Below are 144179 nucleotides of genomic sequence, written 5' to 3' on the forward strand. Positions count from 1 at the left end.
AGGAAAATAGACTAGAAATGTTTACAAAACTTCCTCTCAATAATAGAATAAAGTCATGTTCTAAGATAGTGTTAGCCAACTGTGGGGCACCTTCCTGGAATATTGTTCAGGGTATTATTTAATGAGATAACAATTTGCCTGAACGAATTTCTTGCAGGAATTTGGCAAAATATTTTTCAAGAAATTCCGCTGTGAGAGTGTTTAAATTAATTTTTTGGAAATAGATTTAACACCATCCATAATATCTAAAACCCCAAAGTTTTTAAATTGGACAACTAATGATTTGAAAATGGGATCTTAGACTAATATTAAGGTATTACAGACTCATGTGCAAGATTTTCCTATATTACTTAGCGCAACAGATCGAAAAGATTGTGAATAATATAGACAATGAAGCAGTTAAAGATACATAATAGACACACACACATAACACAAAAAGATAATGAAGAAGTTCACCCAAAACTCCTGGGTTACATATCTTGGTCCAGCCTTCAGTGGTGACCTCTCTATTATGTCTTCAAGAGCAGAGTTTTACAAAAGTGAGCTCAATTTGAGTCTCAACATAACAGATACAAAACAACAGGAGTTTACTTGAATCCCTCAAGCCTCTTTGAGTTCACAGACTCTCCCTCTCGCTCTCTATCTTTGTTTTCTCTTTGTCTTAGCACTACTTGCCTTTGTCTCTGTCATTCAGTGGCTTTTAAGCCAATCGGTGCTTGTCTGTTCGTTTTCCCTTTCAGGATCTATGGCTTTTGGCCTCTATCTGTTCTAATCCCCTTTGAGCGTTAACCAATCATGTTATAATGTCTTAAGGTATGGTGGCCACTTGTTTTGTAACGGAAGGGACCATCGACACCTTTGAAATCCCCAAAATAGTCATTCTCTATTTACACAGAGAAATACACAAAAACACAGGAAAATCTTCCAAACTGACGTTTATCGGACCTAAAATATCATTAAATCTTCCCTATAATTCTTTCAGATCCATTTTTGGGGTGCTATCGCAAGTTTACCATTGATATATGTGATCGTTGATCCAACAGTTGCTATTGATTTCAAGTGGCTTATGCGCTCGAAGATTACCTGCCCGAAAATGTAGTTTTCTCTCTCCGGTGCCAAGCCACATGGCGGCGATTGTATGGGCTTAGGCAGAGCCCATCCAAAACTGCTTATCGCCTGAGGCCCGCCCGAAATCCCACTCGTTACCTCAAAATATATATCACTACCTGTATAAACCTCTTCAGGTCTATTTAATCGCTCCATTTCAATTTCCTTTGGTTTTCGTTTATTTCACAAAAATGTGAATTTACATAGGAAATCTCCTTTTTACAGAACTTAAAATATATTAAATTTTATCCATAACCCTGTTGGGTCCGGCTTTATCGCAAGTCGCATGTATATCAGCCCCGCTCCGATGAAATATTGCGATGTGATATATCACAATCACATATCGCAAAGTCCCCCAGCCTTTGGTAAGCGCTCCGTTGTATTTTGTCAATAAAATATTGTGAGTTAACCTAGGCCGTCGATCTGCATGCTTGATTGACAGTCCTCGTTGACTCGCGTTGATCTTTATCGCAACATTCATATGGTAGCCTCCGATAGCCTCTGCTTGCCACCTCTGATTTTGATATGCCAATCGGATCTGGACCGTTGATTGGCCAGATCCAACGGCTTCTGTGCATTGTTGTCCAAACCTCTCATAGCTCTGCTTTTCACTGTTTCTTCATGTTTTTCACTGCTGATAGTGTTTTCCACCATTTTTAAATGTTCATCCTCTATGATAGTTTTTTATTTTTGAAGACTTAGAGGGTTTTTAGGATCCATTTTGGATGATGCCTTCCCGCTGAAAAGTCTTTTGGACCACCAAAAGTTGGTTTTTAAGAATTCTTCAAGAGAGGATATAGCTTCCTCACTTGTCCAATCTCTATCCATATTGTACTGCTTGGTTTTGAACCTTTGAGTCTAATTCTCAGGTACTCAACATCCCCTCTGTGCATAGTTCTCACCTTCCTATCCAGAACTGTGTCTTCCTGCAAGTCATTAAGATATTTAGGCAACATATCATCAATAGAAGGCAACTGTCTTTTCTCTTTGGAATCTTCAATAAATGAAGGTTCAAACAGTCTCAAGTTCTCTGCATTAACGACTGAATAGATATGCATATAAGCTGGCAAATCAAGGTGAAAAGCATTCTCACCAATTTTCTCAAGTATCTTGAAAGGCCCATACCTTATTGGCTTCATCTTCTTACCTTCACCTTGCATTATGTCTTTGCTAATGTACAATGAGACTTGATCACCAACTTGGAAGCTATGCTCAACTCAATGCTTGTCATGCCTTGTCTTGTACTTGGCCTGGCTTCTTTCCAGTTGTTCCTGCATTGCCTAGTGAATTTCTTGGATCTGTTCAATGAACTTGGTTGCTTTGTCCACATCATTGTGTCCATCAACTGCTATGTCTTTACCAAAGACAAAATCCAAGGGAGACTTTGGTGTAAAACCAAAACAGGTATCAAAATGAGATCTCTTAGTAGAAGAGTGCTTGGCATGGTTGTAAGCATGTTGCACATAACACAAATTTTCATCCCAAAGCTTGGGATACATGTTGCAATAGCCCCCGAGCAACTAAATCACTATCCTGTTGACCACCTCTATTTCGTCATTTGTTTGTGGATAAAATGATGTGCTCTTCTTCAATCTGGTGTCCATCAATTCCTACAAACTTGACCAAAACTTCCCGACAAATCGGGAATCTTGATCAGATAAAATGGAAGTGGGTAACCCAAAATGAACCCATACATGCTAAAAGAACAACTTAGCTATTTGTTCAGCTGTAATCTACTTGTTACAAGGTATTATGATACACATTTTGCTGAACCTTTCCACAATAACATATAAATAATCATGACATTTCCTAGATTTTGGCAATCCCCCAACAAAGTCCATGGAAACACTTTCCCAAGGATGAGAAGGAACTGGAAGTGGAGTGTACAAGCCTAATTTTCTATTACTGGGCTTGCCTTTAGTGCACATACTACTCCCTTTAATATATCTAGAAATTGTTTCATGCATTCTTGGACAATAACAGAACCTTTGTAGCTGTGAAACTATTTTACTTACGCCAAAATGACCTGATATTAGAGAGGTATGTGCTTCTCAGATTATGTTAAATCTTTTAGTTTGAGGAGTGCGTAACTTTCCCAAATGATATAAGAGTTGGTCCTTAACATAATAATCCGATTGTTCTACTTGTTTGCCATGACTTAAAGATGCATATACATCTTTAATTTCTACATCTTGAGCATATTGTTCAATGTAGTTTCATGCATTACTGAGTTATGCTTAAGTATAGTAGATGCATTTATGATTGGTCTGGATAACGTATCTGCAACCTTATTGTCTATGCCCTTCTTATATCTGATGACAAGATGAAACTGCTGTAGAAAACCCATCCACCTATAGTGTCTTGATTGTTGCAATTTAGTTTGTGAGTGCAAATATTGAAGTGGCTGATGATTTGTATGTATTATTGTTTCTTTGCCCATTAGGTATTGTTTCCACTTTGAAACACTCTATACTAATGCATACAATTCTTTATCGTATGTGGGATAATTAACTACTGTAGAATTAAATGTCTCATAATGATAACATATGGGTTTACTGTGTTGCATCAACACTGCTCCCATGGCATAGTCACTAGCATCTATTTCAATCTCAAATGGTTGTTGAAGATCTAGCAATGCTAGTACTAGTGTTGTACTAATTTTTTCTTTTAAGGTGTCAAAGGCTTTCTGTTGTTTGCCTTCCCACTGAAACACCTTATTCAATCCTGTTAAGGCATGTAAGCGAGCTGCAATCAAGGTAAAGTTAGCCATAAAATTTCTCCAATATTGTGCTGCGCCTAGGAAACTCCTAACTTCTGTAGCAGATTTGGGTTTAAGCCAGTTCACAACGACTTCAACCTTAGAGGGAACTATCTTCAATTCACCACCCCTTGCAATATGACCCAAATAATTTAAAGATGTTTTTCCAAATTCACATTTTGATAGTTTCACATAGAGATTTTCTCTTTTCAAAACATCCAAAGTCTCCTTTACATGCCTCAAATGTTCTTCCCATGTTTTATTGAAAACAAGAATGAAATCTAAATATACAATTACAAAATCATCAATAAAAGGTTAGAGTACATCATTCATAACTCTCATGAAAGTGGCAGAAGCATTAGTTAAGCCAAAAGGCATAACCAGCCATTCATACAGCCCTTGCTTTGTTTTGAAAGTAGTCATCCATGCATCTTGTTCTGCAACTCTAACCTGATGATAGCCACTACACAAGTCTAACTTGGAAAAGTAAATTGCTTTGTTCAACTGATCTAATAGATCATTAATGCGAGGAAGAGGATAATGATTCTTAATCGTTATTTTATTCAATGCTCTATAATCAATGCACATCCTCCACGAACCATCTTTCTTTCTCATCAACACAATTGGAGATCCACATGGTGATGTGCTTGGTCTTATGAACCCTTTATCGAGTAGCTCCTGTACCTACTTCTTGATCTCTGCATTCTATAAAGTGGATAACCTGTACATTTCTTTTCATCTGCCCTGAGTTTAAGAGAGAATAGTTATTCTTGAGTTGATGAGCTCTTACAATATATTCTATTCCATCTTTAGTGACTTGATACTTATTTTCAGTTCTATAGAAAATGGCTTTTCTATCTGCAAATAAGGACTTCCTAAAATAATACCACATATATCCAAGGGAACTATATCTAACTCAACCTCATCTACAAATGCTGACCCAATAGAAAACCTAAGTTTACATTGTCTAGTCACTTGTAGCTTTGTTTTATCACATACCAAACCTAATGGATATGGCTTCTTCTGAGGTGTTGTTTGTAAGCCCAACTTATTTACAGTTGTTTCAGAAATCAAGTTTACTTGTGATCCACTATCAAATAAAGTATTAGTCTTTTGGTGCTTGGAAATAACTCAAATATGAAAAAGCTCAGGTCTTTTCCTCTCATTATCTTCATTATCAATAGATTGTGTAGAATTACTTGTAGATGCTTTAGAATTTTTACTTTTTATACCTGTGGCTATGACTATTGTTTCATCACCTGAGTCTGCCCCCGAGTCTTTCTAAATAGCAGTAGCAGTCTTCTTCTTCTTGCCACTGAACTTCTTAGGTTTCATCTCCAAGTGCAAAGACCAGCAGCGTTCATGATTGTGCCCATCCTTCTTGCAGTGACTGCATGAAGGTTTGTCTTTCTGTATAGCGTTTCCCTTCCTCTCTTTCCATTTCAGCTTCTTCTTTTCCTTGTTCTTGCTTGCAGAGGGTTTTGATGATCCCCTAATATCTGGGTTCACATTCTTGCCTCTAGCCTCTAGATGTGTGGCCTGAACTGATACATCATCTAGGCTAGTGGGGTTAAACATGAGAATTGTGCGCTTCAAATAGCTATGCAGACCACCTATATACTTCAGCAAAGTTTCAGGCGAGTCTAGCGATATGCCTAGCATTAAAGCTCTTTTCTAAATTACTGGGTGTAACTTTGTACACTTTGGCCCTTTAATTGCCGAAGATTTTTCCAACTCATCATTGCTTGCTACATATAAGCTAGAGGATAGAACTGTTTTTTAATGCCAGAAACAAATTCATTCTAGGTAGAAAGAATTTTACCATGTCTCTTCAGATCAGCTTGTGTCTTGCCTTCCCACCACACTAGTGCAGTTCCTCCAAGGTGAAGGCTAGCCAGCTGAATCTTTCTCCTTTCCAAATCAATGTTCTACACCCTGCAATATACATCAATCTGTCTAATCCAGTTATCTAGCTTTTCTACATTTAATTCTCCATCATAGATTGGCAAATAAAACTTTACATCTAATTTAATCAAAGATTTTTTATTCTTCTTCTTTTCAGGGCGAGGAGATGAGGATGATGGAGGTGATGGTGGAGGAGATGATGCAGGATGTTTTTCCCCTTTCCCTTTGCCCTCTGGATGGGCATCTAGAAAAGGTTCCTCTGCTCCTTTGTCTTGTTTGGGTGTTGAAATACTTTCACCTCGACCCTTCTTGAATTCTCGATACATCTCTTCCAACATGGCTTGCATGGCCATAAAGCTATCCATGAACTGAGCTTCTGATTCCAATGGGCCTTCTCCGGCCATTCTCCTCTAAGAGTAGACTCTTCCAATCTCTAGATAAGTCTCAACAAGTTCTCCTTCTCCTAGTTTGAGCTTTAACCTAGTTAGCATTCAAGAATCCAACACAAGCTTGTTTAACCTTAGCAAACCTAAAGCTCTGATATCACTTGATCTGAAAATGAGATCATAGACTAATATTAAGGTATTACAGACTCATGTGCAGGATTTTCCTATATTACTTAGCGCAACGGATCGAAAAGATTGCGAATAATATAGACAATGAAGCAGTTAAAGATACATAATAGACACACACACATAACACAGCAAGATAATCAAGGAGTTCACCAAAAACTCCTGGGCTACATCTCCTGGTCCAACCTTTAGTGGTGACCTCTCTATTATGTCTTCAAGAGCATAGTCTTACAAAAATGAGCTCAATTTGAGTCTAAACACAACAGATACAAAACAGTAGGAGTTTACTTGAATCCCTCAAGCCTCTCTGAGTTCACAGACTCTCCCCCTCGCTCTCTGTCTCTGTTTTCTCTATGTCTCAGCACTGCTTGCCTCTGTCTCTGTCATTCAGTGGATTTTAAGCCAATCGACGCTTGTTTGTTCATTTTCCCTTTTGGGCTCTTTGGCTTCCAGCCTCTATTCATTCAAATCCCCTCTGAGCATTAACCAATCATGGTATAATGTCTTCAGGTATGGTGGCCACCTGTTTTGTAACGGAAGGGACCATCGGCGCCTTTGAAATCCCCAAAATAGTCGTTCTCTGTTTACACAGAGAAATACACAAAAACACGGGAAAATCCGCCAAACTGTCGTTTATCGGACATGAAATATCATTAATTATGCCCTATAATTCTTTCAGATCCATCTTTGGGGTGCTATCGCAAGTTTATCGTTGATCTATGTGATCGTTGATCCAACTGTTGCTAATGATTTCATGTGGCTTATGCGCTCGGAGATTACCTGCCCAAAAAGGCAGTTTTCTCTCTCTGGCATCGAGCCATGTGGCAACCAGTATATGGGCTCGCGCAGAGCCTGTCTGATACCACTTATCGCCTAAGGCCCACCCAAAATCCCACTCATTACAGAACTCAAAATATATGTTGCTGCCTGTATAAACCCTTTCATGTCCATTTTATCGCTCCATTCACATTTCCTTTGGTTTTCGTTCATTTCACAAAAATGTGAATTTACATAGGAAAACTCCCTTTTTATGGAACTAAAAATATATTAAATTTCATCCATAATGCCGTCAGGTCTAGATTTATCGTACGTTGCATGTATATCAGCCCCACTCCTTTGTATCACTCTGATGTGATATCGCGATGCGATATATCACGATTGCATATTGCAAAGTCCCTGGGCCTTTGGTAAGCGCTCCCTTGTATTTTTCCGATGCGATATTGCAAGTTAACCTGGGCTGTCGATTTGCGCGCTTGATTGACGATCCTCATTGACTCACGCTGATCGATGTCGTAACTTTCATATGGTAGCCTCTGATAGCCTCCGCTTGCCACCACCGATTGTGATATGTCGATGGGATCTGGACCATTGATCGGCCAAATCTAACGGCTCCTGTGCATCATTGTTCAAGTATCCAATAGCTCTATTTTTCACTGTTTCTTAATGTTTTTCTCTCCCGATAGTGTTTTCCGCCATTTTTAAAGGTTCATCCTTTGTGATAGTTTTTTATTTTTGAAGACTTTGAGGGTTTTTAGGATCCATTTTGTATCAACTAACATGAAATTTTAAAAAATATCCAAAAAAGAATGCTTTTGGTTTCAGATGAAATTGTGCCTGGTTTAGACTACGCTATTCTTCCATCCTCCCTTTTCCTTAAAAGTGAAACGCTGAAAAAGCATTTAAAAGCTGCAGCTTAAAAGTCTAGACAATATTCGAGACTAATCAAATGCTAGATTTCGTAGCTGGAAGTCTTAAACACTTGAGTTTTAGCTATCCAACAATGCACTAAATGTAGCAATACTATATTCGTTGAATGGAGAATTTCTTTAGTCGATGGTATTGGTCATGGTAGCCTGTCAGGCTCTAAGGGATCATTTCACTTACATCTACATTGGAATTTGAAAACGGGACAGTTCATTAGACTGAACTGTTATGATAACTCTATTACCAATTTTAATAGTTACAAACAAAGAATAACAATATTTTGAAATTATATTTAGTAGTATTGATGGGTAAATCACCCTTTGATGAGATATTTGCTTGTCAAATTTGCTATTTCCTATTTGAAGGTATTTATAAACGGTCTTGTGTAAGAAGGCCACAATTTTGTTCTGACTCGGGCCTAAATTTGGTAAAACATTCTTTAAGAAATTTTATTGTAGGAGCATTTTCTTGTAAGAATATTTATATTCTGCCAATGGTAAAAATTGATTCAGTGTTATCAAAAACATCTCGGCCTCATGTAAGCAATATTTTCAAAACTTTTCGCCAAAATTTCTTTGTTTTCTAAGTGAAATTGTGACCAATTTAGACTACGAGTTTGTAAACTCGTTGCACACTGTTTGATCTGACAAAACAGATTCAATGCACAGTGTCCAATTTAAAAGTAATAGAGATCCAATGTTGTGCAACCTATTATTACAAGGCATTAAAATGCTGTGCACCAGGGTATAGCTCGTTGCAATCGTAGAAAAAGGCTACTGGTAAAGTAGCAACCTACCTCTATCACTAGGAGTAAGGCTTCTACTTTTCTTCATAAATGGAAGGTAATTATACAATTTAGGGATAGAATCAAAGGCCTAGACTTAGGTAGGGCACATGGTTTAATCAAAGAACGTAGACACAACACTATAACTGAACACAAACATTTAGAAACTTTCTCATTCCATTGTTAAAGAAGGTTTTTACACATAGTGGAGAAGCTTTTGGAGTCGGTGACGGTGGCTTCTTCAGGAAGCAATTTGACTCTCGAAACTTCATCCTGAATTCTCTAGAAGGAACTAGACTGTGCATTTAATGCAGGTGGTTGGAATTAATGGTTTCTAACACTCCCCCTTAATTCCAACCATATGACAAATATACTATAACATAGTACATAAGACATTGTAAACATACTCTTAATTGCCATGCCTACTTGTCTAAGTCTCAGCTAGGCTTACAACATAATCTGGATTTTCTACAACACATAACTTACTTCTACAAAACTCAAATTTTACCTTCCCAGGAGTCTTAGTGAATATGTCAGCTACATTCTCATTTGTATTATAGTATATTAGGGCAATTTCTTGTGATTGGACATTTTCTCTTACAAAATGATATTGTGTGTCTATATGCTTTGACCTCGCATGACATACAGGATTGTTCCCCAGTTTGATGGTGCTTTGATTATCACATTTGTTCACTATACGTTCTTGTCTACCTTCACCAACTGCTTTAAGTATTCTTCTGAGCCATATAGCTTCACAGGTGGCACTAAATAATGCTTTATACTCTGCCTCAGTTGATGACAACGAAATTGTTGCATGTTTCGTACTATTCCATGATATATCTCCCGATCCTATTTTGAAGACGTATCTAGTGGTGGATTTCATGTCATCTGGATTTCCAGCCCAGTCATAATCGGAATGACCTGTCACTTCTACATTACAAGCATTAGTATATTCAATACCAAAATTGATAGTTCCCTTTAAATATTGAAGGACCCTTTTTGCATCTACCTAATGGCTTTCATGAGGCTTACCCATGAATTGTCTATGTATGCTTACTGCATAAGCAATGTTTGGTCTAGTGGTAGTGAGATAATATGGACATCCCACTAATTGTCGATACAATGTTCCATTCACTTCTTTTGTTTCATTTTCACTACTCAATTTGATATTTTGTTCTGATGCAGTACTTACTGTTTTACATCTATTCATATGAAATCTCTTTGGTACTTCATTTGTATATTTTCTTTGTGTGATTAAAGTCCCTCCAACATCTCTCCATACTTCAAGACCTAGACAATAGTGCATCTGACCAAGATCCTTAATCTCAAATTCCTATGGTAACTTCATTTTATATCTTTATTCAATTTATGAGCACTCCCTATTATTATTAGATCATCAACATATATAGAGAGTAATACCACATCCCCATTTATATCTATATTGACATATAAATTAGGATCATTTTTTCTTTTGTTAAATCCTTGCTGAAAGAAGAATTTGTTGATTTTCTCATACCAAGATCTTGGTGCCTATTTTAGTCCATATAAGGTCGTTTTTAACTTGCATACAAGATGTTCTTGTCCCTTCTTTACAAATCATTCTGGTTGAACAAGATAAATCTCTTATTTTAAGTCACCATTTAGAAAAATTGACTTCACATCTAATTGATGTAGCTTCCAATCATATCTAGTTGCTAATGCTATCATTATTATGATTATATTCATTTTTGCAACTGGAGCAAAGGCATATTCATAATCTATACGTTCTTTTTGTGAATAACCTTTTGCAAACAATCTTGCCCTATGCTTGTCTATGCTACCATCTGCATTAAATTTTGTCTTCTACAACCATTTTGATCTTATAGGAACTTTATTTTTAGGTAATTCTGTTAATTCCCAACTTTCATTTTTCATTATAGATTCATATTCTTCTTTCATAGCTTCCATCCATTCTTTATGATTTTTAGCTTGTTCATAATTTAAGGGCTCAAAAATAGTCATTATTTGTGACATTAAGGCACAATCTTTATACTTGATAGGGGTTTAAATATGTCGTGTTCACTTTCTGAGATGTTCATTACAATGTGGAGTACCCTCTCTTCTTCTTCTTTGTGGAGTGCCTTCATCACTTCTTTGTGGGCTTTGACTTTTTGGTGTGTCTTCTAGAATGTCCATGTGTTCTTGAACATGAGTTGATTCCACAACTTCTTCTTCTTCCTTAAAGCTTTCATAAGGAGGCTACCATACATTATGTTCATATTGTTTTATTTGTTTATCTACATGGTCATGAAATATAACATCTATACTTGCAAAGAACCTGTGAGTACTTGGATCATACATTTTATATGCCTTTTGATCAGTACAATATCCATTAAAAATACATCTGATGGCTTTGGCATCTAACTTTCTCCCATCATCTTTAGGAATATGAGCAAATGCCTTGCATCCAACTATCCTTAAATGACTAACTTTAGGTTTAAACCCATAAAATGCTTCAAATGGTGTTTTGTGCTCAAGATACTTAGTAGGGATTCTATTTTTAAGATATACAGTTGTATTAATGGCTTTAGCCCAAAAACTATTAGAAAGTCCTTTACTTTTTAACATACTACAAGCACATTCAACTAATGTTCTATTCTTTCTCTCAACTACTCCATTTCGATGAGGTGTATGTGGCACTGTAAATTCTTGCATAATTACATTTTGTTTGCAATATTTGATAAAAGCTCCTGAAATGTACTCACCACCTTTATCTGATCGAAGAATTTTAATGCTCTTTCCTATTTTCTTTTCAACCATACTCTTGAATTCTTTAAAACACACCACTTTCGTTTCTTATAAAGTACACCCAGGTGTAGCTAGTGCTATCATCAATAAATATAAGAAAGTTATATGCTCCACCAAGTGACTTAGTGTGCATTGGACCACATACATTAGTATGCACTAGTTCAAGTATTTCATGTTTTCTTCTATTTCCATGCACAAGAAATTCTTCGCTATCTTGTTTTCCTAGTGCACAACCTTCACATTCAAAGTGTTCACCCTTAATATTCGGAAGACCTTCTACCATCAATTTATTTTGTAGTAATATTAGGTCATTATGATTTAAGTGTCCATATCTTTGATGCCAAATCTCTATATTTGACATGCTTGTTGATGCCAAAGCTTCATGCCCATTCTTCATAACATCCAACTTGTGTAATTCACCAACTGTCATTCCTTTTGCAACAAACTTGTAGTTTTCCTGCACATCCTTTACCAAACAATGTGATTTCACAAATTCAACTTTTAAATGTTGATCTGCAACAATAGAGATTGAAATTAAGTTCTTCTTTAATCCTGGAACATACACCACATTTTGATGTAACAATAGAGATTGAAATTAAGTTCTTCTTTAATCCTGGAACATACACCACATTTTGAATTTGTTTTTCTTGTCCATTAGGCATCATAACACTTACATCACCACATCCTTTAACTTCATGTGATCTATCATCTTCTAAATAGATGTGTCCACCATTCTTAATCTCCATTATTAATCTCATCGTAAGTATCAAACCAATGTCTTTTTGCATGACATGTGTATTGATGCAGCAAAATCTATAAACCAAGCGTTATCATCATCAGTTTCTGTTGATAAAGATTGGACACAAACAATTTAAGATTGCTAAAGTCATGACTAATTGCTTCATCTCTATCAACATAATTTCCTTAATGCCTTCTTTGCTTAAATCGACCAGAACTTCTTTCCATGCAATTCTTAGCAAAATAACCAGATTTTCCACAGTAATAACATACACTATCTCTATTAGATTTGGCATTTTTCCTTGGTAAAAGTGTTACGTGAAATGATTTTACTTGTGACTTTATGCCTTTATTTTTCTCCCGTTGTTTGCCTTGGAAGGACTTCCCTTTAGCTATCAATGCTAAATCTAAACTGAGAGATTCGCTCTTCTTCCTGCATAGTATCTCTGCCAACTCATCAAATGTAGGAGCCTTCTCTCTAGCTGAAAGACGAGTGATAAACATTTGATATTCATCAAGCATTCCATTTAATGTCACAGTAACCAAGTCTGTACTAGATATTGTTTCACCAATGTCACCTAATTTATACTTTAGATCCTTAATTTTAGAAATAAAACTACTGACACTTTCATTTTCTTCCATCTTAATTGAAAGAAACTTACTCTTTAAATACAATATTCTAGTTGTACTCTTCATCTCATACAAATTTTTGACTGTCCCATGTCTCCTTGGATGTTTGGCACTCTCTAATATGCGAAATAATGTTGTCGCTTTATTTTCTTGTTACTCCCAATCTTGAATTGCAGCATCTGTGGCTTGAGGGACACTAGCTTGACTTCAGCTCCAGACACGATTGTCCATGTGTTGTTGCCCTCCATCAAAGTCTGCATCTTAAACTTCCAATTTGCATAGTTTTCATGTTCTAGTTTATTAAAATCTTCAAAAAAAAACCGTAAAAGACTTAGTTAACAATTTCCAAATCACTTTAATTCAGGAAAAGTAAATATTTTGTTCACCACTCAGAAGATAAACAAAGATATCTTCTACAGAACGCTCACCCAGTATCTACGGCAACTCCTTAGAAATCTTCCACTCAATTTCTCTCACAGCAGACAACTCCCTCCAACGGGCCTCACAACCACAATCTTACGCATACGCAGAGGGACTGCAGCAACAAAAACTTACCCACAGACGCACAGGGACGCAGCCACCTCAGTCCTGCACCTGCTGCAAACAATTTTTTTTTCCTGCAACACAGGAACATAAAAAAATATGCAACGAATTTTTCATGTTTTCACTCTGGCTACAAACAGTAAATAACCCAGACGCTTACATTGAACTTCTGGCCAATACGGGCTCCACTAGTGTTTAATGTGCTGCACACTTATTCTCTCCAACACTTCTCAGCAGTCTCACAACTCACCCACAGGGACTCCTCAGCAGTCTCAAACTCACCCACAGGGACTTCTCTGCAACACTTCATGCAACACAGCGACCTTGCAGCACTCACCTTGCTCTGGTACCAAATCAGAGAACGAAGACACAAAACCAGAATTGAACACAAACACTCAGAAACTTGCTGATTTGATTGCCAAAAAGGGTTTTTATACACCGTGGAGAAGTATCTGGAGTGAGTGAGGGTGACTTCTTAAGGAAGCAATCTAACTCTCTAACCTTCCTCCTGAATTTTCCGGAAAAAACTAGACTGTGCATTTAATGCAGGTGGTTCACATGGTTGGAATTAGTGGTTTCTAACAGGTTTATGATTCATAATTTAGACCCTGACAAAAGGTGATCCTTCCATCTCCGACACCACACCTTTTGTAACGTCTATAGTCCGCCCAATATCAAATGCCATTATAAATTCTTTAAAACACGATTAATAAATAATGTTAATTTATTTTTGATGATCGCTTAAGTTAGATATCGTGATTTATTTATTTATTTATTTTCGAAACAAAAAACGTTTGACTCCAAGATATTAATGGCCATAGAAGTGTATATAGTTTATATTTAAAAACGTGAAATGTATAATGTAGCGAAATTTGAAACTGTAACTTCTAATAGAAAAACACATGGCATGATATTTGAATGAATGGAAAATACACATGGCATGAGCTTTGAATGAATGAAACATACCGCATGAACGAGCTATCACATAGTGATAGCCTGCACCTAGGCCCAAACCCTAGGCCGACATATAAAACGTTAAATTGTTTAACAATCAGTTAAAATTTTGTCCAAAGTGGCAAGGAAGGCCAGGCAATGGTGATCGAGCGTTTTCTTGCACGAAATCATACACCATGATCGGCGTTCATGTCCTCGAGTAATCATTCTCGCTGTATGTTCCATTCCTCCCTACGTACCAAAAATTGCTATGGTTCTCAAATAAATTATGGGCGTTGTCTGCCACAATTTCTGACTGCAATTGCCTGAATGAATTTAGTGAGAAATCTTTGTTGGAATTTGAATAGCTTTTAGGAAAATGGATTTAGCATTATTAAATATTTTGGAAAATTTTTTTGAAATTTATTGTGATAATTCAGATTTTCCCAAATTTTATTAAAATCTTATCAAAATTTTCATTATTTTCCAAACAAAATTATACATTATTTTCCAAACAAAATTATAGACACCGTTTAACTACTCTATAATCATTTCAAAATTGTTTGCCCAGGGGAACGGTATTTATGGCCAAGTTGTTTGCCTATGGGAGCGGTATTTGTGCGAAAGTTGTAACTCTACAAACCATGGTCTTCTAAAGTCCTCGTCTTATACCGCTTCGGAAAGCCGTCCCACCATCTGTTCAGCTCCACGCGTCATTGACTTTGAAATTGTTATCGTTATCGCTGGTTCACTGGGTGGACGTAGGTCTGTTGGCAGGGTCAGCGCATCTCTGCGGCGGGATTGTGGGTTAGAAGTAGACCATGTACAGAGGTCATTGTTTGAAGCGGCCTTCAACTTCTTTGTTACCTCTCGACTTACATCGTCCCTCCATCTGTTTACGACGGCATGATCGGCATCTGTTATCACTCGACCGCAGCACCATGAGAGTTTAAATTCGTTTAGTTTTTATTTTTATTTTTTTAATGGTAATAATTTTAATTAAAAATAAATATTTTATAATTAATTAAGAAAAGTTTTTAGTAAAAATTACATAAGAAAAATTTTAAAAATATTTTATAATTTAACATATATTTTTAAATATATAAACGAATTTAAAATCAGATAATTTAATTAAAAATAAAATAAAATATAAAATATAAAAAAATTAAACTACAACATAAAATAAAATTATTTGATAGGTTTTTCCACCTTTTGAAAAAAAATAAAATAAAATAAAATAAAATTATATCAAAATTTACAAAATCCAAGTTTGAACCCTCTTATAAGGTGGATATAGGTATGATGGAAAATGATTAATTAAATTTAATAAAAGTTTATTTTTAAATATATGTAAAATTAAGAGAACTTATGAGTTTTTGTATATTAATTTACTAGCACAACCACATTAATAAATGTGATTGATATAGAAAGATAAACTATATTAATGACATGCGCAACCATATTAGCAAATATGGTTTATATACTTAAATTTGTATAAAAAAGAATAGTATTAATATTAGTCGTTGGTCAAGTTAGCCGTTGGAGGCTCTGCACAGACTATTTAACATGCAAAGCTAGATCTGTTTTCTTCAACTCGTCCTGACGATGAACCACACTAGTTGGTTCGAAATGCATCGGCAATGATTTTCTATTTACCCCGAAATTTCTTCTGATAATTGTTATGGATCACAGAAGCCTCAATTCAAGTATTAATATTAATATGATATCAATTAATATGATTATAATAATATATAATATTATAGAACCTCAAATTATAAACATTAATATGTGATTTATAAATCTTTAGTAATTAATATTATTATATTTTAATTATAATAATGATTATAATAAATAGCATTAATTATTAATTATCATGATTAATATTATAAATTTTATGATTATAAACCCTAGAATTAATATTATAATCATTAAAATTAAATTATAAACCTTATCATTAATATTATAAATCTTATCATTAATATTATAAATCTTAGTATTAGTATTAAATCTAAAGATTGATATTATAAACCCTAGGATTAGTATTAAAAACTATTATATTAGTATTAAAAACTATAGGATTCATATTAAACCCTATGATTAATATTATAAACCGTATGATTCTAAACCCTATTATTATAAACCCTTGCATTAATATTTCAAACCCTTAGGATTATAAACCTTCAGATTAATCTTATAAATCCTAATATTAATATATCAATCTCTATGTTTAATATATTAAACGCTAGGATTATATACCCTAAAATTAATATTATAAACGCTAAGATTGATATTAAATCTTAAGACTGATATTATAAACCCTAATAGTAATATTACATACTCTTGGATTAATATTATAAACCCCACAATTGAAAACCCTAGAATTAATAATATAATTGTACGATTATAATCCTTAGAGTTAATATTATAAATCCTAAAATTAATATAACAAACCCTAAATTTAATATATTAAATCATTCAATTATAAACCTTAAGATTAATATTTTAAACCAAAAGGTCAGCGCAAAATTAATATTATAAACCCAATGATTAATATTATAAATCCTAATATTTTGACTTAATATTATGAACCCTAAAATTCATACTATAAACCCTAGGATTAATATTAAACCATAATAATAAATCCAATATTATAAACCAAAATATTTAACCCTAATTTATTCAATGTTGCAATTGGACATTAAATAATTACAATGTAATGCATCATTGTGACAACGATTGTTACATTTATTGTCGCATTATGACAATGTTTATCACACTGCGATGTTTGATAGATTTTTGTAGCATCCCAACATCACAATATTAAACCCTAATATTAACCCAAATATTATAAATCATAACATTATAAAACCCAATATTATAAACCCTAAGATTAATATTATAAACCCTATGATTAATATTATGAAACCTATAATTATAAAACCCAATATTATAAACCCCAATATTATAAACCAAATATTAAACAAAACATTATAAATCCTAAGATTAAAGATTAATATTAAATGTGGAGATTGATATTATAAACCGTAGGATTATAAACCATAAAATTAATACTATAAACACTAAGATTAATGTTAAACTTGAATATTACTATTATAAACCTCAAGATAAATATCACAAACCCCTAGATTAATATTATAAACCCTAAGATTGTAAACACTATAATTAATATTATAAATTGTATAATTATAAACCATGGGATTAGTATTACAAATCATAAGATTAATATTATAAACCTAATGATAAATATTATAAACTTTAGAATTATAAAACCTAGGATTAATATTATAAACCCTAAGATTAATACGTCAAACCCTAAGTTTAATATATTAAATCCTTGGATTATAAACTCTATGTCACATCTCCTTGATACTACATTTTTTTTGTTTTTTACTATCCACTATTCTAATTCATCAAGTCTCATCTAATTTATTCAATTAAACAAATTTTCTTGTTTGAATTGCTTAACAATCTCGCATACCGTAACTTAAACATTGGATACAATTAATGAGGTTTGTATCAGGCCTCTAAATACCATGTTACTCGTTTTTCTAAATATATGCATACATGGACTCTTACCTCATAAAATAGTTTTCCATATTGGAAAAATGATGGCTCACCTTATTGCATATTTTATTGACAGTATAGTAATTGCTACTAAAACATTTCCAATGTATATCTCATTTAACCTTTCATTTTGTATCAAACATATTGTAAAATAATTCCATTATTTGCAGTGCACACATGTCATGATGTTTTTAGTTCTACCCAATAGCCTACTTTTATGAGGATTTTGAAATGAAATACATCAATATTATGTTATGTTGAACTCTAATTAACTTTACATTGGGTTGGAATTTATCGTGTCCTAGCACACTTATTGCATAGATAGTACTAAATGTATGTTTGGTCTTTTCAAGGACCATATGTATTACAATACCTCTCTTTAAAAAAGGGTAAGTCATGGTGATCTCCAATAGGCCATTTTACTAACCTTCACTTGCCCATCATGTACCTTGTCACACTTGCCTTCATATAACAGTGGGAGAAAGAAATTATCGATCCAACAGCTGTAGTCATTCAAGGGTTTTCAACTAACCCTAACTCTTGTTCCTCAACACATTCTAATTTTCTCGACCCTTATCATTCTGCACAGTGTCGTTGCTATGAGTGAGGGTTTCTTACATTTGTAGGGTTTGTCTAATGACACCCACCTCCTTTCACCTGGAGAAAATTTGGCTAAAACGCCTATACTCATAGGTTACTCTTTGCCTCACACTCAAGTATGTTTGGTCCTTAGGTAAGTTGCTTTTTTTCTTACTATCAGTTTAATTGTGGTAGGCTTTATGTCCTAATGCACTCTATACAACATTATATGCTTAGAGTCGAGACACGTAAGCATCCCTCGTCATGCTACTGTGTTTGATACCACCCCCATTTTGTTGTCATTTTTGTAGGGTTTAGCTTCACCCCTATACTCATTTCTGGTTTTGATGGAGGGATATTCTTATTTTCTTTCTTGTACACAAGAGGTACCCCATGAAGGTTGTAATATTCACCCTATGTTTTCTAGGTATACACTTTATAACAATTTAATTAATTGGTTCTTTGAATTTTGGAAAACTCAACTCATACAATACTCATTATTGGTTTCTCCCTTCTTCTTTTTTTCCTTCACCCTTTCTTCAGGTTGGACGTGGTGGTTTGGGTTCTCCATGGGACTTTGCCAAAGACTATGCATCTTCAACAATTCCCATGAGGTAAACTGCTTCTCTCCAATTACACACCTCTTGGGTTCTGGTTTGGTTTATTTATGTTATTGTTTCCTATAACAAGAAATCCCAATATGATATTTATGAAGCTACACAACTTGTCCTAGTTAGATTGAATTTGAGTGATGTTTTACTCAAATATGTACCCTATTTGAATGATTCAGGGTTACAGTTAGGGTTTGAGCAATCAAGTCTTATAGTAAAATTTTCACGTTCCATCATATATAGTTCTATGAATTTTTGGAATGGGGAATTATGTGCTCACTCTTGTTGGTTTTGTTTCACAAACCTTGTGGAGCAATCATGTCGACGACCTTTCTAGTATTGAAACTTCATGTTAATTGCTATAATCTCACCCATTCCTCTTAAATGAATTTACCTATGGTGGTTCTTCTAACCTTTATTTATCTTTCCTCTCATTCTATATACACGTAGGGTCAAGCTTGCAACGTTTCATGGTTACACGGACTACGTGGTTGTCCTTACTATTCCTATTGGTGTAATTTGCTTGGTTATGTATCCATTTTCCAGGTTGGTAGGTCATACTATGGAATTTCTTCCCCTTTAATGGTGTCTGCAAAAATACTTCAACTCTACTTTTCTAGTAGTCGTGAGAACTCTTGTTAAGAGAATTGCTTGCGACTTAAGTTACATTTATCTATGATATTTGACTTGGATACACTGAATCCAACTAGAATACTTTGGTGTATTTTTTTCGTGTATAAATGGAGTGTTGGAAACTAGGACAATACTAAGAGGGGGGCTGAATCAGTAGTGTAGCAGTTTTACTAATTCAAAACTTATTTTTACTTTGTGTGAGAACAATAAGATATTAAAGAGCACTTTCAACAATAAGAAAAAATTTCAGTAATCAATGGAATCATGCAGAAAATAGAGAAATTCATAACTGATTCTCCATTTTATGAATAAGGCAAGCTACAACTTGCATTTACAAAGTTCTAGCTACAACCAGGAGGAACCTCCAACTTCCTAATTTATCAGTAACAACTGAATGGAGATAAAACCATAACTATTCTCCAACACCCACTAGAAGGATCACAATCTCTTGATCAACAAGCTACAACTTGATAGACACTCATTGTTTCAAACTTTCACCCATTTTCACACTCAAAATCATGAATTCCTTCTCTATTTTTTAAAAACAATTAAATATCTGTCACCACCAACACATTCAGCAATCCATGATCACTAAAAATACCATCCCAACACCTCATTGCAACAAAAGTTCTATCTAAAAGACAATTGGTTTCATTTTGCTTGCTTAGGCCTTCTTCTATAGTTTCTTTGATTTCTTGCATGCTTCTTTATTTTTACCTTGTCTTATTCATCTCAATCTTTCTGGACTATGTTTTCTGATTTGGGCTTCATATCCAAGTTAAACTAAGCTTATTTTCCTTTTATTCCACTTAAACTAATTTTTTATACTATTTTTATACATTCTGACTCTTTTCAAAATTTAGGAATATGCCTTTTATTTTTATCTACAGTTAAGTTGCCTTAATTGCCAATTCTATTGTCAAAACTACCAGTTCCACTTTTTTTTCTTTTAAGCCCCTTTTCTTTCATCCCTTTACCTTCTTTTCACCATACGATCTGTCTCCATAACCACAACCTATGTTTTTGGACACTAAGCCTTTTAAAAAAAATTTGGGAGTATATTTCCCTATGTTAACGACACGACATCATTTGTAAGACGACTATTGGAGGTGACAAATATACTTGTACAAAGGCTGGAGCTCCTTTTTTCCCCAACTCCTTTTGTTTCTCTGCAAAACAATCCATAGGGCTAGCGATTAGCTTCTCCTGAAGCCTCCGTAGCTCTTTTCAAGTGTCATGCCCATGGTCTTCCAGGAGTTACATGGGACCCTATGCTGACACATAGCCCGTAGCTCCCTTCCTCCTGACACTTTCACTAATGTGCACCTCAATAACTCGCCGGGGTCTTTTCATCAAGTTCAAGTGTTTGTGGGGATCGCTTGACCCTCTCTTCATTCACTATCACTCTATCTCCATGACCACTGCAAAATTCACACCAAGAAGTGTCCCAAGCTCTAAATTGTGAGATTAGCTATCAATGGGGTCTGCTCGACACCCTTTTCATTGGTTGATGCTCTATCAACTACGACTATGTCTTGGCAGCTTGTAACCTGATGCTTTTTCTTTTCTCCTTGTTTAAACCATTGAGGCCATACCTCTGGGATGACATCACCATGGCAACATCCCTGGCACCTGTCAACCTATGAGTGATAACATTTGTTGTAGGAATTTACAGGGTAAGTTCCTCAGACAGAACACCAAAGGACACCGCTCACGAACAGATCGCAGATCAATACACCAGTAATTTTGACGTGGTTAAAACCCTCAAAGAGGGAAACAATCCACGTCAAAAGTACTGGTGTATTGATCTGTGATCTGAGGAACTTACCCTATAAATACCTACACTTGTCACCCAAAAAGGGCCACATGGGTGCCTAAAATTTCCATATCTGCAAGCTACATGTTCGCCTCCTATTGGTTGATGCTGATGTCATCCTCATTTGTGTGCTAAGCCATTCTCGTGCTGCCACCAATCTTCTAGAGGTGAGAGAAAAACATCATATGAGGGCTTGTGTTTTTTATGCAACCAGCTCACAGAATAGAAGAAGAAATAGATCAATGACTTCAAAATTAGCCTCTCTAAGGGGGCAACCTCCTTGACATTACACAAATGAAAAATTCTTCGCTAATACAAATGAAAATACCTCCTTTATATATATAGGAGTCTAAGGGGTCACAATATAATCAGAGCCTATATAACAATGATATTGTAAGGGCATAACAATAACCATAGTGGCTTCTATGGGGCACAATAATAAAAATATGGGGACTACATGGGCACAACAATACAATAAGGGGGTTAATCTAATAAGAATAAGGGGCTACACTAGTAGTATAGGGACCTAACATGCCCATCTCCTCCAAAAAAGTGTTTTCCTCAATGCTTGAGTAGTTCTGGATGCTGCTCTATAAAATTCTCATCCTCCCATACAAAATCCTTAGCAGTTAAGTTATTCCACTTGATGAGATACTCTGAAAATGATCGCTTTTGTAGCTCTCATGTTCTTATTTTCGTGACTTCTTCAAGTTCCAATATGATGTTTCCTTCCTCATCAAGTTCTGACAATATTGTTTGAAATGTGAGCTTGTTACCTATAACCTTATTTAAGCCTGAAACATGGAAAACTGGGTGCACTTGGTACGATGCAAGAAGCTCCAATTTTTATGAAATAGTACCAATATTTTGCTACACCTTGTAAGGAGCATAGTACTTTGGTGATAATTTATTATCCTTATTAGCTTGCTTGAGAGACATTTGTTTGTATGGTTGTAGCCATAAAAATACCCAGTCGCCTACATCAAAAAATTATTTCACTGCGATGTTGATCCACATGTTCTTTGATTTGATTCTACACCAAAGTGAGGTTATCCTTTAAGAGTTGGAGAACTTGGTTTTGATGCCTCATGTGATCTTCCAGTGCTTGAACCTTGGAATATTCTCTTAAATATCATGTGATGGATTTCTTATGATATCCATAATGTGCCAATGCATTAGAAGATAGGGTCGGATCCATTTCTTATTTCTCTAGGGTTGGTTCCTAGTTTATATCCTCTTCTTTTGGCGTTTCTTGATCTTTTTCTTCCTCATCTTCACAATCTATGTAAAATAATTTCTTCTCAACACACTTATGATCTTTAGTGTATTTTCTATCACAACTGTAACAAAGGCTTTTTTCTCTTTTTCCCTCCAATTGTTGTGTTGTCAACCTTGTAGATTGTGGAAAGCTAGGAGAATCAATACTTCTACCTTTATACTTGTGAGTGGTAGACTTCCTTCTTGCCATGATTTTGATTTCCACTTTACTGGACACCTTGAATGCCATCTTCGATGAATCAGGTTCCCAAAGGTGAACCTCATGCAGGATGTTATTCTTTAAATTCCCTATGAAGACATCAATCCTATGCTTCTCTGGAATATCATTTACCCTTATATTCATTTTCTTGAATTCCTCAGTGTTCTCTGTAATTGAACCATTACATTTGAGATTTATCAAATGGCTAAAGAAGGTGTTTCTCTTTGTATCTTCATAATGTGTTATCATTTCCTCCGTAAAAACTGACCAGGTGACAAGTGGTTTACGATAACAGAGCCATCTATACCATACAAACTGATTGAGTTCTAAATATAAATGTGCAATATGTACCTTTCATGAAGTTTTCACATCACGTAGATTAAAATATTGCTCCATCTATTGCATCCAAGTTACGAAATCCTTGCCGTCAAAATTTCTCATATCTATCTTTGGAATATGGTGGGTCTTCAATCGAATGTTAGATTCTATGAAATCATGATTAACATTTTTTTTTTCTCATCATGAGTTTCCTCTACTACATTTTCGTCATTATAAAGCCTTTCTTGTAGCAACTTTGTCTAACCTTCCTTTAGAACTTCATGTCTTTGTTCAAATATTCCATGTTTCCTTTTAATTCTACTTCTATACCATCAATATTAGCTTCCATGGCATAGATAAAACTATTTACCTTATCTTGGATCACATTCTTCAAATCATCCATCCAATTTTGTTTACTAGGTGTTTCTATTTTCTTGATTCGTGTCATTATTTTTCTTACTTTTAGGGGCTTGATATTTAAATGACTGTAACTTTGTAATTTTGGATCTCTAAGTTCTATAATTTTGTTCCTCGGAGTCCTCTTTCCAACCCCACAAGTCTGATCGAGATTTGATTCCCCAAGAAAGAGTTATTCAGAATCACCCACAATGACCTGATTATAGATTAGTTCAGTAGAGTGAACTTGTATGACATGCCACGTGTCATTGTTTCCACCTTGGGCCCTAAAAACGATACCCAACAAGCTATAGTTCATCCTCTTTTTATTGCTTTTAAAAAAATTTGAATCCAATTCTTAGAGAGAACGTTATGATGATTTTTTCTAGGTCATTTGTTTGGGATGGAATTGTGGAGCCTACAAAAACTGTAACTTCCTTAGCTAATATATCCAAAAATATAGTGAGAAAATATCTGAAATTCAGACATGAAGTTTGTCACGATTTTCGCTCAAATTGGTTTTAATTTCAACTTCTTAATCTTAATAGAAAAATCTTTATAGCACAAATTCAACGATGACTTGGTTGAAGCAACAAAACCCTAGAATCAAAAGCTCTGATACCAAATGTTATGCAACCAACTCACATAATAGAAGAAGAAATAAATAAATGACTTCAAAATTAGCATCTTTGAGGATGAAACCTCCTTTAAATTACACAAATGAACAATTATTGGCTTATACAAATGACAAGAGCTCCTTCCTGTATATAGGATTCTAAGGGGTCACAATATAATCAGAGCCTTCATAACAATAATATTTTAAGGGCATAACAATAATAGTAGTGGGCTTCTATGGGGCACAATAATAACTATATGGGGACTACATGGGCAGAACAATACAATAAGAGGGTTCACTAATAACAATAAGGGTCTACACTAGTATTATAGGGACCTAACAATTTCGCAAGAAATTTCTTCGTTATTTTTCTTTCGGTCTTACCGATATTTTCTTTTCTTTTTATTCATAAAACCTATGAGTTAAAAAACCACCCTTGACCCCACTTTTATGCGAATTTTGGTTTCTGGTTACCTAAGGGTGGGTTTCCACCGTTGATCTACACAAACAATCAGTTATGTGGGAAACCATTCCTCAAGACCACCAACCCATCTAACAGGTTGTCTCAGGTGTTGTCAAAATACTGCCGCATGGCCCGACATTCACTGCCCATTTCAACCCCTTTGTGCGCCAACAAATAACGTCGGGGTGAACCCACTGGCTAAAATTGTAGGGTGGGCTCCACCCACTCAATTCTTACCAGCGTTATAACTTTGCATCACAATTGAAACCTCTGGGGTGCATCCTCTAGGGTATTATTTTCGAGTGGGATTCACCCGCTCTATCCCTATTAGGGAATGCGTAGTTTTTGTATCCCAGATCTTTCCTCCCTTTCGCTTAGAATTGGGAACTAAAAAATTCTGTCAGGGTGTAGCCTTTGAGGTAAAGCCTCCGGGTTAGTGTGTCAGGTAGGCTCCACCTCTAGCCAATGAAAAATTCTTTGCTACATAATGTGTCCACCACATCTACTTGGAGCTCTCGCTTAGAGGCTTTTCCTATGTTGGAACTCGTGCCAACTTTGGTTGTGTGCCAAACATCCTCCAAAACCTCAATAACTTTGTCATGGAAGCCTTACGGTCAACAAACTTTGAATATTTATATCTTCTGATCCAAGAGGCATTTTCAAGACTTCTATATATCATTGGAAATCTCTTTTAGAGCGTTATCCATCTAGGTGGTTTGCATTGCCTCCTGAGATGATATTCTACCTCGGAGTTGGCTCCAAATCCTATGCACCTCTTTGATGTTATGTTGCTCCATCAGTCTACTCCTTTAGACCTTCTTTGATGCTCGTGCCTCCTACTGCCACTTTTTGACATCAATGGCAACCTATTTCCAACACATATAACATTTGGTGTCTTGTTGATCAATTTACAAGCTACAATATTTATTAGAGTTTTCTTGTTGTTATAATTCTACATTACAAAATTATTAAAACATATCTAATTTTATATGTGAACTCCTATGTTATGTCAAGAGCACCCTGAACTGTAATGGATTCACCCCAGTAACCTATTTGGTATACTTTATTTTGTTTTTCAAGGAATAAATAATAATTATATGTTTTCATGTAAAAGTGTGTGTTTATTTTTAAATTATCCTTATATAGACTACCCTTTACTATATTCTGGCTTTTATTTGTTAATATAGACCAGGCTTTCTTAATTTTAACATCTGAGGATACTTTGTCGCTATAATATTTTTTTTAACAACAATTCACTATAATGAAACCCATCTTACTCTAAATGTGTATGTGTTTTCTTTATCCATCTCATGGTTTATAAACAGTCCAAGAACTTTGGGTACTTCACAATTTACTAGATAAAGATGGTCATGTGACTGTGTTCACATTGTATTTAATTTGGTATCTCTAAAATTAAAATATAACTAATTATTCATAGCTATATATTTTCCTGTATTATGCTTTTTTTTTGTTTCTTGGATATACCATTTAAATAGTTTCACTACTCATTTGATGGGATGTTTTTATAATATAAGCTTGATTGACTTATTTGAATGTTTACCACAACTAGAACTTTTGTTTCCAAAAGTTATTTTAAGACACTTGTCCTTTACACCATGCTTAGATAAGTTTGTCTAGATCATATCCACTTAAACCCTTTATACAGACCTAATGGTTCTCAACTCAATCTTTTCTCTACGATTAATGTCATTAAATTTGTGCAATAACTTCTAAGATAGTCTATATAATCATAAAATTTGTGTGGTAACTTCCAAGGTAGACTATGTAATAATAAAATAGTGGATTGGAGTTAAGCTCTTCTACACTATCATCCACTATGTGTTCTCAATCTTCTAACTTCTTAGAAAGAATGATATATTATTTTTCATGGAAACAAACACATCCTCTGAGTATTTTTCCTTCTAGACAAAGATAGTTCATAAATACCATAGTATATGAATAAAACCTTAATCAGATAAATAACTGAGGTATACAATGGCCATGTAAATACAAGTTCAATAAGATAAATAACCGAGTTGTACAATGGCCATGTAAATAAAAGTTCAACTAGATAAATAACTAGAGTGTGCTCATGTGCTGACTGCATGTATTTCTTCTGATATCTTTTATACACAAACAATCGGATAGTAATCCATAAATTAAATGTATACAAATTTTCTAACTATATTTTTTGCTGGAAATACACTCGGGAAAACACATTTTCCTCCCGACCTCAAATTGAATCCACTAGTTCCCAGTAAGCTAAGATATGCTTGCAAATGGAAAAAATAACCTCATTGATTCCTAAATAATGTATTTTATATGTTTCCTTCCATATCAAATTTTAGTATTGTCTCGCTTTTTGGGTCTACCAACCCACTTTCCTAGGTTTGGTTTTTTCCTTTGAAAAAGGTTCTTTTCCTTTTTCCTTAAAGTCCTCCCTTCTCTACAGCAATGTTTTATTGCACCAATACTTAGTGTCTTTCTCCAACTAAGATATTTAATATATATTTTTCTCCCATCATATTAAATCCTATTTATTTCCTCCTAGGGATTTTAAGGACATATTTAAGGGAATATTTATCTTGAATTCCCCCACCAATAATGGTTTCCAATATTGGCAAGAATCTTCTAACTCTAGTGCTTATTTCCCAAGTAATTTCCTACATTTTATTTATTACTGAAAATCTATTAAGTACATCACAACAATTTCATTGTTCACATCAATTCCAAATCTAACATGGTTTCCTAGCCATTAAATAGAAAAATAGTCCATGTCTTAAAAGTAATAACTCATAACAAATGGGTATTACATCATTCCCCCTTTTTATTCAACATCATCCCCCATGTTTAATGTCCAATTTCATTCCTTTTGGAATAGTGGTGGTTCAAAGGCCTCTCATATTTTTTTATCCATCTCCCAGGTGGCATCCTCAGGTGTAAAGTGATTCCATTGCACTTTAACCTAAGTGATGGCTCTATTCCGGAGTAAGATCTCTCTCTAATCTAGTATGTGAAGTGGTTCTGCTAGGAAATATCCTTCCGGTTCCACCTTTATCAACTTCCAATCAATTATGTGAGAATTGTCATGGACATATTTTTTAACAAAGATACATGAAAAACATTGTGTACTTTTATATCACTACAAGAAAAAAGGACATTGGTTAGGGTCAAAAAATGTCACCACAAGCTCATTGGTGATAGCCAAAAGAGCCTTCATCACCAAAAATTGAATGTCAAAAAAGGTGGCGTAGCCAAATGTATAGATGTTGTGGTGACTTTCAAGGTTGGTCACCAATAATGATTTATAATGACAGATAGTGACTGTCACCATTTTATATGAGCAATGGTGATGAACCTTAGCCTCTGTCACAAAAAAAATTGAATGTCACCAAAGGTGGCGTCACCAAAAGTATAGGTGTTGTGGTGACATTCAAGGTCCATCGCGAATAATGATTATAATGACGGATAGTTACCGTCACCATTTCATACAAACACCAATGATTTATTTTTATGGACCTTTCATGGTCGTCACTATTTATGCATATATATGGTGAAATTCGTTGACCATCACCAATTCATGTGAACAACAGTTATTTTTGGTGATGGACCTCTTATGGCAGTGACTATTGATGCATATGTATGGTGGCGTTTGTTGACTGTCACCATTTCATATTTTGGTGAGGGCTGAAAAATGTCACCATAATCTCATTGGTGATGGCCAAAAGAGCCTATGTCACCAAAAACTAGTCTTCATTCCATATGAATATCAGGGCACGATGGAATCGAACCACCAAGCTCTTGCTTGTAATGCAGGTGCTCTTACATTGAGCTAGCACCCTTTAAGGAATTAGACTTTAAAAACTTAGACCTTGAATATCCACAGATGAAATTACATTGATACAATGAAAGCACTCTCTACCTATCATTGATAACTATGTCATCGCATGTAACACACTCACTTACTTAACTAGTAGTGGTTTCTAAACTAACCCAACACTCAAGCTGCAATTTTAAGAGTGGGGTTTAGAAGATATTTTTTGTTGGATGTAATTTAAATTCTCATTGACCTAACTTGTTCATTGGTGGACATTAATATATTCTTTATTTCTTTCTACTTTTAATGAAATTACTATACTGAAAACTATTGATGCCATGAAGTAAAATACCATTGATGAACTTCAAGAGCAACTTGTTGAGAAGGACAAGTTTATCATAAATCTATATGTCCTCAATAGAAATAATGTTCAAAAAGTAAGAAATTTAATAAGTGTTAACAATGAGTTTGGGAATGACCTTAAAAAATTACAAAACCATGCCTCTTTCTGCTATGAAAAATACAATAATGTTTGTTGAGATGACAACCAAAAGGGGGAAAAAACTACTAATGAGAAATAAAGTAGCTTGAAAGTAATATTGATTTACAAAGATCAAGCATTTTTGGCCTCTATACATTCAACATAATTCAGAAACTAGCAATTTGTGACTTGGTCTATGTCATGTGGCGATAGATACAGAATTAGAGATCCCCAGCATAACAGAGAGAAGAATGAAATTATTTAAAAGAGGGAAGCGAGAATCAAACATAACAGGGAGGAGCCACTTATCCCAAGTTCCAATTGCGAGGAGAAAGAGATTCCAACACACTGTAAGGAGGAATGATGTTGCCACTGCTCCATGCTAAACAAGAAATGGTTTGACAAGTCAAAGGTATAATGGCAGGAATTAGAAAAAAAATTGATGCAACCTACCCAAGCACAAATGAATCCTGAAGTGCCAACTCACCTGTTGTAGTTCCGTAATCTAAAAAGAACTCAAAATAAGTGATGCAGTGAAATTGACAGCCCCTAGATAAGGAATACTAGATGTACCTTAATTAAAAGAAAATAAATATAGTGGAGTTACTAGTAAGATAAAACACCATTGAATCACTAGTACTAAACTTACCTGACTTCGGCGACCCGACTCTGTTTGCTCATTTGGTTTTAGGCTCTTGCATGCTGGGAAACCAAAAAAAGAAACTTTCAACTTTTGTTTAGATGCAAATATTGCGATTCTTAGTGATAACAATAGAAGCTTTTACACTTCAAAGGCAGCTTGAAAGGTGGACACACTGTTAGAAATCAGTTTAGCTATTTGATATCCCATATTTTGTAGTAAACATAGCTATCCAAAGGCTTTAATGGGAAAAAGAAACATGAATTAGTTTTTGTGAAGCATGGCTTTGTCTAAGTTTAGCCTTGAGCTCAAACATAAAAGTTTATGGTCATTTTGTCAAAAATATTTAAAGGGGAGAAATTGTTTCTCCCCTCAGTTTGCACCATGTTTTTCAGATTCGTGTTGCAATTTTGAAAATGCAAAAATATATCTACAATTTAGCCTCAGCATGAAATTGGTTGAAACCTTAATTTGTAAGTATCATGTGACTAGTTGACCCTAATGCTAAAGATTATTCTTCGATTGCGATTTGGTACAACTATATCTCATAACAATTGCTTAAAGAATCATTCCTACTTGCATACAGAGAGATAAATTGGTATTGTCATCAACCCTCAAATCATTGTAGATGGGTCGTGTCAAATAAATCAAATAAGAATGTAGAGAAAGGTACAAGTAGATGAATGGCCATAGAAGCAGAGAAATCGACAAACTAAGAACTTCGATAAGCCGCAAATTGGCACACAACTACAATGGGAGGAGAATATGGTACTCTAAAGGAACATCATGGGGTAGGGAAAGAATATGATGGCTTTTCCCTCAAAATAGACAAGCACAATCATGGTAAATTTTAGGGGTGAATTTTAGCCCAAGTGCAAAATTTAAGGGGTTTTTCATTTTAGAGGGGCGAAATTTTTATTAACACCCATTTCATATATGTAGCCCAACTTTTGTTTAAAAAATAATTATCTTTTCATTTTATCCCAAAAAAAGGGTGGATAAACTATGAAAATACTCATTTGATGCTATTCGTCTGGTTTGGGAGGTTATATTCCATTACAGCCGCCCATTTTCTAGTTTGGGAGGTGGTTTGGGAGATTGTATTTGGTCCCATTAAATAAAACTATAAATAAAGTGGAGGTATGTTAAATAAATAAAACCTCTTTTTATACTTATTCCAAAGGTATGGTAAATAAATATAAATACGAATAAACTAGAGGTATGGTAAATAAATAAAACCTCTTTTTATATTTAGTCCATAACCCTCTTTCTATTTAATAAGGCTAAAAAAAGAGATTTTATTTAATTGAATCCTATGGGCCAAATACCATATTTATAAAAGAGGTATGGTAAATTAATAAAAGGATAAATAAATGAGAGGTATGGTAAATAAATAAAACATTTTTTTTTACTTACTTCGTAAGTCCCCTTATATTTACGAACACTCAAAAAATGTGTTGTATTTAGCCGAAGCCTATGAGCCAAATACCATGGGCCAAATTATTATTAATACCATGTAAAAAGCCATTATTTACCCTAATATTATTATTAATAAAAATAAATATGGCACATGGTATTGACCCATGCTATTCACGTGGAATTTAGCCTATTTAAAAGGGGAGTTAAACCAACATAGATCCATATTTACTCTGGATCTACTAAGTGCCAAGATGGATCAAATATCGTGATATGCAAACTAGCATAGAGTGAAAAAATATTTGATCCCTCTCGGGGCTTGGTATATCGAGAGTAAAAATGGATATTGTAATTTAATGTCACTTAAACATTAATTGGTTAAAAAAAAACAATTATTAATTTTATTAATTTTTATAAATTACTAATTGTAGATGTTAAGCTCCATGTTTATGATAACCCATGGTATTGACCCATGGTATACATGTGAGAATAGACTATTTAAAGGGGAAATTCTATCAGCTTAGATCCATCTTAATTCCAGGTCATGCTGAGAGGGATAAATAGATTTCATCCCTCTAAGAGTGGTAGATGTGGAGTTAAGATGGATATAGGTTGGTTTTTATGATAAAGAAGATATTAAATAGACTTAGGAAATTATATTGTAAAAAAACGTATTAAGGTGAATGGTTAAAGCTACATTTAGTCACTTCTCAAAATTTAGTAAAAAATACCAATACCTCCATTAATATTGGTTTTCCTGATTTAAAAAAAATAAAATTAAAAGAGTGAAATATTATCACTCTTTCCACATCACCCTCATAGAAGAGAGATAGTCGATGCCCAGATTTCCCATGATTTTTCAAACGCTCAATATGATATCTTCATGAAAAGGTTAAGGTACTGATGTTGGATTACTTGTTTGAAAAAAATGTTGGTTTGTACAACCTTTCATCTTCTCTGTTATTCTTAGTTTTTCATAATGATCTATAAGGGTTGGGTCACTGCACCATATTGTCCTAAAAGGCGGAGATTGTGCACCAAAAAGGAAATTAGTTCACAGGTTACAACGTTGTTAAAAAATACAAGACGTATGAAGGTAGTGAATTATGCTAATAATAAATTTAGATTGGGAGAGACGTAATTAAATTTTATTATTAAATTGAATATTTCCAATTAAAATAATAATAAATCTACATTTATATATTTATATATTGATTGGAAGGCTTCTGAAAATGGTCACTTCTTTACATTAGATCCCCTTTAGGCCTTTTGGATACCTACTACCTTCTTATATTATATAGTTGGGGCTCGCTACTTGTTGGCATGGTGGGGTAAACAAACTTGATGTGTTTTTTTTTATCTCACAGTTGGAGTCTATGGAATAAGAAAGAAATTTGATAGCTTGACAAAAGTGGTAGAGAAAAGATTAATCTCTCCTACCTTGACAGAACTGGTGGTCAAGATCAACACCTAGAAGAACTTTGTTGTGGAATATTATCAAAACTAATAGAAGGATATGAAAGAGTGTACAGTAAGAACCTTGACAAACATGGCCACTAAAACTTGCAACATTGTTTGTAGGAAGAGAAAATTATGTTTTTTTTTTTCCAAACATGTATTTTAATATATTATAGTATAATGAATATGTTTTCTTATTAGCATATATCGTTTCATACTTTAACAAAACATTCGCCAAGACTTCACAATGTTTTATTATTCAATGAAATATTTTCCAAGATCTTACAAGATTTTATAATTCAGTGAAATATTCACCATGACTTTACAAGATAATAATATCTGGTGAGAGATTCACCAAAAAAATTATATATACATATTATATTTTCTGATAAAATTGCCTCTCATTTTTCCTATGTATCATGGGGATTCGCCCATTTATTTTACATATAAATTTAGGGTGGTTATTAAAATTTTCCCTGAGCATAGTCACTACAAGGACTTTAATGAAATAATTCCTCACAAAGAAAAATAGAGAGAATTTAGTGTCAGGTGTAAGCTAAAATTTCAATGATGGCCAATGCTCCAACTATTCATTTTAAGTGGATTATAGGTAGTACCCAGTGTAACCCATATGACATGACAAGGAGAACTCATATAGAATCAATGTACCATGGATAAACTTGGTAATTGTCTCTTCTGGAATCCCAAAACCCAGAAAAATCCATTGTAAGTTCAAAGCTTAGATTTTGATGGATTTCTCCATTGCATCTCGCATCAAATACCATTTCAACATATTGTCACTCTATCTTCCCCTTTACAGCCCACATCTAGCAGCTTTATTCCCACATTTATTTCTCAATGTGTTCTCATTTTTCTACTATTTCTTAAAAAAATCTTCACTTAGAAGAATTTCAAACCACTTGCCACAAACAGCTTGAGCGATGGCCTTCATACTATAAAAATCAATGGAAGAAAAACTCAAAGAACGGGTAATAAAAGCTACTCCTATGAGAGCCACCAATGAAACAAGAACTTGTGAAACCGCCAAAAGCAACACAAAATGGTATGACATGAAAAGAACTCCTATAGAATCAATGTACCATGGATAAACTTGGTAGTTGTCTCTTCTAGAATCCCAAAACCAAGAAAGGCCATTGTAAGTTAAAAGCTTAGATTTTGATGGATTTCCCCATTTCATGTAGCATCAAATACCATTTCAACAGATGAAGAATGCAACAAGGAATGGCATGAAGAATGATGCATCATATTGAGTGTCTTTCAGGAATTTCTTTCATCTGACATAACATATGAATAAGGATTTTTTTGTTGACTAAATCAGGAATCAAAAGAAATGGCCCATGGATATACATTTTTATTTTTGATAGGAACCAATCAAACAACTAAGACCCCTTTGAAACTATGACCACAATTTAGAACTAATATAAGTTTCTTTCATGCTAAGGGTAACATGAATTCATCTACAGGTCAAGGGGATCTAGCAAACAAACACATAAGAATATACACTTATACATGACATAAGTTTCATTTAGATTAAGGTGCATGAAACATTTCCAAGCTAAAAAAATTCAGTAGGCAATCTCAGGTGACATACTACAATTTTACAATTAGCAGCTGACATTGTTTCCTCAAGTCCATAACTGAATGAGTAATCATTCGAAAATGGTTAAGGTGTAAAACTTACAAATTCACTTTAGGGACACTTGTTCCATTTGAAGAGTCATAAATGTTGAATTTAAATTTAAGATGTCACTAGCTAGATTTATTCTTACAGTGGTCAATGGCTGGGAGATAAAACCATTGGATAACAAAAATCAATGTTCAATAAAGAGATTAAAAAGACCAACTACAGAATAGAAGATGATCATCCCCAAAAATTTTCTACCAAATCTGCATTTTCTGGCAGAACTCGGGATATACAGTAGCTACAACTATTGTATGTCACAGTTAGGATAGAAATAAACAAGGATACATTACAAATTGCCATTACTTATTGCAGCAGAGTGTTGATATAATTATCAATGCATAGTGATAATGGTTGTAGGGTGACAACAAACAGTGTATATCTAAATGACAAACTGTACCTACATATCCTTCAGGACTTAACTCATAGGCCTGTAAGTGAATTCTTATAACCATGAAATTAATTCATGCACTATCAAGCAATATCATCAGTGATATATATTGCCTTATAAAATATTATGCCTCATACCTTGAATCTGACCTGGAGTTTAATGCACATTTCAATCATAAGTGCTTACCTCAAATAAAATTGGCAGCTGAGTTTGGGACTAGGCTTACCCACCAACCATAGATTGGGTGGCAATATGATATTTCTTGCTTCCCAATCACCCCAATCCAGATTCCAAGGCATAAGGAGGTTACTCAAGAATGAAAACAATGAGGAATCCAAGGAAAGATCTCCACTTCGGGCCGCCGAAGGGAAATGTTGAAGATGCAATTGAACTCATTGACAAAATGCTTGAATGGGATTCTGTGTCTTGGAAAACAAACATTTTAGCTTGTACCTATAAAGGACAAAATAAGGAAGATCTGAAGTTTTATTTTGAGATGAAGCATGCAGATTTCAAGCCAATCATTTTAGCTTTTTCCCAGCAAGGCCACAACAAGGAGGCTCTAAAATCCTACTTTCAGATGAAGCTTGTAGAGTTAAGGCCAGACCAATTTACATTGGAATGGGGTCTAAATATGTGTGCCAAATTATTGTCTCTGTAGTATGGAGTGCAAGTTCATGATGAGGTAATCAAAGTAGGACTTGAATCAAATGCTTTTCCAGAGCTTTCTCTTATTGAAATTTTTGTGATAAAATGGACGATGCAATCCAAGTGTTTGATTACATCTACGTGCCTAATGTTTAACATGGAATTCTTTAGTTGTCAGATATGCCCAATGTGGTAGGTTAGAGCATGCAAGGTGATCGTTTGATATGATTCCTGAGAGGGATGTGGTCTCTTGGATTGCATTGATTAGGATCTACACCCAACACGGGTATAGTGAGGAATCCCTCCAATAGTTCTGTGAAATGCATAGGTCTCGCATGAGGCAGAATTATATTACCTTCACTAGTGCCCTCAATTCTTGTTACCTTACATGCCATTGAGCAAGGAAGACATCTACATGGCCTCATAATCATAAGTGAACTTGAATTGGATGTCTTTTTCGAGAGTTCCTTTGTGTACATGTATACTAAATGTGTTGGAGTATAGATGATGCACACCTTCTGTTTGATAAAATGGTTACGCGAGATGACATTTCATGGACATCAATCATTACGAGCTTGGAACCTTAGATAGTGCACACAAATTATTTGATACAATGCCTACAAGGAATGTAGTTTCTTGGAATGCAATGATGGCAACAAATGCCCAAGTTGGGTATGGTGAGAAAGCCCTACATATTTTTAGAGAAATGTTGTTGGACGGAATGAAGACAGGTTGGGTCACCTTCGTTAGTGTTTTAAGTTCATGTGTTTGTTTAGAAACTTTTAAGTAGGGCAGGCAAGTCCATGTACACACTATCAAAAATGAAATCAAGTCAAAATGGGAAGCCACTTGACTTGAAGACTACCATGCACATCAAATTGGTGGACAATGCAATCTGGCGAAAGCTAGTGGGTGTGGGTTTTGAAGTTTGAGCCTGCAACCTGTCAACAACAATGCACATATATGAGTTTACAAGGGAAGTGCTATTCCTAGTGAGGTATTAGAGTTTGCAAGGGAAGTGTTTGTTAAAATTTCACTAAGAATATGCGTTGAGGTAGTACAAATGGTCTCCCTCTAAAGTTTGCTCCCCAAGTTTAACAAAGGGTGGAATAACTGCACCAGTAGCACCAAATGCCTCTACATTTGGACATTCAATTATATTTCAAACTACTTAAAGATCAAGTGTAGCTCTGTTCTTATTAAATATCCACGTAAGAGGTCATAAGATTGTCACGACTTATAAAGTTATAATTTGGCACAAAACAGTCGCCACGAATGTTTACGAAGATCCAAAATCATTGTAGTCTCTTTGAACTTTTTCAAAGAAAACTTTCACCAAGTTGGTAATATTTCTATTTCGACAAAAAATGAAGACCCCCTCGGGTCTATATTGTAATTTTTTATTCGAATGGTTCATGGCTATTGTTAAAGCATTGCAAGATTTTGTAGATTGGTAAAAATCTATGCAAAATAAATGTTTTAATGCACTAATTGTAGAGATATGGACTTGAAATTAATTGGCCTTAGTGCAACTACTTCTTGGTTCTGGTGTAAACAAACATATTATTAGAGTGGCACTTATATCAAAGTGGTGGTTTCCTCGTATTTTATATTGTGAATGGGTGATGGAAAAGTAGGACACATGACTCACATGCAAAAATATTTCCTTTCAAGGATTTGGTGATATACCTAATGTGTATATTGTAGACTAAAATGTATACACAGTAGTTGTCGGGATTTGACAACAAAGCACTAGTCATGTCTTCGTGATGCAAACCCAATAGGTTTGAACCCACATGTCCAAAATATCATTTTTGGTATTTGGATAGATATGTATATGTAATATTAGTAAATATACATGACATATACTCAGTGTTTGTGGACATACAATGAAGCACTAATCAAGCACACAATGAAATATAGGCTACTACAGTGTCTAAGCAATTATTCAACCTCTTGTCTTGTATAGAACCAACAAAGAAATATATATATATATATATATATATATATTTTGAATGCATATATATTTTGAGCCATGATTGTCCTACTTTTGGGTTGATTTGATAGGGACCATTGTAGAATTTGCGATCGATTGAAGTACTGAACTTGAAAGGAGATGTTTAGAGTAGGTAATGAGCATAAGATGAACACTACCATCATATCCGGTGCAAAATCTTGCCATCGAAGACCTCAAAACTAGGTGGATACAAAAAATATACATGGCTATTTGTTTTTTTATTTTGGGAAGTATATATTGTCTTAGCATGCCTTAAAATGATGTGGTAACTTTCAATACAAATGAGTATTAGCCTTTCCTATCTTGTTACTCTACCCTTTTTGGGTTCACGGATGCCTTAGGTCTTCTCTATTAGAGTGTTTTCTAACATAGCCTAGGGCACAAGAAAAAGTAGTGAAAGTTGTGGGAATGCCTCAATTCCATATCCTTTCTATATCAATTCAAGGCATTGTGAGTTGGATGGACTCAAATTGCAATGCTATAACAATACTATAAGGATTTAAGTGAACAAGCTTTACTATAATATCGCCAGTTTCTCATCAGATGGGATTATCATCGATCCTCTCTAATCTTCTCATCCTAAAAACCTCAAGGGCTTTAATGTCAAAGGCATGAAGAATTATGCAAATTTTGTCTGCAACTTTCTCTAGTTGTTTGACTGTAAGAATACAATAGGTTGTCTACTGAAGTGCAATATTCCTTCCATGTAGGAATACAATGAGCAGTGCATGTTTGATAGGACATTTTGTTATCCCCTTCTGAATGTGACAATATGGCACCATGGAGATGATGACTTTTCTCACTTCTTCTAGTTGCAGTGCTAGAGTTTCATTAGTTGGATACTCACTCCCACATTGACCCATTTGGATGCAAAGTGTCGACTAAAGTGGAAGTTGGGTGTTATGGGAACTTTTTGATGATGTTCACTATGACCCCAATGTGGTCTATCAACATGCGGTAGATGTAACTAACAATGTGAGGTGTGCTTCTAAAGATGGCTATCAAGGATATGGGTTTGGTTAAGGCACTGGTTACATAAGAGTATCAAAAGGGCATGGTGAGAAGGCATATGATAAGGACCGTAAAAGAGATCACAATGCATAACTGTGAATCAATGTTAAAGTATCATCTTATCATCAGTAATCTTTTCCATCTCTTGGTGCAAACCTACAAAGGATATTTATTCATAAAAATATTTGTACTTAAGGATCTATACAACACACTTTATTTTTCTAGTTTGTTTTCAATAAAAGGATTAGTCCTGTCTTCTTGGGAATGCATCCTTTTTTCTCTATCTACAACATACCCAAAATGAAATTCAATACACTTTCCCAAATGAAACAAAGTCAGCCACAAAATCCTTAAAGAAGGAAGACAAAGAAAGATGTTGCAAGGTTTATGGCATACAACAACACTTTCAGAATGGTAGATAGCTACGCTAAATTTTCAAGAGTAAAGGCTTCAGCACAATTGGGTAACTTGTAGGTAAGAGTACAAAATAATGCATCCGTTGGAAGAAAGGACACATGGATTTTATAGAAGATGATGCCTGAAAAAAGAAACCATCCCTAGAATCTAGATCCATATGTACAAATTATTCTATCGCTTAATCTCCTGATGTGGGTTTTCACCAAGGGATGGAAAATGTTGCCAACAATAGGAAAGGTGGTTGACAATAAAAGTTAATGCAAGTTGGATTTTTAGGGATGCATAGGGATCACAAAGCCACAAGGTATGTTCCTCTCATCTATTGGTTAGAGTAGTTGCACATCAAGACAAACCACAAATTGAAGAAGCAAAGTAGTGGTGACTAAGGCAAATTCAAATTTGCCTCTTACTGTAGATATGAGCTCATTTTCATTCTACAGTGTTATAGGTCAACAATGCTCTCCACTAGGTTCCAAAGGTCCCAAGCTATGTCTCACTAACCATGGTGCATCAAATTCTAGTAAGTATGAAGTTACATTGAAAGGCATTAATGCGTTTCTCTTGATAAGGGTAGAAAGTAGTATTTGAGGTTGATAATGGAAGATTTCTGGTTTTATAATTTTATAATACAATACAATACAATACAAAGAATACAAAATATAGAATACAAAAACAGAGATATAATGGAATATTTCCCTCCCAATAAATTTCTATTTTGATTTGAGATTAAACCTGAAATCGAAGGTGGTCTGTTATGTCAGCCAAAAGTTCTATCTTTTCACCATGGTAAAAGGACCTGTAAAACCAAGAACAATTGTTACCTACAAGGCTATACAAAAGTAGGAAAACTAGAAATTAAGATTATAAGAAACAATACATAAAATGGAACCACATTCTGCACCCTGCAATGGACACAAATTCAACAGCAAGAAGTCTATCCCCAAAGGATCCAAATAAAATACAAGTTGAGTAATTTCCTTCCATAAAATGAAAAAGAAAAAATTATATGTAGATGATGGCAAAAACATATAAATGCTTGACATTAGTCTGATACCAATCTTTTATGTTCTCAAATAGATTCTAGATAAATTACTAGAATAGTAGGAAAATAATTAACTACTTTATACTAAGAGGTGATATATTGGTTCTTGGGTACAATGCCATTTTTTGCAAATCATAGGAACAAAAGAGTTCTCTGCAATTCCCAAATTATTGGTTGCATGTGAATATTTGGTTAGATGTTAAAAGCATATTTTCTCAAGGAAAAGTGAAGTGCTTGGAGCATCTTTCTCTATTTTTCCTTTTGAGGGAATATTGTGGTTGGATTTGTTACAAATTTTGGGAATAAGTTGAACTTTTAAGTGTGTTTGGGTATTTGTGAGGTAGAATACAACAACATGTTCCTTTGAAGAAGGGACCATTGTGCCTTGTGCATAAGGCACACTTTGAATTTTGAAAAGATAGGTTATGCTGCATAGGCATTTTCGTGAGCTTTTAACAATGGATGGAAAAAGGGATGCTAAAAATAAAAATGATAATAGAAGAGGTGGTTGAAAATAAAATAATAATGTAACTTATATTTTTTGGGAGAATTGTTGTGTCGGGATCACGAAACCACAAGATATGTGCTTGTCCTTTGTTGGTCAGATTAATGACACATTGAGTTGAGCACTAGGTAGCAGGGGTGGTTGAGGTTGATTCAATGGTGTACAAGGTTGATCCCACACTAGTGTACAACTCTGTCAACTGTCACCACTGCTTGTGCTAAGAACTGGGCAGTATGCCAATGCTATAGATATATGATCCCAATATCTACCTGTGTATCTAAGTTACTGTATCATCTTATTTTTAGTAATATTTTCCATCCCTTGGTGCATACCCACAAAGGAGATTTATTCATAAAAATATTTCTACTTAAGCATGTATACAACACAGTCTATTTTTAGAGTGTGTTTCAAATAAAAGGATTGGTATTGTCTTCTAAGGGATACATCCTTTGCACTCTATATACAACATACCCATAATGCAATTGAGTCCACTTTCCCAATATGAAACAAAGTCAACCACAAAATCCCCTCAAAAGGAAGACATATAAAGATGTTGCAAGGTTTATGGCATACAACAACACTTTCAGAATGATAGATAGCTACATTAAATTTTTAAGAGTGCAGGCTTCAACACAATTGGGTAAGTTGTAGGTAAGAGTACAAAATAATGCATCCCTTGGAAGAAAGGACTGATGGATTGTATAGAAGATGATCCCTGAAAAAATAAACTATCCCTAGATCCATAAGTACAAATGCTTTTATCAATAATCTCCTGATGTGGGTTTTCACCGAGGGATGGAAAATGTTGCTAACAATAGGAAAGGTGGTTGACAATAAAAGGTAATGCAAGTTGGATTTGCAGGGAGGCATAGGGATCATAAAACCACAAGGTATGTGCCTACCATCTATTGGTCAAAGTAGCTGCACATCAAGACAAGCCACAGATTCAAGAAGGCAAGTAGTGGTGACTGAGGCCAATTCAATTTTATTTCCTACTGCAGATATGAGCCCATTTTCATTCTGCAATGGTATAGGTCAACAATGCTCTCCAACAGGTTCCAAATGTCTCAAGCTCTGAGTCACTAACCATGGTGCATCAAATTCTAGTAAATAAGAAGCTACATTGAAAGGAATTAACCTCTCTTTCTTGATAAGGGAAGAAAGCAATAGTTGAGGTTGATAATGAAAGCTTTATGGTTTTACAATTTTATAGTACAATACAAAATACACACACGCAGATATAATACATAATATAGAGTACAAAATACACTCACAGATATATATATATATATAAATTATGATACATGCACACCAAGGCTGTGGCATCAGGGGCCAAAGAATAAATAAGGTTGGGGGATAATGTCTCAAAATGAATACCAAGGGATTCTATAGCAGTAATGGTGGTCACACAAATATCTTACAAGCATAAATTAACCCATATAAAATGCTCTTAAAGAGGACCACCATTGTTTTAGGGCATACATTTTAGGAAGGGGCATAAGGCGAGCCCAATGAATTCCTCCAAGAGCTCCATCTCACATGCCACAACCTTCTCCACAAATGTCTTTCAGACGTACAAGTTTGATGCAATGTTAAATTTTCAGTTTCACAGCATGGTGGGCAGATCTACTCATAAAACCCTAAAGAAAGTAAAATGAAACTGGTTAGAATACTGTCTAAATAGGGGATTCTAACAACCATTTCTACTAACACATAACTCTAAAAATCAGAACATTAGGTTACAGAGATTAGAAGCAATAGATGTAAATTCTTATTCTGTGTAAAACATAGTTCTGGAAACTAGGACACTGAGAGGAATTTGCAGTACACAATCACATATATTTTAACTAGAAAAGACTTCCAAAACAAACTTTTTCACTTCTAAAACATGTCTGTAATGAAGCATCATATCTCCCTTTATAGAACTAGAGAGCAAGGGTTACAATGAATGTAGAAAAAACCAACCAACCACCTATCTTAAGGAAAGTTTGGTGACCCTACTATGCTTAGGAGAGAGTACCCTCATGCATGGAATAATAGAATACACACTAAAGAAAACAAAGTGTAAATATGCATGCACCTTTCGACCTTGGAAATGATGGAAAGTATAAATTTGGAAGCTCACTTAAATCATGCACTCTGTCTAAGACTAAACATACAACAACACCCTACTCATTTAAAGATAGCACATGCATGTGCCTCACACATTGGTTTACTACTTAATTGTTGTGGGTTCCTAGTGGATTCTCTAGTGCACCACTAAGAAGAATGGTTGAGCAACATGTACAATCTCACAAAACACTCAATAATGGCACATGTAAAATCTAATCTTTTTCATGTATAATTCCAAAGCATTATTTATATTAAAAGAAGATGCAGGGACAATGTCTTATGTAGAGAATTGGAGATGGTGAAATGGGAGCCTATTTATATCTATGAGATGAAGGGCATTTATGAGTTGGTGCATCTCTATAGTGAAGAATATAGAATAGTAAATCACAACAACTAAAACAATGCCAGGTTGGTCTTATTTAGTAGGACCACAAAAAATTAAGATCTACCAACATATGCTACCTTCACTCGATGGATAAACTGCTCCAGTATTAAGTTAAATTGGTTTTATTTTCATATTATTGTGGTATTGTTGAGACTCCGATATGCACATCTATCTTGTTTATCGTTGTTGTCAATAGTGGCCATGTTTACAAGACAGAATTTGACTTTCTGAATTCCATGATTACAGTATTTGAAACATTTGTACAACTGGAGATCAATTTAATAGTTTGTTGGGAGCCTTGTTTATTAGCCATATATGCCTTTAATTTTTTGTTTAAGTTGAAATACATTTACAGCGAAAATGGGATGAAGATAGTTTACTTATCTCCAAATAGGTAGTTTACCCCTCTTCATTTTTGGGTATGATGCTTGTTTATTTACTTGAGTCATTTCACTTCTTTGAATTTCATATTTTACTTACTTCCAGATAAGTAGTTTACCCCTCTTCATGTTTGGGTATGATGCTTGTTTATTTACCTGAGTCATTTCACTTCTTTGAATTTCAAAAGGACCGCAATCGTATTTGCAATGCTGACCTGTTCAAGAAATGATTTATCTTTGAATAGCTCCGTCTTTTCCAATGTCTGTATGGCATCCTTTTTGGGTAGAAGTGGAGACTGGACTACTGGAGCATTTTATCCATGGAGTAAAGGTAGTACTGGTTGGTAGATCTTAATTTTTTGTGGTCTTATCAGATAAGACCAACCTTCCGTTGTTTTATTTGTTGTGATTTACTATGCTATACTGTTCATTGTGGAGCTTTCAATTCCTTTTCGCAACTTATATGTGTTTTCTCCTCTAGTCAAGTGAAGCCAGACATCGGACATATGATTAAAGGGTTTGGATGCATGGGACTGGCCTATAGGAACTTGCTAGGTATTTTATTATTCTATTAATTACTCTGCACATATTTGTCTGTAAAAAGTTACTGGATAAAAGTTATATACTATGTATGCGACAAACAAAACGATCCGGTTTTAAACTGTTAATCAAGCATGATTGGTGTGAGAGAATGGAACGTGAGATTTGGCGGTTCATAATTTGAACACGTCGTCTCTTCTCAGCGTTTTCAGTGAGTAATAAATATGATATGATGTGAAATTGATTTGATGAAAAAGATTCGGTGGGATTTTTTTAGTCAATAAAAAGAGCCGAATAGAGCTTCAATATATATTTTAGCAACCACAGAGGCCCGAGGAAAATAATTCCAAACTAACAATGTTACGTACCTAATGCCTAGAACCGTATGGTGTTATGTACTAATTCAAGTTTCAAATTATAGTTCTTAGAGTAAGCGGAAGCTAGCTGTTACTTGCAAGGAGAGCTGAAACGAAGCACAATTCTAGAAACGACCATGTGCATGCTCCTTCCAATTACTGTCTTCACAAAACAGGTGAATTTTTTAAGACAGTCTCCGATGTGCAGTTTAACAATTTGGCCGTGTTTAAAGATATATGTACAAAAATTGATGTAGCGAAAGCCTATACAGTGAGGCAGAAAGTGCATTGTGAATTTTTAGGGATCCAAATTATTTTTTTCGAGAACTGTAGGGTATGATCTCAATTCAATATAAAATCTTTAAAAGAGTAATAAAATAAAAACCCTGAAGGAAAAACGACAACAACTTGATAAACTATTATTTTCATTCCCCTAATTACACGAGCTACCAAACCCTAATCCAACAAAAAGATCCAACACCAATATAGCGAACAGAATTAAAAATTTAAGCTGCAAAATATAGATTTGATGAAAATATTTTATTTTTTTCTGTTTGAAACAAAATTAAATTACCTTTCGACATGAATTCAACCACGGAGGGCAGGGGTCTAAAATTCTCATCATCCCCTTCATTTGCAGGACAAAGTTTTAAGTTCTGAGGAATGTCCATTTTTCGAGATCATCTTCAAAAGGGACCACACGCCACATTGGCACCTACTTCCTCGCTCCCATCCCATTCATTCGTTGTGCAATCAGACCGTGCGACTGACATCCGAGATTAATCTCATGACTCGGAATCCTCAAAATTTGGTTGTATTTGCAAATAATATTTGTAAACCATGTTTCGGAAGAAAAGGTCTCACCAAAAAGCTTATGGCGGGATATTTTGAACATGAAAATTTCATTTAATAACAGTTGCTTATGGTAGCAGCGTGGTAGGTGGATGGCATATTTAACCATCCCCAAGTAATATTACTATATTAAATTTGTTCAAAGTATTATCCATGCATCGGAAGAGTCTTTCAAAGTAATACAATATGCGTATTATATTGATATTAATATTATATTAGGTTGTTTTTTAGTAATTCAATACAAAAGTATTTTTATTAATATACATTAATAGTATATGATAGAACCGGTTTAAATATGCCAATATGCAAAGCAGGTCTATGGATGGCCATGAAACAAGGTCCATAACACATATAGGAAATGAAAAATAGAGACATTGGAATCCCACACATTGGGATTGATCACCAGTATGTCTTTTCTTTCCTTTCTTCTTTGTTACTTTGACCTAACCTTCTAGAGCTCTTGCTACCAAAGCCACCTTAAGATTGTTTTGAAAATCCAAGCAGGCATATTTGTGAGAGTCTAAAGAGGTTGATTTATGGGCGCGCTTCATGGCACCTATCGGAATATTGTTACTAAGTTCTTCTCTTTTGGCTAACAAAACTTGGATCTCCTCATATCCTTCACGAGGCTTTTGGAGATCTGAATCTTAGGCCTCGTCCGATGTCAGCATGTCATCATCAGAGTCATCATCTTCCTCATCCAAAGAAGAGGAATCCTTCTCTTCTCAAGGAGGTGGGCTACATGGCTTTTATACTTTACATATGGGCTTCTGTTCGACTGGTTTTTGAGAACAAGAGTTCTGAAGATGATGTGTTTTATGGCAAAGTCCACACAAAAAAGCAGTGTTCTCATAGTCTAGTTGTAGGGTGCAGTGAAAATCACTTATTTTTAAATTAATTTTTCCATGAAATCCATTTTTGATGTTGAGTTCTATGCGAATTCCTTCATAGGTGAAGACTCCACACAAGCCTTGTGAGGGATCTGCAACCATAAAACAACCCAAGGTGTTTCCAATACCCATAAACACTAAAGAATGTCATAGATGGGACAAAACATTTAGGATCCTAACCCAAATGGGTAGCTTTGTGATCATATTTGTGGAGGGGTCAAAATATGGGAACCAAGGGGCCACGAAGAGCCCAACTTTTCCCCAAAACCAAGGCCCCTTAGAAAGAGCATTTTGATAATTTGCATCATTGTCAAAAATGATGATGAATAAGCCCTTGGAACATAAGAGGACCTAGCATGACTTGGTCCAAGTTGAATGGATCCATTGGTAAAGGTTTGTTGTACATGCCCATAGCCCATTCAAACAACAAATGAGGCCGTTACGTATGAACAACTCATAGATTCTATCCAGATATGGATGAGTGATTTCCATGGAAGGAACATCCTCAGCTTTGTCTATTATAAAAGGACTCGGAGAAACATGGGTCTGAGCCGGCTTTCCCAAGGGCATGTGATGTTTCTAATGTGGCTCTGCACTTTGGGGATCCTAGTTTCGGACTTCATCTTTGTAAGAGGAGGCTTGGGAAGAGGAAGTCTTTCCCAAAGCTCCCCCAACCAGTTGAAGAGCCAAGAAAATTGTGACATCCCTGCGTATATTATAAACAGAGAGAAGAAATAGATCTTCCATTTGTTTAACTTCAAAAAGAAGGCATTGCAATCCAGAGGGTAGCCCTGTTTTGAATTCCACCAATAGCTTGAGGTCTTTTACCATATCTGTAGCTCTAACCATTATTATAGTATGGATTTGGGCCAATTACAGTATGTGGTAATATTGAATAAGAAGACCTTTTTATTTTTGGAGTGCGTTGTCAAATTGAATAAGGCATTGTCTAATTATTATATATATTTTAAGTGTTTTGCTAGAATTTGTGGAAATATTTTTTTTATCAAATTGTGATTTTTTTGTCGTTTAAAATGTATTTTTGACTATATATGGATTCTACCCTGTGAAACTCCTAGGATGTTGAGAATGTGGAGAGTTCACAATTCAAACTTGTGATTCCAATAAATCTTTAGTGGATATGCCCAAAAACACTCCAAACAGATACACTAGACAACTCGAAAACAATATTTTTTTAATGGTAGGACAATGAAGTCTTTATTTGTAGAAATAAATATTTTTCTAAATTGTTAAAGTGTCATTACATAAATTGGATTATATATGTAAGTATTATCTATAGTTTTAAAGGCATGTTTAAGTGTTTATGAGTTAAATAGGTTTTATGGTCTATATTTTTAAAGATTAAATTCATAATCATAGTTGATGTTTTATTTTAATGATTTTTATTTATTTTTAAATTTACTTATAAAGGTTTTTATTTTATTCTCAATTCTCTAATATAACATTTTTTATTTTGACTAGTATATGCAAGTTTTATGAAATTTCCATATTCATGGTTGTAATAAGTTTTTGAATGTGATTGCATGGTGTGTTGTTCTAAGATAAATTGATTCGTATTTATGTCCTCAAAGCATGTGAGTCCCATTTGGTTAGTGCTTGATGTAATTAATCTTTCTCTTGGATAGAGTTATTGCAATTGAATGTATGTGAATGCACTCACTCAATATGTATATAAGTATCTCCTTGTTTGATTAGAATGTAGGACAAGTGTAAGATACCGTCCCTAAAGTATCTTAAATTTTCCATTAAATTTTACGAGTCTAGCCTCATTGTTCAGTGTGGCATTTTCTAAAACAGTTTATATGTGCTTGGCTATATAGATGCACTATCTTGGTTTTAATTTCAAATATATATACACATTGGCTAACACGCCAAACAAATGCTTCAAGACAAAATTATTTTCTTTGGACTAAACCCATAAATTCATATATTTCCCATACAAGTTTGTATAACCATAACTTGAACATAATACATCATTTCATTAATATGGCACAAAAATACATAGGGAGAAAAAGGAGTAGAGAAACCTGGTAGTAACTCAACAATGTGAACTTCAATATATTAAGTGCTTTCTAACTTGGTTCCAACAATACAACACTAAGAGAAATAGGCTTCGAGATGGCTTAGCTCATTCCCCTTTCACCTAGAAATACTAGTCCATGAAAAGATTGTCTACACTAGTCTTTAAACTAGAAGCAAGTTGACCTCATATTTCATGTTTAGCTTCTAGATTGACTATAAATGCACTTTGGTTCACAGAACCAACAAGTTAGGTAATTTTTGGCCACTACAACACTAGTAATCTCTACATCTTCAATTGGAAAACTCACTCACAGTCTCATGGTCTCTTGCCAACACTCTTCTAGCATGAAAGAATGGACTCGACCCTTTGAAGTTACAATACATGACCCTCCTTGTTATTATCATCTCTCTGCCAACAAGGAAATATGTACTTGTCCGGCAAGATAACTCACATTTGGCTCTTGAAATGACACTCCCAGCTGAGAAATAAAGAGAAACTCAGCCTTTCCAAAAATAACAACTTAGTCCCTTTAGTAGTGGGAGGTTCGGCACAAATACCAAGCAACGCGACTAGAAAAACTCAAGATAACTCAGCCTCTTTAGATGGAACTCAACCCCTAGATTATAGATCTTAGTAAACCATGCTTTTACCTTCAACTTCTGCCATCCATGCTACCCTTATGTCCCCTTGCTCTGTTCAATACACCATAACATACCGCCCCACAACCTTTTTGGTCATGCCTTTCCACTTTTCCTAATGTTATGAAGCCCCAAATTTGGTCCCAATGTCCCTACAACTACAACCTTTGCCCCCCTTGGCTAAGGGATTAAGCAAATTAGGGGTTATGGGATGTGATAAGGGAACCCCTAATCCCCTTATCACAACTAGAAATGGGCTCATGAACAACATCAATATCTACTGGAGGTGTTTTGATGAAAGCAATAATGAATACAAAAGTTGTGGTCAATAGGAGAGGGATCATCAAGATGTTAAACCATCCACTGTAAAGATGGTTTTCAATGCTAGTGATCTAGTCACATAAAATACCCGATAAGGTACATTTATGTATTTTAAGGTGTGCTTTATTGTTGAGTTCACATATTTGGAAGTACAATTGCACAAGTGGAAACATCCCACATTTGGACTTTGGTTTCACCTCATTAGCTAGACTGTGTGTGAGGATAGGAACACTGTGCATTGGTTGGCATTCCACCTATACCTATAGGTCTTAGTATATGCTCATTGTCATCTATTACAACAACCACATTGGAAAATTTAGATATGCATCTACATAGGTAAATAAGTAGATTCATAAATGGTTGCAACACTAGGCTTGAATCCTTAACAAATTGCTTGGGATATATCTGCATCTATTTTAATTGTTGGTTTTGTGATTGGGCATAGTTATAGTTATTTGTGTGCAGAAAATATAGTTTGGTGTGGTTGGGATTATTAGGGTGTTGTGCAGTAAGCACAGTGTTGTTTGGTTGGTAGTAATAGAGTGTTGGGATTAAACTTTACCATAAACATAGTTTGGGAATTTAGTTGGCAATGTTTTGGCCACCACATGCAAAGTAAACCAAACACAGTTTGGGAATTTTGTTGGTAGTGGTCTGGTGACCACATGGAAAGTAAACCAAGCAGTGAGCAAGTTTGAAGACAAATAATATTACATTGTTTATTTCCATAGAGGATTTGTGTTGGTAAAATAAGTGGTGGCTAGATTGCAATGTTTATTTCCAATGAGGATTATATGGTATAATTCCCTCATTTACAGATTAGTGTTTGTATATCTTACCAATTGATTCGAATTTTTGTTGAACACTTAATGGGAACTTGATATGTAGCTTTGATATATTGATACTTCCTCTTTGCAATCTTCATATGGCTTTCCATCAAATCGCCTTGAACCTAGAGACTTGACTAATGGTGAAGGCAATATAAAGTTAACTATGATTCAAATAAATGAGACTACCAACAAATTGACTTTCAAAGAATCAAAATCCTTAGTTGTCATATCTTATGATTGAAATGGAGTAGAATGAGGCTTACAGGTAATCCACTTTAAATTTGTTCAGGATATCAAAATCATACTTTGGCTAAGAAATGAAGATACTATCACCCAATTGCATAAATTTGATGCCAAGAAATAAATGCTACAAATATAAGTTAGTCATTTCAAATATATCTTTCAATTGTGACTTTAGACATAAATTGAATCACCATTATTTATAGTGATAATAAAATCATCCACATGCTTTTGATTGAAATGGAGTAGAATGAGGCTTACAGATAATCCATTCTCAATATCTTCAGGATATTTAAAGCATACTTTGGCTGAGAAATAAATATATTATCACCCAATTGCATAACTTTGATGCCAAGAAATAAATGCTACATATCTAAGTTAGTCATTTCAAATGTATCTTTCAATTGTGTTTAGACTTAAATTGAATCACCATTATTTGTAGTGATAATCGAATCATTCACATGAATCACAATTAAGAGAACTACATCATTCACATGTAACCATAAATACTGTGATCTATGTTAGGATGCCTCAAACCAAGTGTGGAGCGATAAAAAGGTGTCTTTTTAACTCCTAATTACCTTCACATTAATTATCAACCCAGGGACGACTTTCTATTTCAAGAGTGTACTCAGTCTGAGGCGGCTATTTACTCAAGAGTAATGTTTTGCAGTATAGTGCTTAAAATCCAAAATTCAATGAATGCTTGAAAAAGAAATCTAACAATGACATAAACTCAAATGCTATGAAATCCAACTATTCACTTAGCAAACATCAATTGAGGATACAGTAGCAATAACTCATTCCTCTAGAGATTGATGCAATTGAAAAGGCACTCAAAAGAAAGATCATCAAACTGGGAACTAGACAGCATATGTCAATGTTCACTACAGTCTCAGACCTTCCACACACCAAAGCAAAGATAATGCGAATAACAAGCAATGGAACAGCAAATATAAAATGGAACAACAACTAAGAAATTATAACAGCAGCTGAATTTAATAAGCAACAACACCTTAGTCTACAAAATCAAATGCAGTCAATCATATCCTACGGAAATCAAATGTCAATCCCTTGTCTCTAAGAATGAATCAAACAACACGCAGAAATAGAACACCATTAACTAATAATGAATATGAAACAACGATGGAAAGTCAAATACAAATGCATAATAACTTAACACACAACACACCTCAATAGCAATCTGATCTTGGTAATCCACTTGTCAATCTTAGTTATAAATAATACGATTTCCTTTTAGAATGGAGCAGCAACGTTCATAGATTCAACAATTGCAAGGAAATATAATTTCTAAGATGAATTCAATAATACCAATGGTCAAATGTTACAACACAAGCATTCCATAATTGAATAGCAACGGTATCCTGTAAAAACCATTTATATCAGCACTTAAAGAAACAGCAATGCGTTGCAAAATCGATATGATATTTCTATCTCAGAAAATGAGATTACGTGACAGAGCTGTGATGTAAAATAATATAACATACCAGATTACCAAATAAAATTGATAAGCAAACCACGCATAAAACAAAAGAATATAATATACAATAGCAGCAGCAGCGTACTCCACCAGAGGCTGGGCCCTTAGCCGCCAGCGGATGCTGCTGGGTTACTTTAGATGAACAGAATGAACAACAACTCCCAAATCATGTATTAATCATCAAATTGTGAAATCATTACAATAGAAAAAGCTTGAGGATTACCACATGCAACAATCCCTTCTTCTTCCTATCCTATCATGGATCCTTGCTTCTGAATCTCTAATTCAAATCATCAATTCTCCCTCATTCGAATCCATCATTTTTCCATCCCCCCAATCTCATCTCTGTTTTCATTTTAAATAGAGAGATCATAGAGAAGTTACAAACATAGATAAGTACAACATGATTTACATTACAAAATTGGATTGTTTCCAACCAATTGGTAAACAAGAAGATATATTTCCATCCAGTTTTCAACAAGAACAAGACGAATTTGGCTTTGCAGCTAAGATTTGGAGGACGGCTGCAACAACAAGTCTGAGAAAAGCGTGCTCAAAGAACCCTGCGTTTCTCTCAGTACAAGCCGAGTTTGGGCAAACCGTTCTTCAACAAAGTTAATTGGGTCTGTTCTGGACAAAACCCATGTTTCGGATTTTCCAGATTCTGCCTCATTTGCTCATAATCTCAACCACAAAACCGTCACTTCTTATTCCAGCGAATTTCTGAGTTGGCATTTTTAATGATCAAATCTTCAATCTGAAAATTATCTTGGAGGCGAAAAATGGTGAATAATGTTACAACTGATTTATTAAAACTATCATTGATAAAATCATGCATAATCATCAATTTATTAGAAATAAAGTAGAATAAATAATATTCATTCATAGAAGCATAAATCATCATAAAATGGAATTATATGATAAATTGTGATTAATAAAGAAAAGTGAAAATGGATGAAATAAGTGTTAAAAGGTGGTCGTATTCATGGCCCAACATACCCCCACACTCAATATGTTGCATGTCCTCATGCAACGAAAACTAAATATATTGCATGTCCTCATGCAACCCAAAGACAAAAACCCATGTGTTAACCAAGCAATAAAAAATTTGTTCATCCCAGCTCATGAAATGAATAGAACAAAAGAATTCTTCCTTAATTCAATTTTAGCAATCTTGATGAAGGCATAACAATCTTTACATTGACATTCAACTATATGTATGAAGTTGCAACAAAATATGATATAGATAACAACAAACTTCATTAACCATTTTCTCAAAAACTACAAACCAGATTTTGTTGAAATGTTGCAAGTAAATTTACAATATATGAATGCCTCTATGATCCAAAAATCAGATCATTTTGATGCACGGATCACGAGATATAAACAAAATGGTTGTAGGTGAGAGTGCATGATTTCCGAAATTTTATGAACTAATTTATCTTGAAATTGTCTGGATTTGTATTAATGATACGTCTGTGTTTTCCAAAAATCACAAGAATTGAGTTCATAGCTTTAAAAATATTATGGAAATCAATTTCTACACTGAAATTGTATGCCTTAAATGAGAAAGAAAATAGAAAACATCCATCATGCGTAGCAATTCCTCCCCCTTTTTGAAAAATTAGCATGCCCTCATGCGATGCTAGAAAACAAATAGAGGTGGTTGCTACTATCTATTGAAGTCTATGCTTGGTGTAAAACAACATGGAATAAGGGAGGTGTTGAGAATGAATAAGAATAACAATGGATGATAAAGAATATGAATGACATGGTCATAAGAAAGAAATGAATGAAAGAAACACTCCCCCAAACTGAAAGATGATATTCCACTGAAAAAGGAGAAGTGGTGAAGATGTGGAATGAAGGATGATAAATAATGCGCAAAATGGATTTCAGTAAATTCTCCTAAATTCGTAATAAATCAGAAAATTATGCTATTTTACCTCAAGTTTTACCTCCAAAAAGAAAAATGTGGAATGACATATATGTACTGGCATTTGTTGAAACTGATGTAGGAAGAGTTGGTGTTGAAAGTGGTACAAAAGGTGGAATCCAGGTAAGCACATCATGTCTGAAGAATTGTTCACGTTCACGAGTTGCTCGAGCCTCTTCTGTTAGTTGCAATAGTGTGGTCATGCTACGAATAGAGTTTCCCCCCATACTTGTTGTTTTCCTGTAAACAAATCACTATTTTGCATACAATGTTCTTGAATCCATAGTGTTAGCTTTGAAGAGAAGTAGATAAGATGCATGCAAAACTTTCAGTCAGAAAAACTTTTATATACATGCAATATTAATATTTTGTCAAATCAACAAGTTATGGCAGAGTGCAGTAATCATATCGCATGCAATCTCATAATGCATACATTCCCCCCCCTCCAATTGGAAAATGAATTCCATGACCATAAAATGTATGAGAGGGGTTATGTTGACGGCAAGGCATAGGAATGAACAATATATCAGTAAATGAAGCAGAGTACACTTATCAATGATAGGACAGCGAGAGTTATGGTTATAATGAGAGCAGAGTGTGTAAAGATAGTTATGAATAAGAGATAGGACACTTTGAATTGATGATAAGTGGTGAAAAAGAGAAAAAGAACAACAATATGCCAAAAAGATGCTTTATTGATAGTATGCTAGCTGAAAATGATAAGATTGATCATAAAACAATTTCTTATGCATAAAGGTTCAAAATAGGGAAAAAACAATTAAGGAAATAACTTCTCTGATAAAAAGAAAAAATAAGAAAAGAGTATTATAGTAATAATTGACGATAAGATATAACTTCAGTACCATAAGCAGAGCCTCTGCTGCTAGCAGGCGTCCATAGCCTCGGTAGGGTTACTTTTTAACCCATATGAGCCAGAATCTTCAATTTATAAGTAGAGAGTTTCAGTGTTGTTCTACAGAAGAGATCAATGTGCTAGCGTGGTAACTAGATAACCACACTTCCATTCACTGGGATGTAGCAAAAGTGATCAGGCCGGCTCGTGATGAAACCTCTTGTTCCAAGGATATTTGGATATCCAATGGATCATAACCCTGGTGTGGTGGCCATAATGGGAATGTCACTTTGTTACAACCTTATGAACATGGTAGGCTAGCTCGTAATGAGACCCCCTATCCTCCATCTGCGAACAAAATTTTGTTATTACTACACATTTTTATGATAAAAAGAGGGAGGCTCAGTACTCCTTAAGAGCAGGGATGGTGGAAGAAGTTGAACATGTCAATAGAAAATATATATATATATATATATATATATATATATATATATATATATACCCATAATCTCATTTATTATAGACAGAGAAGATTATAACCAGGGAGGATGGAACCAACATGGTATTAAGATGATCAATCAGTATCATGTACAGCAGAAAACAATGTAGTAAAGTAATATATAAATAATTGTGTCCCTTTTGAAAAAAATCTATCATCAAGGAGCTGTCCTGTTAAAGATCATAATGTGAATGATATTAACTCGCTTCAAAAGAATCCATAATTCTTGTCCTCATAAAAGTAGTGTACTAAATTCCATGAAGGAGAATCAGTAAAATGTGGTTGAGATGAACTAAGAACAATTCCACAAGAGGAAGAAAATGTTGCTCTCAAAAATACTCCCAAAGGGTTGCTCTTTTGAAGGAACAGCAAAAACACTCAAAAAGTGGTGTTCCATGTAGGGAACAACAAAGGAAATGCACACCAAAAAGCAAAAATACACATAAAAAAGTGTGAAAATGCAAATGTTGTTCCTTTGGAAAAAGGAACAACAAAAACTAAAAGTGTCGTTCCTTTAGAAAAGGAACAACAAAAACGCAAGTACTGTTCCTTTAGAAAAGGAACAACAAAAATGAAAAGTGTCGTTCCTTTGGAAAAGGAACAACAAAAAACGCAAGTGCCATTCCTTTGGAAAAGGAACAACAAAAACGAAAAGTGTCGTTCCTTTGGAAAAGAAACAGCAAAAATGTAAGTGTCGTTCCTTTGGAAAAGGAACAACAAAAATGAAAAGTGTCATTCCTTTGGAAAAGGAACAGCAAAAATGCAAGTGTCGTTCCTTTGGAAAAGGAACAGCAAAAATGAAAAGTGTTGTTCCTTTGGAAAAGGAACAGCAAAAATGCAAGTGTCGTTCCTTTGGAAAAGGAACAGCAAAAATGAAAAGTGTCGTTCCTTTGGAAAAGGAACAGCAAAAACGCAAGTGCCGTTCCTTAGGAACAGCAAAAACGCAAGTGCCGTTCCTTTGGAAAAGGAACAGCAAAAACGCAAGTGCCGTTCCTTTGGAAAAGGAACAACAAAAATGAAAAGTGTCGTTCCTTTGGAAAAGGAACAACAAAAACGCAAGTGCCGTTCCTTTGGAAAAGGAACAACAAAAATGAAAAGTGTCGTTCCTTTGGAAAAGGAACATAAAAAACGCAAGTGTCGTTCCTTTGGAAAAGGAACAACAAAAATGAAAAGTGTCGTTCCTTTGGAAAAGGAACAGCAAAAACGCAAGTGCCGTTCCTTTAGAAAAGGAACAGCAAAAATGAAAAGTGCAGAAGTGCTGTTCCATTCGAAAAGGAACAGCAAAACGTGAAAGTGCAGAAGTGCTATTCCATTCAGAAAGGAACAACAAAACGTGAAAGTGCAGAAGTGTTGTTCCATTCAGAAAGGAACAGCAAAATATGAAAGTGCAGAAGTGTTGTTCCATTCAGAAAGGAACAGCAAAATGGACAATCATAAAATGCAAACATGCAAAAAAACAAATTAGCTGTTCACGGCATTGATGCTGAGGATGAGTTACACTTTGAATGAAGCAATACCTGAAACACAAAATATAAGAGAAATTAGAAAAGAAACAACATTTTATTTAAAAACAATATGTAAATTAAGTTACAACAGCTGTGATATTATGTAAAAAAAATGATCTTTTTGAAAAATGTTTTGGCAGCAGTGACAAGACATGAATCTTCAAATTGAAATCAATCTTTCATTTCTTCTATTATGAATCCGTTGGGTAATGACTTGGATGAAATTCCTTTGTTTCATTAAAATTTCTTTAAAAAATCACTCGTCCATAAATTGACCTTCTTTATTTTCCCAAGACCTGCAAAAAACGAGTGTTTACCTGCAATAAAACATCAAATCATGGAGAAAGAGAGATGATCGGGCTCCCCTAATCCAATAATTATGCAAAAAACTAATAGGTAGTTACTCTATATAACAAATCCACAGAGAAAATAACAAAGTAAAATTTATTTGTCACCTGCGGGAGAGCAGTGGTCGACCATACTAACCAGCGGTGTTTTAATCACAACTTCTTTGTTTTTCGTCCAAATTGAGTGATTCCAAAGAGAAATGAGAGCTCATTCAAAGGCATATCTCCAATAGAAACAGATTTTAAAAATTAAATGATATGATATGTCAATTTTAGTTAGAACAACCTGCATAACAGAGTCATTTTCGATTACCCAGCTCAGACCAACAGTTAATGTTTTAAGCATAGGTTTTTCGTTTGATGTCGGATTCGAATGATTTAAATTGGAAATGAAAGTATATTAATTTATTTATATCCAATAGAAGCAGGTTTTGAAGAAAAGAAGAATTGATAGGTCTAATACTGTAAGGAACAGCCAGAAAGACATAGTTTTAAGAGTGCTGATCTACGATAGACAGTCAGTATTTTGATCATAACTTCCCCATACGATATCAAAAATGAGTGATTCCAATTGCATTGTAAACTAGATTCATAGGGGAATCTACCATAGTAACAATTTTTAAGAATTAAAACATTTATGCCTCCAAAAACTGACTATCCCAACTCTGTTCCTGAGCTGCCCACTAGACACCCTGTCAATGTTTTGTTTCTAACTTTTTCATTTCAAATCCAAATTGAGTGGTTCAAATTGGGTAAAAAAGTAGATATCAAGGGCTACCTAGGGTAGAAACAGGTTTTAAAAATATTCACTTTTGGTCCCTCAAAACATGACTGTCTCAACTGTTTTTCCAGAAATCTCATCAAGCCCGCAAGCCAAAAAAATGATATTCAACCATTTTTTGATATTGATGATAAAGATGAATATAAGTGTTTGTAGAATTGTTATTTCTATTATAAATCATCTACATACACAAATGAATTGAAACATTTATCATCGATGTTGATTTCAATAGCGTGTTGCAACAAAAGAAACAACTAGTTTTACAAAAAAAAAACAAAATGCATTTATTTATTCCCTTATTTATTTTATTTTCTACACTAACCTATTTTGATTTGAAAAATGAATATGACTACGTATAGGAGTACTTCCAATGGAACCATTTTCGAAATAGGGCTTCATGTATGCACATACCCAAATTTGAAAAATGCATGTTAATGGATATTAGGGTATGAGAAGCCAACTTCCCTTCAAAAAATTGTATCAAAAATTGTTGAAGCATAGAGTGATGTTGCAAACAAATGATGGAGTGAAACCAATCTTCAATGTATCTGTTACTTTCTTGATTTCTCATATCCATCAGATCATGAAGTTCTTGAGCTTTTAAAATAGCTTGTTGATACATACTATAAGAAACCTCATTTTCTTCCATAGCTTCTACAATTTTTGAATTTGAAACATTCTGAATCTCATTATAAGTTTTCTCTAATGGCACGTGTGAGATAGAATGGGTGGGAAGGGTGGATAAATTTGGTAGTTCAACATTGTAAGCATGTTGTACTGGTTTATTGTGGTGAGGGTGTGGAATTAGTTGAGCAGGAAAATGTGTAAGGACTGGAGCATTGTGATGATGTGGTTGATTGGGTTGGGTGGATGAATTTGGTATGCAAGCAAGATGTTGTGGAAGAGCTGGTGGAGAATATGGAGAATGTGCCTGTGCTACAAGATGAGGGAGAGTAGTCATGCCATCATAAGATGAACCATGCCCAACTTGTAAACAAGATTGGTGGTTATATTGAAATTGACATGGCTGCCCTAACACATTAGTATTCCATAATGGATTATGCAAGTAAGAGAATGAAGATGAAGTGTTTTGAATCATACCTGTAGGCCATGATTTCCATGGTTTTGACTTTGTTGCATCTTCTTCATCTCTTTGATATGCTACTTCCATCCTAGATAAGGAAGAACAACTATCTATGGACTGCTCCTTTCGGTCATGAGTCGAAAACACTTCATCAAATTCTTGATTTTTCCGAACCTGCAAAGCATCCAATTTTAAAATTAGAGAGCTAATAAAATCAACTTTAAAATTTTCAAATAAAGTATTGATTTCAGCTCTTATGACTCTTATTCTTGTAGCAGATTTGGAAAAGAAAGAACAAACATCTCTAGAATTCTTACTAGCCTTGGAGATTCCTCTTGAATACCTTATGCACAATTCACAAACATCATCATATGATAACTGAAAAACATCACCTTTTCCTATCAGATTTAAGAGTTCTAAAAATTCATCTTTGATTCCTTTAAGAAGGAGTGTTTCTAAGATCTCTTTTTCCAAATGCTTATGCTTTGATTTTTGAAGGTTATAATGAAATCGATCTACATAATCCTCCAAACTTTCATCTTCCCCTTGTATCATACCGAAAATATCTTCATTGGATTTGCAATAGTCTTGGTACTTCTTCAAGAATATGTTCTTCATGTCCTCCCATGTTTGGATGCAATTCCCACCTAGGCTCATGAACCATCGGAGAGCTACTCCTTTTAGAGTAAGAGGAAACACTTTCAATCTTTGATCATTAGTACAATAATCATATCCTCTACAAAGTATTTCAAACTCAAATAAGAATGTATCTGGATCTTCATTTGTTAAGCCATGAAAATTTGGTAGAGACAATGGGGGAATTATGTGCATTTGTGTCACTCCTCCTAGATCTTTGATAGGAAATTCAAAAGTAAAAATGTGATCGATTTCTTACCAAAATAGAAGATGTTCTTCATGTGTTTCTTCGAGGCCCCTTCTTCAAATGTTCATGTCAATCAGTTAGTGAAATGGGTGGTGCTTACATCACCACTTGAGAGAAATCATGGGATTTGTTTTTCAAAATTTCTATTTTTTTCTTTTAATTCATTCACACAAAAATTCAAACATCTATTTCTACCCAACAAAGCAACAGCAAATCTGTTAGGAAAGCGGACAGTGGAGCAGGGTTTTTACATGCTCCACACGCAGGTTCTTACCTTCCATTTTTAAGATCCAACTCTTCCCTAGCAGGCACTCATCAGATTCACACTACTCTTTAGAAATGGCTACACTCTCCCTAGCAACGGCGCCAAAATGTGGAGCGATAAAAAGGTGTCTTTTAAAATCCTAATTACCTTCACATTAATTATCAACCCAGGGACGACTTTCTATTTCAAGAGTGTACTCAGTCTGAGGCGGCTATTTACTCAAGAGTAATGTTTTGCAGTATAGTGCTTAAAATCCAAAAGTCAATGAAAGCTTGAAAAAGAAATCTAACAATGACATAAACTCAAATGCTCTGTAATCCAACTATTCACTTAGCAAACATCAATTGAGGATACAGTAGCAATAACTCATTCCTCTAGAGATTGATGCAATTGAAAAGGCACTCAAAAGAAAGATCATCAAACTGGGAACTAGACAGCATATGTCAATGTTCACTACAGTCTCAGACCTTCCGCACACCAAAGCAAAGATAATGCGAATAACAAGCAATGGAACAACAAATATAAAATGGAACAACAACTAAGAAATTATAACAGCAGCTGAATTTAATAAGCAACAACACCTTAGTCTACAAAATCAAATGCAGTCAATCATATCCTACGGAAATCAAATGTCAATCCCTTGTCTCTAAGAATGAATCAAACAACACACAGAAATAGAACACCATTAACTAATAATGAATATGAAAAAACGATGGAAAGTCGAATACAAATGCATAATAACTTAACACATGACACACCTCAATAGAAATATGATCTTGGTAATCCACTTGTTAGTCTTAGTTATAAATAATACGATTTCCTTTTAGAATGGAGCAGCAACGTTCATAGATTCAATAATCGCAAGGAAATATAATTTCTAAGATGAATTCAATAATACCAATGGTCAAATGTTACAACACAGACATTCCATAATTGAATAGCAACGGTATCCTGTAAAAACCATTTATATCAGCACTTAAAGAAACAGCAATGCGTTGCAAAATCGATATGATATTTCTGTCTCAGAAAATGAGATTATGTGACAGAGCTGTGATGTGAAATAATATAACATACCAGATTACCAAATAAAATTGATAAGCAAACCATGCATAAAACAAAAGAATATAATATACAATAGCAGCAGCAGCGTACTCCACCAGAGGCTTGGCTCTTAGCCGCCAACGGATGCTGCTGGGTTACTTCAGATGAACAGAATGAACAACAACTCCCAAATCATGTATTAATCATCAAATTGTGAAATCATTACAATAGAAAAAGCTTGAGGATTACCACATGAAACAATCCCTTCTTCTTCCTATCCTATCATGGATCCTTGCTTCTGAATCTCTAATTCAAATCATCAATTCTCCCTCATTCGAATCCATCATTTTTCCATCCCCCCAATCTCATCTCTGTTTTCATTTTAAATAGAGAGATCATAGAGAAGTTACAAATAGAGATAAGTACAACACGATTTACATTACAAAATTGGATTGTTTCCAACCAATTGATAAACAAGAAGATATATTTCCATCCATCTTTCAACAAGAACAAGACGAATTTGGCTTTGCAGCTGAGATTTGGAGGACGGCCGCAACAACAAGTCTGAGAAAATCGTGCTCAAAGAACCCTGCGTCTCTCTCAGTGCAAGCCGAATTTGGGCAAACCGTTCTTCATTAAAGTTAATTGGGTCCGTTCTGGACAAAACCCATGTTTCGGATTTTCTAGATTATGCGTCATTTGCTCATAATCTCAACTGCAAAACCATCACTTCTTATTCCAGCGAATTTCTGAGTTGGCATTTTTAATGATCAAATCTTCAATCTGGAAATTATCTTGGAGGCTAAAAATGGTGAATAATGTTACAACTGATTTATTAAAACTATCATTGATAAAATCATGCATAATCATCAATTTATTAGAAATAAAGGAGAATAAATAATATTCATTCATAGAAGCATAAATCATCATAAAATGGAATTATATGATAAACTGTGATTAATAAAGAAAAGTGAAAATGGATGAAATAAGTGTTAAAAGGTGGTCGTATTCATGGCCCAACACCAAGATGTATAAAAACATTAATCTTCTAATTTCGTATCCTAGGTGCTTGTAATCATTGAGAGGATGCATGTCATGGGGAAACTATGCAATATAATTCTTGAGATAGTTCACCATTTGCTTGAAATATTATAGGTCAAGATTAATCTTTGGTGGTGGCAAAATAACAATGGTTGAAAACTTCATTGGATGAATGCTTAGTGAATCATGGTTCACACAAAAATCCAAGATAATCAAGTTTCTTCTACCCAAATGCACACTTCTTCATGTTCACACATAACTTGTCACGTGTTGCAAACATGGTTTATTCATCCTAGGTCTGGTTGAAAGGTAATATGTCTAAGTACACAATTAGAGTTGAGTAAAGATGTGGTTGTATAATTGGTTCATCATCTCATGAATGTTGCAAGGCCATAATTGGTAACACTTAATGACATCAGTGTCCATGCAAGCAGTCCTTGTCACATCTTGAAGGATGTCTTCCACATATCCTTAGGTGAAATTACTAATCAATTACAGATCTCAAGCTGCATTTCAAACTTAAATAATCAGTTGTCTCTATTAATGAAATGATGTTTTTCTTTATTTACAAGTGAAATACTAACACATGCTAGACAGTTCTAAGGTATAATAGGCATGCCAAGATGTATTGTCACTGCCAAGGTGTGGCGTGAATGCATGCTAGGGAGTGTGAGGGCCAAGTTCTAGGGAAACACAAGGGAGAACTCATTTCAAATGCATGGAAATGAATTTTCAGTGAGTTCTAGGTGTGGTAAGGAGGGAGTGAAAAGGTATACTAACTAACGTCAAGGCATCACATGGGAGAACAAGGTCAAAGTGCTTGGAAATGAACAAATAAGAGTGTCGTGTGCCAAGGAGTGTTAGCGAATTCTGGGTGTCCCAAGGACGAGGTGTGTTAGAATAAGTTTAGGATAGGACTTGCAGGAGGCAAGCCTATGGTTGTGATAAGGTGTGTACGAAGTATTTTTAGACAAAGGGAGAATTTGGGTTGGGCACAACATTGTTTTGTCAATGATTTGGTTGGGTTCCCAAGTCACAAAAAAAGTAAGGCTATATATGAGCGAATGATAGTTAGGGAGTGCCAAGGTGTTCCAAGGAATCCCAGGAAGTACTAACACATGCTAGATAGTTCCATGGAATTTTAGGCATGCCGAGACATTCCAAGTGCTAAGACATTCCAAGAAGTTCTAGGGGCCAAGGTGTGGCGCCAAAACATGCTAGGGAGTGTTAGGCCCAAGTTCCAGGGAAACACAAGGGAGCAATAGTTTCAAATGCATGGAAATGAATGAATACAAGTGTGATAGAGAGTGTTAGCTAGTGAGTATGAGGTGTGCTAATTGTCAAGGAGTGATAGGATGTGCTAGGGAGTGCCAAAGCATGCTAAGAAATGTAGGGGATGCTAACATGTGCTACATAGTGCCAAGGGATTATTAGGCATGCCAAGTGTTATGGCATGTCAAGATTTAAACTTTGTTGCTTAGTTGTTTAATTTTATGATTTGGATGTGAGCCTTCTCTTTGTAACTTGTTAAGTTGGATAAGTTTAAACTATACATGACTAGACTAAGATGAATTATAGGAAGTTCTTAGGTGAACAAGGCATAGTCTAGTTGTAGTAATTGTAACTTGGTCAAACTGTTGTTATAGTCAAGTTGTTGTTATAGTTCAGGCAGGATTCTGTTGGGTTCCCATGTTGCAAAAAAATGTAAGGGTAGTTGTGAGGGGATCATAGCTAAGGAGTGTTAGGGCGTGCTAAGGAATGAAAAGGCGTACTAACACATGTTGGACAATGTGAATGCATGCCAAGGAGTGTTGGGGAGTGTCAGGGCTAGGCACAACATTATTTTTTCAATGACTTGGTTGGTTTCCCAAGTCACAAAAAAGATAATGCTATCTATAAGGGTAGGACAACTAGGGAATTCCAACATGTTCTAGCAAATGCTAGGAAGTGCTAACACATGCTATACAGTTCCAAGGCATGTTAGGCATGTTTTTGGGGCCTTTGTTTTGAGTTTTTACAAGGAGACAAGACAGGAATAGGTGGCGGTGACAACCGGTTGAGTTGCGGAGCTGATAATCGAGGGGTGGAATAGGAACCAGGAGTGGTCTAGCAGTTGTGGAAAGGTGGCGGGGAGAGCAAGAGTAGCCGTGAAAGTAGAGATCAAAGGTAACCAAAGGTAGAGTTAGATGAGAAGGCAATAAGTAGAACTGGAAGCCAAGGTGCGGAGCAGAGGATAAAAGGCAAAAGAAAGGATGGGAAAGGGTTTGTGATTACTAGTTGTTGATGAACTGAGTGAGCTAGAAATCAATGCAACCTTCCTAAGTTGTAGAAGTCAGGCACACCCTTGCTCTGTTGGTCTCTGATATATGGGTTCGGTCATTCTTGTTGTTGATGATTAGGGTTCGAGCCTTCGGTACTTTTCTATGTATTTTATTCTATGAAGTGTAATGAAAGAGAAATATTTCACCTATGATGTATCTTGAGTTCTATACAGGTTCTTTAAAATTTTTAAATATTTTTCTATATGTCGTATGATTTCCTAAGGTAATGTGAGTAGAATAGTATGGTTGGATTAGAGTAGGTGCTTGATTTTTATGAGTTAAGATTAGTTGCGAGTTGCAGTTCCCATGGTGCCTCATTCTACCCCCTCATACTTCAGTCACGGCATGCCCCGGGTGAGACTCCATGTCCTCACTGGGTAAGGTGAAAATGTTGACATTATCCTAGTCTATAGTGGAGCCTTGTTTGCCCCTTGTGTCCGAACCTAGTGTCTCTTTCGTGTTCCCATTTTTGTGCCAACACATGCCAAGTCTTGCCAAGTGCTAAGGCATGCAAAGATGTGCCATGTGTTAGGGTGTGGCACCAACACATGCAAGTGAGTGTTAGGGAGTGTTAGGAAACACAAGGGAGCACTAGTTTCAATTACATGGAAATTAATGAATAAGAGTGTGTGATAGGGAGTGTTAGCGAGTTCCAAGTGTGCTAAGGAGGGAGTGACAAGGTATGCTAGGCAGTGCCAAGGCATGCTACAGTGCTAGGGAAGCATGCTAAGATGTACCAAGTTCCAAGGTGTGCCAATGCGTGCTAAGGAGTGTTAGTGACTGCTAGGGAACATAAGTTATCACTAGGTCAAAATGCATGGAAATGAATGATTAAGAGTGTTTGATAGGGAGTGCAGTGAGTTCCAGTTGTGAAAAGGATGGAGTGGCATGGTATGCTAGCTAGTGCTAAGGCATGCTAGAGTGTGAGGGTAGCATTCGACCAAGATGTCACAGGTTCCAGGGTGTGCCAATGTGGGTTAGGAAGTGTTATAGAGTGCTATGGAAACACAAGGGACCACTATGTCAAAATAATGCATGGAAATGAATGAATAAGATTTTATGACAGAAAGTGTCAGTGAGTTCCAGGTGTGCTGAGGGAGTGATAAGATATTATTTGCAGTGCTAAGGTACGCTAGAGGCCAGGGAAACAATATGCCAAGTGCCAGGGTGTGCCAATGCATGCTAGGGAGTGTTAGGGAGTTCGATGGCAACACAAAGTAGTGCTAGTTTCAAATTCATGGAAATGAATTAATAAGAATATGTGATAGGGAGTGTCAGTGAGTTCTAGGTGTGTTAAGGAGTGAGTGACAAGGTATGCTAGGTAGCGCCAATGTATGTTAGGTAGTGCAAAGGAATGCTATAGTGCCAGGGCAAGGTGCCAAGATGTGCTAGGTGTTAGGGAGTTCCATGGAAAAGCAAGGGAGAACTAGCACAAAATGCATGCAAATTAATGAATAAGAGTGTGTGATAGGGAGTGCTAGTGAGTTTCAGGTGTGTTAAGGAGGGATGACAAGGTTATATGCTAGGCAGTTCCAAGGCATGCTAGATTCCTAGGGCATATCATGGAGTGCTATGGAGTGCTAGGGAGTGCCAAAGCATGCCAATGAATGTAGGGGTTCTAACATGTGTCACATGGTGCCAAGGGATTGTTGGATGTGGCAGGTGCTATGGCATGTCAAGATGTAAACTATTTGCTCAGTTGTGAGCCTTGACATGGTAACTTGTAAATTGTTAAGTTGGATAATTTGAAAGTATACATGAGTAGCCTAAGATGAGTTATAGTCAGTTCTTAGGTGAGCAAGGCATAGTCTAGTTGAAGTAACTGTAACTTGGTCATGTTGTTGTAGTTGAGACAAGACTTGTTTGGGTTCCCAAGTCCCAAAAAAGTAAGGGTAGTTGTGAGGGAATTATAGCTAAGGAGTGTTAGGGCATGCCAAGGAATAAAAAGGCATGCTAAAACATGTGGAACATTGCCAAGGCATGTTGAGGAATGTTAGAAAGTGTTAGGGCATCATAAGGGAGAACTAGGTTAAAATGCATGGAAATGAACAAATAAGTGTGTATACAAAGGAGTGTCAATGAATTCCCGGTGTCTCAAGGACAAAGTGTGTTAGGAAAAGGTTAGAATAGGAATTTTAGGAGGCAAGCCTATGGTTACAATTATAAGGGGTTGGCTAAAGTAGTTTCAGACAAAGGGAAACTTTCGGTTGTGCACAACATTGTTTTGCCAATGACTTGGTTGGATTCCCAAGTCGCAAATAAAGTAAAGCTATCTATGAGGCCATGAAAATTAGGTAGTGCCAAGGTGTGCTAGGGAATGCCAGGAAGTACTAACACATGCTAGACAATTCCAAGGCATGTTAGGCATGCTAAGACAAGCCAACTGCTAAGGCATGCCAAGATGTGCCAGGTGCCACGGTGTGGCATTAATACATGCTAGGGAGTGTTAATGCCAAGTGCCAAGGAAACACAAGGGAATACTAGTTTCAAATGCATGGAAATTAAGTGTCAGTGTAATGTCCCTTCCGAAGTTAAATTGTTACAGATTTATTTATTCTACATTTTTGATAATTTTGGAGCCATTGGACACATGCGATTCTTGGAAGAGACTTAGGAAGGAAAAAGGGGCCAAAATGTTTTGTTGGCATAGCGTGGGGGCCACCCACATTAGGAAATATGCACCACCTTAGAGGGAAGTTCAAATGACTAAGGAGGCAAAGTCGAATTTCTAGTTGGAGGGGGGCCACATGGGAAAAGAGGCCCACAAATTATAAATAGAGGGGGCTCAGCCTCGTTTGGTATCTTTTTGACATACTGAACTCAACCTTAGTTGCTTGAGCTATTTGGCCAGGTTACTGTTTTGTTTAGCACATGATTTTTTCCGAGCGGAGATCTCAACCCTTGCCTCGGTGGAATTCAAGTGCCACCCTAGGAAAGAAATTTATACTACCTTGGAGGAGAATCAGTGGAATTGCACAGTCACATCATTCAACATTTGTCTCAGTGAGTACGTGTTTCTAGAAGATGTAGAAGGGGAACATGCAGGTGTTCCTTGTGGGTTCTTTTCAACAGAAATTGCTAGGGGAGTTTGGGCATTGGAGCTAGAGTGGAGGATCAACCTTTCGGGAGAGATTTGGATCAGGAGGTTGCGGCATTGGAACAGTTCGATCTACAATCCCTTGGGCATGCACAAAGAGCCATCACTAGCGTCAAGTGGGTGTTGGAGGAAGGAATTGTAGAGTTAGAACTGGTTGGGAGAAGTAGGAGATCATTTGGAGGGCCATTTGAGGAGGATTGTTGGAGTTGGGAGAGCAGAGATTGACAGGATTAGTCACAACAACATAATTCAAAATTGGAGGAGGGCCAAGTTGTGAAGGGTCAATTTTTGAAGGTTGGAACCAAGGGAAACCCTTTCTCGGTTTTTCTAGGTTTAGGGCAAGGATCACTCTCCTAATTTTATAGAATTTTCTTGGCAAATCTAAGGGGTTAAGCAGGGGTCCCAACTCAGTAAGCAGCTAGAGCAGCTGATGGGAATTTGAGCCAAAATTTTGAGGTCAACATTTTCCCAATTACTTTGTGGGTTATTATGGGTTTCGTGCATAGAGGTTGGGATTAATTTCCCAGAATTTTCTGAGTAATAGGAAAGGCTCTAATGACAGATCATTTTAGACAACAACACCTTTTTAGGCAGTAACAATGCAGGTCTTGGCTCCAATTACCAACAAATTTGAGGAGGGTGTTCCATTGTTCATTTTGGGATTTTGGTAGCTTGCTTAGAACAAACCCAGGTGCACAAATTCCAGCACCTTGTTGTACACTTCTTCCTATTTAATAAAATGAGTAGATAACGCAATTTGGTTGCCAATTTTGTGGTATGATGGTTTGATTTAATTTTATGGCATTATTTTAATTTTCCACTTTGCATAGCACTATTTTTCCTAGTTTGTAACATTACAGTCAGTGAGTTCCAAGTGTTGTAAGGAGGGGGTGACAAGCTATGCTATGTAGTACTACCAATGCATGTTAGAATGATAGGGAAGCATACCAAGATGTTCCAAGTGCAAAGGTGTGTCAATGCATGCTAAGGAGTGTTAGGGAGTGCCAGAGAAACATAAGGGAGCACTAGGTCAAAAAGCGTGGAAATGAATGAATAAGTGTGTGTGATAGGGAGTGCCAGCGAGTTCCAAGTGTGTTAAAGAGAGAGTGACATGGTATGCTAGGTTGCGCTAAGTCATGCTAGATATCTAGGCCGACATGAAACCAAGATGTCCCTGGTGCCAGGGTGTGTCAACATGTGCTCGGAAGTGTTAGGGAGTGCCAAGGAAACACAATGGAGCACTAGGTAAAATTAATGCATGCAAATGAACAAATAAGAGTATGTGACAGGAAGTGTCAGTGAGATAATGGTGTGTTGAGGGAGTAACAATGTAAGGTAGGTAGTACTAAGGAATGCTAGAGGCCAGGGAAACATGCAAAGATGTGCTAGGTGCTAGGGTGTGCTAGTGCATGCCAGGGAGTGTTATGGAGTGCCAAGGAAACAAAAGGGATCACTAGTTTCAAATACATGGAAATGAATGAATAAGAGTGTGTGATAGGGAGTGTTAGTGAGTTCTTAGTGTGGTAAGGTGGTAGTGACAAGATATGTTAGGTAGTGCCAAGGAATGCTGGAGTGCTAGGGAAACATACCAAGATGTGCCATGTGCAAGGGTGTGTCAATGCATGTCAGCGAATGTTAGGGAGTGCCACAGAAACACAAGGGAAAAATAGTTCAAAATGCATGGAAATGAAGAGATAAGAGTGTGTGATAGGGAGTGTCAATGAGTTCCAAGTGTTCTAAGGAGGGAGTGACAAGGTTATATGCTAGGCAATGCCAACGCATGCTAGAGTGCTAGGACATGTCAGGGAGTTCTAGGGTGTGCTAGTGAGTGCAACAATGTCTGCAAGAAATGTAGGGGTTGCTAACACATGCCACATATGGCTAAGGGATTGTTAGACGTGCTAAGTGGTATGGCATGTCAAGATGTAAATTGTGTTTCTTAGTTGTTTTATGGCCATGGTTGGATGTGAGCCTTGACTTGGTAACTTTTTAATTGGGATGAGTTGAGATTGGACATGAGTAGCCTAACATGTGTTATAGGCAGTTCATAGGTGAAGAATGCATATTCTAGTTGTAAGAACTATGACTTGGTTAACTTATTATAGTCAGGGCAGGACTTGGTTGGGTTCTGGCGAAGTCTAAAAAAAGGTAAGGGTAGTTGTGAGGGCGTGATAGCTAAGGATTGCCAAGGCATTCCAAGGAATGAAAAGTTGTGCTGAAAAATAGCAGACATTGTCAATGGATGTTGAGGAGTGTTAGGGAGTGTTAGGGGAACACAAGGGAGAACTACGTCAAAATTCTTGAAAATGAACAAATAAGAGTGTGTGCCAAGGAGTGTCAGTGAATTCCAGGTGTCCCAAGGATGAAGTGCTTTAGGAGAGTTTCAAAATAGGACTTGCAGGATTCAAGCCTATAGTTGTGATAAGGCATGCAAAAAGCAGTTTTAGAGAAAGGGAGACTTTGGCTTGGGAACAATATTGTTTTGCTAATGAATTGGTTGGGTTCTGGCCAAGTCATAGAAAATGTAAGATTATCTATGAGGGCATGACAGCTAGGGAGTGCCAAGGTGTTCTAGTGAATGTAAGGTTACCAAGTCATGGAAAAATGTAATGCTAGCTGTGAGGTGATGACTGCTAAGGTGTGTTAGGGAATGCTAGGGCATGCTAACATTGCGGCAAATAATATGAAGACATGTCAACAAGCTAATATGTGCCAAGTGATAAGGCATGCCAAGATGTGCAAGGGTGTGCCAATGCATGCCAAGGACTATTAAGGCAACAAAAGGGAGGAGCAAGTTAAACTACAAGGAAATGAACACATAATAGGGTTAATAAGTCATCAATTTACCTTTTCCATTAGGGCCATGCTAGGAACACCAACACTAGGTACAAAAATGTGCCAAGTGCCAAGTGTCAATGCATTCTAAGTGCCAAATCTTCCTCTGTTTCTTTTCATCTACTTTCCAATAATTGATCTCAAATAAATTTAATATTAAACCATGCCAAAGCATACCAAGTGATCTCAACGCATGCCAAACATGCTAAGACTTGCCAAGTGCCAATGTGTGTTAGGGATTGTGATGCATGCTATGAAGTGGCAAAGCATGTCAAAAAGTGCTAAGGTGTGCTAGAGAGTGCCAATGCATGTTGAGGAGTGTTAGGAAGTACTAGGACAAAACAAGGGAGCACTAGGTCAAAATGCATGGAAGTGAATGAATATGAAGGTGTGTCAAGGAGTGTCAATGAGTGCTAGCTATCATGCCGAGGAGGGAGTGACAAGGTATGCTAAGCACGGGTAAGGCATGCCAGGGAACATGAGGGCATGTCAAGAAGTGCTAGAGTGTGCTAGGTAGTTCCGGGGTGAGCTAACATGTGCCAAATAGTGCCAAGGCATGTCAGGTGCTAAGACATGCTAAGATGTGCAGGGTGCCAATGTATATTTCCAATATGCGTTAAGGATTTTGAAGGAAACAAAAGGAATAAGCAAGCTAAAATGCAAGAAATGAACACATAAGAGAGTTAATAAGTCGGGACTTTATCTTTTGGAAAAGGGGCATGATAGGCACATTAATTATATGTTCCAATACATGCCAAGTGCTAATGTGTGCCAAGTGCTAATCTTTGACAATGTAATATTATGACAAGGTGTTCCAGGGCATGCTAGGGACTACAGGGCATTCCAACACATACTAGGGGAGTGTTATGCTATGCTAGCGAATTCCAACATGTGCTTGGGCATCGTACTCATGGAAAGAGTGTCATGAGCGTTAAGGAGTTCTAGGTATTAAATAGAATTGATAGAGATTGATTATGTATTAAATAATATAGTTCTGTTGTGGCCAGCAACAACCCCCCTTCTTATTTAGTGTTATTCCTAATACTAAATAAATGGGGACCCTTAGTTAAAAATAATCTAGGAAATCAAAGTAGTGGTTAAATTTCCTTTTCAAATAAAATTACCATCATAAGCTTAGGAAACCCTCTTGAAAAATCCAAAAAAGCTAAGTTTTATGATAAGGTAAAATAAAATCTTTCCTTAGGAAGTATCGCATCGCATAAGATAGCGGGATGCCACCTTACAAGCACAATTCCAACATTTGTGAGATCGCGATATGCGTTAATAAACAAATATCGCGTCACATTCAGCATAACTTACATGAAACACTTTAAAATTTGCCAATATGTGATAATGTCGATCACAAGATCGCATCTCGCAGGAAACTAGTTAACGAAGTCTGTCATACATAACATTTTTGCGATCTGCGATATTGCGATATGGCGATATTGCGATGTTGCGATGTAGCGATAACAAGATAATGTGATGTCATGAGTTGCTAACTTTGTGATTTTGCGATGTTGTGAAGCAAATCGTAAAATCGCTCCATGGCAAATCTTTCGGGCATGCTATTCAAGAAAAGAATTTTCCATAAGCTAACACCTGGTTATGCGCTTTAATGCTAATAAATGAGTTAGTTTTCAGTTATTAATGGAATATGGGTGCGTGCTTTTCAAAGAATCATTTCACGTAAGGTGGTATACTTGGTATGTCTGTGGCATTTAAAACTTTCCCATCACCCTTCCTTGTCATTCATGTTCACTTCATTTGTGAATTGCAGTAACAGAGAACAGAGACTAATACAAAGCAATACATCGGATAAAATGGGAAAGAAAAGCAAAGCCTCGAGCTCAGAAGAAAAGGAAATGGCGCCCCTATATACAGACATGGCCTGTAACAGGGACGCGGGAATAGCTACGTGGGAAGGCATGTATAATCTGCTCGAAGAGGAGAATCCTAGGGTAATGGAAGTTACTACTACTGCGGGCTCAAATGGTTCTTCAGAAGCATCCCTTTCAGAGCTAGCCTGCTCATTCTTACACCGTATAGCAGCAAGGCCAAAAATCCTCCCATACACGGACATGGTCAAGTGGATACTGGACAGCGCAGAAATTAGAAATAGACAGTTCAAAATTCAGGGTCAAGAGCTTACGGAACTGTTATGTTTACAAATATTGAACTTTATATCTGCTGGAAGGAAAAAGCGCAAAAGGCGAAAAACGCATCAAGGAAACCCGGATCAAGGAACGAAGGCAGTTTCTGATGCGCGAGGCTAAGAAAAATTTCTAGAAAAGGAAAGCTGCTAGTTGCCTAGTCACCTGCAAGTCCCGAAAATCGCAAGAAAGTAACACTACAGGCAGATTGGAAGCAGAAAGCTCAAGAAAAGGCAAAAGCAATCCAAGGGTTAACCAAGTTGAACTGGGATTGTTACTGGGCATACTTGGTAAAGCCACATAGCCAGTGGATGACTATGAAGTGTATCATTAATTCGGCCGAAAAAATGGTGCCAGCTCTTGTCGATTCTATTTTCTCAGCTCAGCTAAGAGCAGAAGTCAGCCATCTGACTCTTCTCAAACAAATGCTGCATGCGTGCGATTTCAAGGACCAAATACAAAAGTAGTTTAATGTTAGATTTAATTTTAGCTTTAATTTTGTTTTATTTTCCTGAAAAGAGGATGGTCATTTAAACCGCATCCTACATTTTTGTAATAATTTATTTTTAGAAATTAGTTTAGTAGTATTTAAACCCTTCTCATGCATTTAGAGAAGGGTCCTGAAATTTATCAAAAACTTATCCCCAGAACATGCACTTTTGTACCCTCTGAGGAGGTTTTGATGAATGAATGGAACAAGATTTATTGATGTTTGCATTTGATATCTGCTACTAATGTTGCACTTTTGTACTCTTAGTGGATATTTGATCAAGGAGAGATAAATCATTATCGCTTGAAGCTCATGAGTAGGACTAGTTATAAATGGTATTTCTATCTCTTAACTATTTCTGCCTTGTGTTAGAGTGATTTCCAGTTCAGTTGTTTATATATTAATTTATGAATGCCTGAGTTATCATTTGGCACTTTTGTACGGTGATAGCTATTTATTTATGCTTAGTGTATGAATATCTCATTATGCGATATGTTTTTCACAACTGTTTCGTCTAAATTTTTATACGAAGTGGTTCATCTTTATTGAATTATTTTCTCATAATAGCTGAATGATATTTATTACCATTTGTTGTTTGAAATCATTTTAGATCGCATAGGAAAAAAATTACAACTCGGGTTAGCATAGATTTACATATTTCTGTTTATTAAAATATATTTTCCCTATTATTAGATTAGAATTAGAGTAGAAGTATTCGATTTAGAAACTGTTAGAAAAAGAAATATTCATCTTTCTCACACACACACGGAAATTGGGAAACTGGTCACATATCCCCAGTTGGACCCGCTATACCAAACAGAAAAGGAGCTGCCAACCAAGGTCTGGACCGGGTGGGTATCCCCCTTGTTGTAGACCCGATTTTCGGGGCTTCAACAAGTTCCTACAAACACTCATGGAACTTTATTTAAAGGAAATTTTTTAGATAATAATCCTAATAGAGATGAATCATTTGTTGACTCATAGGAAAACTGTATTCTTATGACTTGAGGGAAATGATACACATTGATTACTTCTCAACAAATTGACTGACTATAACCACTATGACCTTGGATATATAATGAAAAAGACTCCACAGCAATGGTCTTAAATTGATATCTTTTGACAAAAAATATAGTAGCAGGTACATAACGTCATCAAAAACTCATTGGAATGATCAATGATGACGAACATGTTTTGACTGTCACCAAAAGTAACCAAAAAGAGTATTGTTGAGGGTCAATAAAAGATCGTCACTAGAAGAGTCACCAAAGATAGAATTAGTGATGATCCTTTAATGACCCTCACCAAAAGTGTCACCAAAGAGAGACTTAGTGAGGGTCTTTAATGACCCTCACCAAAAGTGTCACCAAAGAGAGAATTAGTGAGGGTCTTTAATGACCCTTACCAAAATGTCATTGAAAATGGCTTTGGTGACAAATATTAAAGGACCATCACTGTATACACCTATAACAACATTTTTTTAAAGACCATCATCATATGTGACATTGGTGACAGACCTTAAAGGTATATGACAAGAATGACCCTCACCAATCACCTTTTCTCTTTTAGTGTATGGCTAATAAATGCCAGCTAATATTCTACTAGTCCTACCCTGTCTAGAATCTCAAAAGGCCCACAAAACGATGGTGCCTATTTGACACAGGTTCCTGTCCTTAAATTACTTCTTCTCGGTTTAAATATTATGCATACATGATATACAACCTTAAATTACTTATGAGTTCCCTTTTTATCAACATAACGTTTTTGTCTATCATGTGCAGTTTTTATGTTCTGTCTAATTTTCTACACCACTTGTTCCATTTCTTGTTATGCATCTAGTCCAAAAATTATCATGTCTTCCATTTGACTCCACCTTAGAGGAGTGTGTTATTTTCTTCCATATAAGGATTCAAAGGGACTCATTTTTATTGAGGCTTGATAACTGTAGTTGTAGGAAAATTCTGCCAAATGTAGGAAATCTTCCCATTTTCCAAGTCTATCCATGACATGCATTCTTAATATCTTCTCCACAATCTAATTTGTCCTCTATGTTTGTCCATCAATTTGGGGGTGATAAGCAGTACTAAAATTTATATGGGTCCTTGTCCCTCCAAACAAGGCCTTCCAAAATTTGGAGGTGAACTTAACATCCCTGTCAGATACTACTATTTTTGGTGTTCCATGCAATCGAAAAATATCCTTGATAGAAAAGTTTACAATCTGAGTTGTTCCATGAGTAGATTGTATAGGTATAAAACGTGTTGCCTTAATTAAGATGTCTATGACGATCATAATGGAATCATGGCATCTCCTTGTTTTTGGAAATCCTAATGTAAAGTCTAATGAAATCACTTCCAATTTCCATTCAGGAATTGGTAGTGGGTTTAACAATCTAGGAGGGTGTTGGTGTTCCACCTTTACGTGTTGATATTCAGAACATTTGCATAAATATTATTCTACTTCCCTTTTCATGCCAAACTAGTAAAACTCCTTCCTTCGTTTTTGTTATCATATTTTGATATATGGGGTGTCCAACATATGGTTTTTTATGATGCTCATCTAATATCATATTTTTTAAAACATTTGCATTTGAAATGTATAGTTTTTTTATGTATGTTAAAAATTTTTCTAAACTTTCAGTATAACCTAGAATTTCTACCTGTTTCATTTTTTGTTGAATTTGGTGATAAATTGGATCTTCCTGTATTGAATTTCTGATCTGCTATGTGAAATATCTAGTGGAAACGCTAATAGAAATTTTCATAATAGCATTTGCATGTATACATAAGGCATATTCTAGTTTATTCTCTTTACCCTTAATGTGTTTTATATCAAATTCAAAATCACTAAAAAATCCATCCACCTAGCTTGTGTACAATTAAGATCTGGTTGGATGAAAAATATTTTAAACTAATGTGATATGTTATCAAAGTGAATTTTTTTCCCAATAGGTACTGTCTCCACATATTGAGAGTGTGGATCAGTATAGCCAACTATAAATTATACATTTCATTATTCTTTTAATGTGGTTTTAATTTCCTAGATTCATAAGCCACTACATAACTTTCTTGGATCATAACTCCTCCTAAACCCTCCAAGTAAGCATATATACATACAAAAAATTCCTTTTCCAGATCAATTGTTATGAATAATATATAGGAAATAATGTAAAATAATGTAAATGATAATAATCATAAATAATGATTAGTTAAACTAGTATTAGGTAGAAGAGGCATGTCTAGATGAGACATGACTCTCCATGAAGAGACACTTACTTGGTATATAAGAAAACCTCTCATTCTCATTGCGTAAATAATTCTTATTCACATATTCAATATATACAATTTGTATCCTCATGGATATCCTTATATTCCAAGTCTTCTGGAGTAATTAATCTATAGAAGGAACTTTGTTCACTTCATTTGGTATCAGAGCCACATTCGTTGATCACCGGGCCTTTGGCCATCAACCTCCTGATAGCTTTGTTGTCATAAATCAAGCATTCGATACAAAGAAGTAACTTCTCCATTTTGGAGTTGCTACTAGGCCTTTGGCCATATTATTTAACATATATATATATATCTATATATAGATATATATATATATATATATATATATATATATATATATATATATATAGATATATATGTGTGTGTGTGTGTGTGTGTGTGTATGTGTATGTGTATGTATGCATGTATGTATGTATAGATATTATAAAAAATGGTAAAAGAAAAGAGAAGAGAAAAAAAGGTTATAAATAAAATTATTTAAAAAAAATTATTATAAAATAAAAGGAAAAAAGAGAGAAAGAAAGACAGAAGAAACAAAAAAAAAAGAAAAAAGAAAAAATAAGAATAAGAAGCAGAAGAACCTTGTTGATTCAGACCACTTCAGCCATGGAAAACAATCCTAAGCAGTAGCTTCTTGACCACACCGGAGTTGCTGACCATCTAGACGGCCCGCCACGACAACAGCAAGCATACTGTGGACCTATTGAAGACCACCGCGGACCTGTTGAATGCCTCTAGATCATGCCCTGCAACCTTTTCAACCTTTTTCATAACACACCATTCTACTGGATCCATGCCAACTGACCTCATTCCTCAACCAAACGATGTTGCTAAGCCGACCACATCCTCCTAGCACTGTCCAGCCAGGAACCTAACAAGTTTAGACAACAACTTCGTTCGACGTTGATCATTGTGACCTACGCCTAAGACTTTAACACTGTCCATTACACACACTGTTACATAGCTGCACAACTCTCTATTACCGTCATTGTTCGAAGTCACCATCGTTGTATCAGCTAGCAGTGACTGACCTTTCCCTGCCATCGAGCTTTCCATTTCCTTGTCATTTTTTCTCACTCCCTATTTCGAGAGTCTGTCACTAACCACCTGTTCCTCCAAACCTCTGCACTCCTATCGTGCTTACACGTTGCATTCCTCCTATATCCCCACTGTGTCCACACCACACCACATGTGACGTCTGTCAATTTTTTACATCATATGCCATCTGGTATTTGCTATCGTGCGGGAGTTAAGTGCCATCAAACAAGTCAACCATTCGTCATAACGTTTAATAGATCATACATTGGTGGATTTAGCTAATGTATATATTCCTGTAAAATTTATAAATTCTATAATATATATAAATTATAATTATATAATAAAAAAAAGTAGCAATATCTATATATATATATATATATATATATATATATATATATATATTGAAGTTATATTTTATAAAGTAAAGTAGGAAAATACTTACATATTGGAGAAGTGAGCCTCTCATACAAATAATATATAAGCTTTTTCGTTAAGAAACATTTAGGAAATTATTAACTAATACAGATATATTCTATCTTAAAAAAAAAAAAAATCCATACAAAGTTAAAAGAAGAGAAGAAAAAGAAAAAATTATGGAATCTCTAAGTAATGAACAAAAACAATTGTTTTCAAGAGATATAGAACAATTAATGACAATACTTGAGTGAAAAAATGCTTATTTTAATGAGGAGAGAGAAAATGGAATCCATATTCCAAGTTGAATGTCCATCATCACTCCCACAAACTGATGTAATCTGGTGTACCGAGAAAATGTAACTAAAAGATCAAGAGAATGGGAAAATAGTCAAACGTCAAGAAAACAAAAAAGCATTAGAACATAAACATAAAAATCTCATGGATATGCATTACAAATAAATAATGGAAAGAGACAAAGAAATTTCTCATCTCAACGACCACATTGAAAAATTACTAGCACAAGTGAAGAATACTAAGGTCACAAAGAGGGAACTCAAGAAGAACTTATCATAACAAGTAGAGGAAACCTTGCGTTTAAAGAACCTTAATAAAAATTTATTAGAACAAATCAGAGATCTAAAAGATGAAAAGTTTAAAATTCAAAACACTAAAAATAAGGTTGATAAATAAGAAATTAAAGAACTTTTATGTTTGAGAAACCATAATCAAAGTCTACTCACTCAAATTAAGAAACTTAAGGATGATAAGGAAGCATTAAAATACAAGTTGGAACAATTCACTCAAGAAGAAGTATCAAAATCTACAGTCATAACAGTCCAAGTTGAAAATAAGGGAATGAATACTGATCCAATGAATACGACAACTCAAGAAGACAAGTTAGTTGAAGAAACGACACACTTAGATGTTGCAGTTCAGACAATGAACATCCCAAGTGAATGTTCCATAACCAACTCAACAACATCTTCACCAGAAGAAAATCTAAAAATTGCCACATGCCCAATAAGGGAAAGTCAAACCAAAAAAGTTCCATATCAGCATCTAAATCATGAGAGTTGACAACTCAATCAAGCTATGGATATGTACCTTTCATAACCGAAACAACAAACTGTTGTTTCAGAGAATAGTGATGTAACCTCAGTCGAGTCCTATGATGACAAGTCATTACAAAATTCCACAGATTAGGATATTACACAAAAGATTAATCTGGGATGGTCTGATCCCTTCTCAGTGTGACAGTTTTGTTGGTCACTTAGAAGATCATATCATCTTGCCTCAATAAAGATGACAATTCTGAGAAAAGAAGACATCCAAGAAAAAAAGGAGATCAAGCCTTTCGTTAGTAAGCTTTGAGGACAAATATTTTTTGAGGAGGAAGGCAATGCTATGAATAAATATATAGGAAATAATGTAAATGATAATAATCATAAATAATTATTAGTTAAACTAGTAATTAGGTTGAAGAGTCATGTCTAAATGAGGCATGACTCTCCATGAAGAGACACCTTCTTGATATATAAGCGAGCCTCTCATTTTCCTTGTATAAATCATTCTTATTCACATATTTAATATATACTATTTGTATCCTCATGGATATCTTTACATTCCAAGTCTTCTGGAGTAATTAATCTGTAGAAGGAACATTGTTCGCTTCATCAACATTTTTCAATATAGAGGCCACTATTAGTAAATGTTTTAGTTTGTCAAAACTTTACTAGAACTTGGTTGTCCACTCAAACTTTGTTCCTTTATTTTATAAGGAAGTGATTTGATATGCCAGTTTAGAGAAACCCTCAATAAATCTTCTGCAATATCCTATAATTCCCATGAATGATTAGACATTTGACACATCCTTAGGTATGGGCTAGTTTAAAATGGACTTGAACTTTTTAGGATCAACAGATAGTCCCTCCTTTGAGATGACATGGCCCAAATATTTTATTTTGTCCTTTCAAAACTCACATTTCCAAAACTTAGCATATAGTTGATGTTCTATTAAAGTTTTTAGCATTGGTTTTATATTTTTTTTACGCTCCTCCTCACCCTTAGAATACACCAAAATGTCCTCTATCAATACCAACACAAATTTGTCAAGAAATTTACTAAGCATGCTATTCATTAAGCACATAAAGGTTGTTTCATTGTTGTTGGTGTATTAATAAGAACAAATGGTAACACTCTGAATTCATAGAGGCCATATCTAGATCAAAAGTTATTTTATGGATGTATTTATCCTTGATTCTTAACTGATGATACCCAGTTCTCAGATCAATTTTCGAGAATATGGTTGCCCTCTTACCTAGTCAAACAAATCATCAATATAGGGCAGTGGATATTTATTTTTAATGATCAGTTTATTCAATTGTGGATAGTTTATGCACATTATGAATGTGCTATCCTTCTTCTTCATCAATAACATAGGATCCCGCTATGGTGAGACGTTGGGTCTAATATAGCATTTATTGAGTAGTTCTTGCAACTGCATCTTCAATTCTAGTAATTTAGGAACACTCATTTTATAAAGAGCTATAGAAACTTGGGTTGCTCCTAGTATTAGATAAATGGAGAAATATATGTCTCTATGAGGAGGTAACCTCAAAATCTCTTATGGAAGAACGTCCTGAAATTCCCTAATAATTAGCAGATCATCTAACTTTTGTATTTATGGTTGTTTCTCATTTGTTTCAGAATGCAACACAAATAACTGACACCCTTTCCTGGCACTATTTTTTAGTTGTAAAGCTGAGATATTTCTAACTAATACCAGTTTCGATAAACCTTTTATTAAATGGGTTTGTCCCTCCTGACATACACAAATCACTATTTCCTCTAAACATTTTATGACAACTCTATTTTTTTCCAATCAGTCCATGCCTATTAACACATCATAGGACCCTAAAGGGAGTATATTTAAGTTTACCTTCATGGAAAAACCATTTTAGTCTATGGGACATTATTTCACTTGGCTAGTTACCTTCCTCTTTGTGTTAGCTACCAGATGTACCAACCATACAATCTTAAATTTTCTAATTTTTAATTTACATTTTTCCACAATATAAGGACTAATATAACTTACATTGGCCCTTGCATCAATTAATACAGAAATAGAATGGTTTAAAATGGTACCTTCATTCTCAATCATAGTGGATTGATGCTTCTCTTTCCTATCCTCCAGCATTGCACTTGTCCTAGGAATGTTTCTCGAAATATCATTGGCGGTTGTTGCCTCATGGATGACCTGGATGTTTTGAATAAACCTGGGGTTATGTGAGAAATCCCTCAACAAATGAGGTCACACCCCCAGCACTACAGTGGTTCTCTCTCTTTGACCCGACCTATCTTTTTATTGTTCAAAACCATGGTCTTGGACTGAGTTTGAGATTGTGTTGGCTGGGTTGAATTCCCTTTGTTGAATTTCTTCTACTAATGATCCTTTCCAAAATTCTTAAGGTATGCAGGTTTTTGTCTTTTGGTCCCCATTATAGATTTGTTTATGTCCTTACTTTGCCAAGTTTTTGAGCCTTCTCCTCTATTTTTAAACTATTGATAGCACAATTTTATGTTTCTTACTACTTCATCCATTATTTTAGGATTATCAAACTCAATCCTTTCTTTATAAGGGACAAGTAGGAAATTTAAAAACTCTTTGCACCTTGGATTTTTCTTTCGTAATGTAAGGGAAATACTCTATAAAAGGCCTTATGGATAAGGATTTATATTCAATTGAAGTTGGCAGATAGAAAATCTCATTCATTCAGGACTTAGTCATATTTTGAACTAAGGTTGGGACTTAGGTGAGTCGTTCCTAGTTGGAGGTCAGGTCGCATAGCTGAGTCATTAGGAGAATAAAGCCTCGACCTCCCAACCAACACGGTGTGATTAGGAATTATTTTGCATGAACTTCCTGTGTTATTAATGACCTCATTAACTATGGTAGAGGATTAGATTTGGTGCTAATATTAATGGTGACTGCAGAAAAAATAGACAAGGTGATGAGGACCTTGGCTTGTAAGGAAAATTTAATGGGCCTAGCTCAAAAGAAAACTAGCCTTCCCCAATATTTTCTTCCATGCCATGAAGAAGTAACTAAAAAAAAATACTTGGCTGTAGAAGAGCTTGACATGAAACAAAAAATCAATGCTAGAGGTATAGGTTATTCACTGGGATCAGTTTATAAGCATGGAACACCTCTCTGGAATGCATGATTTTACTAAGAATTAATTCTCACCATAGGGAATCACTCATAAGTTCATCCTCTGCATTAAATTAGTTGTTGTGACTAAGAACACAAGTTACAATAGAATAGGGAGCCTTGCTAAATTGTTCAAGAAACTTGATTGAGTAACAATAGATCATATGATGTTGTACCACATTATCGAGTATAGAGACCACAAAGAGAACATCGGTCACAATGCAACAGAGGAACAAAACAATTAGGAGAAGTTATGGAATTGTGGGGGAATGCAGAATTTTTGAAGAGCTACAACATGTAGTGTTGTGAGTGTGTGACTGAGCTAAGAGTCATTGAGAGACAGTGTATTACAGGGCTAAGACATAGTCTAGTTGAGCAACAAAGAGAATAGTTCGAAGGAGAATAGGGGAGCTTAAAGAAAGGAACTTCTACTGGAGAATGCCATATTTTTATTTCTATGTATATACATTTGCTTCCATTTTCAATTTGAAAATTGTATGAAAATTAGAACAGTGGCAAGAGGAGATAGTTGCCTACATTCATAAGAGGTTGGTGCCTCTTAGCAAGTAGTGGCTTGCTATCTTAAGGGGGTTGGTGCCTTCGGTGAGTGGGTGTTCATAAAAAAATTGATGTAATAAAGTACGTTCTTAATTTACATCATAATAACAAATAGATTGGTGATTTTCTCCCTATGGGTTTCCACGTAAGAATATCTATGTCAACATATGTATGTTTCTCATGTGATGGATTGTATGTATATGTGAATGCCTTATCTTGTTTTTCATTTGTACTGTGTATTAATGCTCTCATGAGTAATTGATAGTAGTGAAAAGAATTAAAAGACTTATACTTGAAGTTTTAAGAACCTCATTATTACTGATTCAAACCCCCTCCCCCTGTTAGTAATTCCTTGTTCCAACAATTTCTTTATCCAAGTGATAAGTAGAAAAAGGATTTTTTTTTTTCATTTAAATAATTCTTGTCTATGTCTTCTATAGCTTATAGTATTAAGTTAATAGTAAGCATCTTAAAGAGATATCTTATTGGAGAAGTACAAAAGAACCCCAAGACGTTTTGGTCCCAATCCATGGATATTAAAAGAAAGGGAAATAAGTTCATTAAGGGTATACTATAATAAAGACTAAAGATCCTAAATAACACATTGATAACTAGAAAAAATGAAAAAGAAATTAGAAACCTTTTTAGTTCTAGGCCCATGAATGTTTGTACCTGGTTTTCTATGTTAGGAATTAATCTTTTCCCCTTAGATTTGCATTGGACCATTATACTTATCACCTCAATTTTTATGATAGCAAGACACTTCTCCCACTGCAAATATACGTTGGGTACTATATACTTTTGTAGATATCAGAACCCTATCTTTCTATCTTGGCTACGGATATTTTTGGAACTTGTAGCCTATAGATAGTACAGAAATGGTCAAGAAGAAGTTAAAACTTAAAATCATTTGAAAAGGGAATAATAGATGAGAGTGGAAATTATTTTACCCACAAACACGTAACTAAGGATATTAATATTGGATCGAATGTCTAGTGGAATCACCATTCTTTTGATGGTTTCATGCAATAATGGTTAGCGGAAAAACACTACATTAGTGATTGCAACTAGAGTATAGAAAAATAATTAAGGATTATGTTAAGGCCTAGACATAGATCTATTAATTAATTGACCAATGTCCTTGACCTAAATGAAATTGTTGCATAACAATATAAAAGGGACAACAAATAACAATATAAATAAACTCCAAATGCTCAAGAATAGGATTTTATTAAAATATTCCCTAAGAGTTTGTTGGAGATGAATATTTTCCCATTGCCTCCTCTATGGGGGGGTTATTTGTAATCATGGATTAGTGGTAACCTATCCCCTTTGTGATAGCTAAAAAACAATGGGTTGTGATGGCTAAATCACAAGGTTGTTTACAACAAGAAATCATGAAAAATGAGTGTAAATGGTTGTTAATGGAGTGAAGAATAAGAGAGATCAAATGTTTTGTCATGAAAAATAGCAATAAAGAGTGAGGAAAGAAATCTAATATTTGTAGAAAAATAATGGATATATTTTATTTGGTCCAGATGAGAAAATATGGTTATTTCACAAGTCAAGATTTATCTTACTTTAATTTTTTAGTATTATTTATCATTTTTGGTTAAATTTGAGAGGAAAATGTCATAAAATGGGTTTATGACTTTAATTATGGTTAAATAATTTAAGAAAAATGTTTTCTTAAGTCAATTTAATGAAAATGACTCATTATTAATGGGTTTTGGGTTATTTTCTCATAAAATGAGTAAAATTAATGCAAATAATAACATTGGGACATTAGCCCCCCTGAGGGAAGATTAATTGGAAATTGTCATGTTATTAAGTTTTATGTAAAATGTATGTCCAAGGTTAAAATCCCCCTAATTAGCTCGTTAGTCATGTGTGGGGAACCTATGGTTCACCTAGGGGTTAGAGTGGTTTTAGTCAATATCAACCCCATTTCACGTGAGTATGATCTTGCCACAGTGACTGATTCGTCTAGTACTTATAAAAAAGAAAAGAAGAAAACAAAAAAGAACAATGCTACCATAATTTTTTGGGTTGATACCTCCACCTATATCTTCTTAGGTAGCTAAAAGGCCTCCAACCAAATATTTGGGTGATACATCTCAAATAGTGCTTTGATCTCATCCTTGATACCACTAATAAGACAATCCTTGACAAATGCAATGGCATACCTTTTATTGTAATTTCCAATCTCTCAAAGGACGAGTAAAGTCTTCCACTGTGTTGGTAAGTTAGTCAAAATCCCTAAATACATAGTATTAGTTTCAAATCAAGCATATATGGCATCCACGAATTGGTTCCTATAAATTTCCCCTTCATATGCCTTCTTATGAAACTCTCAGCATTATCAATACTCCCTATCCAAATATAATGCACACACCTAGAATTTGGATTGTTCATCATTAGCACCCTAGAAGGAAAATTATCATTTCATCTAACCCACACATCATGTTGGATTAAATCCAGCGAACTTATTCCAAATGATCTACCATAGTTAAGTTGTACATCATATGTGACTGAGTGTTACAAAAGGGTGGCATATTACAATGACCATTGCCCATTAAATATTACACATTATCTCTTGGTCATCATGTTGGATTAAATACATCAAACTTATTCTTAAAAATATACCATAGTTAAGTTGTACATCATATGTGGTTGATTGTTATAAAAGGGTGGTATAGTACGATGGCCACTGCTCATCGAATATCCCCCCCAATCCATTAGCTACAACATATTATGTCATACTTTCAATTAATAGTTGATGTTATATTTGAAGGTGGATGTGTCATTTTTGATGTAGGTTTGGAAGTTGGACATATTCATGTTGAGGTTGATTTGGATGGTAGGCGTGTTTTCCTAATGTTCCTTCTGTCTTCTAGTGGAAGCCATTAGACCATGTGAGTGGACTAGAAATATTACCAACGAGCTATTCAATTTGATCAATGAAGTGTGGGGATTATTTTGAGGTAGGTCACCCACAATGTTTGGGATCACTTCTAAAAAAAAAAAATTACTCCCCAAAGATTATCAAACTAATGAAATTTTCAAATACTAAGTATTCCAAGTTCATAGAAATTTAGAGGGATGCTAGGAATTATAGTTCTCTAATTAATATATTGTGGAGTTTCCAACAATGGTACTCATTAAGTATTTCATGATGCTAAATTGCTAATTAAGTAGAATCAATCATACCTTTAGTTGCACTATATGATTCCTAGATACATAAAATAGTCATTGATTCATTGTTGTGTTCAATGTACTTAATGATGACTTATGAAATCATTCTTATAGGATGGTATAAGGTATATACAAGGGGGATTTTGATATAAGAGGTACATCAAAGGATCAAATCCATGAAAGGATTTTTTTTAATGTGGTACTACTTGCTAGGTATCAAGGGTGTTGTTGTAGAGGCAGCAACACCCTCCAAAATTTTGGCCCGCATCCAATTTCGGAGCCTCCTTCGAGAATCTTACTTGATGTTTGCATGCACTCAGGTTCACCCTGTGATTTTGTACAAGTCTGCACACCTACCTTCCTTGACCATTCAATAGACCAATGTTACGTATTGATAACAATGTCTCGCTTGCCACCATGTTCTAGTCATGCACAAGGTCTTTGCTCCGTGTGTATGTCTCGTATTCACTATGTAAACACCTGTCATGTTCACACACAGAGTCGTATGCACTGTTGTAGAAGCATTGTCACGGTCGTCCAACGATCGACCATACACATCATGTTGGTCGCTCGCACTATCGATCAGTCATGTTGAGCATGTTTGTCTTGATGTTTTGGAAAATCCTATCATTAATTCATGAGAGTGTTTGTTTGCAAGATCACGTATGCACCATTTCACTCAGTCACACACTTAGTCATTTTGCTGATGTTCTGATGACCAGACCACCCTCTCTAGTTAGACCTTCATCCATCATTAACTTGACCAGCTCCCACAAAACATTGTGCATACGCTCTTGACCATGCCCACTCTGATCACTGAGGAAATTTCGTAGACAACCATATAGACTCCAAGTGTCTGTCCCTATCTCCCCCTCAAAAACTACCCAATTTTCCCGGTTAGTCACCTCCCGGCCGGCCAGTTGTTCCCTCAGAAAACTTTGAAATTTTCCCGAGCAATCCCTCTACTGCCTAGCAGTTCGCTAAGCTCATAAACTGTGTAGAGGTGGTTAGAAAACTATCCTCCCAGCATTTGTGTAGTTTTTCCTACTAGTGCCCCGCTGCCCATTGTCGGTCCCTTCCAAGAATTGCATTGTTTATCCAACCAGTGTCCTTTTATCTGCTCCCATCAAAAACTATGCAGAGCCTACCTGTCGGTTACCTTGCAGCCTAACACTTGTCCTCTAAAAAACTGTGCAGTCCCTGTTTGCCTTGCCTCTTAACAGACTGGATTTCTCCTCCAAAAATTTGCACAAATTTGTCCACCAGCGGAGCCACACCCCACAGACAGTCACTACCAGATCATCATGCCTGACTCCATTTCCCGGTGACTCCTGTGGAGTTTTCACCAGCAATGCACAAAACCCACATCCCAACTAACCTTTTCCGCTCTCCCATTCGCCTGCATCCGAGTCGACCACTCATCGTGGTAGACTAGGATATTTATGAATTTAATGTCATCTCGTCATGAGTGACTACAGATACAGATACATGCACAAACGTGATGATGTGACAAATGGGATGAAAAAGGAGGGAACATGCAAGATCACTTGGTCTCGAACAAACAAACAAATGACCCATGAAATATGTGTTTGTGGATGGACGACCATGCAAGGATGTATTCACGGACGGACAAATGGCAAGACGATCATGGAAAAATGTGTTTGTGGATGGACAACCATCAATTCGTGAACGAACGAATGGACGGATGCACATTTTTGTGAACGAGCAAACATTTCTGGCATGACCATGTACAAGCAAGGAAACAACATGCCAATGTGGCATCAAGCAAATAAATGACCATCAAAGACTCCAAGCACCATGCCATGCCGAGGTGAAACTATGATGCATCATGAGGACATCCATCACTTAGCGGCACTGCAACTCGACATGAACCAGGAGCAACACGAGTGTCCCATCATAGTCATGCTGAGTCTTGTCAAGAGTCATGTCATCCACATCTCTATTGTGGGCCATACTGTCAATCAATGTAATGTAACGTGGAATTCCAAGAGACCCACTTGTCATATCAAGAGTCATGTAAAGTTGAAAGGTCATAGAAGTCAAACAATCATGAGGGAAGTTGAATAGCCACAAGGGTCAGCTTCACCCTTGGCTATAAATACCCCCTCATTTGTACATGTAAAGGACTTTTTTCACCTCGGCTCCTCTCACATGCCCTTGAGAGTCTGTAATATTTTTTTTGAAGAATAAGTAGTGGCTCGAATGCCCCGAACACATGGTTAGTGATATATGGTGTAACGATGTGTCTTGGAAATTTCACTTAATGCAAAAGCCTGCTAACAGGCTAGTGCATTTTCACATGTGTTGTAATTTTTGTAAGACTAATCTTGAACACTTGTAATACATGTTTATTTTACCTATTTTTAACATAACACTTGAACTCATTCAATTGTTGTAATACATATATATTAATGAAAATGTGTTGTATGAGTTGTTAACGATGTCCTACCCATGTTGGTTACCTCCCTGGACATCAGACAAACCTTTCATGTAAACTTGTTATAACGATTGTTGCACTCATGCAAACTCCTCTGTTGTGTGTTGTACGTGTTATCCTTCCTTGTGTGTTGTGACTTCCGCATCCATGTGGATTTCTCCTCTAGAAGTTTTGCACAACCTATGGTTTTGTGTCTTCCTAACAGAGTTGAGACATCCTCCCATCTGACTTGGGACTCACTCCCACCTTCTCCCTCTGCGGTGAAAGAACCTTTGACACAAGTAAAACTAGAAATCACCAGGCACGCTAACCACATTAACAAAAGGTTAGACTGTTGATGAGGAAGGTTGACCCACCAACCTTCCCAAAGTAGAAAACTCAAAGCAAGCCTTGCAAGGTAGTGACAGACATGAGTACGTCCATGAGCCGCAAACTACTAAATACTCCATCAAACAAAACGAACATCAATTGTACCCTAGACACCCCGATGAGTCTAACCCCTTTTGACTAAAACATTGTGGATGACATGAAGAAAACTCGCATGAACATCAATTTTTTTGAGCTATCTAAGATCCAGAGTTAGCAAGACATCCTTTTGTGTGCACTGGGATAGACAGCAATGGACAGTGCAACCTCTACTGGCAAGGGAGCAAGCACACCTCCTAGATCACTTTCAACTGTGCTAAACACACTCCAAATGGAAGAAGCAAACTCAAGTTGCCCTCCATTCCTACTCTCATTTGAAAGTTTGAATTGTAATGTTCATAGCTGCTTGGTTTATTGTGGAGCAGTAGCCAACATCATGCCACTCTCCACTGCTAGAAAGACCAATGCACAATGGAGCAAGACATCCACTCAAATCATCCAACTTAATCGTACACCTATACCAGCCATTGGTGAGCTCCGAGATGTGATCATTGAACTATCTCACAACGGTTAAGTCCAAGAATGCATCAACATTATTGTTGTGGACATACTAGAAGCATATAGTTTACTACTCAACAGAGACTGGTCTAGAAACCTAAAGGGATATTTTGCTACAGACTGGTCACACATTTCGTTTTCGTACAAAGAAAAAACAATCAAATATGGGTGATATCTAAGAGGTATATGAAACATAATGTCACTCCCATCAATGACGAGAATGAGTTGTCGGCCTTCACAGAACTCATGTTTGGCAACTAGCTCCTGGAAACAACATTTGGGTGTTATCCTGCACGACCACCTCCAACCCCACCAGACACATAGTTGGGTATCCTTCCATGCCCAATTGATGGAAATGAAATATGTATAATACATTGTAACATTATTAGTAGTAGCAGTAGCAGTAGTGCATGTGCGTCAAACGGTCCATCTAGAGATGAGTTGTGGACCATGTACTTTGACGGATCAAAGACACGTCACGACTCAGGGGCCGGGTGTATATTGGTTGACCCAAACAACATAAAACACATGATTTCAAGCCGCTTGGAGTTCGAGTGCACAAACAATGTTTCTGAGTATGAAGCACTCATGTTGGGCCTGCAAAACACCATTAGCCTCAATGTGGTTACACTCAAAGCGGTAAGTGATTTGGAAACAGTGGTAGGACAAGTACGTAACACCATTCAATGTTTGTCACCTCATCTCAAAAGTTACCAGCTAGAGGTATGGCGACTGATCTCTAACTTCCAAGCATATAATATCATTGTTGTGCTAAGAACGTGTATTTCAGCTTCCAATGCCTTGGCAAACGCAGGTACTAGCATGTCACTACTTAGGGACAAATGTACTATTGAAATTTTGTATAAGCCTTCTATCTCTGATAACATAACTGTGCTACATGTTTCTGGTGATGGTCAACATATACTGCACTCCATGAATAGCGTTGATTCTTTGAAGGAAATGACAACTTATGAAAATGAGCATCAGTAGCCCCTGCAAATAGCAGTTGATAGCAAGAAAGGAAACCCCATCCCCAAGGGTACAGTTTCTCTCAACAATCTCTACGACTTTAGAACCAGTCTCAAGAGCCAAAAAATAGCAGTACCCATAGGTCCACTACTACGAATGAATAGAGAAACCTAGAAACCAATCACAATATGAAGATAGTCAATATCGGTGCGTAGCGCACACCGCAGCAGTGACAAGCCTTTGTCTTCTTGATCAAATGGTATTGGGATGTGTCCATGTGGATATATGATGACCTGAGTACATATGACACACGAATAATATAACACGGGATTCCAAGAAAAGGAGGAGCCAAGCCATTGTGGAAAAAACTGGGTAAAACACATATGTCGTTTGAACCCCTTATACAAAAAGAGTTAACACATATGTCGTTTGAACCCTTTATACAGAAAGAGTTAACACATATGTCGTTTGAACCCCTTATACAGAAAGAGTTAACTAAGTTGTTGGATGTTCGGATTACTTACAAAGTTCATCACCATACATGGGTTTCTAATTTAGGTTTTGTACATAAGAAATATGGGGAAATCTGCTTATGCATTGATTTCAGAAACTTGAACTGTTCCTAAAATAAAAAATAACTACCCCGTGCCATCATCAAAGCCTATGTTGCACGCATTATCTAAAGTAGTAGTGTCATCTTCACCTAAAGATCTTTCAGGATACCACCTAGTTCCGGTAGCAGAACGTGATAGTCTTATACTGGTCCACGAGAAGCTTGGACCAAACACGTACCATCTTCAATCACTTGACGGGAGGATCGAAAATCTTCCTGTTAATGGCCAAGATCTCTAGCATTACTTTTAGTAGGTCAGGCCACACCCCACACCATGTACATAGTATGTTCTCTGCTTGTTGTTTTTATATTGTTTGCTTTAATTACTATTTCTATTTTGTTTGTCCGTTATGCTTACTATTTTTTTTTACATTTTGTTTTGGTTTCTTGATACCTTATTATTTTTGTTTCTGGAAATAAGTGTTGCCAACTACTAAGTTCTGCCTTTTGAATGAGTATGTGGCTAAGCAGTGAGAGACTTGTGAGACTGCAGCACTTGGCCAATATTGCCTCCATCTTCTCTATGCTTGGTTGCAACCATCGTTTGATGAATTCTTCATGGAAAATACGATCCATCTAAAAATGGAATTGTGGTCCAACCATGAACCTGTGTCCACACCAAGAAGCCCCATCCCTATACTCAATCTTCTGCTTTGTGTTTTCATGCTCATCCAACTAGTAGAAACGGAGAAGGGGAAATATCTAAATGAGAAAACCTATGTCAGAGGTCTTACATGCTTCTCTGAAGGAACAACCTCTTCTGCTCTCAATAAGTCAAGATCCCTCTTCAGCCCAAAAAAAAATAAGTGCCTATGCACAATGCACTTAAAAAATACAAAGGTGAAAGAAGATAAAGGTTTCCTGCGTAGAGAGGTGAAGCATGCAACTCCACCGGTGTACTGACCAGGCTCACTGGAAATGGAGAAATGCATGTGTTCTTGCATCACTCTGCCAGGGTACTGTCCAGGCCTGCTAGCAGTGGAGGAACACTAGAGATGAAAAATTTATACTCTAAAAAATCTTCAACTCGCAAGCCAAACTACGCTTCCAGATTTTGAAACATTGTGATGAAGCTGAAATTTGTGTTGTGTTTGACTGAGTTGGCAAATGGTGAACTCTGCCTGTGCATGGGGTAAGTGGGGAAATCAAAGCAACCTGCACAATGATTCAATACTCCTAGAAAGACCAAGGCCCTGTGCTGTTAATGAACCAAAATAGAAAATCTGGAGTTCTACCCGTGTGTCGCCAAGTGTTGTAGCAGTTGCAACACCCTCCAAAATTTTGGCCCGCATCCAATTTCAGAGCCTCCTTCGAGAATCTTACTTTATGTTTGCACACACTCAGGTTCACCCTGTGAGCTCGTATGAGTCTGCACACCTACCTTGCTTAAATGTTCAACATACTAAATTACGTGTTGATAACGATGTCTCACTCGCGACCTTTTTCTGGCCATGCACAAGGTCTTCGCTCCATTTGTATGTCTTGCATTCACTATGTAAACACCTTTCACATTCACACACAGAGTCCTATGCACTATTGCACAAGCATCGTCATAGTCGTCCAACGATTGATCACACATGTCACGCTTGTCGCTCACACTATCGGTCAATCATGTTGAGCATGTGTGTCTTGATGTTTTGGGACATCCTGTTGTCAATTTATGCGAGTGTGTGTTTGCAAGATCATGTATGCACCATTTCACTCACTCACACACTTAGTCATTTTGCTAAAGTTTTGATGACCAGACCACCCTCTAGCAGCCAGACCTTCACCTATCATCAACTCGACTATCTCTCATCAAAAATGGCGAAGAGGTTGCTAACCATGCCCGCTCCACTAACTAAGGAAATTATGCAAATAGGTAGGATAGACACCAAGTGTCCGACCCTGTCTCCCCCCTAAAATTGTGTAGTTTTCCTAGTCAATCACCTTCTAGCTGTCCGATCTTTCCCTTAGAAAATTGTGTAGTTTTCCTGAGCAGGACCTCTGCTTCCCACCAGTGCACTTAGCTCAAAAACTCTGTAGAGGTAGTCAACATGCTAGCCTCCTAGCATTTAAGCAGATTTTCCCACTAGTGCCCCGTTGCCCGTTGTCAATCCCTTCTAAGAATTGGGCAATTTGTCTAAGGAGTGTCTCGCCGCCGCTCTCATCAAAAACTATGTAGAGCCTGCCTATCAGTTACCTTACAGCCTGACACTACTCCTCTAAAAAACTACGCAGTCCTTGTCTTCCCAACCTCCCAGCAGCCCACACTGCTCCTCGCAAAATTTGCATAGATTTGTCTGCTAGCGAGGCTAGACCCCGTGGATAGTCACTGCTAGACTAGCATGCCTGACTCCATCTCCTTGTGAATCCTGTGCAGTTTTCACTAGCAGTGCATGGAGCCCGCATTCCACCTAACCTTATCTGCTCTCCCAGTCATCTACATCTGAAGCAACCATCCATCATGATAGACTAGGAGATTTATGAATTTGATGTTGTCTTGTCATGAGTGACAATAGATATAGATAGATGCACAAACATGACACAACGACATATGGGATGACAAAGGAGAGAACATGCAAGAGCACTTGGCCTTGAACTAACAAACAAATGACATACGCAAGATGTGTTCATAGACGGATGACCGTGCAAGGATGTTTTCATGGACAGAGGGATGGTCAGACGAACATGAGAAGATTTGTCCATAGACAGATGACTGTGTGTTCAGGAACAGATGAACGAAAAGACATGCATTTTCACGAATGAACGAACATGTCTGCAATGACCAAGTACGAGCAAGGAAACAACGTGCCAATGCAACATCAAGCGAACCAACAATGATCAATGACTCCATGCACCATGCCATGAGGAGGCAAAACTGTGACATCCCATGAGGACACGCATCCCTTAGTAGCACTACAACTTGACATGCACCAGCGGCAGCACGAATGTCCTAACACTATCATGCTGAGTCTTGTCATGAGTCATGTACATCCCTACTGTGGGCCATACTATCAATCAATGTAATGTAACGTGGAAGTCCAAGAGACCCATTTATCATATCAAGGGTCATGTAAAGTTGAAAGGTCATAGAAGTCAAACATTCATGAGGGAAGCTGAATAGCCACAAGGATCAATTTCACCCTTGGCTATAAATAACCCCTCATTTGTACATGCAAAGGAATTTTTTCACCTCGGCTCCTCCCACATAGCCTTGAGAGTCTATAATCTTTTCTTTGAGGAGTAAGTAGTGGCTCCAATGCCCCACACATGAGGTTAGTGATGTATGGTGTAATGATGTGTCTTGGAAATTTCGCTTAATTCAGAAGGTTGCTAATAGGTTAGCGCATTTTCACATGTGTTGTAATTTTTGTACGAGTAATCTTGAACAATTGTAATACATGTTGCTTTAACCAATGTTTAACACTTGAACTCATTCAACTGTTGTAATACATAACTATTAATGAAAATGTGTTGTATGAGTTCTTAACATTGCCCTGCCTATGTTAGTTACCTCCCTGGACATCAGATGGACCTTTCACGTAAACTTGCTATAATGACTGTCGCACTCGCACGAAATCCTACGTTGTTTGCTATACGTGTTATAATTCCTTTTGTGTTGTGACTGATGCATCTGTGTGGATTGCTCCTCCGAAATTTGTCCTAATAGAGTTTGGACTTCCTCCCATCTGACTTGGAACTCACTCCCACCTTCTCCCTCTGCGGTGAAAGAACCTTTGACACAAGTGATGGGCATCTAAATTAGACATAAATTAAGGCCCATGCCTCTAAATTAAAACATAAATTAAGGCCTATGACCATCCTTCAGCACATTAGACCTTTATTTCTACATTAGATAATTTATTTTTAACTTTAATATATTCATTAGGAAGGTTTATGAATAATTGGATATTTGTGCCTAATATTATTTATTTTTATGGAATATTATGATAATATTGGGCATATTATGAATATTTGGAGGAGGAGATAATTTACGGACTTTTTCCCTACTATAGGAGGATCAACAATAAATAATAAATCAACAATGTATTATGGAGTTATGGCACAGATCGTGGAACTCCAATGATTGAAAAAATCTAGGAATGTGTTCACTAATCAGGGGACCAGATCCACTAATCAAGGGATTTTGGTGGGAAAAGCTTCCTCCATTCATGGGGAATGATTTCTAATAATTTTTTATAAGTACCAAGTCGAATTTGCCTTTAGAGGGAGATTTTCATTAGTGTTCTTGTGGAGAAAACTCGTATTTTTGTAGCTACATTGTATTTTCTTGTAGCGATGTAGTTCTACTGATGAAAATAATGAATATTGGTGTCATGTTCAGCTTTTAAATCTTGTTCTCCTCCATAGGTCTTTGAGTTTCCTTAGGCCTGGCCATCACAAGAACCTCAGAGCCCTTTTATATCATTCTCTTTCCCTCTTTTCACTACTTATTTAATGCATCTGTTGTTTTTATTTCTATCTATTTATGCGTTTAGTATTAATGATTTCCTGTTGTAGGATTGAGTTAAATAGTTGATGCAAGTTATTTTTTAGGATCAAAATCATTATTTCATCATTGGAAAATCTTTGGAAGCTCATAGTAATCATTGAGATGCTTGGATTAGTATTCTTATTCCCAAATCTAGATTGTGTGACCTCGTTTTTAGCAAAGAACAATATTTTTATGCTATTTTTTAAAGCATGCTAACGAGATTCAATCAAGTTGATTCCACTTTCATTAGATCGCAAACACATTCTAGTTCATAACATAAATTACCCCACTACATTTTCACTTGATTAGGTGAGGAATTTGTTAGATTTACTAGCTCACTAGTTCTGAAATTTCTAGATTTTCAACTCGTAATGTTTTTGTATTTTTTAGAATGGGTTAATAGAGGTATTCTTGAGTGATTCCACTTGGAATGGGGACCTAATACGTCCTAGTTAATAACAAATTTTTTCCCATCTAATTTGGATTTGAATTTCTTGGTCATTTGATGAATTATAGGAAATCTGTACATCCTGTAGTAAATCACTGTATCATACTATAGGAAAGCCTATTTTGACGCCAAATTGAGTAAAAAGCCTCTAGGAAGCTAGAAAAGTGTCCCTACTTGTCTCCCAAGCCTTCTAACCATTCACCATTATCTCCAAGTGATCCAGGTGGATATTGGTGGCCACTCGCTAATTCCACTTAGATCCCCTCTAGTGCTTCTTACAGTTTTTTTCAGTTTCCTTAATTATAGCACAGTTTACTATTTTTAGCAGTTTTTCGGGTCCTAAACTTCCGGAGCCGTTTTGAGGCCCTAAACGACGTTTTTTGGGAAATCTACCGCCAGTGATTTTTCTGATAAAAATTGTCTTTTCCGTCGTATTCCTCGGAGAGATCTTTCTAATGGGCTATCATGCATGTCAAACGGAGATAGTACGACCAATTCGCGACCCCGGGAAGTTGATGTACCAACTTACCCAAAATGGGGCCCACAATTTGGTGTTTCATCTTCTAGGGTTAGGTTTTGGAATGTGAAGGGTTTTCCATTGTTTCTCAACAATAAATAGGCCTTCGAGCCTCATTGTAAGACAGTTCAGAGGCATGTAGCCACCACATCTCTTCTCAGAGATAAGCTACCATCGCCCTAGCTAGTTTATTTCCATTTATGTTTGTAAGCATATTTCAGTATTTTACAGTAATGAAATGAGGTATTATTTCCGCTGCATATCTGTCTTTATGGTTATCTCTATATTTTATTGCATTCCTGTTTAAATCCGGATCAGTGGTATCAGAGCGGTCTGCTTTTCTTCTCTGTTTTTCTTTGCATGTCCCCAACGAGGTCGGGATATAAGGAGTTAGGGCTTGAACTGGTCGAACCTTTGCAAGACCAGCCTCGCAAATCCCAACGGCCTCCCATGGTGGATGAAAAGAAAGACGAGGGGGTAGGAGATCCTATCAAAATCTTGCTCGAAGAAGCCCTCGAGCGACAAAGGAACGCGATGATGGACAACTTTGCCCAAATCCTTCAGCGGCTACCCATGGGCAACGCATCGGCTTCCAACAGCAACTCTGGAAACGCCACACCATTTAAGGTACAAGTTAATTTTGAAATCCCCATATTCGAGGGTTAGATAGACGCAGATGCCATCGATAAATGGTTAAATGTGCTAGAGGGTTATTTTTCTGTTCATGATATTTCCAGTTGGGAAAAGATTATTTTCGCTCTTCTCAAAGCAGCCCCCCATGTCAAGGATTGGTGGGAAACCTACTGTGAGCAGAAGGATGAAAGTACAGGCTCACTATTTTCAGTCACACCGACTTGGGATTCATTCCGAGATGTCATCAAGGAGCAGTACTACCCTGTCGGAAGCTATGAGGATCAATACATAAAGTGGACCACACTACGGCAGGGAAGGGACCAAGACGTACCAGAGTTTACCAATATTTTCCATACCCTTCACACAAAGTTGGGTATCAAGGATACAGAGCAGCATTTGGTACTCAAATACCGTGGCTGCCTACACAAGTACATCCAAGAAGAAATAGAATTCCTGAACATCTCCTCGCCTGGCACGGAATACCGATATGTCGTCAAGGTCGAGCAAAAGTTTAAACAGAAGAAGCGAGACTTTGGGTCTGCGAATCCAAAACAAGGGAAAGGTGCCCCCAAACCGTAGAACAAAGGACAAAGCCGAGGCGGGGCGGCCCAAGATAACCCGCCAAAGTTGCAAGCAAAGAATAGCGCTGCGAAGCCGAAAAAGGAAACTGGAAAGTGGTGTGAGTTCCATAACAGCTCCACTCACAACACAAGTGAGTGTCGTGCCAAGCAGTCACTGGTGGCCGAGCTAAAGGTTTCAGAATCAGATGCATGTTCTGACTCTGAGTCAGAACCCGATAAGGGGAATGACAACGGGAAGTAGATTATCGATGCGGAGCCCAACACCACCATTGCCACCATGAAGATCCAGAAGGAGGAACCTGAAGATCCAGAGGAGGAGGAGCGTCTCTTCCACTCCCAGATGTGGGTAAAGGGCTCCCCGCTACAGTTCATTGTTGACAGCGGGAGCCAAAAGAACCTCATTTCGATAGAGGTCGTGAAACGGTTGGGCTTACCGAACACAGCACATCCACAACCATACACCATTGGGTGGCTGCACCAAGGACGGGATCTTCGCGTGAGCCAACAGTATCGCCTTCCATACAACATCAAGCCCTTCACGGATGAGGTATTGTGTGACATTGCTCCCCTCGAAGTTTGTGATGTGTTATTAGGACAACCATACTTGTGGAAGCGACATGCTGTGTATGAGTCAAGGCCCCGTGCTGTTATTGTTACTTTGGGAAATAAGTTGTACAGGATACCAGAGGTAGCACCGCCTACCGCCATCTCTTTGGTTACTGCAAAGCAATGCAGTAAGCTTATTTTCAAAACTGGTAAGTTTGTTTTCCTGATGATACGCCCTCAAGAAAAGAAGAAGACGGTGGCCACGACCTTCAGACAGGGCCCCTCCGCAGGATAACTACAAATGGACAAGGTAGTGGAGGAGTATGAGGACATCTTCACCTCCCTCGCAGAGGTTCCTGTGCACTATCAGGTCAAGCACTCCATTGATCTGACCCCAGGTTCGCCACTGCCCAATGGACCAATCTATCGGCGCTTTGTTCTGGAGAACGATGAAATCAAGAGGCAGATTCAGGAGCTGCTGCAAAAAGGTCACATCCGTCCGAGTTCATCGCCCTGTGGAAGCCCGATCATGTTGGTACAAAAGAAGGATGGGACTTGGAGACTCTGTATTGACTATTGGGCGCTGAACAAGATCATTGTCCGTAATAGGTACCCAATCCCATGGATTGATGACCTCCTAGACCAACTAAAGGGGGCAAAATATTTCAGCAAGATCGATTCGAAGTCAGGATATCACCAGGTACCAATCAAACCCTCTAATGTGTAGAAGATTGCCTTCAAAGCCAAGGAGGGCCTTTTCGAATGGTTGGTTATGCCTTTCGGATTGATGAATGCTCCTGCAACTTCATGAGGCTAATGGACGACATCTTGCAGCCATTCACCAACTCATTTGTAGTGGTATACTTGGATGACATCTTGATCTTTAGCAAGACTTGGGAAGAGCACCTCCACCACATCCGACAGGTTCTCCAAACACTGCGATAACACAAGTTATGTGCCAATTGGAGAAATGCACTTTTGGCATGACCCAGGTTCAGTATCTGGGATACATTATTGATGAATGGGGGGTGCATGTGGATCCAGCCAAGATCCAAGTCATTCGAGATTGGCCATCTCCAACCACTCTGATAGAGCTTCGTAGCTTTCTAGGCCTTGCCAACTTCTACCGCAGGTTCGTGTTGGGATTTTCTCATATCAATTGGCCCTTGAGTCAGGTCACCAAGGGAGGAGCGAAAGCAAAATTTTTTTGGTCTGAATCTCAACAGAAGGCATTCACAGAATTGAAAGATCGACTCTGCACAACACCAGTTCTTACATTACCAGACTTGCAACAACCATTTGAGGTCGAGACAGATGCCTCTGACTATGCTATTGGGGCAGTCCTTAGTCAACACGGGCATCCAGTGGCATATCACAGTGAGACACTTTCAAACACAATCCGGAAGTATCCCACTTATGACAAAGAGATGTATTCCATTATGCAGGCCTGCCGACAATGGAAGCATTAGATTTTGGGGAAGGAAACGGTCATTCACACAGACCACCGACCACTGCAGTTCATACAGACCCAAGGGAAATTGCAGAATGATCGCCATCAGAAGTGGTCCACATACCTGCAACAGTTCCATTTGAATATCAAGTATATGAAGGGAAGCACCAATAATGTTGCAGATTTCCTCAGTCGACCACCGATCATGGCGTTAACCACCGTGCTCAATTCTTGTGGGCACGAGACTTCTGATTGGCCACTTCTCTACAAAAGTGACCCGGAATTCGGCCACACATACCAGACACTCTTGGAGGGTCAACATGTTCCAGATTTTCACCTCCAGGATGACCTGTTATGCCACCTGGGCCTCCTTTGTGTTCCTTCAAGCAAGCGTACCAAGATGATCTGGGAAGCACACTACAGTCGGGCCGTTGGGCATTTTGGGGTCGAAAAAATGGTGGCAGTACTGCAGAAATATTTCTATTGGCCGAATCATTGAAAGGATGTCGGGAAGTACATCAAATCATGCACTGCTTGCACCATTGCCAAACCGACCATCAAGAAGCAAGGCCTCTATACCCCACTGCCTACCCCTAGTCGACCTTGGGAATCCATCTCCATGGATTACATGTCAGGCCTCCCTTCCACTAGGCATGGAAATGACTGTGTTTTTGTGGTCCTCGACAGGTTCTCGAAGATGGCCATTATGGCAGCCTACAAGAAGAATATCACAGCAGAAGCCACTACTAAACTCTTCTTTAAACGAGTATGGGTACACTTTTGGGATCCCACAGTCTATCATTTCAGATCGGGACAGCAGGTTCCTCAGTACATTTTGGTCTAGCCTCTGGTCGATGTTGGACACAAAACTCACTAAGTCCACAGCCTTCCATCCTCAAACTGATGGCCAGACTGAGGTCGTCAACAAGATGATCGTACACATTCTGCGCATGTACAACTCAAAGCATCCACGCACATGGGACGAGAGCCTCCCCTATGTTCAGCACAGCTACAACCGGGCTCTCCACAGCTCGACTGGCCATAGCCCTTTTCAGGTGGGATTGGGATTCCAGCCACTATGTCCCATCGATGTGGCCATGCTGTTTGCAGCTACTCACGCAGATTCTGCTCATGTCCAGTCTGAAACAGATAAGGCAAACAACTTCATTGAGCACATCCAACATATTCGCCAGCAGGTCCATGACATTTTGGAGAAATCAAATGCCAAGTACAAGCAGCGACATGATCAACATTGGGTGCCACACAAGTTTCAAGTGGGAGACAAAGTCTGGTTGCATTTGCAAAAGGAACGCCTTACCGGAGCCTATCAGAAACTCAGACCACTCCGATATGGCCCTTACACCATTACCAAGGCTGTGGGAGACAATGCATTTGAGCTCAGCATTCCCCCATTCCTTGGCCTGCACCCGGTGTTCAATGTCGACCACCTTCGGCCATACTTTCCACCATTACTAGACACGTCCGACATTGCAGAACAACTCACACCCATAGAGTTAAATCCAGCTTGCATGGAATAAGTTGCAACTGATCGGATCATGGACACACAGATCAAGCACACTCGCCAGCAGAATATCCAACTGTATCGAGTTGTCAAAGCAGGACAACTCCTTCACCAGGGCAAGTGGCTCACCAGGGACCAAGTGCAGCAGAAGTTCCCTCATCTCATGGAGGAACTCAACGCAATGGGGACCATTGCTTCCTAAGGGGGGAGGAATGATCTAGGTGGATATTGGTGGCCACCCGCGAATTCCACTTAGATCCCCTCTAGTGCTTCTTACAGTTTTTTTCAGTTTCCTTAATTATAGCACAATTTACTATTTTGAGCAGTTTTTTGGGTCCTAAACTTCCAGAGCCGTTTTGAGGCCCTAAACGACGTTTTTTGGGAAATCTACCACAGCAATTTTTCTAATAAAAATCGTCTTTTTTGTCGTAGTCCTCGGAGAGATCTTTCCAATGGGCTATCATGCACGTCAAACGGAGATAGTACAACCAATTCGCGACCCCGGGAAGTTGATGTACCAACTTACCCAAAACGGGGCCCACAATTTGGCGTTTCATCTTCTAGGGCTAGGTTTTGGAATGTGAAGGGTTTTCCATTGTTTCTCAACAATAAATAGGCCTTTGAGCCTCGTTGTAAGACAGTTCAGAGGCATGTAGCCACCACATCTCTTCTCAGAGATAAGCTACCATCACCCTAGCTGGTTTATTTCCATTTCTGTTTGTAAGCATATTTCAGTATTTTACAGTAATGAAATGAGGTATTATTTCTGCTACATATCTGTCTTTATGGTTATCTCTATATTTTATTGCGTTCCTGTTTAAATCCGGATCACCAAGACACCTACCACATCACCAAAAGAGATTATCTTTCACACTCTCACATGAAAAAAGGCAAAAAGAAAAACAGATTTATTTTCATCATTTACATGCACAACAGTATAAGGTTTGATGGTTTGAATCTGCATGTTTAGGATAGTAGGATTGCATACATGTTAACTTAGCATACTTTTGGAGCAAAGCCTCTTAACAATTAGTTAGAAAATGGTGTGCTTTAGTATTTGATTTCAGTCTCTTTCCTTGTACTTTCTTTCTTGCAATAGGTTAAGGTTCCAATTTGAATATTTCATTTTTATATAATTAGTTTAGGGTTTGACTTCAGTACATGCACTCCATTACATCATGACATGAAAGGAAGGACACATTATATGCTACACATATAGTGCTGATACCTCTTAAGTTTGTACGAACCTCGGGTTGATAATTATTGTCGGTAGCCTTGGGAGTTGCAGCATTCTTGTTACACTACTGAGGCTCATCACTTTTTCATACCATTGTCGGGGACGTGTCAAAGTATGCATTGTTTTGTTTCCTAGTTGATTCATTTCTTTTTACTTTTTTTAAAAACAAAAAAAAAAATGCATTAGGCGTATTTAATTTCAAAAGTAGAAAACTGCATTGCATTATGGTATTCATTCAATCATAAAAACAAAAAAATCTACAACACCAACCCACCCCCCCCCCCCCCTTTTGATCACATGATGTAGTAACAACCACATGACCATTCTCTTTTGCAGGTAGAAGAAAAAGATGACAAGGAATGTGGAAAAAGTGGATGGAGATGATGATAATGAGGATGATCCTCTCGAACTTCCCATTCAAGATATTAATGGAAGTGTGCACATGAAGAACATCCCTCCATATTTTCTTCCAAAATTTCATGGTCTAAGGTCAGAGGATCCAGAAACCTTTCTCTTTGAATTTGAAATTGTTTGTAGATCTTATGGTTACTTATTAAAAACTCAAAAACTGAGATTTGTTTTTGGTAACATTGAAGGATAGATCTCTTAAATGGTTCATGAGTTTAGGGACTAATTCAATAAGATCATGGAATGATATGCAAAAGATATTTATAGAAAATTATAAAGGTCATGATCTTAAAGAAGAAATATTTAGAATGAATCAAAGAGAAAATGAGAGTCTAGAGGATCTAATAGATAGGTTCATGTATAATGTTAAGAGGGGAAAACTACATCATTTAGGATTTGACACACTAAAAACCCTCTTACTTAGAACAATTAGGAATGAGTGGATTGATATTCTTGATCTCATGAGTAGAGGTGATGTATATCAATTATCATTTGGAGAAATTTGTGAAACATGCAAACACATATCAAGAGGAAAGGAAAAAGTAAGTAAATCGGCATCAAGATCAGTAAGTCAAGCTAAACTTCAAAATTTGTTTGATGATTTTAAAATAGAAATTCTTAGCAATATAACAAAACAAGTAGAAATGTTAAGAATGCAAAATGAAGGAAAAGAAAATGTTGATATTTGTGTTGCAGAATCACATGATGTTAAGCATTGTCCATCATTACCATGGTTGAAGGAAGTTTACCAGGAGGACAATGGATAAAGTCAATCACCAATGCAACAATGTTATGTAGCTCAAAGAGGACCATGGCAGCCTATTTAGCCTGATATGATGCAAGAGCCTAATTCAAAATTTCAAGCTTATGCACATCCACCTTAAAGTAATTGGAACACACCCTTTCCTTGGCACCATTGGCCATCTCAACCCCAAAACCAATCTTGGCAACAAGGTTGGCAAGGAGCTTATGGGAACCATCCATAATATCCTCAGTATTTTCCTCAATATCCTCCATACCAAACTCCATGTTATCCTTACCATTCACCTCCACCACAACCAAAACCCCAACCACATACATCTCAAATATCCACTCCCATTGAGCTACCTGTACCACCATTTCCAAACCCATAGATTGAAGTAGCTCATCTTATAATGTTGAGGTACAAAACTTCCAAACATCTCCTCTTGAGATCAATGGTATTCACCATAGCTCAGGAAGAGTATTACAAAAAAGTGATTCTCTTATTGCCATTAAGGGACAACATCCAGAAGAAGAAGATTCAAATGAGAAGACCAAAGAATCATGTGTTGCACTTTATGAAGAGCAGACATCAAAATCAGAGATTGAGAAATATCTCTCATGGTTATCATCAAATCCTCCATGTATTCAAGAGAACAATCAACAAAAAAAGGAACATTCGAAGGTCATGGAAGAAGAAGACATCCAAGATGATCCAAATTAGCAAGTCGACTAGGGGCATCACAATTATATTGAAATTTGGTTCTAGACAGTCACTAAGTTGCAGGAATAGTCTCTTCTTCAATCGTGCTTGATATCATCAAAGTCAAATAATTTGATCACTCAAATTTAGGTACATTTCAAAGCATCCATTTCAAGCCTACACATAATTTGTTCTATCATCTTGATCAGCACATGGCTCCATTGGAAGTATTCGTATACTTGAAAGTGTTTTCGTTTTTCAAGTAGGGTAGGGTAAAAAAAAAAGGAAAAATAAGAGAAAATGAAAAAAGAAATCTTAGGTGAAAACCTCCTTGGAGGCGCCTCAGATTGGCTCATTGATTGGAAACCTCCATGAGGTAGTCAATGGGTTGGAAAAAGGAAAAAAAAGAGGAAAACAGAAAAGATCCTAGGTGAAAACCTCCTTTGAGGCACCTAGGCAGACCTACTAGTTGAAAACCTCATTGAGGCGGCTAGTATGCCTAGAAGAAAAAAAAAAAGAGAAAAAATAAAAAATAAAATAAATCCTTGCTCCATGTATCTCTTTGAAGAATGCATGTACTCTCTAATGTCTGATAGAAACAAGAACAAGTTCGTACCGAAAGGAAAACTAGTCAAGCCTAGTTAAAAGAAGTCAAAGTTTGACTTTCTCCTCCTTTGCTCAAATGATCCAACAATGCCAATGCCATGCCAATCCATCACCCTCATCTATTTTAACCATCCAGCCATTACTATCAAGCTTCTACCATTCAATTTTATTATTGTCCTAAAAAAACTACAGGATGCTCTATTTTACTACAGGATACAAAAATACATAGAGCAGAAATTTGTTTTTCCCATAACTTGAAAACCATGCATCCATTTGCCAATATGTTTCAGGGGGAGATGCATATGGATGAAGGTAACATTCTCAAGCAATTATAGCAAATTCCAGTGCATGGTTTTCGAGAAATCATCCTCCATCACCTACAACCATTTATGCATTTTTCTCAATATCCGTGCATCCATTTAAAAATATATTTCATGGGGAGATGCATATGGATGATGGTAACATGATTAAGCAATTTTAGAAAATTTCAGTGCATGTTTTCTAATAAATTAGCCTACATCACCTTCAACCATTTTTACTTTTTCTCGAGATCCATGCATCCATTGACCAAAATTGTTTTATGGGGAGGTGCATAATGATGATGATAACATGATCAGAAAGCTTGAGGTCAATCCATTCTACTGTTTGGGAGATACGGACAAAACAAGTCAATGTCCTGAAAACCTACAAGATTCCTAGAGATCCTATAGGATACAGAACAACACCTACAAGATTGGAAGTGAGCAGTTTTAAAAGGGAAAAATAGAGGTTGGCTTCATCAAGCAGTGTTAAGGAGGTAGGCTCTACATTTCCCCAATTTTTTCCAAGTGAAAGGAACATAAAAAAACCCTTCTAGTTTGTTTAAAGTGATTGCAACATAAGGGAATTGTATACACAGAATTTTTAAATTTGGTATCATACATATACAAACCCCCATCCATTAGAGAAAAATGATAGGGGGGACCCATCAACACAGTGAGGATTCATAAGCACCCTCCTGTACTAGAGATATTCACAAGGCGCAATTGGATGGTTTTCTTTTAAAAATTGAGGGGATATGATGATGAAGTAGCCAGAGATTTGCAGTCAACTTTAGCATGGAGATCTAGAGGTCGAAGAAGCTCCTCGAGAGATTAGAAACAACATTACGATCATTGGCATCAACATCCAACACCTTCACATCAACATCAACTCGGGAGAAACATGCATGTCTCTCTAATAACCATCAGGTAGGTACAGGTATGCAATATTCTTGACCTCTTCTCTTAAGTATATTATAGTTACAAACTTGTTTTCAATGCATGAGATATGAGGTTTTATAAGCTAAGGATGGGTCAACAGTCTCAGCCGTCTTCAACTAGTTAACTGCAACTCACTCCTTCACTCACGCAATGTTGAAAAGTCAAATTATGAAGGGTAATGATTTCAAGGAATGAGGACAACAGTTGAAAGAAGAAATCTTTACAAAGGCCAAGTCACCATAGCGCTCAAAGCCCTACATCCACTTCATATTCACTATCTATTCATCATTCATCCATCCCATTTCCTTCTTGAAAAAAAAACAAACATAGCATCCTCTCCATTTTCACAAACCTAGACTACTCACTTTGAGCCCTAGCATCATCATCCAATCCCTCTTCATCATTTCTCCTCACTCCCATATAGTTACAAGACCCTAAAAGAGGAGGAATGACTACTACAAGAAGGTAGAATGTTGCTACAAGAAGGAAGAAATGAACAAATTATGCTAAACCCTAAGATGGCAGAGCTTAAGAGAGAAGAAGAAGGAAACAAAAGGAAATGAGGCATCCACCATCAAAACAGAACTCAAACTGCATTGATGAAAAGAGACTTTCCAAGAGGTCTCTAATCTCTTTCTATCTTTTGTCCAAAGAGTAAAATATGTTATAGAAATGGGAAAAATGCATGGGAGTCAAGTTGAGGGCCCGTCCTAGGCTCAGAATATCATTTATGCTCAAAAAGGGTTTCCTGTAGTTTTAGCAGGGTTTCCTGTAAGTTTCTTGTAGTTTTGATAGGAATTACTAGAGGATGTCCTAGTTCTCACCTAAAGGTAGTTTGAAGGTTTTAGAGGTGTCCAAATGGTTCAACAAGGTAGTAGATGGTTGATAAGAATATGGAAGACCTTGCTACACTGAAAAATATTCAAGAACACATCTTGAATAAGGGCAAGAAAGCAAGTTAATGGTATCAAGAAACAATGATTTTTCTTTGCACAAATATGTTTTTGGGCTTGTCCTTACAGAATTTACAGCCAAGATTCTTAATACATAAGAGAGAGGCCACCAGGGCCATGGATGAGGCACAATGAGGTCACTAAGTTGATTAGAGGGAACACTTTCAGCAGGGGGTTATGATGTGCCTATAAATTAGACATAAATTAAGGTCCATGCCTCTAAATTGAAACATAAATTAAGGCCTATGACCATCCTTCATCACATTAAACCTCTCTTTCTACATTATATAATGTATTTTTAACTTTAATATATTCATTAGGAAGGTTTATGAATAACTGGATATTTGTGCCTAGTATTATTTATTTTTGTGGAGTATTATGAGAATATTGCGGAGATTATGAAGATTTGGAGGAGGAGATAATTTAGGGACTTGTTCCCTACTACAGGAGGATCAATAATTAATAATAAATCAACAATATATTATGGAATTATGGCACAGATTGTGGAACTCCAATGATTGAGAAAATCTAGGAATGTGTTCCACTAATCAAGGGACCAGATCAACTAATCAAGGGAATTTAGTGGGGAAAGCTTCCTCCATTCATGGGGAATGATTCCTAATCATTTTTTATAAGTACGAAGTTGAAGTTTTCTCTAGAGGGAGATTTTCATTAATGTTCTTGTGGAAAGAACTCGTATTTTTGCAGCTCCATTCTATTTTCTTGCAGGGATGTAAATCTATTGATGAAAATAATGAATATTAGTTTCATGTTCAGATTCTAAATATATGTCTCCTCCATAGCTCTCTTATTTTCCTTGGACTTGGCCATCCCAGGAACCTCAGAGCCCTTTTGTATCATTTTCTTTCCTTCTTTTCACTGCTTATTCACATGCATCTCTTATTTTTATTTCTTTCTATTTTTGCATTTAGTATTAAAGATTTCTTGTTGTACGATTGAGTTAAATGGTTGATGTAAGTTATTTTGCCAGATAACAAGATTTATTTCATCCTTGGAAAAGCTTTGGAAGTTCATAGTAATCATTGAGCTGCTTGGATTAGTCTTGTTATTCCCAAATCTAGATTGTTGGACCTCCTTTTTAGCAAAGAACAATAAATTTCTATTGTTTTTTAGAGCACTCTAACGAACTTCAATAGAGTTGATTCCACTTGCTTTAGATCGAAAAAACATTCTAGTTCATAAAAAATGTTAAAGTTACCCCACTGCATTTTTACTTTATTAGGTTAGGCATTTTTTAGATTTACTAGCTCACTAGTTCTAGAATTTCTAGATTTTCGACTAGTAATGTTTTTCTATTTTTTAGCATGGGTTAACAGAGGTATTTTTGAGTTATTCCACTTCAAATGGGGACCTAAGACATGCTAGTTAATAAAAAAAAAAAAAATCCCATCCAATTTGGATTTGATTTGCTTGGTCATTCGATGAATTATAGTAAATTTGTACATCCTGTAGTAAATCACTGTAGCATCCTGTAGGAAAGCCTGTTTTGAGGCTAAATTGAGGAAAAAACCTCTAGGAAGCTAGAAAAGGGTCCCTACTTGTATCCAAAGCCTTATGACCATTCACCATCATCTCCAAGCCACTGCCACGTGACCAAAAGAGATTAGCTTTCACACTCTCACATGAAAAAAGACACAAATAAAAACATATTTATTTTCTTCATTTACATGCACAACAGTAGAAGGTTTGATGGTTTGAATATTCATTCTTAGGGTAGTATGATTGCATACATGTTAACTTAGCATTATTTTTAAGAAAAGCCTCTTAGCTGTTAGTTAGAAAAATTGTGTGTTTTAGCAGTTGATTTCAGTCTCTTTCCTTGTACTTTCTTTGTTGCAATAGGTTAAGGTTCCATTTCAAACATTTCATTTTCTGCAATTAGTTTAGGATTTGACTTGAGTACATGCACTCCATTACATCATGAGAGCAAAGGAAGGACACATTGTATGCTACACATATAGTGTCGATACCTCTTAAGTTTGTACAAACCCCGGGTTGATAATTAAAGTCGACAGCCTTGGGAGTTGCAGCATTCTTATTGCAATACCGAGGCTCATCAACAAGTAACACTAGTAATCATTGGACATGCTAACCTCACTACTCTAAGGCAAAGCATACCACTCTTCAGTGCTAACAAGCAACAACTGAGGCAAATATTTAAGATAATGGCAATCAAGCCATCATACCAGAAGGAATCCCACACCGAACATTCTGAGGTCTAGTTGGGACTTCATACCGAGGTGATCCCATGAATGTTGATAGGTCCATCACTGTCAACATTTTTGGCACTAGAAGGAGGGCCACCAATTGTTTATGGCTGAATGTCCTCTCACACTCACTCATCAACCACCTATTCAAGGTAGTAACTTGCACTCCATCTCACCTATGCATGACTCTACAGTTGGTTACTTCTCATCTCTTAGGACTGAACAAAAAATTCCATATCATCACCTTCGCTCCATCCATACCATCACCCACCAGTTTTCGAAAGCATTCCAACTGATACGAGATATACATCATCTTCCATACACATCAAGGATGCCAAAGACCACTCCCACAGGATGTATCATTAGTGGACGAAACAGTTGTTGCCACACTTGAAGCTCTGGAAAAAGTTGTTGAGGACGGAGAGGAGCCTTCGATCTTCTGACAGGGAAGACAGCAGAGGATGTGGAGGTAGAGAAAAACCAACAGACATAGAGATAGAACCGTCAGATTGAGAAGAAGAGGAGGAGGATGAAGAAGAAGAAGACATGGCTAACTAGAATCTAGAATGGATGACACAGGGACCATTGACTCTCCTGGCTTCTTTGCACAAGATACCAAGGGGAGCAGAGATAATGAACATCAAGTTTGACCTTGATAGTACAGTGAAGGAACAAGACCATCTAGACAACTTCTACTTACAGCTGTAAACACTTGAGGTATGACAGGATGATGTAGCATGTAGATTGTTCCCATGTACCTTAGATTGTCACGTTGCAGCATTGTATCACAACTTTCTAGTCAACTCCATATAGAACTAGGTTATGTTCAAACATATGTTTCTTGAGAAATTCGTTGATGACAAGACCCCAACCATGCTGCTTAAAGAGTTAGGAAGCTTAAAGATGGAGGGGAAAGAAAAGGTCAAAGACTTCAATCAGAGGTTTCTACGCATCTTGAACAAGTTTGCAGTGGACATGAAACCTCATGACTCCATCATTATTGACTACTACACATCCACATTTTTGACCAGCATTGCGTAGTTCATCAAGTGAGCTATGAAGACAACACTATTAGAAAACTGCGAAGAGGCAATCATTGTTGAAAAAGACCTGCACACAATTGGAGTCATCCAAGATGATGAACCAGCAAAAGACTCCAAAGACATGAGCAGGAAGTCCCAAGCAATAGTGAGCAAGGGTAGAGACAAAGAGATAAGTGATATCGAAACCCTCACTCGCCTCATGAAGAACTTGACAATGGAAGACAGACACTTATGCGAATAGCCATCCACCCATACGTTGACATGGAAGCATGTCATCAGACAACAACTGTCTCTCGACCAAAACCTCGTAAAGTTGTGTGTTCCAAATCAATTGATGCACAAATCCTAAATTCTAATCGTTGCATGAAGTTAGTCACCTAGAGAATTCTTGTTCGGACTCGAAGCGAGTCGCAAACTTGGTATGCAGTCACATACTCGAACTGGACAACAGTATGCAGGAACAAACGGGAGATGCGGATAATGATGAAGATGTTCTAGCTGGTGAGCCATCAAGTTCTAGGCATGTGGTTAACATGTATCAATGTTTGCAGGCATGGCTGAAGAAAAACACTGAGAAGCAGCCCCAAAAGCAGGATGGCCGTTACAATTTCAGAAGTAAAGGGGCTCCCCCCATAGTTGGGGAAATGAAAGAAAATGTTAGATTGCTGATGTGGAAGGTTCACCCATCAGTCGTCCCAAAGTAGAAAACATAAAGCAAGCCTGGGAAGGTAACGACGGACATGAGTATGTCCATGAGTCGAAAACTGCAGAATACTCCATCGGAAAACGCGAACATCAATTGTAACGTGGACACTTGAGTGAGTCTACCACCTCTATACTACAACATTATGGATGACATGAAGAAAACTCGTGTGAACATTAGTTTTTTTGAGCTAGTTAAGATCTAGAGTCAGTGAGACATCATGTTGTGTGCATTGGGACAGACTGTAATGGATAGTGCAGCCTCTACCAGCAAGGGAGAAAGCACACCTCCCAGATCACTTTCGACTGTGATAAACACACTCCAGATGGAAGAAGAAAACTCAGGTTTCCCTCCATTAGGCTCTCATTTGAAATTTTCAGTTGTAATGTTCACAACTACTTGGTTGATTCTGCCACAATAGCCAACATCGTGCCGCTCTCCATTGCTAAAAAGATCAATGCATAATGGAGCAAGATATCCGTGCAAATAATCCAACTTGATCATACACCTATACCAACCATAGGTGAGCTGCAGGATGTGATCGTCCGACTATCTCACTACGGTTGAGTCCACCAATGCATCAACATTTTTGTTGTGGAAAAATCGAAAGCATACGGTTTACTACTCAACAGAGACTCATCCAGCAAGCTGAACGGATATTTTTCTATGAATTGGTCACACTTGTGGCTTCTGTACAAGGGCAAAAAAAAGAAAATCTGGGTGATATCTAAGAGGTATATGAAGCATAAAGTCACTCCCGTCAATTGTGAGAATGATCCATTGGCCTTTGCAGAACTCATGTTTGCAACTGCTTCCTCGAAACAACGTTAGGTGTTATCCTTCATGGCCAGCTCCGACCCCACCAGACACACAGTTGGATCTCCTTCCATGCCCAACTGACGAAAATGAAAAATGTATAGTACATTGTAACATTATTAGTAGTAGCAGCAGTGAAAGTGTGCCAAACGCTCTATCTACAGACGAGTCGTGGACCATGTATTTTGATGGATCAAAGACACATGACGGCTCAAGGGCTAGGTGTATCTTGGTCGACCCAAACAACAAAAAACACATGATTTCAAGCCTCTTGGAGTTCGAGTTCACAAAAAATGTTGTTGAGTTTGAAGCACTTGTGTTGGACTTGCAAAAATCCATTAGCCTCAATGTGGTTGCACTCAAACTAGTAGGTGATTTAGAAATAGTGGTACGAGAGGTACGTAACTCCATCTAGAGTTATGGCGACTAATCTTTAACTTCCAAGAATTTAATATCATTGTTGTGCCAAGAATGCATATTTCAGCTTCCAATGCCTTGGTAAATGCGTCTTCTAGCATGTCACTACATAGGGACAGATGTACTATTAAAATTTTGTATAATCCTTCTATCTCTGATAACATAACAGAGCTATGCATTCCTAGTGATGGTAAATAGATAATTCACTTCATGAATAATGTTTATGCTTTCAAGGACACAACAACTTATGAAAATGAGCACGAGAAGCCCCTGCAAACTACAACTGATATCAAGAAAGAAAACCCCATCCCCAAGTGTGTTGTTTCTCTCAACAAGCTCTATGACTTCAGAACTATTGTCAAGGGCCAAAAAACCATAGTACCCATAGGTCCACCACTACGAAAGAATAGAGAAACATGGAAACCAATCACAATACAAAGATAGTCAATATCGGTTCATACTGCACAGCATAGTAGTGGCAAACCTTTGTCTACTTGATGAAATGGTACTGGGATGTGTCTGCGTGGGCATATGATGACTTGAGTACATATGACGTATGAATAATCTAACACAAGATTCCAAGCAAATGTGGAGCCAAGCCATTGCAGCAAAAACTAGGTAAATCACCTATGTCATTTGAACCCCTTATACAGAAAGAGTTAACTAAGTTGTTGGATGTTCAGATTACTTACAAAGTTCGTCACCATACATGGGTTTCTAATTTAAGTTTTGTACGTAAGAAATACAGGGAAATCTGCTTATGCACTGATTTCAAAAACTTGAGCCATTCCCGGAATAAAAGAAACTACGCTGTGCCATCATCAGATCCTATTTTGCATGTAATATCTGAAGTAGTAATGTCGTCTTCACCTAAAGATCTTTCGGGATACCACCAGGTTTCGATAGCGGAACTTGATAGTCTTATACTGGTCCACGAGAAGCTTGGCCCACACATGTACCATCTACAATCACTTGACAGGAGGATTAACAATCTTCCTGTCAACGACCAAGATCTCTAGCATTACTTTCAGTAGGCCGGACCGAACCCCGTGCCATGTACAGTCTATTTTTTGCTTGTTGTTTTTATTTTGTTTGCATTAATTACTATTTTTGTTTTTTTGTTCGTTATGATTACTATTTTTTTTTACTTGTTGTTTTGGTTTCTTGAAACCTTACTATTTTTTTTTCTAGAAATATGTGTTGCCAACTACTAAGTTCTAGCTTATGAATGAGTATGTGTTTGAACTCTAAGAGATTTCCGACACACAACACTTGATTAACATTGCGTCTGTCTTCCCTGTCCTTGTTTGTAACCATCGTCTGATGAATTATTCATGGAAAATATGAGCGGTCTGCAAGGGAAACTGTGCTCCAACCATGAACCTATGTCCACACCGGGAAGCCCCATTCCTGTTCTGAGTCTTCTGTTTTTTGTTTCCATGCTTATCCAACTAGTAGAAACGGAGAAGGGGAAATATCTAAATGAGCAAAACTATGTCAGTGGTCTTACATGATTCTTTGAAGGAACAACCTCTTTTGCTCTCAATAAGTCAGGATCCCTCTTCCGCCCAAAAACAAATAAGTGCCTATGCACAGTCATCTTAAAAAATATGGAGGTGAAAGAAGAGAAAGGCTTCCTCTGTAGAGAGGTGAAGCATGCAACTCCACCGGGGTATTAACCAGGGTTGCTGGAAGTGGAGCAATGCATGTGTTCTTGCGTGACTCTGTGAGGGTATTGTCCAAGCCTGCTAGCAACACAGCAACACTAGAGATGAGAAACTTATACTCTGAAAAATCTTTAGCTCGCGAGCCAAGCTACCCTTCCTGATTTTGAAACATTGTGATCAAGCTGAAATTTGTGTTGTGTTTTACTGAGTTGGCAAATGGTGAATTGTGCCTATCCATGGGGTAAGTGGGGAAGCCAAAGCAACCCGCACAATGATTCAATACTCCTAGAAAGACCAAAGCCCTCTGCTGTCAATGAACCAAAATAGAAACTCTGGAGTTCTACCAGTGTGTCGCCAAGTGTTATAGCAGCTACAACACACTCCAAAATTTTGACCTGCATCCAATTTTAGTGCCTCCTTCAAGAATCTTACTTTATGTTTGCACACGCTCAGGTTCACCCCATGAGCTCTTATGAGTTTGCACACCTACCTTGCTTAACCGTTCAACATACTAATGTTACATGTTGATAATGATGTCTCTCTTGCAACCATGTTCTAGCCATACAGAAGGTCTTCACTTCATTTGTATGTCTTGCATTCACTATGTAAACAATCGTCATGTTCACACACAGATTCATATGCACTATCACACAAGCATCGTCATAGTCATCCAACAATCGATCACACACGTCGTGCTTGTTCCTCGCACTATCAGTTAGTCATGTTAAGAATGCGTGTCTTGATGTTTTGGTATGTCCTGTCATCAATTCATGAGAGTGTGTGCTTGCAACATCATGTATGCACCATTTCATTCACTCACGCACTTAGTCATTTTGCTGAAGTTTTGACAACCGGACCACCCTCTCATAGCTATAACTTCATCCGTCATTGACTCGAATGGCTCCCACCAAAAATTGCGCAAAGGTTAATGACCATGCCCACTCCACTCGCTGAGGAAATTAAGCAAACAGGCCAGATAGACACAAAGTGTCCATCCCTGTCTCCCATTTAAAATTGTGCAGTTTTTCTAGTTAGTCACCTTCTACCAGGCCAGTTCTTCCCTTAGAAAACTGCGCAGTTTTACCCAGCAAGCCCTCTATTATGCAGTAGTTCACTCAGCTCAAAAGCTACATAGAGGTGGTCAACAGGCTATCCTCCTAGCTTTTGAGCACCTTTTCCCACTAGTGCCCTGCTGCCCACTGTCGGTCCCTTCCAAGAATTGTGTAGATTGTCCAACGAGTGTCCCACTACCTGCTCCTATCAAAAATCATGCAGAGCCTGCTTATCAGTTACCTTGCAGCCTGACACTTCTCCTCTCAAAAACTGCGTAGTCCTTGTCTGCCCAGTCTCCTAGCAACGCACACTGCTCCTCCTGAAATTTGTCGAGATTTTTCTTCCAACCGAGCTAGACCTCACAGACAGTCACTGTCAGACCAGCATGCCCGACTCCATCTCTTATTGACTCCTACATAGTTTTCACCAGCAATGCCTGGAGCCCGCATCCCACCTAACGTTGTCTGCTCTCCCAATCGCCTGCATTCGAAGTGACCATCCATCATTGTAGACTAGGAGATTTATGAATTGGATGTCGTCTCATAATAAGCAACTGTAGATATATATACATGCACAAACGTGACACAGCGACAGATGGAATGACAAAGGAGAGAACATGCAAGAGTACTTGGTCTCAAATGAAAAAGAAATGACCCATTCAAGATGTTTTTGCGGATGGATGACCATGCAAGGATGTGTTAATGGACATAGGGATATTTAGATGAACATGCAAAGATGTGTTCACGGATGGATGACCGTGAGTTCGTGAACAGACGAAAGGACGGACGTGCATTTTCACGAATGAACCGACATGTCTAGAATGACAAAGTACGAGCAAGGAAGCAACGTGCCAACGCAACATCAAGAGAACCAACAACGATCGAAGAATCCATGCACCATGCCATGTAGAAGAAAAACTGTGACATGCCATGGGGACAATTATCACTCAGCAACATTGCAACTCGACATGCACCAGTGGTAGTACAAACGTCCTAACATTGTCATGTCAAGTCTTGTCATGAGTCATGTCGTCCACACCTCTATTATGGGCCATACTATCATTCAATGTAATGTACCGTGGAAGTCCAAGAGACCCACTTGTCATATAAAGATTCATGTAAAGTTGAAAGGTCATAGAAGTCAAACAATCATGAGGGAAATTGAATAGCCACAAGGGTTAGTTTCACCCTTGGTTATAAATACCCCCTCATTTTTACATTGAAAGGAATCTTTTAACCTCAGCTCCTCCAACATAGCCTTTAGAGTCTATAATCTTTTCTTTGAGGAGTAAGTAGTGGCTCAAATGCCCTGCACATGGGGTTAGTGATGTATGGTGTAATGATGTGTCTTGGAATTTTCACTTAATTCGGAATCTTGCTAACAGGCTAGTGCGTTTTCACACGTGTTGTAAATTTTCTAAGACTAAACTTGAACATTTGTAATACATGTTGCTTTAACCTCTGTTTAACACTTGAACTCATTCAATTGTTGTAATACATATAAATTAATGAAAATGTGTAGTATGATTTGTTAATGATGACCTTCCCATGTTGGTTACCTCCCCGGACATCCGACAAACCTTTCACGTAAACTTTCTATAACAACCATCGAAATCATGCAGACTATTATGTTGTTTGTTGTACGTGTTATCTTTCCTTGTGTGTTGTTACTACAGCATCCGTGTGGACTACTCTATTGGAATTTGTGCACGTCCTATTGTGTTGTGTGTTCCTAATAGAGTTGGGACTTCCTCCCATTCGACTTGGGACTTACTCTTGTGGTGAAATAAAATTTGACACAAGTAACACTAGAAATCACCAGGCACTCTAACATTAGTACTTGAAGACAAAGCCTACCACACTCCTATGCTGACAAGCAAGAGCTAAGGAAAATCTTTAAGATAATGGCAACTAGTCCATCATACCGGATGGGATTCCCACACCAAACATGTGAGGTCTAGTTGCGAATTCATACTGGGGTGATCCCATGAATGTTGGTGGGTCCATCACCATCAACATTTCCGGCGCTAGAAGGAGGTTCGTTAGTTGTTTATGCCTGAACATCCTCTCACACTCAGTCATCAACCATATAGTCAAGCCAGTAACTCGCACTCCCTCTCACCTATGTGCGACTCTGTAGTTGGTTAATTCTCACTTCCCTAGACTGAACATGAAATTCCATATGATCACCTTCAATCCATCCATCCCATCACCCGCTAGTTTCCGAATGTAGTCGGACTGATCCCAAGAATACATCATCTTCCATATGCATCAAGGAAGCCAAAAACCACTCCCCTAGGAGTTGTTGTATCATCAGTGGAAGAAGCAGTTCTTGCCACACTTGAAGGTCTGGTAGAAGTTGTTGAATATAGAGCAGAGCCTTCGATCTTCTGATAGGGGAAGAGACACCCTCGTAATATTGGGCTTAAACTTCGATACAGGAGGTGGAGGGGAAGGCAGCGAAGGAGGTAGAGGCGGAGACGAAACAACAGACTGAGAGCTGGAACCTTCAGATTCGGAATAAGAGGAGGAGGACAAAGAAGACGAAGACATGGATGACCAGAATCTCAAATGGATGACATTGGGATCATTATCTCTCCTAGGTGCTTTGCACAAGATGCCAAGGTGAGCAGAGAGAATGAACATCAATTTCAACCTTGATAGTACAGTCAAGGCAGAAGACCATCTAGACAACTTCTACTTACAACTATAGATCCTTGACGTATGACACGATGATGTAGCATATAGACTGTTCCTATGTACCTTAGACAGTAACGTTGCAACATGGTATCATATCCTTCTAGTCAAATCCATGCAGAACTGGGTTAGATTCAAACATATGTTTCATGAGAAATTCTCTAATGACAAGACCCCAACCATGTTGCTTAAATAGTTAGAAATCTTAAAGATGGAGGGGAAAGAAAAGGTCAAAGAATTCAATCAAAGGTTTTTATGCATCTTGAAGAATTTTGCAGCAGAGATGAAACCTCATGAATCCATCACTGTTGACTACTACACATCCACATTATCCACCAGCGTTATGCAGTTCATCAAATGAGTTGCGAAGCCAACACTACTAGAAAACTGCGAAGAGGTAATCGTTGTTTAAAAAGACCTACATGCGACTGAATTCATCCAAGATGATGAGCCAGCAAAATACTCCGAAGACATGAGCAGGAAGTCCCAAGTGATGGTGAGCAAGGGTAGAGACAAAGAGACATTTGATATCATAACCCTCACACCCGTCATGAATAAATTGACAATAGAAGTTTCCATGCTTAAACAAAGGAAGACAAACACTTCTCAGAATAGCCATCCACCCAGGAAAAGACAGGGAAGCATGTCATCAGGTAGCAACCCTCTCTCGACCCAAACTGCACAAAGCTTTGTGTTCCAACACGATCAATGCGTAAATCCTAAATTTTGTTCAATCCACGAAGTTTGTCATCGAGGCAATTCATGTTCTGACTGGAAGCAAGTCGCAAAATTGGTACACAATCACATACTGAAACTCAACAAAAATATGTAGGAACATCTGGGATATGCAGATAATGATGGAGGCTACACCTGGTGAGCGATCAAATTTTGGGAATGCGGTTAACATGTATCAGTACTCATAGGCAGGGTTGAAGACAAACACTGAGAAGCAGCCCCAAAATTAGGATGCCTGTTACAATCTCAGAAGTAAAGGGGCCTGCCACAGTTGGGGAAATGCATGAAAAGGCTAGACTACTGATGAGGAAGGTTGACCCACCACCCGTAGAAAAGACAAAAACACAAAGCATTCCCTGGAAGACTGCAGTGGACATCAGTACATCCATGATCCACAACTGCAGAATACTCCAATGAACAACACGAACATTAGTCGTACCCAAGACACCACGATGAGTCTACCCATCTGGACTACAACATTATGGATGACATGAAGAAAAATCACATGAACATCAATTTGTTTGAGCTAGTTAAGATCGAGTGTCAGTAAGACATCCTATTGCACGCACTGGGATAGATAGCAACTGACAGTGCAACCTCTACCAACAAGGGAGCAAGCACACCTCTCGGGTCACTTTCGACTCTGTTAAACATACTTCGTATCGAAGAAGAAAACTTAGGTTGCCCTCCATTCCTTCTCTCATTTGAAATTTTCAACTGTAATGTTCAGAACTACTTGGCTGATTCTGGCATGGCAGACAACGTCATGCCGCTCTCAATTGCTAAAAAGATCAATGCACAATGGAGCAAGACATCCGCACAAATCATCCAACTTGATCATACACATGTACCAACCATTGGTAAGCTCCGAGATGTGATCATCTAACTATCTCATGATGATCGAGTCCACCAATACATCAACATTTTTATTGTCGACATATCAGAAGCATACGGTTTACTACTCAGCAGAGACTGGTCCAGCAAGCTAAGCGGATATTTTGCTACAGACTATCACACATGTGGTTGTACAAGGGAAAAAACAATCAAATCCAGGTGATATCTGAGAGGCATATGATGCATAATGTCACTCCCATCAATGGCAAGAATGAGTTGTTGGCCTTTGCAGAGCTCATGTTTGGCAATAGCCTCTTCGAAACAATGTTGGGGTGTTATCCTGCATGGCTAGCGCCAACCCCACAAGACACACAGTTGGGTCTCCTTCTTTTCCTATCTGACAAAAATGAAACATGTATAGTACATTGTAACATTATTAGTAGTGACAGTAGCAATAGCAGTAGCATTAGTGCAAGTGCGTCAAACGGTTCATGTACAAACAAGTTGTGGACCATGTATTTTGACGGATCAAGGGCAAGTGATGGATTAGCAGCTGGGTGTATCCTGGTCGACCATAGCAATTAAAAATTCATGATTTCAAGCCCCTTGGAGTTTGAGTGCACAAAAAATGTTATTGAGTATGAAGCACTCATGGTGGGCTTGCAAAGAGCCATTAGCGTCAACGTGGTCGCACTCAAAGTGGTAGGTGATTCGGAAACAGTGGTTTCACAGGTACGTAATGTCATTCAATGTTTGTCACCTCATCTCACATCTTACCAGCTAGAGGTATGGTGACTAATCTCTAAGTTCCAAGCATTTAATATTATTGTTGTGCCAATAACACATATTGCATCTGCCAATGCCTTGGCAAACACAACTGCTAGCATGTCACTACTTAGCGATAGATGTATTGTTGAAATTTTGTATAAGCATTTTGTCTCTAATAACGTACCTGAGCTACGCGTTTCTGGTGGTGGTCAACAAATAATACATTCCATGAACAACGTTGATGCTTTCAAGGACATAATAACTTATGAAGATGAGCATGAGTAGCCCCTGCAAACTGCAGCTGATGGCAAGAAAGGCAACCCCTCCCCAAGGGTACAGTTTCTCTCAACAATCTCTATGACTTGCAGAACTACTGTCAAGGGCCAAAAAATGGTAGAACCCATAGGTCCACCTCTACGAATGAATAGAGAAAACTAGGAACCAATCACGATCCGAAGATAGTCAGTCTCTGTGAGTATTGCACACCGCAATAGCGACAAGCCTTGGTCAACTTGATCAAAGACTATCGGGATGTGTCCGCATGGGCATATGATGACCTGAGTACATATGACACATGAATAATCCAACATGGGATTCCAAGCAAAGGAGGAGCCAAGCCATCGCGGAAAAAACTTGGTAAAACACATATATCGTTTGAATCCCTTATACAAAAAGAATTGACTAAGTTGTTGGATGTTAGGATAACTTACAAAGTTCATCACCATACATAGGTTTCCAATTTAAGTTCACTATGTAAGAAATCTTGGGAAATCCTCTTATGAATTGATTTCAAATACTTGAACCTTTCCCGAAATAAAAACAACTACCGTATGCCATCATCAATGCCTATGTTGCATGCAATATTTGAAGCGATAGTGTTGTCTTCACCTAAAGGTATTTCAAGATACCACCAGGTTCGGGTGGCAAAACCTGATAGTCTTATATTGGTCCACGAGAAGCTTGGCCCACACATGTACCATCTACAATCACTGGATGGGAGGATTGACAAATTTCCATGTCAATGACCAAGATCTCAAGCATTACTTTCAGTAGGCTGGGTTGCACCCTACACCATGTACATAGTCTATTTTATGCTTGTTCTTTTTATTTTGTTTCCTTTACTTACTATTTCTATTTTGTTTGTTCATTATGCTTACTATTTTCATTTACGTTTTGTTTTGGTTGCTTGATACCTAACTAGTTTTGTTTCCGGAAAGAAGTGTTGCCAACTACTAAGTTCTAGCTTTTGAATGAGTATGTGGCTGAACTCTAAGAGACTTGTGACACTGCAACACTTGACCAATATTGCATTCGTCTTCTGTGTGCTTGGTTGTAACCTTCGGTTGATGAAGTCTTGATGGAAAATATGAGCCTTCTACAAGGGGAATTGTGCTCCAGCCATGAACCTATGTCCACACCGGGCAACCCAATAAGTCGAGATCCCTCTTCCTCCCAAAAACCAATAAGTCCCTATGCACAATCCTCTTAGAAAATACAAAGGCAAAAGAAGAGAAAGGCTTCCTGTGTAGAGAGGTGAAGCATGCAACTCCACCGAGGTACTAACCAGGCTCGCTAGCAGTGGAGCAATGTGTGTGTTCCTATATGACTATGCTAGGGTACTGTCCAGGCCCGCTGGTAGTGTAGTAACACCAGAGATAAAAAACTTATACTCTAAAAAATCTTCAACTCGTGAGCCAAATGACGCTTCCCAATTTTGAAACACTGTGATCAAGCTGAAATTTGCATTATGTTCGACTAAGTTGGAAAACGGTTAACCACACCTGTCATTGGGGTCGGTAGGGAAGCCAAAGCAACCCACACAACAATTTGATACTCCTAGAAGGGCCAAGGCCATGTGCTATCAATGAACCAAAATAGAGAAGCTGGAGTTCTACTAATGTGTTGCCAAGTGTTGTAGCAGATTCAAAGCCCTCCAAAACTTTGGCCCGCATCCAATTTCAAAGTCTGGTTCGAGAATCTTACTTGATGTTTGCACGCACTCTGGTTCACCCCATGAGGTTGTATGAGTCTCACACCTACCTTGCTTGACCGTTCAATAAACTAATGTTACGTGTTGATAACGATTTCTCTCTTACAACCATGCTTTGGTCGTACACAAGGTCTTCGCTCTGTGTGTACAACTTGTATTCACTATGTAAACACCTATCATGTTCAAACACGGAGCCGTATACACTATCACACAAGAATTGTGACGGTCGTCAAACGATTAATCACACACATCGTGCTTGTCGCTCGCACTGTTAGTAAATCATGTTGAGCATGTGTGTCTTGATGTCTTGGGATGTCCTATCATCAAGTCATGAGAGTGTATGTTTGCAATATCATGTATGCACCATTTCCATCACTCACACACATAATAATTTTACTAAGGTTCTGACGACCCGACCACCCTCTCACAGTGATACCTTCATAGATCCCACCAAAAATTGCGTAGAGGCTATTGACCGTGCCCGCTCCACTAATTAAGGAAATTGTGCACACAGGCTGGACAGACACCAAGTGTCCATCCCTGTCTCCCACAGAAAGCTGCGCATATTTACCAGTTAGTCATTTTCTAGCCGACTAGTTGTTCCCTCAGAAAATTGCACAGTTTTCCCAAGCAAGCCTTCTGCTGCCCAGTAGTCCACTCAAGTCAGAAACTACACAGAGTTGGTCAACAGGCGAGGCTTCCAGCATTTACGTAGTTTTTCCCCCAAGCGCCTCACTGCTCACTGTCAGTCCCTTCCAAGAATTATACAATTTCTTCGACCAGTGTCTCGATACACGCTTCCACCAAAAACTATGCAGAGCGTGTCTGTCAGTTACCTTGTAGCCTGACACTATTCATCTCAAAAATTGCACAGTCCTTTCTCGCCCAGCCTCCTAGCAGCCCGAACTACTCCTCCAGAAATTTGCATAGATTTGTCCGCTACCTGAGCCAGACCCTGTGGACAGTCAGTATCGAACCAACATGCCTGAATCAATATCCTAGTGACTCCTGCGTAGTTTTCACCAGCAGTGCCCGGATCCTGCATCCCCGCTATCCTTGTATGCTATCCTAGTTGCCTACATCTGAAGCAACCATGCATCATGGTAGACTAGGAGATTTATGAATTTCATGTCTTCTCATCATCAGTGACTTCAGATTCACATACATGCACAAACATGATGTCGCGACATACGAGATGACAAAGGAGAGAACATGCAAGAGCACTTGGTCTCGAACGAACAAACAAATAGCCCATTCAAGATGTGTTCGTGGACGGACGACCATGCAAGGATGTGTTCATGGATGGAAAAATGGTCATATGAACATGCGAAGATGTGTTCGTGGACAGAAGACCGTGAGTTTGTGAACGGAAGAACGGATGGATGCACATTTTCAAGAACAAATGAACATTTCTAGCATGACAATGTACGAGCAAGGAAGCAATGTGCTAATGTGACATCAAGCAAACCAACAACCATCGGAGACTCCACACACCATGCCATGTGGAGGTGAAAGTGTGACACACCATGAGGACATCCATCACTCAACAGCATTGCAACTCGACATGCGCCAGCAACAGCATGAACGTCCCATCATTGTCATGTTGAGTCTTTTCATGAGTCATGTTGTCCACATCTCTATTGTGGGCCATACTGCCAATCAATGTAATGTAATATGGAATTCCAAGAGACTGACTTGTTATATCAAGATTCATGTAAATTTGAAAGGTCATAGAAGTCCAAAACTCATGAGGGAAGTTGAAAAAACACAAGGGTCACTTTAACCCTTGGCTACAAATACCCCCACATTTGTACATGAAAATGACTTTTTTCACCTTGACCCTCCTACATAGCCTTGACAGTCTGTAATATTTTCTTTGAGGAGTAAGTACTCACTCAAATGTCCCGCACATGGGGTTAGTGATGTATGGTGTAACGATGTGTCTTGGAACTTTCGCTTAATTCAGAAGCCGCTAACAGGCCAACACGTTTTCACACGTGTTGTAATACATGTTGCTTTAAACTATGTTTAACAGTTGAACTCATTCAATTGTTGTAATGCATATATATTAATGAAAATGTGTTGTATGAGTTGCTAACACTGTCCTTCCCATGTTGGTTGCCTACGTAAACATCAGACATAGATTTCATGTAAACTTGCTATAATGACTGTCGCACTAGCACAAACTCCTCCTCTATATGTTGTACATGTTATCGTTCCTTATGTGTTGTGACTACCACATCTGTGCAGACCACTCCTCTAGAAGTTGTGCAGTTCGTGTTGTGTTGTGTGTTCTTAGCAGAGTTGGGACTCCCTCCCATATGACTTGGGAGTCACTCCCACCTTCTCCCTCTATGGTCAAATAATCTTTCACGCAAGTAATACTAGCAATCACCTGTGCCCTCTATGGTGAAGGAACCTTTGAGACAAGTAACACTAGCAATCACCTTTGAAAAATACCTGCGCATGATTGGAGTCATCCAAGATGATGAAATAACAAAAGACTCCAAAGACATGAGCAGGGAGTCCCAAATGATGGTGAGAAAGGGTAGAGACAAAGAGACAAGTGATATTGAAACCCTCACTCACCTCATGAAGATCTTGACAATAGAAGTGTCTGAGATCAAATAGCAGAAGATAGAGACTTTTGCGAATAGCCGTCTACCTAGGCAGAGACAGGGAAGCACGTCATCAGGCAGCAACTATCTCTTGACCGAAACTGCAGAAAGATCTATATTCCAACTTGATCGATGTGAAAATCCTCAATTATGTTCATTCCACAAAGTTCGCCACCCAGAGAATTCATGTTTGGACGAGAAGTGAGTCAAAAACTCACTACACAGTCACATACTCAAACTAGACAATAGTATGCAGGAATAGTTGGGAGATGTAGATAATGATGAAGATGTTGAACCTGGTGAGCCAGCAAGGTCTATGCAATGTGGTTAACATGTATCAGTGCTCAGAGGTAGGGCTGAATACAAACACCGACAAGCAGCCCCAAAAGTATGATGCCCATTACAACCTCAGAACTAAAGGGTCCCCCCCTCCCACAATTTGGGAAATGCAAGAAAAGTTTAGACTACTGATGAGGAAGGTTGACCCACCACCCATCACAAAGGAAAAGACATAAATCAAGCACGAGAAGACAGTGACGGACATGAGTATGTCCATGAGCGCAAACTACAGAATACTCCAGTGGACAACACGAACATCAGTCTACCCCAGACACCTCGGTGAGTCTACCCCATCTAGACTACGACATTGTGGATGACATGAAGAAAACTCACGTGAACATCAGTTTTTTCGAGCTAGCTAATATCCAGAGTTAGTGAGACATCCTGTTGCATGCACTGGGACAGACAGCAATGGACATCACAGCCTCTACCAGTAAGGGAGAAGGCACACCTCTTGGATCACTTTCGACTGTGCTAAATGTTAGGTTCCTATACCAATAGGTGTCATATTTCATGATTGACTGAGAAAATGCCAAATATGTTCATCCTTTCCATGCTGCAAAGGTTCCATATTTTCAAAAAATCAAAAATTAAAAAATGAAAAGAGGGTATGCCCTAAAAGAATAATCAAAGGGCAAAAAGAATGAATTGGTCAAAAACAAAGAAAATGAACCCCAAAGAAAAGACCAGGAAAGTGTGCTAGTCCAAAATTCCACTACTATCCTATTTTTGCAGAGAAGTCCAAAATTTGCAATCAGTGACTTCTGTCACAGTTGATGGATGGCCAAGCAGCTTAATCTTGGCCAATCCATGTTTGAATTTCTTTTTTTAGAAATAGTGAATGAAATCTATCCAAACAGTTCAAGCTTGGCAGGTATGTAGTTGGGTAGAGAAGCAAGGGAGCTCAACAGTTAAATCTGAGCCCCTAGAAGAAATAAGGGCAGACTTAGATAGGAGGGTAGTTAAAAGAAAATGAGAGAGTAAGGTTTTGCTAGTTCAAATGCACCCCAAGAAAAAAGGAAGAAAAAATGGTAGGTGTATTAGGCTGGGTAGGCATTTTTGATGTTGTTGAAGTAGGTTTGTGAGCTGTTTTGTCTTTTTGAAAATGATTCATCTCATGGATATCACAAGTGCTATGGCAAGGTGACTGCAAAATAGTTGAAGCATGACTAATTTCCCTCCTCATTTCTCCAAGAACATTTGCCAACTTCCCCTCAAGGACATTGAGATCTGCTCAGTGCTCCTAGTTCACTTCATTTCATGAGAAAAACTAAGTGAAACTCTGTGTTTACTTAGGATACTAAAGCCACATTTCTTATGTAAAAATTATTTTCTTCCATTATTCTAAGTTTTCTAAAAAGTTCATAACTTGGATCCCCTTTATTCCCTAAGCCTAAGTTTCACCTTTTTACTTAGTGTTTTTGGTTTATATATACTTCTCATTTTAACCTATTAACTCTATTATATAACTCCTATATAATGTTTTCCCCGCCCCTATTGTATAAAATACATAAAAATCCCAAAGTTTTTAATATGCCACCCCAGACTTAATTAAAGCCATATGTCAATGCTTTAACAGCGGTCCAAGGTTTATCCGAAACCTTAGGGACAACCCTCCTAGCGCGCACACATAACATTTGGTTTCATTTAACATTTGGTTAAGAGAATAACCAACCTGCCCAAACCCAAAGTTTAAATACACTATAAAACCCTGCAAAACCTTATAAAAGCATTGATTTACCATGTGGGTCCCCACGCCATACCCATCCGCCAACTCCGTCTACTCTCAACCGCCCGATCCAAGCTTTCCCATCGAACGACCCACAACAATATCAGAGCCCCTCCGATGACTACATGATAGCGCCCAGGAAAATGGCGGTTTTGCCACTGTACATGATCCACATGGTGCCTGCCCGGTGCTATCACAACCCCTCTGCCCAAAAAAACCTTTGTACAAAAGCAGTGTGGGAAAATACCTTATACCGCCCCTCGTTTCCCCCTGTTGACGTCGGCACCCACGTCATCGCCCACGTCATCTACCACTCCTCCGCCGTGTCATCACCCACGTCACCACCAAGTCAGCCTCCATACCGCCGCTACACGACGAACATTATCTCATGCTGACATCACCCGACTGAAGCGCGCCAAAAACCTGCCAAAATCAAATTTTTATCAAAAAGGCGTAAAATTTCATTTTTTGTTCATTTCTATTTGTCTCTTCTACTCAACCTCTGCATGCTTTTTCACGTCCGAAGCAGCATTTCGACTATACAGTTTGCCACCCAGCTAAATTGACTCCACAGCTCGGCCCCTCAACTCATTCCACCACCTACATTTCGCACAGCGCATGCATTGAAACAGGTATTTACCCAATTTTTTCTCCCAAACCCCGTTTTCTCTAGTCTTCTCTGTAAATTCACCAGAAACACCGGAATTCAAATTAGAAACGTTGTGCTGCATTCAAACCCACACACTGCAACCACTATTTTACCCATTTTTTCCAAGGAATCCCGTGAACTCTGTCTCCCTATGCAAATTCACCCATTAATCTAAATTCAAGCTCATTTCGGCCTACAATTCCCGCAGAAAGGACCCAAAAGTATCATTTTACCTACTGTTGCTGCAAAAACCCAAGCTCCAAGTAAAAAATCATAAGATAATTTGAAAAATGGAGGCTCCAGTGGCCCTGAATGTTGCCCCCCTTAATGCACCACACAAAGAATTGGAATGGTTGCCCCTTGCTGACAGATATTTCCAGTTTAAGGACTTAATTGGTGATAAGCCTCACCTACAAGCAGTTTGTGAAATTAGGAATAGCTACCGCAATAATGCTGATGTCTATGGAATTTAGGAGTCCAGCATGCCCATATACTACCTCCCCTTAGTAAATATGCTACCTGATCTCATCCACTTATGCTATGCCAATTGTGACCCCACTCAAAGAGCAGTTATCGCTCCATCTGGGACTGTCTTATTTCACATTACCCCTCAATCCATAAATGAGATGCTACATTTTAAGCCAACTCAGCCTCTGGCTGCTCTCTCCATGGAATTCTTGCTTGACCAAGGTGCCAAACTACCCAATTCAGAGATAACCAGAATTGCTCAGTTTTTCATGAGGCCAAATCGCCAGTCGAGGTAGCCCCCTCCTTTTAACTAGGTCTAGTTCAATGAAGCTGGAACATTCATCACTGACATGATATCCTACATCTTGGGATTTAAAACCATTGAGTACATTAATGAGACTATCTTAGTTCTGTTGTCCATATTTACTCCAGGACAGCCACCTTCTCTCAAATATGATTATGCCACCTTCATAGTTGATAAAATCCATGAGAAATTCATGAGCCTGGACAGAGAAAGAGTGTTCAAATACAAATCTTAGATATATCATCTGCTGCTATACAATCAACCAAAGAGTTTTCAAATTCCCCTTAGAAAATTGGATCTCAAAGGAGAGCAGAGGTCTGTAATCTTCTGGACCGCAGTCTTCCACCGTGTTAGTGACTCCCCTTATACCTATTGTGAATTCATTGACCTATTCATACATCCAACCTCTTCTTTATTGATGACAACTCCTCTTGCCAGGCTCTCTGCTGAAATGTAGAAAATTTTACATCTCTCAAAAGGCTACAGTATAGGTGACTGGTACTTTTACCAGAATCACACTGAAATCCGGATATATGGCTGTGAGTTATGCCCCTATAAGCTGCCAAAGTATGTGCCTATGAGACTGTTTTCCTTGGAATACTTCAAGCAATTTATTAGCTCAAATTTGACTCATTTCTATGCTGCCAAGAAAAAGGCACAACTCAAAATAAGAAATCAATTGGGCCCATTTGTCTTCAATAAAAGAGAACATTTACTGAAATAAAGGCAAAGAATGAGCCGATAAGAATTCAACTTTATAATCGCCTGCTGAAGATGGTCCCCACAAATGAACAAAGGCTAATGTCAGCATATGACATTCAAGAAGGAAAGATGATCCTGACTCACTTCAAGCCCAAAATGCAGCAACCACAGTCAGCTGTTGATTACATCAGGACCAATCTGCAAGTATTAGCCAAAGATATCGAGCCAATGGACCAGATTGAATTAAATAATCAAACTAGAGAAATGGTGTACTCCACATTTGCAAATAAGGCATTGCTAGCCCACAAATTGCAGAATTCTTTAAATAATACTTCTGCCCAATTGGAGTTGGAAAAAGCTTCCTCTTTAGCCAAGGATAACAGAATCAAGTCCTTGGAAGAGATTATCATAGAGCTGGGACATGATCCCAAGGATGTCAAAGGCATCAAAGCATTAATAAAAAGAAGGAAGAAGACATTGCAGCTCTCAGGAAACAACTCAAGATGTCCATTACCATGCATCCCAAAACTTCGAAGATTGTTGAACAAAAATCACACGAAGATACGATGGACCTGATGATGAAAATGAACGAGAGATTGGCAGGAACAGAATAGGCATTGGAGAAGGCAATACAAGGAAATCAAGGAGAGTTGGCCTCTCAGCCATCACAAATAGCTCCAATAGTTACAACTGCTCCCTCTATAGTCACAACAATAGTCCTGCCTACTGTCCTGGCATCAACAGCACCAAGTACTTCAACAACAACAACAGAAGGAAACAGCACTATCATGACTACTGAGGAACTGATAAAGGCTATGGAGGATCTAAAACTCCAAGTATTAGAACTAAAGGATGCTAAAGAGAAGTTGGCCAAGTTGGAAATTAGTTATGATAAATCTAAAATGACTGTGGCAGAAAAAACAAGAGAGGTAAAGGCATTAGAAAAGGACCTCTTATTAGACAAACCTCTCGGAGAAATCAGGAGAATTTTGTGGGCCAACATTAGCCAATCCATCACTGATATATGGACATCAATACAGATAATTCATGAGCAGATTGATTTAGTGACAGTAGCTCAAGAAGAAATTCAAAAGGCCAGGGATTCATTGGGACACATGCCCGAACAGGCCAATAGGCCAATACAGTTTTTGAACACCCACACCAAGGAACAACTGGTAGCACTAGATATCAGGGACAGGACCAACACCATCCTAACAATTAAAAGAGTTCTGACCATGAGAACCTTCATACAAAATCTGGAGAGGAAGTGCCAGGACATGCAAGTGGACATAAATGCTTTCACACAGAAGTTTACAGCTTTGGAGGAAAAGGGTCTGCCCAGTTTATTAACTAATGACTATAGAGTGGTGACTCATGAAGACTATGTACACAGGTCGAATACATGTGTGGATAGCCTAGCCACAGCATCATCAAGTTCTGCAGAATAAAAGACACTCCCATCTGGACAGAGCCTATATGACAATTTTTAAAATCTTTTTTTTAATGAACATGAAGTGAGGCATCTTTTCACAGTCCAGCCCACTTTCTTCAGGTACACGGATGCAGATGAAACTATGATAAAAATGCACAGGCACCAATTACCAAATGACCAATGGTGGCAGAGTATGCTCGAAATTTTATAGGAAAATTTCAAAGTTTTGTTTATTTTTCCCGGAACACAACAAAATATTATAAAGTGGAGAAAAGAGCAGATAAAAATCACACTGGCCAGTAGTCTATTAAAGCGCAATTAAAAGCACCAGGACAACAAAGCCAGCAGCGCAGAATTTCACTAACGTATCCATCGGCCAACTTGCTAAGAAAATAATCAATGCATCTCATCAACTTAGTGGCTAGCATAACATCTCTTACTTATGCTTTCATTTCTCTCTGTTCCCGAAATCATTTACTCCTTCTGTAGAGTAGGTGAAAGAAGTTATTGCAAGATATTATCTCCTTGAGATATTTTGTAAAGATTTTTGTACAAATACCTCCCCAAGCAAAGTATTAGGGGTTGGTAATATCATTCTGGAACTGCGCTGTAAATTTGAGAACTCTTCTGAATAAAAGGTTGCTGGAATGCTTTGTTGTTGAAATCTCTGGTTATGGATTTGATGACAGATGATCATGTTACAGAATTCTTGAATTACTTCATGGATCAATAAGTCTTTCTAACTCATGTTTTACTGTTCCTGTGTTTTATATATCATTTATATATCATGTTCTAAATTACAGGGAAAAAGAATAACTCAGAACTTACTTAACTGTACTCTGTGTTCAATCCCTGTTGTTTTAAATGTTTTCCTCAGAATTAGCATAAGCAGGAATTCTTAACTGCTCCTGTTTCCCTGGTTCTTACACCTTGAATATAACCAAGGAATTCTTAACTACTCCTTGGTAACATTCATCCACTTTCCCTCTGTTAGCATGATGAAGGATTCTTGATTGCCCTTCATCCCCTGACCCCATTTCACCTGATTTCAACTTACAGTTTGTTCCATGGTTAATTATCTTGCTCTGTAGTTCCTCCTTTTGTCAAAGAAACCATACCCAACAGTTCTTCTTCATTGACTCCATTAACCCAATGGAAAGTCCTTTTCATATTTGCACCCCTGTTCTTTGAATGTAACCATCCAAAAATCAAACAAATCCTTGTACTTCATAACTAACTTAATATACCCCAAAACAAAGCTAAATTATAAAGAGAGAGCCCTCTCTAGCCGCAGATTGGCTAGAATCTGCATCTAAAAGATTGGTTAGTGGTTACCTCAGCCGTATTCCCTTTTCTCATAACTTTTGGGGAACAACCTGAGTGATAACATCATTGGCGACTCCACTGGGGATATGAATGACTATTTGTTACTGCCGTCTATTCTCTAAAGCTACAGATGGAGCCTGAAGTTAGCCAAGCAGCCTTTGAAACTGTTTTTGCTATGCAATTACAGGAGTAAATAAAAGCTGCTTCAGTCTATCTCCAGTCTAGTTTTAGGCTTTAAACAGCTCCCACAAAGATTTGATCAGTCTCGTTTTGTTTTCAAAAGATCTTCAGGAAAATTCAAGGTTATCACAATTCATAATTTCTTAGAAAGATATTGTCAAAAGCAGTGTTCTTCAGATACTTCCAGAAAATACCAAAAACAGATTTAGAAGCTAGCTCCAAAGAAGAAAACCCGTTACACTAGATCAAATCCAGATCTGAATCCTCCAGCTATCTTTGAGAATCCTAACTTGATCTCTAAGAACCTTAGAAGACAAGAAATTCTAGAAAATTCTGCTCATTTAAACCTTGATACACTTCAACAAAACCTTACCCAATCTGAGCTTCCTCCCGGAAAAGTAGCAATCCTTTCTACTATTGCTGCAGCTTCTTCTAGTTCACCATCATCACTTCAAAGCATCTTTTCCACTCCCCCATCCACAACACATATTTCCACTGTTATCCCTATCCTTCCAGCTGTTCCATTTATCCCTGTTAATATGGCAAATCAATATGCCCCCTCTGCAGTTGCTTGCAAATCTAGGGGCTATGCCTCAAGATTATCAAAGAAAAATCACCTATTTTGATGGTACTGGCACCTACACAGCACAACAACATACTAAGAAAATGATGGATTATTTTGAGAACTATGAAATTGATGATAATGATGTCAGAATGAAAATTTTTGTCCAAAGCCTAACAGGTGATGTAAGGACCTGGTTTAGGGCACTCCCTGTAAACACAATTGCTGATCCAGATGCCCTTTACCAAACCTTTTTGAACAGATGGGAAAAGAAGAAGGACCCATTACATATCCTATCAGAATATGAAAACCCGAAAAGACGCTCACAAGAAACTGTCCAAGACTATTGTGCCAGATTCAATAATGTGTATAATGTTATTCCTCAGAACCTTAGACCTCCACCAGACTTGGCCTTGATCAAATTCCCTGATCGATTTGATTCTGACATGGCATATCAATTGAGGGAAAGAGCTCCTCCAAGCTTAGAAGACATGTAGAGCATAGCTATCAGTGTAGAGGCCAATCTGATTTCTAAACGAGCTCGAGCTAGAGCTGAAAGAAGGACTCCCTTCAAAGAGGAACCTGTTACATTTGAGAAAAAACTAGATGAAATTATCAAAGGAATGGATAGATTGGGTGATAGAGTAGAAACAATTGAAAGGAAATCTTCTTGGGAAGGTCAACCAAGTAACACTGCAAGAAATCCAAACTTTCGGAAAAATCAAAATCCTAACACCGGAAAGGTTGGTCCTGACCAGAACATTAGACCTCCATTCCAAGAAAACTATGTTGAAGCTTCAACCTCTAGTGAGCCAACGGAGGATACTCAGATTAATCTGATGGGTCTAAACAGTGAACAACAAATCTTTTTAACCCAGAATGACCAAGAAGCTCATACTTTCAATCAATTTCAAACTCAATCAAGAGAATCATTTGATTTTAGAGAGGGATATGATGCAGTTGTCTATGAGGTTCATAAACAATATAAACTGAGAATCCGAACAATAGATGTTCCTAAACCCAGCAAGCAGAAAGACACCAAGCAACCTAAAAAAGCAAAAGATAAAACTTCCCCTATAGAACTCTCTGCTAGAAAAGACTTCAACCCAAAAGATCCCACAGTTGAAGACATATTAGACTTACAGCCATCAAACAATCAGCCATCCACCTCCTTTACTGCAAAGGAAAATACAAACAAATCTCCTGAAATTGACTTTAAAGCAGACTCAGTTCATAACAGCACTCCTGATAGGGAAAAACCACTGCAAACACAGCAGAAAAAGAAAATCTTGCTGCCCGAAGTGCAAAAATTCAAGTGGAAAAACCTTTCAATCTAGAAACCGAAATAGGCAAGTTAAAAATAGCCATTCCACTGTCCGAATTGGCTAAACATGAGGTCTATAGAGAACAAATCAGCAGGAAACTTCAAATTTCCGAAAACGGAGATGCACTGAATGTCCTAGATGACCAGCCAGAATTAATTTTCGGCCCTGAAGTGAATGGTAAATCAGTAGATGGAAGAGTCCCTCCATTCTATGTAAGCCTAAACATTCATGACAAAGTGCTCCACAATGCAATGTTTGATTCAGAAGCTTCCCATAATCTAATGCCTAAGTCTGTGATGGAAAAATTGGACCTAGATATCACAAGGCCATATAAAGACTTGTTTTCATTTGATTCAAGCCAGGTCAAGTGTCTAGGCCTAATCAAAGATTTGTGTGTATCTCTAGTCCAATAACCTGCCAAGACAATTTTAATGGATGTAGTGGTAGCTAATATCCCACCAAAGTATGGAATGCTTTTGTCCAGATCTTGGGGTGCAAAGCTCCAAGGATCTTTGTAGATAGACATGTCTTATGCCACCATTTCAGTCTTTGGCCAGCCAAAGAGACTGTACCGGGAAACTTTGATGAAGTATGTGGTCAGCAGTCAAGAGAAACCCCAAAATTTCCCCATTTATTCCATGCATTCTGATATGGATTCTTTCATACTATATAATGTTGAAATTTGTCCCAATACTGATGACAAGCTTCTAGAATCAGTACGAAAAAGAAGCATAAATGAAAAATCTATTGCTCAAGATCTATGAATTTCTGAAATAATCGATGCAACAAACACACAAGGCATAACATATGAGTTACAAAATCCAAACCTGCCCACTAAGAGAGTTTCTAAAACTTCTAATGCTGGTTGTCATCAAGAAATCCTATGGTATTTAGAATTTGGTGGGTCGGTGAATAAACTAGGAGTAGGGGCAAGCATTTGGATACATAACATGCAAAATGATCATGCCAAAGGACATGCATACAGACTGAACTTTAGATGCACAAATAACATGGCTGAATATGAAGCCCTCCTGTTGGGTCTCAAACTGATCAAAAGTCTAGGGTTAGTTAGGATTTCAATTTTGGAAAACTCTGATTTGATTATTCAACAGATGAAAGGAAACTTTGTCGCAAACGATCTTAGGTTAAGAGGTTATAGAGGGGCAGCAATTGAAGTACTTAATACCTTTCTAGAATCACAACTTACCAAAATTCCAAGGAACCGCAATTTGCACACTCACAGTTTGGCAACATTTGCCAGCACTTGTAAGCTGCCATTCGAGCCTAATCATCACTTTACTGCTAAATTAAACCCAGACCTGCCATTCCAAACAATATTAAAAATTGGCAGGTGTTTGAAAATGACACTCAGATCAACAATTTCCTAACTTTGAAAGAGGAATTTTCAAGCACAAATATAGACATAAGCACCATTTGTGAAGAACAACAAACAGACAGAATTGAAACTAGTATTTCAGCTGAAACAACAGATCAAATTTTGCATCCAACAATCTTTACCAGCAAAAATTTACAAGAACTGAAACAAATGGACTTTGATGAAACTGTTGAAGGAGATATTGAAGTAATTGATTTAAAGGATAATTTTTTACCCATAGGATTGACTCCTCTAGAAGATATTTTTTATTCAAATGATATTCCAAGAAAGCCAAAAATGCAACCATTAAATGCAAAAATTGAGGACTGCAACATAGGCACTGAACAGAAGCCTAAAATGATAAAATTGTCCAAAGCATTGCCACCGGACCAAAAACTCAAATACGTTGAACTGCTTAAAGAATTTCAAGATGTTTTTGCATGGAGCTATGAAGATCTTAAGTCCTATGATACTTCTGTAATCCAACATACAATCCCCTTAAAAGAAAAACAAAAACCTTTTAAACAAAAACTTAGAAGGGTCAACCCTGTACTCCTTCCCCTTATTGGAAAGGAGGTCAAAAGAATGTATGAAGCTGGAATAATTGCGCCTATCAGATTCTCAGAATGGATCTCAAGCCTAGTACCCACCAGGAAGAAAACAAGAGAAATATGATTGTGTGTAGACTTGAGAAATCTGAATAAAGTTTCTCTCAAAGACCATTACCCCTTGCCCAAGATGGATCACATTTCACAAAGGGTAGTGGGAGCTTCTAGAATTTCACTGCTAGATGGATTCTTAGGCTTTAATCAGATCCTAGTTCACCCTGATGATCAAGATAAAATTGCTTTTACAACTCCGTGGGGAACTTTCAAGTATGTAAAAATGCCTTTTGGACTTAAGAATGCAGGGGCAACATTTCAACAAGCCATGGACATAGCCTTTGCAAAAGAGATTCATGATTTTCTAGTCATATATCTTGATGATCTCACTGCTTTTTCCAAATCAGATCAAGAACATCTAGAACATTTGAGACAAGTGTTTGTAATTTGTAGAAAATATGGCATATCATTGAACCCAAAGAAATCGTTGTTTGGCCTAGAAGAGGGAAAACTGTTAGGTCACATAATCTCAAGAGATGGCATTAGAATTGACCCAGATAGAATACAAGCCATTTTCCAAGTTCCTCACCCAAGAAATATCAAAGAACTACAAGCTTTTTTAAGAAAAATCAATTTTCTAAGAAGATTCATACCCAACTTGGCTGAACTGATAAGATTGTTGACTAACATGCTTAAGAAAGATTCCAAAGTCAAGTGGACAATAGAAGCTAAGCAAGCCTTTGAAGAGATCAAAATAGCTCTAACTAAAACACCAGTCCTCACAAGCCCGAAATTTGATAGAGATTTTATCATCTTTTCCTTTGCATCTGAACATACTATTGCTGTCGTCCTATTATAAAAAGATGATCAAGGATGTGAGAAGCCCATTGCTTTTTCAGCAAAGCACTTAGAGATGCACCTTTAAAGTATCAAATCATGGAAAAACAGGCCTATGTCGTTGTAAAGGCCATTAAGGATTTCAGAGTTTATATCTTATACTCTCATGTAATAGCTTATGTCCCAAATGTTGTGGTCAAAGATATCCTAACTCAAGAAGGACATGAAGGCAAGAGAGGCAAATGGATACCTAACATTTTGGAATATGACATTGAAATTAAACCAACAAAGCTGATAAAAGGACAAGGATTAGCTAAATTAATGACTGGAACCAACTTGCAAGCCCTTGACATCAATGAAATGGTTAACGAACAGGAGATGGTGACTCCACAGATCAATCAAGACTTTTTACAATCACCTTGGTATGCTAATATAATTTATATATTATTAAACCTGTAGGCTCCTCTAGGGTTATCCAGAACTAAAAAGAGATTTCTCAAAATGAAAGCTTCAAAATTCTGTATTCTAGATAATGTTTTGTTTTGGAAAAATCATGAAGGCATTTTGCTGAATTGCTTGACAAAGGATGAAACTAACAAAGCGCTGAAAGAATTTCATGTAAGGGACTGTGGTGGACATTTGTATTGGAAGTCAACCACTGACAAAATCCTAAGAGCTGGATTTTATTGGCCCTCCCTATTTGTTGATGTAAAGAAATTTGTAGCTTCTTCCCATAAATGTCAAATCATTGAAGGCAAGAGAAAGCTACTACCTATACCCCTAAAGCCAATTTCCACTGAAAGACCATTCCAACAATGGGGTTTAGATTTCATTGGGGAAATTCACCCTCCCTCTTCTGGCCAACATAAGTGGATTTTTATTGACATAGACTACTTCACCAAGTGGATAGAAGCCATCCCTTGTAGACAAGCTAATGACTGAGTAATCATACAATTCCTAGAAACCAATATCTTGTCTAGATTTGGCTATCCAAAGAAGATTATAACTGACAATGTTGCTGCTTTTAAATCCAAAAGAATGATCAATTTTTGTCACAAATACCATATTACCCTAGGCCACTCCATAGCCTACTACCCTCAGGGTAATGGTTTAGCTGAATCATCCTATAAAAGTTTGATCAACATCATTAAGAAAGTATTGGAGGAAAAGAAGAAGAACTGGCATAAAAAGCTTGTTAATGCACTTTGGGCAGACAGATTGACCACAAAGAGATCTATTGGAACAAGCCCCTATGAGTTAGTTTATGGCATGGAGGCGGTATTCCCTTCATCTTTGGGAATCCCTGTGATAAAATTGCTGCAAGAAGTGTAGGCAGAACCCAATGACATTTAGAGCAGGATCAATCAAACAATTCACTTACAGCAGACTAGAGAAGAAGTGTACCAAAGATCTCAGATTCTGCAAGAAAAACTTAAGAAGATTTTTGAAAAAAGAACAAAGGTAGAATATTTTTTCATAGGAGACAAAGTGCTAAAATGGGATTCCAGAAGGGAAGATAAAGGAAAACATGGAAAATTTGACTTCCTATGGAAAGGACCTTTTGCTATCCAGGCTGTACAAGGAAACAACACCTACTTTTTGAGAAGCCTGGATGGTATAGAACCAGAAGATGGGCCAATCAATGGTCGGATGCTCAAGCATTATTTTGATCCACTTGGTTGATATATTAGGACTGTAATTTGTACATAATAGTGTCTATTTTCTGCAGTTTATTATAGCAATAAGATAAGGAATAAGATGCAGCAAATTTTGAGAAAAAAGCAAGGAATTGTGCTACCTTTTTATAGTATCTTTTTTAGTTTATCAGAGGAATTGAAGAAGGAGACTTGAGAGCTGAAAATATGATGGCAAAAATTCAGACAAATTATCAAAATCAGAGCTGTAAATGGTTTTAAATGAGCTTATGAGAAATGTATATATGTTGCAGAGGTACAGTTATGTTTATTTACAGCAAAGGAAAAATTTCAGCTTGTAGCAAGAATTGAATGTAAGGCCATCTGACCTGTTGTTCTTGGCTTTTCACCTAGAAAATCCATCCCCAAGTGGAGCCACTGTTAGGTTCCTATACCAATAGGTGTCATATTTCATGATTGACTGAGAAAATGCCAAATATGTTCATCCTTTCCATGCTTCAAAGGTTTCATATTTTCAAAAAATCAAAAATTAAAAAATGAAAAGAGGGTATGCCCTAAAAGAATAATCAAAGGGAAAAAAGAATGAATTGGTCAAAAACAAAGAAAATGAACCCCAAAGAAAAGACCAGGAAAGTGTGCTAGTCCAAAATGCCACTACTATCCTATTTTTGCAAAGAAGTCCAAAATGTGCAATCAGTGACTTCTGTCATAGTTGATGGATGGCCAAGCAGCTTAATCTTGGCAAGTCCATGTTTGAATTTTTTGTTTTAGAAATAGTGAACGAAATCTGTCCAAACAGTTCAAGCTTGGCAGGTATGTAGTTAGGTAGAAAAGAAAGGGAGATCAACAGTTAAATCTGAGCCCATGGAAGAAATAAGGGCAGACTAAGATAGGAGGGCAGTTAAAAGAAAACGAGAGAGTAAGGGTTCACTAGTTCAAATGCACCCCAAGAAAAAAGGAAGAAAAAATGGTAGGTGTATTAGGCTGGGTAGGCATTTTTGATGTTGTTGAAGTAGGTTTGTGAGCAGTTTTCTCTTTTTGAAAATGATTTATCTCATGGATATCACAAGTGCTATGGCAAGGTGACTGCAAAACAGTTGAAGCATGACTAATTTCCCTCCTCATTTCTCCAAGAACATTTGCTAACTTCCCCTCAAGGACATTGAGATCTGCTCAGTGCTCCTAGTTCACTTCATTTCATGAGAAAGACTAAGTGAAACTCTGTGTTTACTTAGGATACTAAAGCTACATTTCTTGTGTAAAAATTCTTTTCTTCCATTATGCTAAGTTTTCTAAAAAGTTCATAACTTGGATCCCTTTTATTCCCTAAGCCTAAGTTTCACCTTTTTACTTAGTGTTTTTGGTTTATATATACTTCTCATTTTAACCTATTAACTCTATTATATAACTCCTATATAATGTTTTCCCCACCCCTATTGTATAAAATACATAAAAATCCCAAAGTTTTTAATATTCCGCCCTGGGCTTAATTAAAGCCATATGTCAATGTTTTAACGGGGGTCCAAGGTTTATCTGAAACCTTAGGGACAACCCTCCCCGCACGCACACATAACATTGGGTTTCATTTAACATTTGGTTAAATGAATAACCAACCCGCCCAAACCCAAAGTTCAAATACACTGTAAAACCCTGCAAAACCTTATAAAAACATTGATTTACCGTGTGGGTCCCCACGCCGTACCCATCCGCCAACTCCATCCACTCCCGACCATCTGATCTGGGCTTTCCCATCGCACAACGCACAACAATATTGGAACCCCTCTAATGACCAAATGATAGCGCCTAGGAAAATGGCGGTTTTTCCACCGTACAGGATCCACGTGGCGCCCGGCCAGTGCTATTGCGACCCCTCCACCCAAAATAGCCTTTGTACAAAAGCAGTGCGGGAAAATACCATATACCGCCCCTCGTTTCCACCCGCTGACATCGGCACCCATGTCATCGCCCACGTCATCTGCCACTCCTCCACCGTGTCATCACCCACGTCACCGCCAAGTCAGCCTCTGTACCCCCGCTACACGACGAACATTACGTCATGCTGACGTCACCTAACTGAAGCGCACCAAAAACCCGCCAAAATAAATTTTTTATCAAAAAGGTGTAAAATGTCATTTTTCGTTCATTTCTAGTTGTTTCTTCTGCACAACCTTTGCATGCTTTTTCACGTACGAAGCAACATTTCAACTATATAGTTCACCACCCAGCTAAATTGACTCCATAGCTCGGCCCCATAGCTCATTCCACCACCTACATTTCGCACAGGGCGTGCATTGAAACAGGTATTTACCCTAATTTTTCTCCCAAATCCCGTTTTTTTTAGTTTTCTCTGTAAATTCGCCAAAAACACTCGAATTCGAATTAGAAACGTTGTGCTGCATTCAAACCCACGCACTGCAACCACTGTTTTACCCATTTTTTCCAAGGAATCCCGTGAACTCTGTCTCCCTTTGCAAATTCACCCATTAATCTAAATTCATGCTCATTTCGGCCTAAAATTCCCGCAGAAAGGACCCGAAAGTATCGTTTTACCTACTGTTGCTACAAAAACCCAAGCTCCAAGTTGAAAACTCATAAGATAATTTGAAAAATGGAGGATCCAGTGGCCCTCAATGTTGCCCCCCTTAATGCACCACACAAAGAATTGGAATGGTTGCCCCTTGCTGACAGAGATTTCCAGATTAAGGACTTAATTGGTGACAAGCCTCACCTACAAGTAGTTTGTGAAATTAGGAATAGCTACCGCAGCAATGCTGATGTCTATGGAATTTGGGAGTCCAACATGCCCATATACTACCTCCCCTCAGTAAATGTGCTCCCTGATCTCATCCACTTATGCTATGCCAATTATGACCCCACTCAAAGAGCAGTTATGGCTCCATCTGGGACTATCTTATTTCACATTACCCCTCAATCCATAAATGAGATGCTACATTTTAAGCCAACTCAGCCTCTGGCTCCTCTCTCCATGGAATTCTTGCTTGACCAAGGTGCCAAACTGCCCAATTCAGAGATAACCAGAATTGCTCAGTTATTCATGAGGCCAAATCGCCAGCCCAGGCAGCCCCCTCCTTTTAAACAGGTTTGGTTCAATGAAGCTGGAACATTCATCACTAACATGATATCCTACATCTTGGGATTTAAAATCAGTGAGTACATTGATGAGACTATCTTATTTCTGTTGTCCATATTTACTCCAGGACAGCCCCCTGCTCTCAAATATGATTACGCCACCCTCATAGCTGATAAGATCCATGATCAATTCATGAGCCTGGACAGAGAAAGAGTGTTCAAATACACATCTTACATATATCATCTGTTGCTATACAATCATCCAGATAGTTTTCAAATTCCCCTTAGAAAATTACATCTCAAAGGAGAGAGAAGATCTGTAATCTTCTGGACCGCAGTCTTCCACCATGTTAGTGACTCCCCTTATACCTATTGTGAATTCATTGACATGTTCATCCATCCAGCCTCTTCTTTATTGATGAAAACTCCTCCTACCAGGCTCTCTGCTGAAATGCAGAAAATTTTACATCTCTCAAAAGGCTACAGTATAGGTGACTGGAACTTTTACCAGAATCACACTGAAATCCAAATATATGGTTGTGAGTTATGCCCCTATAAGCTGCCAAAGTATGTGCCTATGGGACTGTTTTCCCTGGAATACTTCAGGCAATTTATTAGCTAAGGTTTGACTCATTTCTATGCTGCCAAGAAAAAGGCACAGCTCAAAATAAGAAATCAATTGGGCCCATTTGTCTTCAATAAAAGGGAAGCCTGGAAAGAGGCTGACAAGATTTTAGGGGAGAAACTTAAGCTGAAACAAAGTTTTTATTGGGCACCTTATGACCCTGAGCATTTCATAAGTTATAGAAAATTGAAAAATAAGCTAACAGCATATGTTCACCTCACAATCCCTGAAATCCAGCAGTATGCTAACCAACAAGAATGGGTAGAAGGCGCATTAGCTGAAGAAATTACTGAGGAAGAGAAATTGGAAAAAGCCATGAAAGAGCTTGAAAAATCACTTGTCCTGGACTCTTTTGGATAGGTATCCTTCAAACTGCCCCAGCACACATGAGGTGACACATCTTTTGTCGGGACTTCTCAGCATCCCACACAAAGAACAAGCACAGGGTTAGCAAAAGGCAAAGAGGTAATAGGTTCAGAGCAGGACATAATGATAGACCAACCAGCTACAGCAAAGGAACAAGGCCAAGGGCAGGTTCCTCCAGCTCAGACAAAGGCCCCAAAAATCCCTGTACTACAAACTCCTCTAAATGACGAGAGAGGCAAGAAGACACACCAATCAGCGGTCCTGAAGAGCAACCAGGGGAGGAAAGGCAAAGATTGAACCCCCTATCAGAGGAGGAATTTATTCAGGAGATCAAAGACAGTCCAAGGGAAGAAAAAACAAACAGTCAGGATACATCCCCAGTCACAGAAACAACAACTAGTTCACATAGGCAGGAGATTGGAAGACAACATAGTGTGGAATTCTTTTCTGTCAGGACACAAGGCAGGAAAGGCTCTGATATGAAGAGAACATTTACTAAAATAAAGGAAAAGAATGAGCCAATAAGAATTCCACTTTATAATCACTTGCTGAAGATGGCCCCCACAAATCAACAAAGGCTAATGTCAGCATATGAAATTCAAGAAGGAACGATGATCCTGAGTCACTTCAAGCCCAAAATGCGGCAACCACAGTCAGCTGCTGATTACATCAGAACCAATCTGGAAGTATTAGCCAAAGATATCTAGCCAATGGACCATATTGAATTACATAAACAAACTGGAGAAATGGTGTACTCCACATTGGCAAATAAGGCATTCCTGGCCCACAAATTGCAGAATTCTTTAAATAATACTTCTTCCCAATTGGAGTTGGAAAAAGCTTCCTCTTTAGCCAAGGATAACATAATCAAGTCCCTGGAAGAGATTATCATAGAGCTGGGACATGATCCCAAGGATGCCAAAGGCATCAAAGCATTAATAAAAAAGAAGGAAGAAGACATTACAACTCCCAAGAAACAACTCAAGCTGCCCATTACCATGCATCCCAAAACTACAGAGATTGTTGAACAAAAATCACAGAAAGATACGATGGACCTGCTGATGAAAATGAACGAGAGATTGGCAGAAACAGAACAGGCATTGGAGAAGTCATTACAAGGAAAGAATGGATATTTGGCCTCTCAGCCATCAAAAATAGCTCCAATAGTTACAACTGCTCCCTCTACAGTCACAACAGCAGTCCTGCCTACTATCCTGGCATCAACAGCACTAAGTACTTCAACAAAAACAACAGCAGGCAACAACACTACCATGACTGCTGAGGAACTGATAAAGGCTATGGAGGATCTAAAACTCCAAGTATCAAAATTAAAGGATGCTAAAGAGAAGTTGGCGAAGCTGGAAATTAGTTATGATAAATCCAAAATGATTGTGGCAGAAAAAACAAAAGAGGTAAAGGCATTGGAAAATAAAGTAAAGGCATTGGAAAATGACCTCTTATTAGACAAATCTCTGGGAGAAATCAGGAGCATTTTGTGGGCCAACATTAGCCAATCCATCACTGATATATGGACATCAATACAGATAATTCATGAGCAGATTGATTTAGTGACAGTAGCTCAAGAAGAAATTCAAAAGGCCAGGGATTCATTGGGACACATGCCCGAACAGGCCAATAGGCTAATACAGTTTTTGAACACCCACACCAAGGAACAACTGGCAGCACTAGATATCAGGGATAGGACCAACACCATCCTAACAATTAAAAGAGTTCTGACCATGAGAACCTTCATACAAAATCTGGAGAGGAAGTGCCAGGACATGCAAGTGGAGATAAATGCTTTCACACAGAAGTTTACAGCTTTGGAGGAAAAGGGTCTGCCCAGTTTATTAACTAATGACTATAGAGTGGTGACTCATGAAGACTATGTATGCAGGTCTAATACATGTGTGGATAGCCTAGCCACAACATCATCAAGTTCTGCAGAATAAAAGACACTCCCATCTGGACAGAGCCTATATGACAATTTTTAAAATCTTTTTTTTATTGAACATGAAGTGAGGCATCTTTTCACAGTCCAGCCCACTTTCTTCAGGTACACGGATGCAGATGAAACTCTGATAAAAATGCGCAGGCACCAATTACCAAATGAACAATGGTGGCAGAGTATGCTCGAAATTTTATAGGCAAATTTCAAAGTTTTCTTTATTTTTCCCGGAACACAACAAAATATTATAAAGTGGAGAAAAGAGCAGATAAAAATCACACTGGCCAATAGTCTATTAAAGCACAATTAAAAGCACCAGGACAACAAAGCCAGCAGCGCAGAATTTCACTAATGTATCCATCGGCCAACTTGCTAAGCAAATAATCAATGCATCTCATCAACTTAGTGGCTAGCACAACATCTCTTACTTATGCTCTCATTTCTCTCTGTTCCCCAAATCATTTACTCCTTCTGTAGAGTAGGTGAAAGAAGTTATTGCAAGATATTATCTCCTTGAGATATTTTGTAAAGATTTTTGTACAAATACCTCCCCAAGCAAAGTATTAGGGGTTGGTAATATCATTCTAGAACTGCGCAGTAAATTTGAGAACTCTTCTGAATAAAAGGTTGCTGGAATGCTTT

Source organism: Pinus tabuliformis, chromosome Q (genome assembly GCF_031772625.1).
Source record: "Pinus tabuliformis cultivar Carrire ecotype Pingquan chromosome Q, CPIR1, whole genome shotgun sequence".
Classification (NCBI taxonomy): domain Eukaryota; kingdom Viridiplantae; phylum Streptophyta; class Pinopsida; order Pinales; family Pinaceae; genus Pinus; species Pinus tabuliformis.